Below are 121,896 nucleotides of genomic sequence, written 5' to 3' on the forward strand. Positions count from 1 at the left end.
CACAGCCAAAGGAACTACTTTTCCAAAACGTTACTGATATGTTTTACTTTTACAAATTTTCTATGCTTCAAAACTTTAATTTGCGGTCAAATTTCTAGAAAATCCTCTTACAGATTTTTTCAAATTTTCTGAAACTTGATGATGATGATGGTCAAAAGGCGTAGCGAGGACCTAGGAGCTGGCGGGGCACTGACCCCCCCCCCCCCCCCCCAAATTACTCTTCCCCCCATAAAACAAATAAACGAATAAACGCGCAAACAAAAAAGAAACAAATTCGTATTGGTATAAACTGATTTATACAGCGCACTTTCCTAGGTTGCAATAATCTATTTTCCTCTTTCGTTTTGGTTTAATATGTTTTGTTTTTGTTTTTTTGTTTTTTTTGAAAAAGTTGTTTAAAAATTTGGGGGGGCACGTGCCCCCCGGGCCCCCCCCCCCCTCGCTACGCTACTGATGATGATTAAGGTGATGATGGTGATGATGATGATTGAAATGACAAACGGAAATGATAAAACTGTGCCATTCTTCTTTTGATGTTGTCCAAGGCAAACCCCAAGAAACCGGAAATACGTCACCCAAAATCACAAACCGGAAATACGTCACACTACGTCCGTACCTGACAGCATCACACAGTCAGCACCATCCAGAATTGCATTAGCTACATCAGACGCTTCTGCACGTGTTGGTCGTGGATTTACGACCATACTCTCCAACATCTAGTCGAAACAGAAAACTGGGATTTAGATATATATTTATGGGCTTCCTGCTTAATAAATGTTGGCTATACAGTTGCGGAAGTTGAGATTAATCAGCAAGTAAATGAGTAATCGCTCGCTTGCTGTCACATATTTTGTGTGATGAGTGGAGAATAGACCTCCTCCACTGACGTGCTCAGGCCTAATGTTTTCCCATTTCAGGCCATGTGTCATTCCCTAGAGTATTATTTCTCTGTTTAATGTTTGCCCATGAGAAGACACATGAATATGGATACAATTCAAACAAATAATCTTATTCTCAAGGGAATGACACATGGTCTGAAATGAGAACACATTGTACCATAGCTGAGAAGCATTCCTAGTAAAGAAAGAAATAATACTCAAGGGAATGACACATGGTCTGAAATGGGAAAACATTGCACCATAGCTGAGAAGCATTCCTAGTAAAGAAAGAAATAATACTCAAGGGAATGACACATGGTCTGAAATGGGAAAACATTGCACCATAGCTGAAAAGCATTCCTAGTAAAGAAAGAAATAATACTCAAGGGAATGACACATGGTCTGAAATGGGAAAACATTAAGCCAGACTGAAAGGAGGTCTACAGCCTTTGTCTCACCTGTGTGGCACAGATAACAGGTTTTCCCACTCTATTACAGCGACTGATCATCATTTTCTGAGCCAAGAAGACTTTCTCTGCAGGAATCTCAATGCCAAGGTCACCACGGGCAACCATGATGCCATCTGCAACATTGACAATGTCATCGAATCGCCTGACACCTTCATGGTTCTCAATCTTAGCGACTATCTTGATGATATTTGCTTTGTCTCCAAGAAGTTTGCGGATTTCTTCAATGTCACTTGGTTTGCGGATGAATGATGCAAAGATCATATCCAGCTATAATTATAAAAATAATAATCATCATCATCATCGCTGCTCACCATCATGATCATCACCATCATTTTTACCATCCACACTATCATTGTCATCAAGACCAACACCACCATCATTATCAATGCTATGGTCTTCATCATTAACATCATCATCATCACTTTCACTATTTAACAATTACACACCAAAGGCGAAGTGATTATCAGGGAATATTTACCGAGACATAAATATTCCCCAATAATCACTGAGCCTGAGGCAAATAATTGTTTTAGTACAAATACACAGGTGATTCTTTCAAAAGAAGAAAAAAAAGAAGATAAAAGGCATTTTCCCGGTAACAGCAACAAAGCGGCTGGCCACCATTTTGGATTTTCGCTCGAGGTGATTATCGTGTGATGGTGTGAGTTTCTTGACCAATCAGCGCGTGAGATTTTCTATAATCACCTGCGTATTTTTACTAAAATGATGATAATAACTTTATTCTTATATAGAGCCATTTCCATTTTACAAGATATTAAAATATAGACTATCAACACCATCACCATCATCATTAATGATTATTATTATCATTATCTGTCATCAGTCATTTTGAAATAAGATTGAAAAGGTGAATAAATGGCTATTATTTTAATGTTGGAAGCCAGCATTTTTTACTATTAGTGGTCTATCTATAATAGAATCAGCCAATCAGAATGCAGAATTTGCGATAGACCATTGGTAGATTTGGACTAATTGCTTTAATTTTTATACAGGAATGAATTTGATATCCGAGTATGTCAATGGAAATTTATTGGAAAAACTCAACAATAATGTTGGTACTTACGTCTTCTTCCAGGGCAAAGGCAATATCCTTCTTATCCTGTTCGGAAACGGCAGGTAAATCAACCTCACAGTTGGGAAGATTGACACCTTTCTTACTACCAAGACTGCTATCATTCTGGACCTCAGTCATCAGAAAGTCTGCTTCCTTGCCAGTCACCTGTATAACAAGATCAGTTAGTAAGCAAATTAATTAATTAATTAATTAATTAATTAATAGAGCATTTTCACAGGACATCACAGCGTCCATTATGGGGTATCAAAACAATACATTTTCTATCCTCTGGGATTTGAACTCCATTTTTATGCAAATACTCTGCAGAAAGTTTTTATTGTTTATGGCTGCCTTCTCACGTGAGTGAAAACGCTCTATTCTACAATTGGATGTTACATCATCGCTGTCTCTCAGGGGAGTGTTGGTGCCATTTAACAAAAGATTTGTCATTGGCATTCATTGCTAACAGTACCACAATGGCCGCCATGTTTTTGCCTTTTGACTCTCTTGGGAATGCTTGCAATCCATCAATAGACCCCTTGAATCACTTTGGAATGCAGCTCAATCTTGGGGACAAAACTATAGGTTCCAATTCTCATAAGATTGAAATTCTTTTGTTTTGTCTCCCTGATTGAGCTGCTTTGACGTCACATGCAAGGGGTCTATAGGTCTATTTATGTAGTGTTAAATTCAAGTGAGTAGGAATGTTTTATCATGTATATTTATTGTTATACCTAATTGAACGGCTTAAAGCACTCAGGAATAGAGGTTTTGTGTCAACAGGTGCTGGTACCATAATCCAGCTTGGACTGCCTGTGGTTAGATGGCAGAACAATAAAATCCCTTCGATTTTTGAAATTGAATTTTTTCTTATGTAAAACGATTGTATTGTTCCTGCAATCTAGCATGGCTGACGTCACGCGACGGTGCAAAGCCTCTATAATTCACAAACCTTTGGTCGAATTAGAGCAACCATATACATCACTTACATGAATCTTTATCGATCAATAGAGGTTTGTACATCACTATCATGCTGTCATAGCCTTACTGTACCTTAAGTGAAATCAGCCCATCATCAATAAACACAATCCCTCCAACCGGCACAACCTTGGTTATATTTGGGTAGTCCACAAAGATAGTCTCACTGTCTCCCTTGTCAAACATATCCTTGTTGGTTGATAACTTCAGCTTCTGACCCTTTTTCAGAGAAACCTCAGCAGATCCACCCTGAAGGAGCAATAACCAAAATAAGCTCTGGGTCGCAATGAGTACTTGGTACAATGGGTACTTTAGAAGGCCCCTTCCATCGATATATATAGACACTCCTCAGGCCCTCCCCACCCCTTGGAAATTCCAATCCCCCTCCATGGGGGAGGTATGGATATATTAAGAACCTAGACGATATACCCTCCTCAGACCCTCCCCACCCCTTGGAAATTCCAGTCCCCCTCCATGGTGGAGGTATGAATATATTAAGAACCTAGACGATATACCCTCCTCAGACCCTCCCCACCCCTTGGAAATTCCAATCCCTCTCCATGGGGGAGGTATGGATATTTTCTGGTACTGCACAATATACCCTTCTAAGGCCCTCTCCACCCCTTGGAAATTCCAATCCCCCTCCATGGGGGAGGTATGTATATTTTCTGGTACTGCACAATATACCCTCCTCAGACCCTCCCCACCCCTTGAAAATTCCAATCCCCCTCCATGGTGTAGGTATGAATATTTTAAGAAACTAAATGATATCCTCCCCATCTGCCTAGGACACTTCAATCCCCATCTACCTTTAGGAGGTAGGTACCACACAAAACCTACCCCTTTTAGAAGTCCAGTCCTAATTTCTGGTCCCTTGGTGTCCAGAGCAATGCCAACAGCATGAGGCCATTCAATGAGAGCTGCTCGGCGAACATTTGCTATGGTTTCCTTATGGTACTACAAACACAACAGAAAATTACACAATTTCCATTGCTTCAAGCTTATTGAAACCTGTCTCAATCAGAAAATAAAAAGGAATAAAATGAATAAAACTCAAAAAGCATCTTACTCTAGATGTACATAAATAATGTACAGGGTTTGAGCCAAGGTAACCACGAAATAGATGAATATTTAAATTGGGACCAGCACATAGACAATGTTGCTGTTAAAGTAAGCTGTGGAATAGGGGCCATGAAAAGAATTCGGGACTATGTTGATCAGGATACTTTAGTTTCTATTTATAATTCAATAGTTTATCCCCACTTTAATTACTGTAGCGAAGTGTGGGATACCCTCGGCCAAGGGAATTCAAAAAGACTCCAAAAGCTCCAGAATAGAGCAGCAAGGGTAATTACGAGAACATCAAATGACACCCCCGCCACTGAAGCTTTACATGCTTTAGGCTGGGTCTCTTTAGAGTCCCAGAGGGGAAAAAACAAAGCTAAGCAAATGTTTAAAGTGTTAAATAATATGGCCCCAAGCTGCCTTTCTGAACTTTTCGTCAAAAAAGAAACAATCACAAATTATAACCTTAGAGGGTCCTCCACTTCGCTACAGTTACCATTCCCTAAAACGGAATACATGAAAAAAAGCTTTAGTTATGATGGGGCTAAGCTTTGGAATTCACTAACTGAGGACTGTAGAAATCAGAAAAATACTAAATCGTTTTCCCAAAAAATGGACTCGAGCTCCCACCCATAACAAATACATGACCTCTTTATTTCTTTATCAAATACATGAAATCTCTTTATACATATAATTATTACAATTGAAATAATAAGATTTTAAGCATATTATAGATAGTTAGATAAATAGCTTATTATGCTGTATATATATATATATATTTTTTTTTTGATGTAATTCTATTTTTAGTCCACACGCCCCTTGTGGAAATCAGCTAAAAGTTGTCGGGGCAAGCGTGTGTTTTTCTTAAAAATAAAGTTGACCTACCACTTAAAATTCAAGGACTATTCAAGGAGTATACAAGGACCCAAAAATGAGTTTTCAAGGAGTTTCGCTAAAATCATAAAATTCAAGAGCTTTACAAGTGCCCTTGAAAACATGAATTAAATTCAAGGAGTTTTCAAGGAGTTTAAGGAGTAGCACGAACCCTGAATGTACTACTTCAACCATGTGACCATCTTGAATCACAAGCCATTATGGGTTATCCAGGGGGCAGAGACCCCTTGCAGTATGTCAGAATGCAGTTCAATAGGCCTCTTCAGCTCTGATGTAATGTTTTCCCATTTCAGACCACGTGTCATTCCCTAGAGTATCATTTCTTTGTTTAAGGATTGTGCTCGGTTGCACATGAGAAGGCACATGAATATGGATACAGCTCAAACAAAGAATCTTATTCTCAAGTGAATGACAAATGGTCTGAAATGGGAAAAAATTACCCCAAGACAAAGAGGTCTATTTGGAGGGCAAAACAATAGGTTTCCAATTCTCAGGAGATTGAAATTTTTTTTGTCACTCCAAATTCATCTCCTTTGACTTCACGTGCAAGGGGTCTATAAACAAAATTTTGTTACAATAATGATGTAGATTGACATTCACAGTTCATAACAAAACAATTTGACAGAGATGAATTTAAAAAAATGGACAGTTCCACAAATGAGGAAATTTCTCAAATATCGTGGGGATCATCATTTCAGCATCTTTGTTTTGTCCCCCAGGATGCCCCATAATGCCTTGCAATTCAAGATGGCCGCCACTTTATTGAAGTAGTTCATTGGTCTGAAAGTATTTTTCTCGCATACTGTACCTCGTGAGTTCCATGGGAGAAGTTCAATCTTGCAACATTCATTCCACTCTCAATCAGCTGTACAATTGTATCCACTGATCTTGAAGCAGGTCCTAAAACACGGTACACACAAGGCATATAAGATAATTTACAAGAATTTAGAAAACCAGAGTACACACAAGGTTTTTTTTGCGTACATAGGTGGGTAGCATGGTGGCAGTTTCCTCCCCGTTTTCTCCCTCCATAAAAATCAAAATCTGAGTTAAGGTATTAGGATACGAAAAATGACGAATTGCTCGGAAAAAAAAATTTTTTTTAATTTCGTAATTTCAAACTTTTATCTTTCATATGTTTGTGAAACTTCTTGCAATTTTTGATTGGAAAAGCCAAAATTTTGAGAAAAATCGAAATCGTGACTTTATCAAGACTGGAAATGTACCGTCGCTTAATATATGCACATCTGTCATGCTCCTTTGTCATTGTAAAAAGATCCTACATTGCGATCGTCCAGAACACCAGATAATTTGACAAGTGATGACAAAATGGAAGCTCAAGGTGTTTTGGCCAACACCATCGTGGCTCCCTGCAGCTTCCGGCTCCAAACAAAGAAATGTGTTTTTCTCGAATATTTTTTGCCGCTAAAACCTCAACTTCAAAAAGCTAAAAGTCCCTTGGATTTCATTCGATTTTTTTTAAATTTGGAGAGTTTAAAAATTAACTCATGATCCAAAAAAGCGTGTCTCCGAATTTTGAAATTTAATTTCTTTCCAAAGTTATGACACTTTTTACTCTAAACAACACTCCAAAAGCGATCGCTGAACTTTGATCAAAAATAGCGAGAGATAGAAAACAGAGATCAAAAATCTGGGACACCCTTTTTGAGCTTATTATCTCCTGAGTATGTTAAGCCATTTTCGCAAACATAGCTTAAAATGTACGTGTCCGTTAACGTTTTCACTGAGGCATGGTCAAATTTCGCTTCGAGGGCGATGTGAACAACAATAAAAAAAATCGTATTTTGAAAATTTCTTCATAAACTATATTTACTCAGCTTTCAGAAAATGTATACTTTGTTTGTGTTATACTATAAAGCCAGCGCGTTATTTAAGTTTGCGCGCATAGTGGTTGTAAACGTATCCTAATACCTTAAGCGTTGTGTGCAAAGAACATTGAATGTAGTGACAGTAAAAATGTCCCCAATTTGTATTTATTCATTAGAAGGACTAGTGTGTGTAGACTGTGTTGGCGTGTTGAACACAACAAGTGAATAAGAAGAAAACTTATGCACCATGTTACAAGATGTTTGTAACTGTACTAACGTAAGGACTCACCAATAGTGCAAATCAAGCCAGAGTTCCGAATAGTAACAGGTTGCTTATCGATGTCTAACTCACAAAGATACTCCAGATATGAAGAAGCACGGGAACCCATCCAATGCTTATGACGTTCCTCAACATAATGAACATACTCATCTCTAGCTCCCTTGGCCGACATCTTTTATCTATGAAAATAATCATAACATTAATGATGATGATGATGATGATGACAATAATGATGACAATAATGACGACAATTATGATGACGATGATGATGACAATGATGATGACCATGATGATGGCAATGATGATGACAATGACGATGATGATGACGATGATGAAAATGATGGCAATGATGATGACAATGACGATGATGACGATGATGAAAATGATGATGACAATGATGATGGCAATGATGATGACAATGACGATGATGGTGACGATGATGAAAATGATGATGACAATGATGATGACAATGATGATGGTGGTAGTAGTGATTATGGTAAGATATTCATATAATAATGATGATGATAAATTACTTCTAAGTAAAACATTAATAATGATCATGATGACAATGATGATGATAAATGATGATGATGGTGATGAAAACAATTGCCTTGACAATAGGCTGTTTGCACGATGGTTAGTTATTTGATTACCACAAAATGCTTTGGAAATTTTCTTTCTTATTCAAATAAGTATTTCCTAATTTTCTTTCTTATTCAAATAAGTATTTCCTCATCGAAATATTAATAGACAATTTTTGCAACAGATTGTAACCTGATCCTACCACCCCCCCCAAAAAAAAGAATTTGTGTGCAAGATTCTGGTAGTCATAGTTAATGATGCCATAATGCAAATGTCCTATACCATATCATATAATGAACCCTATCGAATGACATATTCAAGGTACATGTCAATATGCCAAGTAAACTGTCTAAAGAAAATACGTCCAGATATCTTTCTGTTTACAAACTGTCTAGACTCTTTGTTGGTTGGTCTGTATAAGAAAACCTGTCCCCTCAATCTTGAAAACAGACCGCCCTAACGGCCTCAGCCTGTATATTCAAGACCTCTATCACAGTTTTTCCCTATTCGAACCTCCTCACCATTAAATAGCATATATATATATATATATAGCTAGTGATACTGAGTCACAAAATGTGTATGTAGTGTTCAAAGCATTAGCACATTGCTATGCTTTGCCTTTCTTGAAGCTTACAAAAAATTTTTTAAGGCCTTCAGCAATTCCACAGCACAAAGTGCATACTACATTACTGCAGCAAGCATTAAAAAAAGCAGTTTTTTATGTCTGAAATACTTGATACGGCAACATTTTTTTAAATAATCTTTATTCAAGTTTTACATTGAAGACTAAAAACAGTTAAGAAAAGCTTTTCTAAATTACATTACAAACAAGAAACCTGTTAGAAGTAAAAAATCATAGCATTAAGTAATACAAAATCTTTTGTTTTCTATTATTTAAACCATTTGGCACAAAGACGTTAGTAATCTTCATGGGTTAATATTATGCGTCCACCCTATAAAATATACAAATTAATTCTCTACAATGAATAAGAAATAATAGTGTACTCAATACGAAATAGGAGATCTATGACTTGTCTTTTAAACAAGAAATTAAATATACATTAAGGCGAGGCAATATATTTTTTCTGCAATCGTTGTGCAAAAAATATTTTTAGAAACACATGTACAATAAGCTTTGTACGAAAGTACAATCACGTTTCGTATTTCTTCACAATATTTCAAATAAACTACATTTATTTAAAGATGTTATTATATTTATATACAAAATTACGATTTATATTAGTTCATAAGAGGTTCTTGAGGATTTAAACGCTATAAAAACAAGCGAATTTTTTTCCCTCGCCCATTTTATTTACCTCAATAATTGTCAACACCTTCCCAGATCAGGTCTAAAAGCAAGCGTGAAAAGTCGTGCTGGGAACCCAAAATACAGCTTTCTTTGCTATATTTCCACGATAAATAGCAGTAGCAGTTAGCAATGCTTACCTCTGAGTCGTAGTTTCGTTGATAGGTTATTTCTGAAGGGATTTTTTTGAGGACAGAAGATGAACTTCTCTGCACAAACGTGGAACCGGTACCAAAAGTAAATCTTCCTTCTCCTTGAAAACTCCTCGAAGACTGGGATCGGGATGGATTACCCAGAATACATCACGTAAACCACAGGGTGACCATCATTTTGGGTCTTTTTGAGCGTTGTAGGGGAAGGGGGAGGGTGCAGTGTCCCATATAAGATACAAATTAAAACGTCCTTTGGAATCGCTTGCCATTTCTTAAGGCCGATTTAGACGGTACGATTTTCGCCTACAACTATCGTATACAACACGCTGGCGCCTGTCGTAGGCGAGTTGTAGGCTTGATGTACACGCTACGACTCGAGTTGTAGGATGGCGCGAGCGTGTTGTATACGATAGTTGTAGGCGAAAATCGTACCGTCTAAACCGGCCTTTAATCGTGTTATTGCATGGATAGGGCCGGTTTAAAAAAAATATGTATACACTTATTTCAATAAAGTTAGTCACCAGAAAAGCTAAGACCGACAAGGATTATAGGTAGATATATTTTACATGTTTCAATCGCTTGATAGCTGTTGATGGACTTGAGATCTTCTACCAGTTACAAGTTAACCTCCTCTGAGCATCCTCAACTACTGAAGTTTGTGTCAAAAGCTTTACTTGTTGGATATAAAACATTTCCCCATGATTCTCAGCGATCATCTTCCTAGGTTTTTGGTGACTAACTTTATTGAAATAAGTGTATAATTATCGGCCATTGACACCGGCTGCCGGTCATTTAGACACGCCTTGAAAACACCTTAAAATGGCCGGCAGTTCTATTTATTTTCGAAAATCTATGCGGATTTTCATTTTATATTGAATGTTGAACGTTACGAAAAAAATTAAACTTGCGCATCTTTTTTTTAGTTTGGGGATCCCGTTTTAGGTCACCCATCCAAGTCCTAACTTCGCTCAACGGACTTGACTCAGTGTCATGATATAAAAGACCAAGTTTTTTCCACTGGACCACGGTTACAGGTGAATCAGCATAACAATAGCCATGAAAACAATGCACCGAATAGACTAGACTTTTTAACATCAAACTTTCAACCGATTCAGTGCGTGGCAGAGATGCAAGGGATTAGCCGATATGGTCTGGTCGGCCGGCTGGTCTCTCCCCTGATGCTTCGGCTAGAACATTTTCTTGCGTAATTCGTACACCCAAGGGCAGAAGGATTTAATCGCCGTCAGGTCCGAAGTCCATACGACGCCCCAGCTCTGCGGATGTCTCGGGGGTATGGCAAAGTGGAGTCGATTTTTTTTCTTTTTTTTTTTTCTTTTTTCATTATTCATGTCGTTGGGTTCGAAAGTTCGGTTTTTAAATAATGAATGGTTGAAGAAGAAAAAAAATTCAATGATACGAAATGATTATTATATATGTTATGCTATTCTGTGAACAAAGATTTGTGTAATTATAGGGCAATTTGTGTTTTACGAAAAAGAATTAAAAGAAATACGGGTGTGGCCCGAAGGAGGATCCACTAGTATCCCAAGTGCCCGAGCACGCTTATTATTGTTTTCTTTGCCTTTAACCGGTGGTTTATTTGTGTGTGTTTTTTTTTCTTTTTTTTTTAATAAAGATAGCTAGTTGTAGGATCTGTACTGAACCTGAAATTACTCAAAAAGCATTCCAGTATTTTGTCGAGTATCTTTAAATCTCTTGAAGAATTTATAAATAGACATCATTAAAAGGTATGAAATACACTCTACTAAGTATAACTGATTATTCAGTTTCGAAAAAAATTTTTTTATAGCTGTTTAAATAGAAAAACGTTACGTCTCACTCGCAATGCATTGTGGGATACTAATGGCTAATCCTCTGCGGGTGGCCAGTAGAAATCTTCTCGCCCGCCCTGAGACTTCGCGGTCAAGATGAAGCGTGAGGTCATGAGAACGAGCCTAGCGCACAAATTGAATTGTAAACAAACGCCTCACTAATGGCCTTAAAAATGAAATAATTATTATAATCATTATCACGATATCAGCTGTCATTCTCTTGTGAAAAAAATGATCGTAAGAGCTGAATTATTTATCGTTCTCTACCACATTCTATAGGTCTTATTAGAAACATGAAACCATGAATAATTTTTAGCTACGAAATATCCTTCAATTCTCCTCTGTTCTTCGTATTTTTGAGTCTATTTTGTAAAGGTATTATGGACTAAAATATTATAGGAAAACTGGGGTAAAATAATTCTCGAGGGAAGAGATTTCTGCGTAGATTACTTGAGATAAAGCATATATTTTTCGCCATGAACTGGAGAAATTTAACCGCTACGATTGCCGTGTGTGTGGTAGTACAACTCATTCAAGTTGCCAAATGTGAAAAAGGTAAGACATTCAGTTTTTCGCCGAGGTACTTTTATTTTGTCTTAACCAAATTATCCTTGGAAACTAGTACAAATGTTTCAATGACATGTGAAAAAGTGCAAATATGAAAGACCATTTCTTAATTCCGTATGATTTACACTACTCCTACTTCAAAAATTTACTCATCTACCGTTTATAACAGTAACAGAACGAAAATTTCCAAAAATGTTTTTTTTAGTTTACATTTTTATTGTAAGATTGTATTCAATACGTAAGTAAATTTAGATGTTCGAAGCCGTGAAACGCGGTTTTCGTCTCCAGATCAAAATAACTTTCTTTTACCAAATTAACTATTAAGTATTTTTGTGTCTTGAAAAATAGTTCACAATGATTGGGAGACAATACGGAAGAGCAAAGTTAAAATATTTATTTATTTAGCGCCAATTTTGTAATTTATTCGATTCCCTATACAATGCTTTTAGGGGTTTTTTTTATTATTAGCTGCTTCAAATTTTTACTAAATAAATATACGGATACTTCCGCATATAGAATATAGTGCTACGCTAGCTTAGGCTAGTTTACAACTCAGTAGTCAACTTTTTATGCAGTTTTTTCAGGAATGTTGTCGCCTAGTAAGTTAAATACAAAGTTGAACACTTTATTCAAGACATATGTTGATGGCTTGATTTCCAAAAATATATACAAATCATAATGTATCGAAATCCCTTGAGGCAATTTTCATATCAAAATATATTCTATCATTCCTATAATTTTCAAGGATTTTTTCTCCTGGTTCTCCGGTTCGCGATCGTCCCTCGCTCCGCAAAAATACACGCTAAATTTCGCCAATTCAATATGTAAGCTAAGATCTACTTTGAAATTTATGTTGTTTGATGCTCGTTATTCAGTAAATAAAGGCTCTCAACTTATTCGATTTTTACTTTATAAAATACCAAGTTATTTTTCGTTCAGCCTGAAAGTAGTCAGTTCGGCACGATCCAACATCAAAAAGCTTTTAAGCTTTTTATCATTAGAAGTTCTAATGACTTGGTTATCAGGCTTATCAAAGTACACTCTTTAAAAAAATAAGCCCGGGCAGTGAAATATTCTAAGAGCTGTAAGTTACATTTGCTTGCAGCAAAGTTTTATTGAAGCAATTTTTTACAGCAGTCGCTAGAATTTGATATCCATTGAATGAACACAATTCCATTTTGATGAAGTTTAGGTCTTCCTACATATCTTTATCAGCAGGAAAAAGAAAACGAATAAATCAAGCAAATAGCCTTTTTTTTTCCGGCGGAATTTAATTTTTTTTTTTTTTTAGAAATTTTGCGCAAGGCGCCATTTTACGATTATTTACAGACACGATCATAGCAAAAATAAATTTGAATCTGAATTAATTTTTTCCTTTATTGATATTTTGATGTTAAGGTTTTCCTAACCCTTTTTTATAGCAAAAACGAAACTAATTTTTAAAACTAAAGTCCTTTGTTTTTTGTTTCGAAATTTGTATCCAAGATGGCGGCCATTTTGGGATTGTTTACAGACGCTCTCGTTAATGGTATCCACCAGCAATACCTCAGTGTGAGCTCAACTGGTATATAATTTAAAAAACAATTACAGACTAATTGTGGCTAGATAAATAATGTGGTTTCTTACCCAATTAATTTATTTTTAAAATGACGCTGTCTTAATGAGAGCGCTACTCGTAAACAGTCCATAATTTGTACAAATATATTGACAGAGTTCTTACAGACAATCTTTAGACTACGATTGCGGATTTTAGGTTTCCACTCAAGCTTATCATATTCTTCCTATGCAAGTGCGCCTACCCTAGAACCAATTGCAAGGCCATGCAAACATCCCCCCCCTCCCCCCCCCCCCACAAATTATCCAGTCACATTCAATTATCTCAATTATCTCAACAATAAAATTTTATTTAGTAAAATTTTTATTGGGTTGCAAAACCTGTTAGGCATTAAACCGTACACCAAGGTATGTGAAACGCAATAGCCTAAAATTATTTACTTGAGCTAGCTGTATCCATATTCATGTGCCTTCTCATGGGCAACCGTTAAACAAAGAAATGATACTCTAGGGAATGACATGTGGTCTGAAATGAGAAAACATTGCACCATAGCTGAAAAGCATTCCTAGTAAAGAAAGAAATAATACTCAAGGGAATGACACATGGTCTGAAATGGGAAAACATTGCACCATTGCTGAAAAGCATTCCTAGTAAAGAAAGAAATAATACTCGAGGGAGTGACACATGGTCTGAAATGAGAAAACATTGTACCATGGCTGAAAACATTCCTAGTAAAGAAAGAAATAATACTCAAGGGAATGACACATGGTGTGAAATGAGAAAACATTGCACTATAGCTGAAAACATTCCTAAGGTGAAGAGGTCTATTCCCAAAGGAAATTCATAATTCTAACCTACTGGGTTTTTTCACTTTTCAGTTTTCAAGAAGCCTCCTCTTCAATGCTACATGTGTAACAACGATTTATCATTTGAAGACTGTACCTACTACCAATCCAACGGCACATGCTCAGATCATGAAGACCGCTGTATCAAAGCTATGTGGGACCTCGCTACCGTGGGCTCAATAACGACTGGATACATCAAAGGCTGCACAACCAAGGACAAGTGCTCGATTACTGCTTTCGACATCTGTAAAGATGATGATGGTTATGTCAATTGCGAAGTCATGTGCTGTGAGGGAAACTTGTGTAACGGAAGTGGAAAAGTCACTTCCGGTATAATGACGTCAGTGATGATGCTTATAACTTTGAGTCCTTATATGGAATATCTATGAACCAATCAAATGCTAGATTGTGCACAAAAACGCATGCCACGATTATCAATTACTTCATCATTGCATCATCAATGACGTACGTCATGATCACTGATTAGCTGGAATCAACATGAGTGTAAATTAATCAAAACATAAGAAAATTTGACTTTCAGACATGCCTAAGTAATTGGACTTCACAAAATGCAAAAACTTAGTGTCCATGCTTGAAACTTAAGACTAATTCTTTCATACTGTGTTTGTTAATACAGTATCTTGGTCTGACAAAAGTATACTCGCGAACTTTTTTGTATACTCGGAGAAAACAAACATTTATTTTCTCACTCAAACTCTTAAAAATTCTTAGAAAACGTGCTGAAGTGCACGCATGCGCAAACGTTTTTCTCTAGTGTCGCTGGAATCTACAATGTAACCTTTATTTCTTTATATGAAATGCAGGGTAGATTTCTCAATACACCAGACTCATTTGCACAGGTTGAGCCTCGTCAAGTCATCTATTTTAAATTACTAAAGGACTCGGGCTAAATCGGCAGTGCAGTGAATTAAAGCTGGCAAGGGACTTTAAGAGTAATTTCCATTTCAAACCTATTAGAAATACTCAAGGGAATGGCACATGGTCTGAAATGGAGCATTCCTAGTAAAGAAAGAAACTGGATACTCAAGGGAATGACACGTGGTCTGAAATGGGAAAACATTGCTCCATAGCTGAAAAGCATTCCTAGTAAAGAAAGAAATAATACTCAAGGGAATGACACATGGTCTGAAATGGGAAAACATTGCTCCATAGCTGAAAAGCATTCCTAGTAAAGAAAGAAATAATACTCAAGGGAACAACACTTGGTTTGAAATGGAAAAACATCGCACTATCGATGAAGAGCTACCATTCATGGTAAAGAAAGAAATAATGCTCAAGGGAATGACACATGGTCTAAAATGGGAAAACATTGCACGATAAGTGAAAAGCATTCCTAGTAAAGAAAGAAATAATACTCAAGGGAATGGCACATGGTCTGAAATGCCAAAACATTGCATTTAAAAGTATTCTTAGTAAAGGAAGGAATAATACTCAAGGGAATAACTTGGTTTTGAAAATAAAATACAAAAGTAAGAAGCTTGGTTCGCATGATTATTTGATTTTTTTCTTTTTTTTTCCCCTACACTGTAATTGTTATATTTATGTTTCCTTCGAGCGGTTAGTCTCCTACGCAGACGCTATTAGTGTCGTCACGCAACGCTCACTCCTCCCCTAGCGGTGAAACTGTATTCTGCTAGAGAATATAATTCCAATATCAGATAATGATCTGTAGGCGTATCTTCTGGATATAAAATGTACTATGAGTCTTTCACTAGCTAACGGCAAAAATCGTTGCTTATCAAGACAAACTTGTTTTGACATCTAGTAATTACAAAAAGCCTGGAGATAAAATATATCCTAAGTTTTCAGTTTTTATTTTACGGTTTTCTTTGTCATAAAAAATAGACACAAAGATCGACTTGTAAAAAAAAAATCTAAAAATTTTCATATTTCAAGAACATGTTATTCGCAAATGACAAGGGGGAGGACGGATGATAAAAAATTGAAAGGTAAAGAATGTGATTGGTGGTGCTATAAAAGTTTTTTCTGACAGCCAAATATTGAAGAACGTCTTTAATTATTTACATGCGTCTTCTTTTACGTCCTAAATTTTGTCAGAGTTCAATAATATATGCAAAATGAACCCTTGTAAAAGTTTAAAAATTCAGCAGATCATTAATTCTTGTCTCTTGGCCAAAACAAATCGCTGGTCATTGAATTCACTCCTTCAAATACCCATTTTAGAATATCTGGATATCCTTAATTGCTAAGAGTTTGAGAAAAAGAGAAAAAATACTTCATAAATTTATCCATAATTTAAGAAAAAAAATTTAGGATGAAAATTGTGCTGGGGTGAAACTGAGACATGGAACTTCATTTTAAAACGAAAGGGATTTTCCTCATAACATTTTTTATCATTGCTGTCTTCGTTCTTAAAGGTAAGAAAATATAGAAAATATAAAATTCCGAATCTTTAAATGCCTTCATTCTTGAGTTCTCTATAAATATAGATTGAGTTTATTATGTTAAACCTTTTACCCATTTTCTAGAATGCTTTTATTCGTACTAAAAGCCTTCAAAATAATCGAATATAATGGAGAAAGAAAGAGTAAAAAACATAACAGAGATTGAAGCATAATTTACTATGAATGCAAATATCCGAGTTAAACTTGACATACTTATAAGATATAGCTTGTTTCAGAGACATTTTTACGCATGTAGAAACGAAATCCACTTATTTGAAAATGAAGTTTACAACTGAAAGGATATAAGACGAGTATTTTGTTGTTTAAAAATGAGTTAAAAGGTTTCCTAAAGTTAATAACTAAAGCACATGAAACATCCTTTACAACTAAAAGCATAAATCGTGATGTTTACAAGCTAAGAGTTTCGCCAGAGCAGGTGAAAATAAATAAAACTGATCTACGAGCTAATATAATATCTTATTTATAAATGGATTCTTTTCGTTACCAAACATCAGGCGAAACGTATAGAAATCTCGTATTTCTACACGACTTTATGACTAACTCAAGGTACCAATTTCAAGAAATGTTTGAGAATTTTATTCTTTAAAAAATGTTTTTCTCCGCTACTTATTTTCTTCCAAAAACTGTGAGTCAATCGTTGACAACGGCACACGTAGTGGTCGTATATAGCTATGGTGTCCTAGAATTTTCTTACGGCTTACATACTATTTGGACGACATTGCAGGCATTAACAGATTAACTTGAATTAGCAAAGTAAAAATAAGACCAAGGTAGGTTATTGGAGTTAATTCCACGCTATACTCCCAATAGTAGATCAAAAACGAAGGCAGAATGCAAAGAATTCAAAATTATAGTTTTTCTTTGCGACGAGAGATTTGATTTCCCAAATGAGAAAAAAATATCAAGCGTCGAGAAGCTTCTGTTAATTTTGTTCTTAATTTATTTCACTTAGTGGGTTTATTTATTTTTACATACACGGCTTATTATATGTACAAAGTACATCTCTGCTCGAAAGACTCAAGCTGAACTATCAAAACCGCAGGATGCGTGGTGAACCACGCTTATTGTTTCGATAAATATATCATTTCTCGAAAACCCACACAACCACAAAATATGACCCGTAATATTCTTTTTCAATTTTTTTAAAATTGAAAATTTGAAAAATGAATTATAAATTTTTCTTGACCAATGAAAATTGAAATAAATAAATATTTATCTTTGTACAGATAGGAGCATGCGCAGTCGTTAGTTTTCAATAAAATATAAAACATCCGTCTACCCTGCTTGGCAGAGATTTTCTCTCTTTTCTCCCAATTCAAAGCAAGGTAATAAATACCACCCGTAATATTGAACCCTAAAATGTCTAATGCTATGAAAACAGTAGACCGTCTTTTGTTCCAGTAGGACACTTCAATTACATTAAGGCGTCATTTATACCACCACAAGAAAAATAGTGGTAGCAAAATGACGCCACCATGTAAACGGTCTATCGAGCGCGCCGCTCAGTCGTTGAATTTTACTGGGACGAAAAACGTCAATCGCTTCTCAACCTATTGAAATTCTTCTAAGCAGTCTACTGATTTCCAAAGTATTAAAGATATATTTATTGTCTCACTAAAACGTTTATGAATTCTTGGAAAACGTTCACATGTGGAAATGTCTTTCGGCTAGTATCCAATCCCATGTAATGTCGTTCCTAGTTCCTTTATTTCGTACTGAACATGCGTAGTTTTTGCGCATGCGCATAAATTGGTCCGCCTCCAGCCACACATTCTCTGTCATCCGTTTAACCATAAAAATATGTTTTTAGGATATGCCGTGGAATGCTTTGCTTGTGGAAGTGACAACTCGCTAGACGAATGCCATGGGCGAATAAAAAAGATCACATGCCCAAATGGGTTTGACCGCTGCCTCAAAGCAAACTGGACCGCGGCCTTATTTGGAGACATAAGTGAAGGTTTTCTCCTAGGCTGTGCACGTTCTACGATGTGTAAATGGCAAAACTATACATACTGTACACAGACTTCCGGTAAAATTTCTTGTGGGATACACTGCTGTGAGAATAACTTCTGTAACGCGGGCTCAATTCCTGGCTTGAGTTTAACGTTTACTATCTTCGTTGTTATTTTGAGTATATTTTTATCGGTTCGATAATTTTAGATTAGTAATGTCGGCTTTTATCCTAGTTTTGATTATTCTGAATCTTCAGTCTTTAAAATTTGAAAAACATATATTATTTTTCGCATACATGTATATTTCAATTCAGTTCATTCACTGAAAAGCGAAAAGCGCTGACCAGCGTAATAAAAGGGGATGGCGTCCATTTTTAAACTATGTTCGTGAAACTTGAAGCCATGTACGGGAACAGCCACGGAGAGCTTAATGCGGCTTTTCATACCGGCATGTGTTGAAGATTACCACAGGAACCCCAATAAAGTAGAACAACCCAGAACCATTGTTGTATGAACATTTAATCAAATTAAAAGCTTTTAAAGCTAGCAATCACTCTTAAACTTCTTTAAACTTTAAATAAAAAACAGTTGACATAAATATTTCATTGAAAACATTGGGTTACCTGTGTTAAAGATTACCACAGGAACCCCAATAAAGTATAACACTACAAAACCATTGTATAAACTGTAAAAGCTTGTGAAGCTAGCAATCACTTCTAAAATACTTCTTTAAACTTGAATTATTTAAAAACATTGTATCTATTTATATTCATTTATTCGAAAGCTAATTAGAATTTCATGGTAATTGGTGAGAATCACCGATGCATTAGGCGGAACTACTCGTCACGATATAAGATGGCGCCGTTCACAAGAAGTTTTGGTCGGATAAGATTACGTAAAAAGGCTGTATTTGGATGTTTAGGAACTATTTTCTCTATATGGATCGTTTATTTGGTTCTACAAAAGTTTTGGGAACTAAAGCTGGGGATGGAAGACTCTTATCAAGCCCGCCAAGCTGCACTAAACAACAGACGAATGAATCAATCATACCTGTCGATAAAAGATCCTATGATTACTCCAAACGGCTTTAATAATTCTCAATTCTTGCTAATAATTCTGGTATCCAGCTCACCGAGTAACCTACACAGGAGAACTGCCATTAGAAAGACTTGGGGTAGAGCAGAAAACTGGAATTTCTTTGGTACGATGCCACTGGTGTTGAGAAAATTGTCGTACAGAACAGCCTTCGTTATTGGAACTTCATCATCTCTTTCTCTAGAAATACGAGAAGAGATAGCTAAAAACCATGATATATTAATTGGAAACTTCACGGACTCGTACAAGTCGTTAAACATCAAAGTATTTATGGCTTTTAAGTGGTCTTTGTCGATAGACTGTAAATTTATCTTGAAAGCAGATGATGATGTCTATGTAAATGTACCACTTTTATCTACGTGGTTGAATAACAAAAATTCAAAAATTCCAAAAGACCTTTACTCTGGTTTTGTGCACTGGAGTATTGGTCCATTTAGAAAGAACAACTCCAAACATTTTTTAAACAATATTTTATACTCAAGCAAAGTATTCCCTCCATATTGTGCCGGATTTTCTTACATTTTGTCGCGTTACTTAGTGTCACGCATTCTTGACGCAAGTCGCGTGATCCTGCCATTGTGGATTGACGATGTTTATATCGGAATGCTCGTTTATTACCTCGGGGTTCGTCCGTTAAATCATGATGGATTTCATCTTCGTTTGAACGCTGTAAGCTCTACAGAACTACATGGCTTTAATGAATGCAGTTTCTTAAATACGTTTACATACGGGCATCAAATGGGACCTAAAGAGCTGATTCATGTCCATGAAATATTCCGTAGAATGAATTCAAGAAGCAATGGCTACTTGGTTTTTCAGTGTATGTCAAAGGATTTAGCATTCACGATGAGTGTGGTGGTTCCTAGTCTATTGCTTTCTATCACTGCGATTGCTATTTGTGTAGGAGTTTTAAGATGGATTATGCTAAAGAGAACAACGATTGGTCAATGAACATGATGGGGAGGGGGGGGGGGTTAGATAGATGGATGGATAAGTGAATGGATGAATAAATGAATGGATGGATGGGATAATAATAACTTTTTTAACCATAGTTACTCTATCAACAATTAGTTTAAATGTATATCTCGTCGCGCTATTCGACACTTATAACAAAAAAAAATCTAATTACTAATATTTTAAAATATATGATTATTAAAAGTGTAAGAAAAAGCAAAGCTATCATTAACCCTTTCGAGGTTGAACGGAAACATGGCACATTGCACTGTGGGACTGTTTTAGGGGATGAAAATTTGTGACCTGTCCAATGCACTTTTTTGGCTGCAAAAACGTAGGAGGATTGGGTAGAAGGGAAGTGATAAAGTCAAAAATTCGTGAGTGATGAGTCTCCATTTTCTCAAATTCGATCGGGTTTCGATTTTTGATACGCGACTTTGCTGAGCGCTTTCCGTCCACGGCTAATGTCAGTGACGTGTGCGTGTAGAGTAAACACTATTTGTTAAAATGAAAGCTGATATGTCGTGTCAAGATAATGTTACTAGTCAGCTCCAAGGATGACTTTATAGGTAGAAAACAAGACGTCTGGCTTTCAAGAGATGGCGAACAAAACATACATGCTCAACAAAAATACGAATTTATGAATGTCAGATTGTAAATATGAGGGCTTTTAAACTGTTAACGGTCGTATTTGGGTCGTTGTTACTGCTCTTTGAAGGTAAGATCTTGAACCTATTTTGAATTTATAGGTTTGAAATAATAGAAGATCTGTTGAGACGTCTTCTCGGGGAATTTATGGCTATTTTCAAACGATTCAGAGGCAGGAAAAGCATGGTTCTCGTTTGAACTTCTGTTTTTAAAACCAACAAGCATTTTGAGGGAACCATTTCGGTGATGAGGGTCAGATAAATGCTTGGACTTCAAAGCTTAGCCTCCAAAACCTTCAATACCCTGAAACAACTTCTGGGCTGATCAAGTCAGAGCCAGTACGGCTAACTCACAGATTGAATCGAAATTTAGTGTGTTTGGTTTAGAAGATCGGAGAATCTAGAGAAAAAACCCCTTCTACACCCTAAAGGCTTCTTGTTTTTGTTTTGTCACGCAAACTGAGAGAAAAGACACAAGAAAACGAAAAATAATCTTCTAAATTCATAACAACGAAAGAGTAGTTGTAAAATGCATAAACTTAAGTATGGCGGTTTTTAATTAAAGATAATTAAGTTAAAACATAATTAGCAATGTGTCAGGACAAAGAATCCAGTTTATAGCTCAAACAACTTTCGTTTCTGCATACTGTATTCACATTAAAGCTTCAATCCATCAATCTTTTTTTTTTCAAGTTTTCTCCTTATCAAAATTGTTATTCCTTAACAATTGTTTTCTAAAGCTATTTTTTATCGTGAAAACTAGACGCCCTGAAGGCGTATACTCGGGCTACCTGTGTATAATAGAATGTAGAACTTTAAAGGGAAAACAGAGAGCACTAGTTAATGGAAATGGTACTGGAATTGAGAATTATATTGCATTTCTGATAATCGGTTTTGTTTTTCTGTAGTACCCATGGAATTGTACCATGTCTGGCTGTTAGTGCGCATGTCTGATAATCGGTTTTGTTTTTCTGTAGTGTCCATGGAATTGTACCATGTTTGACTGTTAATGCACATGTCTGATAAACGGTTTTGTTTTTCTGTAGTACTCATGGAATTGTACCATGTCTGACTGTTAGTGCACATGTCTGATAAACGGTTTTGTTTTTTATTAGTGTCCATGGAGTTGTACCATGCTCGACTGTTAGATCGCAAACGTGAAAGGTTATTTTCTCTTTTTCCAGAATTCATAGACCTATACTGTTCTGCTTTTTGAGACAAATGTTGTTTTTAAGAGCAGGTTCCATGTTTGCATAGCTTAGCTTGCATTTCTCAGCAGTCTTGTTTTTTTGTGCATTTGATTTGTGTTTCCTTAGAATACTTTGTCTTGTAGTGTTTGACAACTGACTTGAGCATGATAGAAATAAAATAGAGAAATCTTGCTCATCGGATTGAACTGTTTTTGTTGTAATGTCCATCATTTTCTGTACTAAGGTGGATACATTTTTCACTTTTTCGAATACATTGAAGTCTCCATTATCATTTAACATCATGAGATTGAAGTCAGTGGTCCTGGATTTATGTTGAAAGATGCAACAAACACAAGAAGTCGACAGCCATGCTAAAAATCCTGTATTACAATGTATATTATTTATTATTATTTTCTGGAGTTCTAATTTACTTGTCTCATGTGTGTAGTTCAATTTGATTTGTTTTTGTAAATTATAAGTCACCCTGATATCTACATCATATATCTGGAGGCTTGCTGGTAAATCATTGATTGTAAGGTACTGTTTGTTCAAGCTTTGATTATAAAACATGTTGCCATGATCAGAAATGGAGTCCAGGGTGTCTGAATTCCAATAGCTACAGGCTTTAATGACAGAAAAACAAATACAATAAAATGATAGACCACAGCAATGCCTCAAAAGAATACTACTGGTATTATTGGTATTTAAATTTGTTTTTCCACTCTTGTTGCTTTGCCGATCATTACCTGTAGCTTTGCAAATCACTTCACTCAGCTGTTCAGCTGTGTGGATTTCTGGATTTTTATATGAATTTTCAGTAGCATTGCTTTGTATACACATTTCTGTGATATGGACTCCTCTGAGTTCAAATAAACCTGTTGAATTATCATACAAACTTTGAAAGTAATTTATTAAAGCATTCAAGTCATCAACATCTAGGAGTACACAAGTACCTTGAGGATGGGGGAGGGCATATGAATTACGAGCATGAGAGTCAAATATCTTAAATCTGCCATCATCATGACAATAAATAGCTACTGTACTACATTGAATAGTTAAAAGAAATGACTGATAATTTTCTCTAACTAAAATTTGCAAAGCATTGCCCAAGGGCATACAATAAATGTAATCAACAGTAGATGACACATCATGTACATTACCAGTATAGCTTGGACTGTATTCTAGCTGGTAATTAGTTTCTAATACTGTTACCATACAAGGTAATTCTGTCAAAAGTAAAAAGTCTTGGTTGTACAACCTTGATAAAAGACAATATAACTCATTCCCAATATTCATAATGTTTACTAGGTCTCCTGAAGAGCTTAATGAACTCCTACGTTTATATATCAATGCACACAATGACATCGCTACACATTGACGACCAGCATTTGACCCAAATAATGCAATGTTACCTTGAGAATATGGAGCAGAAACTGTTTTGTTGGGATCAGTTACTGTGTATGGGCCAGGATTTTTTTCTACGTCTCTGCTCAGGGTAAACTTACTGTGATTGATTCTGTGATTGACACTTTTGTAAACATGGGATAAACCAGCATATTTTTGTGAACCTGGATTTGTCAAGAGTGGCAAGTAATAAATAAGCTTATAACTTGCATTTATTGCTCTTTTGTGTAAGTAAAAAAGTGATTTTCTAGAACATAATTTCCTCCGTCTGGGTAAAGCACTACCATCAGGCCAGTGTTTTTCTTAAACTTTCGATGACAACTTTTGACATATGATTTTACTTCTTCGGGATTGAAATTACATTTATTAAGAAAACAATGAATTCTAGATGACATGGGTACATTATTGACCACATACTTACGAACCTTTTTCCGTATTTTTCTGCTTTTGTGCAAAAGTTGGGTGAGTCGTTTAACTGGGACTCTACTTGGTTCTCGATCACGCGAAATACGAGGCTTGTGCTCAACATACTGATGAATATGAAATTTAGCATAACGAGACCTGCATTCCTCTAATAAATGTGACTCTTTATTGGGATAAACAAATACAGATAATTGTACAGCAGTCATTTTGTAAAGAATCTACGAAAGTCTTGGTCGAGGTATTTATGAAATGTACAACAAGAACCATGCACAGGGCAGCGATCAACACGCTCGCTACTGATAGTTCAAAGAACGATAGAGTATTGAAAAATATATTCAAAATCGTAAACGAAAACAATACAATAAATAAAAGACTTATCCTCACTGTCAATGATATATGTCCAAGGCTTCTTGATTCTGGAAACGCATTAAATGTTATCTTGGAAGATTTCAATATGTCGTCCATGTTGTTTGGGATATTCAGTTTCCTGTCTTTCTCATCTTCTTTGTCAATGAAGTTCCTGCTTACTAAAGAGTTAGTATTTGTTCTTTCGTTCGAGTGTCTTTGAGTAACTTTGAGTACATTTGACTTTGTATTCGTTTGAGTTTCTTTGGTATTGCTTTGAGTATATTTGGCATTGCTTTGAGTATTATTCTTTCTGGTATTCTTTTGGGTTTCGAGTTCGCGGAACGACCCGTTTCGAAACTGACGCTCGACATCTTTTAGAGTGGGTCTACCGCGAACGGCGTGTGCTTTTGTATGTATTTTGAGCGCCTCAGCAGAACAGCAAGTCGCCATTACTTTCCAATAAGTTTTCAAGAGAAAGCACGAGAAGCAGCTAGCAAGATAAGCAAAAGGAAAAAGACCTACAGAACCTTCGAAAAAATGACTTGTGGTAACCCGCCTCGTTTTCATACTTGCAGGGGAACACCGCAGACCGCCGAGCATCGCAGGCTTACACACTTTCGACAACGTCGATAGATAGATAGATAGATAGAAAACCGAAACCTAGACTCGGTCTACCTTGCAGGTAGCCCGAGTAATAAGGTCATGCAAATGTCGATCTAAACTGAATGTCGCGGAAAAGGAATCTTATGTTTTTATATAAAATGGCAAGCGCTTGATGCAAGTGACATATTGACAATATTAAACCAACAGAAGTGAATATTTTGACGTCTTTCTTTGTTAGCTGAAGATATTTGTCTGCATTCTACAGATTCAGTACCTTAGGGGGGTGGGGTTAGGGTAAGGAATTATTTAAATTGTTCAGCTTATCAGTTTGATCTGTGAGTAAGCCATGTCCTGACTTAGAACAGCCCAGAGGTTGTTTCAAGGTTCCATCTGTGAGTTAGCCAGCTTTAAAGAGGTGGGGGGATCGTGCATGAGGAAAGTGCCACCAAAAAAATCCAAATTATGTTCAAAAAAATTCCTGCACAGCCATGAAGCATAAAAATAAAACAATTCCTGCATGAAATAAATTGCCCAACTCCCTCCCCCCCTCCCCCCTCCAAATCTAATGGTCCGTCCCTTATCTTGTCTTATTGAAGTTCCTAATTCATTCGTTTCAGGTTATCCTACATTGGCGGTCAATAACTGTACCTGGGGGCAGTTTCAATGTGATAACCGAAGATGCATCAAGGTTACCTTCAGATGTGATAAGAATGATGACTGCGGTGATAATTCAGACGAGAAGGGATGTGGAGAAGGTAGGTTCAGATTTACCTCTATTACTGACGTTTTCATAAACATGCGAACTCTGTGTCTCCGAGTTGCACGCTGAAATTTGGTTTTTCGCTGCCGTCAGTCAAAGATATAAAAGGTACCGACTGATTAGGTTTGACTGACGGCAGTGAACTAAAACCAAATTTAAGCGTGCAGCTCGCAGACACAGAGCTCTCATGTTTATGAAAACGGTAGTAATCGGACAACTCCGGGACCTTACCTAGTCTCCTCGAGCTCCGCTGTCGTGTTTAGTGAGGATCTGGGACCGGAACTAATGACGCATGCGGGGGAGACTTGGCCTTTCCTAGTGTCCAAAAATACTACCGTCATCGTTGGAATGCGACCTGCGAAGTTTGCATGATGTCTCGTTCGCATACAAGCATTGACGACCGTCAATCAAAGAACTGCATTAAAAAATCTTTAGGGAGATTTTGGACTGAATTAAAGATTTAAGAGGATAATCCTCTATAAAAATCTCTAATCCTTTAAAATGTATAATTCAGTCCAAAATTGACGCTCGTTGAAACGCTTGCCGGCGAACAAGACATCACACTTCCCGGGTCGCACTTCAACGAAAATATTATTAACTAAGGGTGTCCGCTGAAGAGAGGTTGGTTTCAAGTAAATTTAATAAAGATATTTTTGGGCCTTAAAACTAGCTGTTCGTATATAATGAAGGCGTTATATCATCTGCCAAACAAATGAACCAATCAACTCTAGCGTTATATCATGAACCAATCAACACTCGTGTACGTAATAACTCGATTATTTAACAATTATTCGCCGAAGGCGAAGTGATTATCAGGGAATATTTACCGAGACGCGAGTCTTCGAGAGGCGAGTGGCGAGGTAAATATTCCCCAGTAATCACTGAGCCTGAGGCAAATAAATACACAGGTGATTCTTTCAAAAAAAAGAAAAATAAAAGAAGATAAAAGGCATTTTTCCGGTAACAGCAACGAAGCGGCTGGCGCCCATTTTGGATTTTCGCTCGAAGTGATTATCGTGTGATAGTGTGAGTTTCTTGACCAATCAGCGCGCGAGATTTTCTATAATCACCTGCGTATAACGTATTTTTACTAAATCTCTTTATTTTGTCAGTGTGCACAAACCGTTACTTCAGGTGTGGGAATCGCAAATGTATCTCACGTATGCATATGTGTGATGGAGACAATGACTGCGGCGATGGTTTTGATGAAACACAGCACCTTTGTGGATCAGGTATTAATATATGTTTAGTAAAGAAAGAAATGATACTCAAGGGAATGGCACATGGTCTATAATGGGAAAACATTGTACCATAGCTGAAAAGCATTCCTAATAAAGAAAGAAATAACTTTCTAGGGAATAACTCATGGTCTGAAATGGGAAAACATTGCACCATAGCTGAAAAGTATTCCTAGTAAAGAAAGAGATAATACTCAAGGGAATGACACATGGTCTGAAATGGGAAACATTGCACCATAACTGAAAAGTATTCCTAGTAAAGAAAGAGATAATACTCAAGGGAATGACACATGGTCTGAAATGGGAAACATTGCACCATAGCTGAAAGGTTTATTCTATTACTCTTACCTTTAAGGGTCTGCACCGCTGACATGTATACACTGTAATGCCGCGGGCTCAGCACACTGTTCACATGAAGTACAGTGTTCTCGTAGATACACTAGATGTGTTCGCTTTGCTTATGTGAGCAACGGCACAAACATCATCGAGTCAACTTGCGCCACCAAGTCTGACTGTACTCCTGAAGGAATCAGAAAACAGTGTCTAAAAAGGGCGGTAAGTAAGCACACTTAGTAACAGCCCTGAAATGGCCTCTAGGCTGATCTAAGTCAGGGCACGGCTAACTCACAGATTGAACCCTGAAACAACCTCTGGGCTGATCAAAGTCAGGGCATAGCTAACTCACAGATTGAACCCTGAAACAACCTCTGCGCTGATCTAAGTCAGGGCATGGCTAACTCACAGATTGAACCCTGAAACAACCTCTGGGCTGATCTAAGTCAGGGCATGGCTAACTCACAGATTGAACCCTGAAAAAACCTCTGGGCTGATCTAACTCAGGGCATGGCTAACTTACAGATTGAACCCTGAAACAACCTCTGGGCTGATCTAAAAGCCAGGGCATGGCTAACTCACAGATTAAATTGCAATGGAATTTAGCGTGTTATACGTTTTTAGGAGGGAGGGATTCGAATTCATACGAAACAAGTTGTGCCCACATGTGTTTCTGAGTCCACGAATAGAAACCAGAGACCCCAGAGGTGAAAGGCGAGTGCAATACTGGCTTCGAATTCGGTATACTGGTCTGTTTGCTAATTTGTTTTTTTTTTTTAGGATGAGTGTAAAATGCAATGCTGTAAAAGAAACAGATGCAATAAAGCAGAATCGTTTGACAACAGTATTTGTAAGTCACTCCAGCCTATTATTTTACAGTTTCACACCATTAAAAATGCACCAATCCTTAATGCCTGATGGTAAGGGAAAATAGAATACACCTATTCCTCAATGCCTGGTGGAAATGGAAAATATAATACACCCAATCCTCAATGCCTGATGGGAAGGGAAAATAGAATACACCCAATCCTCAATGCCTGGTGGGAAGGAAAAATAGAATACGACCGAATATACGGCTTTTCTGCATTCTGATTGGCTGTAATTTCAATGGATTTAAAGCCACAATCGACTTTTAATGCGAATGAATCTAAGCACCAAACACAACGATAGCAACGATCAATAATTTCTACTGAGTATTATATTGTTTCCGCCACAGGGAGCCCACACTTAACTTGCTATCAATGCAATATCCATAACTGGCAAAGCTGCAATACTAAGGTCACGTGCCCAGGAAACGAAGGGTATGACAGATGTTTTCGGATGTCGTACACTCGTATCGAGTCTGGGAAAGAGTATCCTGTTATGAGGACAGGATGTGCGACTCAAAGTAACTGTACTGGAGCAAACAGCTTATGCTCAGGTCATGATGGGGTAAGATATAACATTAATGGTGATGATGGTGATTAATGATGATGATGTTGATGATAATATAGTGATGAGGATGGTTATGATGATGGTGATGATGATGGTGATGATAATATAGTGATGAGGATGGTTATGATGATGGTGATGATAATGGTGATGATAATATAGTGATGAGGATGGTTATGATGATGGTGATGATGATGGTGATGATAATATAGTGATGAGGATGGTTATGATGATGGTGATGGTAATGATGATGATGATGATGGTAATGATGATGGCGATGGTAATGATGATGGTGATGGTAATGATGATGGTGATGATGATGGTGATGATAATATAGTGATGAGGATGGTTATGATGATGGTGATGATGATGGTGATGATAATATAGTGATGAGGATGGTTATGATGATGGTGATTGTAATGATGATGATGATGATGGTAATGATGATGGCGATGGTAATGATGATGGTGATGGTAATGATGATGGTGATGATGATGGTGATGATAATAAAGTGATGAGGATGGTTATGATGATGATGATGATGGTCTGTAATAGGATAACGATGAAACATGATGATGATGGTGTTGATGGATGGCTGAAGCCCCCCCCCCCCCCCTTTCAGCAGAAAAAAACAAGCTTTTTTATATTGTTTTCCGTTGTGTTGACGGAAGAAACTCAATTAGCCCCCCCCCCCCCTAAAAGTTTGGCTGGATCCGCCCTTGGATAAAAGTGATAGATTTCATTTTCGCTTGAACGCTGTCAGCTCTAAAGTCCTAGATAGTTTTAGTGACTGTGGCTTCTTAAATACGTTTACATACGGGCATCTAATTGGACCTAAAGAGCTGATTCATGAAATATTCCGTATCATCATCCTGATGCATGATGATGATGGCGATACATGATGATGATGGCGATACATGATGATGATGGCGATACATGATGATGATGGCGATACATGATGATGATGATAGTAATCACGATGAAGATACTTGATATTGTTGATGGAGATGGTGATCGTAATAATGGTAATGATGGTGATGATGATAAATGAAAGTGTCTTAATTTATACCTTTTTTCTAACAGTCCAATTGCAAATTCGAATGTTGTCATAACTCGAGCTGCAACGTTCCGAAAATCGATGAAACATCATGTAAGTAAAAACTAAATGTTACTAAATGAATCATAAGCTGCTTATGTTGTTGATGACAGGAGCAATGATGATGGTGATGATGACGATGATTATAATGGTGATAAAGATCATCACACCCGCATGTTCTATAAGGGGTGTACGCCGGTCAATAAATGCAGGATGATGTTGGTGGTGATGATGATGACAATGATGACGATGATGATGATGACGACAATGATGACGACGACGATGATGATGATGATGGTGATGGCGACAATGATAACGACGATGATGATGCTGATGATAGTAACAATAATGACGACGATGATGATGATGGTGATGATGATGATGGTGATGATGGTGACAATGATGACGACGATGATGTTGGTGCAGGTGATTCATGATGGTAGTGATGGTAATGGAGATGATATATAATGGTGGTGAAGTAGATGATAATGATCAGATGGTAATGATGGTAGCGATGATAATGATGGTAGCGATGGTAATGATTATTGTTGATAGTGATGATTAATGATAACTACGCTGAAAATGATGGTGATGATAGCCTCACTCACTTTACATCGAGAGATAACACTCACCTCGTTTCCCTTTTCTATTTCTTCCTTCACCTCAATTTCTCTTTCAGCTAAGTCCAACATCAAGTGCTACAAATGCTCCTCTAAGAGATCTCTCCAAGACTGCAAAGACAGAAAAATTTTACAAACTTGCAGCGATAACGAAGATCGTTGCTATGATGCACAGGTTATCACAGACCACAAGAACGATGAAGGAGTTCCACGCATGTTCTATAAGGGGTGTACGCCGGTCAATAAATGCAATAGCACGACTCTTGATGTCTGTAAACGTCACATCAAGTCAACTAGTTGTACTGTTAAATGCTGCACTGGAGATGGATGTAATGCAGGCTCATCTCTTCTGGTCAGCAGATTTGCTTTCATGGCATGCGTGTCGATTTACGTATATTTATGTATTGGGCTATCTGTGTGAACAACCGAAGGATGATTTTTTCCCCTCTCTTTTACAATCAATTAATTTTAAAAAATATTATCAAAAAGAGGGAAAATAAGTGAGCTTTGGTTTAAAATATTTACATTTTTTCCCCCGAAGGCCAAATTTTTATTTTAGGGTGCTTTCCATTAAATCGAACCAATCGGTCCGAATGGCCGGTTCTCAAATGGTACGCCTCAGTTCTCAGAACTAGATCAACGCGGCCCGAACTAGTACTATTTGAGAACTCGACGCAATGGAACATATCAAACATTGAGTGTCGTATTTCCCTGTGTCTGTTGTCTGCGATGCAGATCCACGAGTTAGCATCGTCTCTTTATCCTTCCTCGATTTTCCAAAGTTTTTTCTTTTTTTACTTGTCTTTTTTTTTTCTTTTTCTTTTCTTCTTCAAAAATGTTCATGTCGAATTCGCTATAAAACGACGATCTTTTTGTTTGCCGCTTTTCCGCACAATCCAAATATGGAATTGATCATACCATATATGGATTGAGCTTTCTCTACTCCAACTTCGACACTATCTTATTAGAGTAAAGCTTGATATGTATTGAAGGCTTTGTTATACCTGCCCTTTGTGTTGGTTGATTTTGGACAAGAATTGTCCTGAAAAAATCTTTATTGTGTGTAACCAATGTTACAGAGTGATTTGCAGAAGGCTACATAGTGACCTTTGCTTCGATGAATATGGAGTCATTCACGGCCCCAAGTTCTAATGTTCTAGTTTATAACTTATTACTTTAAATTTTATCTCTGTGTGTATGAGCAGTATATATAGCACATTATATGCATGTATTTCATGGTATAACGTATGTGAAAAGTTAATTGAAATGCCTAAATATTAAGATAAAAAAGAACGAAGAATATTTTGATAAAATGATGAATAAATACAGAAAAAAAATTACTGAGCTTATGAATTTTTTATGAAAGAGGGAGGATTGTTTTGCTTACTCACCAGCGAACAACAGAGCTTTCGACATCCATCAAGGAGTCTTTGTCAATGCTGTGAGTTTTGGCGCGCACCCTCGTTCTCAGAACATATAGAGCACAATTTTCACCTTTCTGAAACACAGACAACTCCAAAGCACTACATAGTTGCTCGTATTTTGGCTTCCACCATACTTTTCACCATAGATTGGCGGAAGTAGATAGCCAAGGTCCTGGTTCATTTCCTGCTTCCTCCGAAGGCCCCCAACGAAAGGATAGTAGTCGTACCCTACGATAGTATAAATTAAGCTCTAATAAATATTTATGTTTAAATATGACTAACTTAATCACCTGGACTGCGAGTATCTTCTCTAGCCATCTCTGAACGTGCAGGCTAGATGGCATACTCGCAGGCCAGGTGATTTAGAGAGTATAGGGAGACTGACTACAACTAACCAGCAAACAGCCACTAAAGTACATCAATACAGTTATTGCAAATAGTTATTTCATGTATTACATAGAGGATATTACATGGGCACGCGGAGATACGAAATTTATCTTCGAGTGTTGAAAACATCTCTCACTAGTGAGCGCAGCTGTTTATTATATAATTATCCATAAAATCAGCTTAACAAGCTTCTTATTATCATTATTATTTATTAACGAATATATAGCTTAAATACACATGGTAACGATATTTTCACGTGTGAAAATAACATGTTATTTTAAGATGTGAAAATATCAGTTTTTCGAAAAGGAGAAATATAGGTATTTTATGGATAGTTATATGATAAAAATAGTTATTTCATGTATTTGGATTTTTAGTTTTGATCTGGTCTGCAGTCTGCGTTTGTCGCACACCGTCGTGCTACTCCTTAAACTCCTTGAAAACTCCTTGAATTTAATTCACGTTTTCAAGGGCACTTGAAAAGCCCTTGATTTTACCATTTTAGCGAAACTCCTTGAAAACTCCTTGAATTTTTGCTTTGATCATATCTTGCATGGTTCTGAAATAGATCTAGTCAGAAAGATCGGAAAATCTGAAAGTCGGCCATGTGCAACCACCGTGTAAAACCTTGACATAGTTAGGTGAATATATTCCTTGAAAATTCACTTTTGGGTCCTTGTATACTCCTTGAAAAGTCCTTGAATTTTAAGTGGTTACATAAGCACGAATCCTGCTTACAGTAAAAAACTTTATCACCAAAACCCAACATACAACTATGTCATACACCAAAGCAATGAAATAGAAACAGTAACCATCGCCACGCACTACAATTTCTTTTCGATTTAACATATTTTGCAAGTCTAATTTTGCAAGGTTATCGAAATAATGGGTATTTACTTAACGCTAGAGTGCTCACACTAAACCCGTGAAACAAATACTAATTTTTAGCACTAAATAGTGATAAATAAACAATAGAAAACAAATTAAGGATTCTGTATGAAATAGTACTAATTAGTATTATTATATAATTACCAATGAAATATCTATTTTTCTCTATTTCGAAAAATTGATATCTTCACACGTGAAAATAACATGTTATTTTCACGTGTGAAAATAACACCATTGCGATGGCTATTCAAAAATACACGAAAAGAATTGCCTGAAAAAGCCAAAACATACTTTCATTGATAATTATATAATAAACAGAATATTACATGGGCGCTTGGAGATACGAAATTTATCTTCTCGTGTTGAAAATCTCTCACTCGTTCGCTGCGCTCACTTGTGAGAGATCTTTTCAACACTCGAAGATAAATTTCGTATCTCCGCGCGCCCATGTAATATCCTCTATCTATTTAATGTTCACGGTTTTAGTGCATGCACTCTAGCTTTGCAAGAAAAACACGTCGATATTCGAATTAGATAGTTTTATTGAATAATTGTGCGATATTACGTTTTTATCTGCACGTAAATGTATCGTTTTAGACCTACTAATTCACACATTGGTATTTACATAGCGAGTTAGGTATTTCATCAAAGGTCGTCTGTTTTCTGAGTCCAGTCCGGTGAGTCAATAAGTCGCGAGTCGTGAGTCTGTGAGTCATGAGTCGAATAAAATAAATTCTAATATCTCTCGTGAAATTATCAAAAATGGTACGGGTATTGAAGTTATAGCGGCCATGGACTGCTTCTGTCCTTTCCAGTACTGATTTCATGTGTCTAGCTTTATTGTCTAGCCAACTGAACACTAACACAGTAAACCAAAAACATCAGGTGAATTGAACTTAATCCAGCGAAAAATTTTAATATTAGATTCTCTGCTGATTTGCTGCATGTATTTTTAAACTTACCCTAGAACTGAAATCCATTTCTTCCCATGGTAATTGTTTTAAAACACCAACTTAGACTTTTCGAACTTTCGAACCATTCACTTGACTTGTACTCCAACTCGACCCTAATGTTGTTCAAATTTGAACCGATAATCGATATTTTATGCACCGAAAATTGAACTACGGTATCTCTACTACTAACAGACTTACCAAACTCAATAGGTTTTGAGATAAGACCTGTTTTTATTAGAACATCTCACTGCAAAGCTGCACGAATACTTCAAGTGCCGATTTGTTTATTCGCTCCAGTCTATCCGCGCATTTTAGCACTGCTATAGATGGCCACTGAATCCATCTATAAAAAACGGTAGCAATATTCTATCCCAGGTCGTTTGGTGATATTCCAACAACTAGAATATAAAATATTATCAATTTTCCTATTTGACTCATTGACTCATGCGGCTCATTCGAATGTCTTTATCCTATGGCATCATACCCAAAATGCAAATAACGAAGGGGGCTGGGGACTGGCAACTTATCAATTCTCGGAAAAGCAACTTGAAGGCGTGTACCAAGAGGTAGAGGCTATTTCGCGAGACTCAAAACGACATCCCGAAAATGACGTCACCTTCGTGTTCCCGACGGAATGATTGTCTCGATAGTGAAGCTACCGGAAATCATGCCATGTTGAAGTCGTGTTGAAGCCGTTTGTTGAGTGTTTGAACGTGTAAATCGTGATTAATTTTAAAATAAAAATAAGAATCTCTCAATAATGTCGTACCTTCTGTTATTAAAATCGTTTTCTAGCCATTAATTGAAAGAAGAAACAATGTCAGCCTGATTCATGCGAAGTAATGTAAACAAAGTTATGAACACTATTTCGCGTGAAGGAAATTGACAACCGGAAGTAAATATGATGGATGGTCCTTTTGGTGGAAATTTCAGAAATTTGCCGGGAAATGTGGTAAAAATCTTGATGGAGATGGACTATATTTTGAATCATTTGAATAACTTCACATCTCTGGAGACAAATTTTCAGTGGCAAATCTAAGTGGGGGGGGGGGGGGGGGGGGGTTTGGGAGTTGCGACCACCCCTATGAGAGCCATCGTGATTTTTTATTATCATAATTTTTCATGACAACACCAACAGCATTGCGAGTTTTATTAAAACAGGGGTGCTGGGCACATTTTGCTCGCCTTTTTTTCTATACGCCGTGTGTGGGACCTGAAACAACCATGCTCGCCTGCAGCAAATAATTGTCTCCCTAACCCTTTGGTCTGCTATATCTCTTTACCACCTCAATCAATGCTACGACCCTCCCCCCCCCCCCCCCCCCCCCCCCAACCTTTGAAAAAATCCTGGATTCGCCCCTGATTTTGGTTATGTTTCGAATGAGCTTGAAGCCTTAGAGGTGTTTAGACAATTTGAAACTGCTACAACAAGTAAATTCTGTGTGTTTTACTGCAAGAATTTTGCAAGAAAAGGTATGTTGGCATTTTTAATAAAAAAATACTAAGCTCTCTCCATGATCATTTCTCCTTCCCTCTACCCTCCTCCTCCCAGAGTCCCCGGAAAAAATTCAAGAGAACAATTATTCTAATTTATAAGGTCACAACTATGACTACTGTAGTAATAAATAATTTTTATAGTATATATGTATTAACTTTTTTTCTTTATAAGATGTTATGACATTATATACACATGGCATGGATCACAGAGACATTCTGTAGTATTTGTTAATAGCATGTTGCTTAACCTGGAAAATGAAATGAAAAATTCTAAAAGAATTTGCATTACACCAAAAGTGAAAGAACAGAAAGAGAAAAATGAAAGAAATAAGTTGAATTTGGTGTGAAATGTGATTGTCCGGGTGAGTGTAGCCTTGAAAAAGACTGTAGTTGGTGGTGACTGACATTTCCACAACCTGAGTGTAAGTCATCTTCAGAGTCCAATGAGAAAATGAGACATAGTCGATAGGAATATTTATCTGTAACAAGTAATAAAACAAGTAATAAAAATAGAATTAATTGAATGATTTATCAATCTATCTACATGTGAAAGATATTTATTAAATCTTTTTTTTATAAAAATAAAACCAAAACAAATGTTCGGAAAAATCAACAATTTCTAGCAGAATAGAGTTTGATGGCACACCATCTGTGATAAATGGCATAAAAGGTCTATGATTGTCATCATGGTATTGACAGAAACAAGGCTGATAAAAGGCAATATCTTGAAAAGATGCAGGTACTTAAGTTATGAATAGAAACAAGTCAATGTCTCTCTTAACTATCTCTCTAAAGAAATCTATCCACACTTTTGCAGGACAATGGTGATCATTTTTCATTTAAAAAGCGAAGATTTCTGGTTCAAAATACTAAAAGGTTTGGCTGCCCTGCCCTACTTCAGACTATGAGGTAGTTTTGATACTAGTTATGATGAACAATTAACAAAATAACATTGTGTAGTACCAGAAACTATCCATGCCCCTCTCCTCACACACACACATAGGGATGTTGAATTTCTGAGGGGCGGGGCTGGATCAAAGAAGAAGCTCAAAAAACCATACCCTCTTCATCGCATCATCCCCGTATAGTCCATTTATAGGAGTACCCCCCCCCCCCCCCACCCTCCCACTCCAGGCATCCAAGAATAGGAGCCTGTAAGCGCCTACATGCCTACGAGCCTATGCGCCTACATTATTGCATCATCAACTTGAGTTACACACTGAAATTTGGGTTTTCGCTGCCGCAAATCAAAAATATGAAAGTTACCGACTGAGTAGGTTTGATTGACGACAGCGAAAAAAAACAAATTTCAGCGTGCAACCCGGAGCACCGAGGTCGCATGTTTATGAAAATAGATGTAAATCGATTAAAAAAACTGAAGTCTAAAAGGATATAGTTTCGACGTACAGTTGTGAATTTTAAGAGAAAATTTGAGCTTAAAAAAGCTTGTCATTTTGGAACTCGCGATGTAACGTCCAAAGTTTAAAACAACTACTTCGTGAGTCCCAAAATGACACAATAATTATGCGCTGTCATTTTGGAACTCGCGAAGTAACGTCCAAAGTTTAAAACAACTATTTCGTGAGTCCCAAAATGACACAATAATAAAACATTGTTACGATTTTGCAAACAATTGCTGTTAAAATACTTTGCCTAAAATTTCACCTTTATTTTTGTACGGAACTTGGAGGTAGTCCTCATGTAAGAAAAGAAAAGCTATAAGAAAAGCACAGAGAAAGGTAGTAGAAACGCATCGGCGTCATCTTGTTTGTTCTTGGTCACGTCACGAGTCGGTACGACGGAGCGAATCTGTCGGGAACACGAAGGTGACGTCATTTTCGGGATGTCGTTTTGAGTCTCGCGAAATAGCCTCTACCGTACTAAGATGGCTAAAACAGGGTTTATCTTTTTGCTTCTTCTTGTGGCTTCGTTCTTTGGTAAGTCCACGACTTCTCATAAGCAATTATTTCGGTTTTACTACGTTTTCGTTCATTTTTTGTGAGTGTTGAACCAGGAAGCTCTCGGATTACGTCGTCTAATGCTGTTTTCTTCCTGACAACAAGACATCACAAAATTCGGGGGAAAAGCAACACGCATAAACACTTCTGAAAAGCAAACACGTACAACAAGGAAAACGTTAGTAATGTACTCATAAGATAGCCAGCTTATTATAATTTTTACTAGTCATTTCAGATTGAAAATAAAGTGCTGCGGATTGATTTTAGTGGGGCGGAAATGTGCTAGGATTGTTCACTTTTGGTACCAAATTTTCAGGAAATATAGCATGCTAATCAATATGTGATATAGTGCCAAGCTGAAATATGGTGCTGAAGTAAGATATTGGGAATGTTGCAAAATGACGCCATCTTGAACCGGAAGTGAAATATCAAGACTCAAAAGTCATAAAATTCACACTCAAATTGATAAACACTCCAAGATAAACACTCCTTTTAAAAACAAGAATGAAAAACAAGTTTCATCATGAAATCAAACTTTGTGCAAACCGTTGGTATTCTAATAATAAGATAGTGAGCCTAGGCTAATCGCGCGTCTCAGTCACTTTGTACGGTCTGTCTTTCAAATCATAGATGGGTTTATCATTGACAACGTGCAGGTGCAAAATAAATAAAATAAAATAAAATAAAATAGCAAAGACGTTTTAAAAACTTATAAATGTTTCTTCATCATCGACCAAGATCTATCGTTAAACTTTTGAATTTCTTTATTTTTAAAAGAATCATGAAAAGTTCATGATACTCGAGGTCGTAGCAAACTAATTTTCTAGGGGACAATATGGAATTCCTTTTAAAAAATATGCGGACCCAGACTTGATGATATGCTCATGGTATTCAACAAAAGATTTCTCATTAGCATCCATTGTTAACAGCAACAATATGGCCACCATGTCTTTGTCAATTGACGCTCTTGTGAATGCTGCAGGTCATCAATTATACTTTGAGTGAGTTTCTTATTAGAATTCCGCATTGACGAACTATCGTCTTCTTAACCTGGAGCTTTGCCAAGGGTGCACAACTCTAGAGTGATTTTACTTTACCCAGGAAAGTATAGTCAACGTAATACGTAGTTGTAGACACTAATTCGGTTGTTTTCTTTCGTTATACTTTGACTGTACATGCTTATATTCACTAATTATACAACTTTGTTTCACGGGCAAAGTAAAACCAATCTATCATCTGTGCTTCAACAGCTCAACTTACTCTAATTCATTATCATAATGCTATATAGCCAAAACGTCAATTTATGTATTATATTACACTCGTGTTTTTCGACTTAAAAACTCATGATAATAATTAATATAAAATCGCCAACCCGAAAGCCTCTAAAGTATAATATTGATAGTGTAGTTTGAAAACAGTCAAGGAGTCAAGGATATTGACATCTAGACTAGTCTAATCCATCGGTTTTAACTTCCGCATTTTTCGAGTTGAGCATTGATTGATGGCGCTGACATATGAATATTAGTTTAATTTTGCAAAGCAAACAGCTTTTGTTCTTTATGTAAACAAATATCTATTTATTTACATAAAGAGAATTTGAAAATGAACAAATTGTGATGGAATCTTTTGTTAACGGCGGCGATGACTTGGAAACGAACTGAATGATTAAAAAATAACAAAGACATGGTGATGTAAGAATGATGATAACGATAATTAAAAAAAGAAGTTAAAATGAAAAAAATGAGGGTGATGATGATGATGATGATGATGATGATTGATTACGTTTATTACAGAGTTGGCAACAGCCACCAACACTTGTACTTGGGGATTCTATATGTGTGCTAGTAACTCCCAGTGCATATCAAGTAGAAACAGATGTAACGGTTATACCGAATGTTCTAATGGAGAAGATGAAAGAAACTGCCCGGCAAGTAAGTAATGAGATAATAAATAATACTAATCATATCATAGATTATTTTATAGTTAGGATAGTACGCGCGCGCTGTTTGGTCAAAAACTGTGCTTTATTAGTGAACGAAGCAAAGTGCTGACGCCATCCGCGCGCGCGAAGTGCTGTTAGATCCTGCGAGCTTCTTTCTTTTTGCGTAAATAAGGTCAATAACGAAAAATGAATTAGTAGTTACATAATAAAACGAATAAAACAGCTTTTTCCGTGCTCCGTTTAGTTATAAAGCACTTAGGAAGCTCGGTAAGCACTCAAAAAGTGTGAGAAGCACTCGCCTACGATTCGCGCTTCTCCTTACATTTCTTTCGTGCTTACGTCACTTTCTTCGTGCTTTATAACTGAACGGAGCACGGAAAAAGCTGTGTTATTTGTTAAGTATATAATAGACTTTTGTACGGTACATTCTATAGAGGTTTTGGATGGAAGCAACTTAACAATAATTAAATCATAAACGTACCATAAGTAATATATATCATTCATTGTTTCAACTACTCTTTTTAAGGTTGTTCAGGCTTTTATGGACACTTCAGGTGCAATAATAACAACTGCATATCTAGGAGTAACTTATGCGACGGTGTCAATAACTGCGGTGACGGGTCCGATGAATCCACCGCTCTTTGCGGCGGCGCAGGTAAATACTTTGTCATCATTTCAGACATAGAGGCTTTGCGCCATCACGTGATGTCAGCCATGACAGGAGGTAGGAACAATTGAATTTTGTCTTTTATGATTTAAAGGAGAAAGAATTCAGTTTCCAAGGGGAATGAGACTCTATAGTTGTGCCTCCTGTTATGGCTGCCATCATTTTATTTAATGTGAAATGTTATGGGGCCGCTATCTTGTGCATCTCCGTCACTTCGTTGTGCACCAAGATGGCGGCCAAATTACCGAGGATGGTAATCACTTTAAATATCGTGAATATTTTCTAAATAGAAATATCCATCAAATATATAGAGGATATTACATAGGCGCGCGGAGATACGAAATTTATCTTCGAGTGTTGAAAAGATCTCTCACAAGTGAGCGCAGCGAACGAGTGAGAGATTTTCAACACGAGAAGATAAATTTCGTATCTCCAAGCGCCCATGTAATATTCTGTTTATTATATAATTATCAATGGAGTATGTTTTGGCTTTTTCAGGCAATTATTTCCGTGAATTTTTGAATAGTCATCGCAATGGTGTTATCTTCACACGTGAAAATAACATGTTATTTTCACGTGTGAAGATATCAATTTTTCGAAATAGAGAAAAATAGATATTTCATTGGTAATTATATAATAAAAATCAATATTTAAGAAGTCCATAACGTACCTCTTGAAAGGTATTTGCCACATTGTCTGGCTTTAGAAAATGCGTGACACTGTTGTGTGACAAACTGACTCATGATTAATTAAAATCTAAAAGCAGATACACAAAATGTTTTGTGAAGACTTTTCCTAGTGATGAAATATAATATCCAACAGACGATTATGTGTGGTTAATATATAGTTTAGATTTTAGTTTTTTGATGACGTATTGTGAATACAAACTATATATCAAAGTTGCACTGAAACAGAATCATTTGCGTGGCCGTGTAATTATAACGATAATGATGATTATCAACACTTAATAGAAGGGTGAAGCATTTCAATATCTATGTATCTATGTATGTATGGTTTATAAGAAAAGAAAGTGCAAGCATTATGTAAATCTGTCGTACTGCCAGTGGTCAACTAGTGCATAAACCAATGTTCTTGAATCATGTTCAATAATGATGATGATGATGATAATGTTGATGATGATGATGGTGATGATGATGGCGATGATGATAATGGTAATGATAAGGATGATGATGAAGATGATGGTGATGATAAAGATGATGATAAATATGATGGTGATGATGATGGTGATGATGATGTTGATGATGATGTTGATGATGATGGCGATGATGATGGCGATGATGATAATGGCAATGATAAGGATGATGATGAAGATGATGGTGATGATAAAGATGATGATAAATATGATGATAAAGATGATGGTGATGATGATGGTGATGATGATGGCGATGATGATGGTGATGATGATAATGGCAATGATAAGGATGATGATGAAGATGATGGTGATGATAAAGATGATGATAAATATGATGGTGATGATGATGGTGATGATGATGTTGATGATGATGGCGATGATCATAATGGTAATGATAAGGATGATGATGAAGATGATGGTGATGATAAAGATGATGATAAATATGATGGTGATGATGATGGTGATGATGATGTTGATGATGATGGCGATGATCATAATGGTAATGATAAGGATGATGATGAAGATGATGGTGATGATAAAGATGATGATAAAGATGATGGTGATGATGATGATGATGGTGATGATGATGGCGATGATGATGGTGATGATAATGATGATGGTCATGCTGATGGTGATGATGATGATGATAATGATGATGATGATAATGGTGATGATGAGATGAAGATGATGGTGATGATGATAGTGGTGATGATGATAGTGGTGATGATGAAGATGATGGTGATGATGGTGATGATGTAGTGGTGATGATGACGATGATATGTTGTTTTGATGACAATCAATTGTTATTATTATTATGATTATTATTTTAATAATATACCACATTGTCTATAATGCACATTGTCTATCGTACTTACATACAGCATTCCACGTGAGGCTGGTGGGAGGAAGATCGTCAAACGAAGGACGCCTGGAAGTTTACTATCCCCCGACACGTACATGGGGTACAGTCTGTGATGACGATTGGGGTTTAAGCGATGCCATCGTCGTTTGTCGTCAACTTGGATTACCCCGCGCTACACAGGCTATATCTGGGGCAGAATTTGGTCAAGGAACAGGCCCTATTCTGCTCGACCATGTACATTGTACAGGCTCAGAGTTAACATTGTCAAGATGTTCATCTGGAGGGTGGAAAAACCATAATTGTGGTCATAGTGAAGATGCTGGTGTTGTGTGTGGCGCGGGTATGTACCTTCAAAAAAACTGAAAAATATCTCAATTTTTATTGATACCCTCTGAAACAACCTCTGGGCTGATCTAAGTCAGGGCATGGCTAACTCACAGATTCAACCCTGAAACAACCTCTGGGCTGATCTAAGTAAGGGCATAGCTAACTCACAGATCAAATCCTGAAACAACCTCTGGGCTGATCTAAGTAAGGGCATGGCTAACTCACAGATCAAATCCTGAAACAACCTCTGGGCTGATCTAAGTCAGGGCATGGCTAACTCACAGATCAAACCCTGAAACAACCTCTGGGCTGATCTAAGTAAGGGCATGGCTAACTCACAGATCAAATCCTGAAACAACCTCTGGGCTGATCTAAGTAAGGGCATGGCTAACTCACAGATCAAATCCTGAAACAACCTCTGGGCTGATCTAAGTCAGGGCATGGCTAACTGATAGATCAAACCCTGAAACAACCTCTGGGCTGATCTAAGTCAGGGCACGGCTAACCCACAGATAAAACCCTGAAACAACCTCTGGGGTGATCTAAGTCAGGGCATGGCTAACTCACAGATAGAACCCTGAAACAACCTCTGGGCTGATCTAAGTCAGGGCATGGCTAACTCACAGATCAAACCCTGAGACAACCTCTGGGCTGATCTAAGTCAGGGCATGGCTAACTCGCAGATCAAATCCTAAAACAACCTCTGGGCTGATCTAAGTCAGGGCACGGCTAACTCGCAGTTTAAACCCTAAAACAACCTCTTGCCTGATCAAAATCAGGGCATGGCTAACTCATAGATAGAAACCTGAAACAACCTCTAGGCTGATCTAAGTCAGGGCATGGCTAACTGATAGATCAAACCCTGAAACAACCTCTGGGCTGATCTAAGTCAGGGCATGGCTAACTCGCAGATCAAATCCTGAAACAACCTCTGGGCTGATCTAAGTCAGGGCACGGCTAACTCGCAGTTTAAACCCTAAAACAACCTCTGGGCTGATCTAAGTCAGGGCACGGCTAACTCGCAGTTTAAACCCTAAAACAACCTCTGGGCTGATCTAAGTCAGGGCATGGCTAAGTCACAGATAGAACCCTAAAACAACCTCTGGGCTGATCTAAGTCAGGGCATGGCTAACTCACAGATCAAACCCTGAAACAACCTCTGGGCTGATCTAAGTCAGGGCATGGCTAACTGATAGATCAAACCCTGAAACAACCTCTCGGCTTATCTAAGTCAGGGCATGGCTAACTCGCAGATCAAATCCTAAAACAACCTCTGGGCTGATCTAAGTCAGGGCACGGCTAACTCGCAGTTTAAACCCTAAAACAACCTCTGGGCTGATCTTAGTCAGGGCAAGGCTAACTCGCAGTTTAAACCCTAAAACAACCTCTGGGCTGATCTAAGTCAGGGCATGGCTAACTCACAAATTGATTTGGAATTGAGCGTGTCGAAATGTGACGCCAAATCTGGAAATCCTTACCCTGAGATTGCTCATCAAAATCAGATGAATTGTGGCAACGAGAAATAGACCTAGGCCTTCACATACTTGAGATATAGTATGGTGACAAATAAAACAGTTGAATTATCAGAAAAATCAAACTCATTTTTAATTTATTCCTCAGCCCAACCTCGTCTTACCTGCTTGCGATGCTAGGGTGTGTCCAGCTGCCAATACCCTTCAACAAGGCAGTGTTCTTCGGGTGTTAGGAACTGCATAAAAATGAAGGGTATCACAACCTTAGGGGGACAGGAAACAGAAGTTGAATCAGCAAGCTGTGATGATCGTAGATCATGTTCTAGATCTTTACAAGACATTTGTAGAGACGTGGTAAGATGAAGGATTTGTTGGTTGACCCAAAATATCACTCATGTCATGTAAGTAAGGTGATGTGGTGTCGTGACGTCATGACACTTCAAGTCATGTAGGGTAAGGTGGTCTTGAAGTCATCACCATGTTGTCAAGTAATGTGAAGATCGCATCATGCCAGTGTTAGGTTATGATTACGTCACGATCACGTCATGTCACGATGTCATGTGAGGTGATGATTACGTCATGACACGTCACATCATGAATGTAACGTGATGTGATCGTGATGTCATTTAGGATTAGGTGGTCGTGAAGTCATCATCTCGATGTCATTTAAGGTGATGATTATACGTCATAATCACCTTTATTAATTTATGATTATGCGGGTAAGGTTATGATAAAGTTATGATGACATCACGTCACTATCATGACATGTGAGGTTATAATTACGTCATGAACACGTCATGATCATGTCAAGTCACAACATGTTAGATAATGATTACGTCATGATCATGTCATATAAGGTGATGTGATGTGGACGTGACGTGGGGCGAGGGCTATCGATTAATCTAATACTTTAAATTAATTTGCTTACAGAAAAACTGCAAACGTCAATGCTGTTCAACAAGCAACTGCAACGACCCCAGGGATGGATATGAGAGTAAGTAAAAGGGAAGAGAAAAGGGCCGTGATGAATATCATGAATCATCAGATAATGATGCTGCATTTCTCTGCATCCCTCTCTGTGTATTTCCCGGCGATATTTTTACTAAATTAATACAATTTATCTTCAAACTATGCTCACCACACATTGATCAATTTCATAGCTCCTGGTTCCAAGAAAACGAAATGCTATACGTGCACATCCTCATCCTCATACAAGGATTGTGAAGACCGAAGCGTGTTACGTACCTGTCACAGTGAACAATCAACGTGCTACAAGGCAGACTACACTTCCCCGACCAACGGATCCTACGGTCAAACGTCCGGTGCCCGTACATATGGCAAAGGCTGCGTATCGAGTTCTCAGTGTACAAAAGAAAGGCTCTTCTTCTGCGAAAATTATGGAGGGCCAACCAATGATTGTAATGTTCATTGCTGTACTGGGGATGGGTGTAACGCAGGCTCGAGCTTTGGCATCAGCGGTGTTGTGCTGTCAGCATGCGCAGTCGTACTTGCTCTGTTGCTTTAATATCGTGCGAGCAGGTTTTTCGTTTCTTATTTAGCAGACCTAGGATTAGAAAATCAACTTTTTGATTTCTGCCTCATTTCAGGATATATAAATGTTTATTATTAGTTTGCTTGCCAAATATAGGAGATTATTATGATCTACGAAAACAACCTCACCTCTTACCCCCTCAGAGAAATAAAATGTCATGTCTTGACATTTGTCGTGTCTTACCTCAAGTTACGCGCCGTCGCTATAGCGACACAATGTTTACCTCAGTGTTATTGGATAACCTCGTCTTGGTATTTCCAGCCGAGGTCTTACTTTGGTGCTTCTGGACAAACAAACTGTTTTTGCATCACAATTCTTGGAAAAGAGTCTTAAAAAGGTTCTACTAAGATGGCTAAAACAGGGTTTATCTTTTTGCTTCTACTTGCGGCTTCGTCCTTTGGTAAGGCCACAACTTCTTTTAAGCAATTACTTTCGTCGTACGCGTTTTTGGTTCGTCTTGTGTGACAATGTTGAACCAGGAAGCTTTCGGAACTAGTATTTCCATTGCTGTTCTTCTTCCCGACGTATAGCTGCAAGATATAACAGAATAAAAAAAAAACGATAATAAACAATTAAAAACAATAAATTTCATCATGGTATCAAGCTTTGTGCAAAACGTTGTTGGTATTCTACTAACAAGATAGCGAGGTTATTATTAGTTGACACTGTCAATGCAATAGACAGTGCCTTATTGTAATAGCGCGACTTCTCTTTGTAAGTCTGTCTTTATTTGGGTTTATCATTGTGCAACAACAAAAAAAAGATGTTTTTAAATCATGTTTCTTCATCATTTACTAAGATCTACCGTTAAACTTTTGAATGTCGTTATTTTTAAAAGAATCATGATAAGTTCATGATGCTCGAGGTTGTAGCAAACTAATTTTCTAGGGGACAATAGAATACATTTTAAAAGATATGCGGACCCAGACTTGGTGATATGTTCATGGTATTCAGCAAAATATTTCTCATAAGCATCCACTGTTAAAAGCAACAGCCACGTCATGATACTCGAGGTTGCATAGCAAACTAATTTTCTAGGGGACAATAGAATACATTTTAAAAGATATGCGGACCCAGACTTGGTGATATGTTCATGGTATTCAACAAAAGATTTCTCATTAGTATATCTATTGTGATCAGCACCGACATGGCCGCCATGTCTTTGTCGATTGACGCTCTTGGGAATGCTGCAGGTCATCAATTATACTTTGAGCGAGTTTTTTTATTAGAATCTCGCATTGACGAACTATCGTCTTCTTAACCTGGAGCTTTGCCAGGGGTGCGTTAAACTATAGAGTGATGTTACTTAACCCGTGAAAGCATAGTCAACGTAAACAGCACAACACAAAATCGGTTGTTTTCTTTTCTTATACTTTGACTGTTTATATTCACTAATTATACAACATTGTTTCACGGGCAAAGTAAAATCAATCTATCATCTGTGCTTCTACAGTTCAACTTACTCTCATTCATTATCATAATGCTATATAGCCAAAACGTCAATTTATGTTTTATATCACGCTTGTGTTTTTAGACTAAAAAACTCATGATAACAATTAATATGAAATCGCCAACCCGAAAGCCTCAAAAGTATAATATTGACAGTGCAGTTTGAAAACAGTCAAGGAGTCAAGAAGTCAAGGATATTGACATCTAGACTGGTCTAATCCATCGGTATTAACTTCCGCATTTTATGAGTTGGGCATTGATTGACATATGAATATCAGCTCAGTTTTGCAAAGCAAACAATTTTTGTTCTTTATGCAAACAAATATATATTTGCTTATCTAAAGTAAATTTGAAAATGAACAAATTGTGTGATGGAATCTTTTGTTTAGGTACACCAACATGGCGGCGATGACGTGGAAACGAACTGAACCAAATTCAAATGACAAAGACATGGCGGCCATGTTGGTGTACATAACAAGAGAAGCTAACGAGAAATCTTCTGTTAACGTACACCAACATGGCGGTGATGACGTCATAACTGAATGATTCAAATGACAAAGACATGGTGGCCATGTCGGTGTACATAACAAGAGAAGCTAACGAGAAATCTTTTGTTAACGTAAACCAACATGGCGATGATGACGTCACATCGATGATGAGGGCCACAAGTTTATTAGTGTAGTACACTATTTAGTGCCACCCTCATTAAATAAAGTTGTTATTATTATTATTATTATTATGGATACGAACTGAATGATTCAAATGACAAAGAAATGCGATGTAAAAATAATGATGATGATGATGATGACAAAAAATAGTAATAATGATAATAATAGTAATATCCTAACATCATACTCATTAGCGTATTATAAGTACAGATCGATATATTTTTTCATGCATTGACCATGAGAGCTGTTTATTGGGGTCACGTGTCTATGCAATAAAAGTGGAGAGCAAAATCATGCACGTGGTCTGGACATTGAAGCATACGGAAATCGGTGGTGTTAAAGAAAGGCAGAATATCTAGAACTCATTTGCATATATATTGTACTTAGAAACAATCGTGCTTTTCCTGCGTTCGATAAACAGATTGTATTGTGGTCTAGATTAGGTATAAACGACACCATATAAGGCATGATTGAACAAAACATGTTTGTGTCAAACTGGAATCGAATTTGAGTTATTGGTAAGGGTCACTTAATTTCGAGTTAGCTTGCACCAGGCCATCATCATTAACATTTGGATAATATTAATTTATAGTGTCTACAGCAGCAAACTCCTGTTCCTGGGCAAACTTCTATTGCTCATACAGTTCTCAGTGCGTGTCAAGTCAATGGAGATGTGATGGTGACAACGACTGTCCCAACGGAGAAGACGAACGAGCCTGTCGAACAGGTATATAACCTTATCATCCTTTCTATTATCATCGCTTAGTTATTATACTCTTATCATCATCATCATCATCAACACCACCATCCTATCATCATCATCCTACTCTTATCATGCATTATCATCAACATCGTCATGATTGCCATAATCATAATCACTTATTATTATCATTATCACTGCTATCGCCGTCACTTCCACCTATCATCGAAACCTTAATATAACAACTGTTGCTTTATTTGAATTTTTCAGCATGTCCCGACCGCAGGAGTAGATTCAGGTGTAACAACTACAGGTGCATCGCAAGGACTTTTGTATGCGATGATGATAACGACTGTGGTGACAATACTGATGAAGTCGGCTCCCTATGCGGATCACGAAGTAGGTAGTGAAGTAATAAAAACGCGCGCGCGTGCTGTGTACAATTATAAATCGCGCGAGGATTGGCAGAACACGAGAAAAGTGTTAGGAGAAGCACGAAGCGTAGCGTAGCTTTCATAAAAACATGCATGCAATTTACGATAGGTAACATTTTTTATTGGGGGGGAGGGGGGGGGGTAGAGGCTGGGTCTTCAGGGGGGAGAGACATCAGTATTAATTTGAACTTTCGTGGAGGGTCAAACCTTTTTATTTTGACGAACACTAGTTCCTCGTTGACTTAATAGAAGGTTCATGAATTTCTTACTGAATGAAATGGGGAGGGCTAATATCAGTTTAAAAAAGGTTACTGCGAATCTCCCGGACCTCCCCCCTCCTCCCCCCCCCCCCCCCCACCCAATAAAAGACGTACCTTCCCTTAGGATATAGCTATTATCTTGGTAACGAATGATGTTACGAGAGTTATAACAGTTACTGAGTTGCGTGACCACATGCGTACATTATGGCTAGCATTTTACTCTATACAATCCTTGATGTCTAATGTTTCTATATATAGCAACTCCTGCTGCATTGCAATGTTACAGCTGCAGTTCGTCATCAAGTAGCTGCTCCGCTACTACGACCTGCTCATCTGGTCAAAGGTACTGCTATAGGAAAACCTATGACATAACTTTTGCGGGCTCAACAAGTCGCGTTACAAATGCTGGATGCCGATCAAGTTGTACTTCTTCTGATAGAACGAGTGCTTGTAGAAACAAAGTAAGTAAATGGCTAGGAGATAAGTTTTTGGAAGCATATAGAGCGGATGCAATAGACCAGTTTCGAATTCCAAATTACCGCTGTGTGCCTTGATTACAGACTCATTTGCACAGGGTTAGCCTCGTATCAATGTTTAAATATTTACAAATACCAACGGTAAAGTAAAGAATGCACAAGTTCAACAATACAAACACTTTGAAGCTTGACGGACCTTGACAGGAAAACGTGAATATTCTTCACAAAATCGAGGCTTAGCCTGAGTAAATGAGTCTGTAATCAAGAAACACAGCGGTAATTTGGAACTCGAAAAGGGTCTATTAAACCGTGAAATAAAAACAAACTAAATACTAACTAATAGTATCTATTTAGTGACTAATAGTTGCTATCACTCAACCAGAACATTCATCATACGAAGACAAACTTTTTATTTAATAAAGGTTCTGGTTGAGTAATAGTGACTATTAGGCCCCGTCCACACGTATCCGGAAATTTTTGTATCCGCAAATTATTTTTTGTGGATACGAAAATGTTTGCATCCACACGCAGCGTATTCTAATCGTTTTCACCGTCCACACGTATCCGTTTTCGTAAAATTTGCGGATATGGACACAAAAATTTGCGGACACGTGTGGACGGGGCCTTAGTCACTAAATAGAAACTATTAGTTAGTATTTAGTTTTATTTTATTTTATTCAAGTAACGAGACTGTTTTAACTTTTAGATCTACTTGTAGTTTCCTGTTCGGCAAACCACAGGCAGCCCAATCTCGATTTTTGTCAGTATGCATATTGCGAAAATTCGATATTTATAAATCATTCTTTATTTTTAATAAAATCGTTCAATAGACTTGTATGGAACTTCTGGTGTCTATTTTAGTTGTTATTTGTACGAAAAATAACCTCATTTTATGAGGTAAGAAAAACCTTGAAAGGATGATTCATAAATATCGAATTTTCGCAATACACTTATTTCAATTAAGTTAGTCAACAAAAACCTAGAATACTGTGATCGCTGAGAATCATGGGAAATATTTCATATTTAACCAGTGAAGGTTTCAACACAAACTGCAGCAGTTGAGGATGCTCAGAGGAGGTTAACTTGTAACTGGTAGAAGATCTCAAGTCCATCAACAGTTATCAAGCGGGTAAAACATGTAAAATGAATCTACCCATAATCCTTGTCGGTCTTAGCTTTGTAGCTTTTCAGGTGACTAACTTTATTGAAATAAGTGTATACATGCAGACAAAAACCGAGATTGGGCTGCCTGTGGACAAACCTCTTTAAAATTAACCTAAACATTCAAACCACCAAGGATAAACTTGTCTAGATACTTGATGTAAATATAATCTCAGTTAGATCACATGGTTATATAAGGACGAGCCATTAAGCTATTTCTAGGAATCAGAGTAAGGAATCCCAACTGACAGCCACACCGACTAAGGAAAGTCCTTCTGGTCAACCTAACTCTGCTCTAGTTTGTGTACAGTAGTTAGATCTGACACTTAACTTGTATAAACGTCTAAGACGAGGTTCAATAAAACGAGTGGCTCGACAGACCAGAGATCCCTTGCGTACCGCAATCTTACAGTTATTTACACACAAAGCTGTGACCGGAAAGGATTTGGGATAGATAGGTTTTGTTTATTTTAAGAGAGAATTATTTTCATATTCATGCAGTGAGCGCCAAAAACTATTTTCTTGAAGAAAGGCTGTTGTACAAGGCTAGAATCTTGTTATTCAGAAAGTTTGGAAGTGGAGATGACCGATGAAAGTAGAATTAAAGTGTCAACCCAAAGCAAAAATTTGAATCGAAAATGAGGTTTAGGCCTTCATTTGCTTATTTTCCATAGATTTTCTACAAAAAAGCCTGACAAAGCAACATTCTAACACAAATGCAACAAAACATCTTTGTACAATTGAAAACCGCTTCAAACAGGCATTTTATCATAGTACATCAGTTTCTAACTTCTTAAAAAAGGTTTTGAGTGTTAACCCAAAACGAAAATCTAGTTTTTGGCGATTTTTGCCATTATTGCTCATTATTGAAAAACATTTCCTCTTAATGTATACTTCGATATTATTACGCTTTATTTGACTTTGTTGTTGTTGTTTTAAAGAGAAACTGTCAGATGACATGCTGTAATACTTCCTCGTGCAACAGCGACTCAAGTGGTGGAAGCTCATGTAAGTTTTCAATTGTCAGTCAGTCAGTCAGTCAGTCAGTCAGTCAGTAGGTCAGTCAGTCTGTCAGTCAGTCGGTCAGTCAGTCAGTCAGTAGGTCAGTCGGTCAGTCAGTCAGTCAGTCTGTCAGTCAGTCTGTCAGTCAGTCGGTCAGTCAGTCAACCAGTTGGTCAGTCAGTCAGTCAGTCAGTCAGTCGGTTGGTCAGTCGGTTGGTCAGTCAGTCAGTCAGTCAGTCGGTTGGTCAGTCGGTTGGTCGGTCGGTCGGTCGGTCGGTCGGTCGGTCTGTTGTCTGTTGTCAGTCCAGTGTCCTTTGAAACAGGCACGGCTAGCGAGTTTATTACTCAACCAATGACAACACTCAAACACGGTAACGGCACAAAGGGCAAGTCAGTGTTTCTTTCATAGGTAGATAATAGCTCTAACCCTTGTGAACGTTTTATCCTAGCCAATCCCAGTTGCTACACTTGTGTGTCGACTTCATCGTACCAAGACTGCGAAAACAAAGCCATTTTAACTAGATGCAGTTCTACCACTTCCTATTGTTATAAAATGGACTACAAGTTGTCCTCGTCAAGTGACAGAGAAGGCAGTATTTACAAGAAAGGCTGCATAGCTGATGCAAGTTCCTGCAGCCAATTGCGATCCAACTACCTCAGCAGCATCTTGATAGATGAATGCAATGTATACTGCTGTACTGGTTCGGGCTGCAATGCAGGCTCAGTTCAACAGTTCAGCGTTGTGATACTTATGACATGCGCTGTTGTATTTTTCATTTCTCAAAATTTGTTTTTCTTGCCATTAGATACCCAGCTGTGAAGATCAGCTATTATTGAGTCTGAGTAATTAGATTGGAGTAAAGTAATAATAATAATAATAATAATAATAATAATAATAATAATAAAGAAAGAGAATAACATAAAGGAAAAGAAGGAAGAAACCATGGGCGAAGAGTAAAGTGCATCAGAGTAACTAGTAAGTTTTTAAAATTTGATCTATTATTAGTGTTCAGTAGAACTTGAACGTTTGGTTCTTTTTAATTCATCTTTGATCTTGTTCCAAGTAAAGGCACCGACGTAACGGATGTTAAATTTGCCATAATTATTTCTTATTTTGAAAACATAGAAAGAGTCTTTTGAAGCTAATCGTGAAAAACGATGGCAGAGTGTTTGAGTGAAAATCATACATAAATATACAATTATTCAAATTAATAATACAGCTTCTCATTAATCCCATATAGGTAACTGTCCAATTATTTTCTTAATTGGACCTGTAGGTCTTGTTGATATGGGATTAATTAGGCAGCTATATAATTAATAGGTAATGGGATTTCATGCTCCCCAATCAAGAAATAATTAGACTCGAAAAATTCCTCTGACTGCCAAATTGGACTCGGACTACGGCCTCATCCAATTTTGTCAGTCCTTGGAATTTTCCTCGTCTAATTGTTTCTTAATTGGACAGCATGGAGTCCTATTACATATACTAATTATATCATTGAGTTTTAGTATTCCCAGAGATAGATTCCCAGTAGTTTACATTATGGCCCTCCTACGATTAAATTAAAGTAGGAAACAAATTGTAAATTAAATTAAATTAGATTTAGATAAATGACTGGGGAAATGCTCAAATAAAAGTTATCGGGGAAACTAAGGCCCCGTCCACACTATGCCGGATAAATTTGAATCCGCAACTTTCACACCGAAACCGAAAAAAAAGGTTTTCCGTCCACACATGAAAACGGATAAAATGTTTCGCATCCACACTTGTCCGATCAGAGGCGGCAAAAACGCTTCATTGCACATCTGAGCACGTGCATCGAAGCTGAAATTGAGCCCGCGGCGAATTTTTAGCCTTCCCGCCATGTTCCCATGACAATCATGACGTCATCGTATTCGAAAAAATTCGGATACGAAATGTTCTCCGTCCACACTAATACGGCTAGCAGGCGTTTTCAAATTGTTCCACTCTGGAGACCGTATTCGAAAAAATTCGTTTTCGGTGAAGAATTGTTCCGGATTCGCCCGGACTAGTGTGGACGGTAGGCCTAACCGAATAAATAAAATTTCGGATTCAAATTTATCCGGCATAGTGTGGACGGGGCCGAAGTTATTACACTGGTATTAATTAAACATTGAAAAAAACATAACTAATTAATATGTTTGCTGAATAGTGAAATGTTCTAAAGTAGCATTACGTTTTAGGAATGTTTTCTGTAGTTTCTGAAGAAACATTTTGTGGGATACAATGCTTCTTATAGAAGCATCAGTATTGTTCCATAGGGGGATGGCACCACAGGTAGCCCAAGCTTGGTTTCTGTGGTGTCCTGTTATAAGGAAATGTAAGTTTATGCAAATGAGCACAGTTTTGTATCAGATTTACAACACTCTTCACGGTCGTGATTTCTGTTGTGTTTTCCTCATTATTAATGAGTTTGATAAGAAGTTTAAGGCATAAAAGAGCGAGATATCTATCTAAAGGCAGATTTGTCCTCAGTGTTGTGTGCAACATTAATCTATTATTAGTCTATTTAATCAGCCTCGCTGTATTACTACTAAGAAAGAAAAGTTTACACACACAACATGGACACAATGGCTGGGAAACCACTATAGCATATGTCAGTTACAGCAGTCTTCTCATATTTCATTTCCGAATGGTACTGTTTTGCTGCTGATTCTCAAACGAAAACCATACAGAATACTTACAAGATTGTTGGCAGATTTCAATGACTCAGGAAAAAATAATTATAAAACTTTCTTAGAAAGATAACATTAAGATATTACTAATAATTACATCCCTCCCCCCTTCCAAACTTTAGGGTTTTACCCTGTTGAAGTTCAAAACGTTTATGGTTACTCAATAGAATTTTGGTTATTCAGCGGTTTTGAGCAGTTGTTGTGCGCGCACACACTATGGGCTCAAATTATATTGAACGTTCAATGGATTCCATTAGGCAGTCACCTTAAATTACTAACTTAATTCATGCGCATTTAGCCGGGACTATAATTTACAAAAACAACCCCAACCCCTACCCCCTCAGAGAAATAAAATATCATTTCGTCTTGATAACTGTCATGTCTTACCTCAAGTTACGCGCCGTCGCTATAGCGACAGAAGGTTTGCCTCGGTGTTATTGGATAAACTCATCTTGAGTTTTTAGACGGGGTCCCTAATTGGGTGCTTCTGACAAATGCCTTCACACCACAATTCTTGGAAAAACACATCATATTTCTTGGAAAAGCAACTTGAAGGCGTCCTACTAAGATGGCTAAAACAGGGTTTATCTTTTTGCTTCTTCTTGTGGCTTCGTTCTTTGGTAAGTCCACGACTTTTCGTAAGCAATTAGTTTCTTTTTGCGCATTTTTCGTTTAGTGCTTCTGGGTAAACAAATGCCTTTATCACAATTCTTGAAAAAACACATCATATTTCTTGGAAAAGCAACTTGAAGGCGTCCTACTATGATGGCTAAAACAGGGTTTATCTTTTTGCTTCTTCTTGTGGCTTCGTTCTTTGGTAAGTCCAAAACTTCTTTCAAGGAATTAGTTTCTTTTTGCGCATTTTTCGTTCATTTTTTGTGAGTATTGCACCAGGAAGCTCTCGGATTACATCGTCTAATGCTGTTTTCTTCCTGACAACAAGACATCACAAAATTCGGGGAAAAAGTAACACGCAGAAACACTTCTGAAAAGCAAGCACGTACAAGAAGGAAAACGTTAGTAATGTACTCATAAGATAGCGAGCTTATTATAATTTTTACACAAACTTTTCTAGACATGTGCAAAGCTTTATTACGCTAAATTCCACTCTAATCTAGGAGTTAAACGTGCCCCAACTCGTTACGGAGTACTATACATTTGAGAGTTTGTTTGTGTCTTTCAGCACTACTACTGTCTTACTCAGTAGAGACCATTTGTTCCTCTTTCCTGGCTTTAGTTACAAGGATACATTTAGTTTAGCTTGGAGAATTATTAGGTTAAGTTCTAAGGACCGATTTAGGTCAGTTTAGTTTAAATCATTTATTCATGCCGTTTAGTTGATAGGATCTATTGTAATTGGGGAAAACCTGTAGTAGATTCCTAGTCTTTCTTATTTGATCTCTTATTATTCAGCGATACATTTTGTAGTCTCTTTTCTTTAACCCACTAGCTATTGATAACCTAAGAGTTGCTATAAGTAAAATAAAATAAAATAATTGCCCTATTTCACTATGACGTCACTGCTTGTTTATGTGGAGGATAGAATCGCCAAATCTAATAGAAAATTCAACAAAACTTGCTCCTAGCGAAACAGTTTAATCTAAAATGGCCTGGTTTTCAGATATAATATGTGTTAATATGTACTGAAAAATATTCTGAGATTTTGCTGGCTATTCTACTTCTCTTCGTGAATTGATACGGGTTTTAGAGCAATGTTCGGTGAACTTGTGTTGATTTGACCCCGTTCGACGACCATGATCCTTTGCGTTTAAACAATAGATTGTTTTGATGTGACGTCATAGTGAAATAGGGCAATTGCTTAAGCAATTGCATATTTATGACTTGAAAGAATATTCGTTTGAGCTCAAGGCTTATCATCAATGGAACTTGTTTCTTGTATATTACGGCAAAGATAGTGAGCCCTACCTAACGAAGCAAACAGTCTTCCATGCGAGGAAGAAAGATAAAACCATATACTCGGAAATGTTTTATTCCATTTTTTTGTTGTTGTTGTTTTTTGTTTTTGTTTTTGTTTTTGTTTTTTTTTTTTTTTTGCTTAGCTTCCGATTTTATTCATTCGTTTCAAAAAGACCAAAGGCTAAAGAGAGGTCTCTCTTTATCGCGAGGAAACTGATGCTGGAAACAGATATTGAGGAATTCTAAGTCGGCCACAAGTTTTGCGGAGGACTTTACGAACGGCCATCACAGCTCTCAAAAAGTTAAGGCCACCGATTTTTAAATCTTGAGTTATTTTAGCGAGTGCGTGTCATTAGTATTTTTGCTTTAAGCCAGACCAGAATGAACCGGAATAATGTGCGGAAATGAACATTAGTATAAATAGACAGAATGCAAAATTAGTTGAATTGTCTTATGAACTGGAACTCGGTTAGAGTCATATGCGAGTCCCTTATTGTGCAGGCACATTATAACCCAGGATCTCACGACATCGCGTGAAAACAAAGAAATCAAACTCAAGTCAAATTTGAACCAATCAGAAGCAAGCAACGAAGCCTCGATTTTTTAGAAAACCTTAGATGTTATCAACGTGACAACCGTGGGAATGAGTGACTGTGATTGGCTGAAGTCAATATGATACTGATTTTGCTTTCTCCTGATTGGCTAAGGTTTTTTTTATCTTGAATTTTGTTCAGTTGGTCCCTGTTAGTTTGTCCGCAAAGCAAAAGATCTCTAAATAACATCATCTCAACCTGGAGCTCATATTTTGAGCATATCAACTGTTTTTCTACCGTCGGCTACCTACTTATATTTATTATCATTATGAAGAAGTTTTTTTGTCGAATCATATTTTCTATTACGCGTGTTTTCAGACTAAAATAAATCATTCATTAATAATACATCGTCACGCGAAAGCCTCAAAAGTATCATATTGACAGTGTAGTTTGAAAACCGTCAAAGATATTGATATTTACACTCGGTACTCACCTTTCCGCTCCATTAACTATGCTTAAAGCTTAGGTCTTGGCATCCAAAAGTACATACTGCCATCATAATCATAATCATCATCATTACTATCATCATCATAATAAGAATAATTTATTAAAGGGGCACTTGGATGAAAATTGATAAACATTAATTGGAAATAACGTTAAATTTAGTTAGAAGTGTCTATACGGCCCCAGTAGTAGCCAAGCAACATATTTTCTTCACAGTAAAATGTGTCGGATAAAAATTATCAATTTTATTCAGCATATAAATTGTGAGTAAATAACGTAATTTACTCAACCCTATTGTTCATTTCTCTTTTAAAATTTTCACTAATCTGGTTTACATAATCATAGTTGAGTCAAATTATCCACAAATACTTCAATTATTCGGACTTTGAAAAATTGGGGCGTTTTCATCCAAGTGCCCCTTTAATTAATAATGCATCGTCACGCGAAAGCCTTAAAAGTATATTATTGACAGTGTAGCTTGAAAACCGTCAGAGATATTGACTATTTACACTCGGTATTCATTTCGGCATTTTTTGGAGTTGGGCATTGATTGATGGCACTGGCTTATAAATATTAGCTCAATATTGCAAGGTTAATTATTTTCTTTCTTTATGTGAATAGGTAGCTTTTAAGGTTTATATGATGTCTTTTGTTAACGTACACCAACATGGCGGTGATGACGTCACTTGGAAACAAACTGAATGATTTGAATAATAATAATAATAATAATAATAATGAAGATGATGATAATGATAATAATAATAATAATAATAATAATAATTGATTACATTTGTTACAGAGTTGGCAACAGCCACCAACACTTGTACTTGGGGATTCTATATGTGTGCTAGTAACTCCGTGTGCATATCAAGTAGAAACAGATGTGACGGTTATGCCCAGTGTACTAATGGAGAGGATGAAAGTAACTGCCCGACAAGTAAGTAATGAGATAATCAATGATAAATAATACTAATATCATATTTATCAATTAGAGCTGCAGACCTCTTGGAGTACGAGTCAATAGCCCATGAGTCCGAAAGCCCAATTAATGGGCAGCTATTGACTTGAAAACAAAGAGGGCCAGAGGTCTAATTGTTTTAATATATACCTATAATTTATTTTTCCTGTTGTTTTGGTTTTCAAAACTGACACTTTTTACTCAAGTGGTCTATCACTAATAGACCACTTGTAGTTCAACCAATCAGAGCTCCGGATTCGTAATAGACCATTAGTAATTACCGGTTCGTACTAAATTATATACGGACTTTTGTACGGTACATTTTATAGAGGTTTTGTATTGTAAAATGCGTTTGATGCTAAGGGATTGCAGATATAGATGACTCCAACTACAGGAACTCGCACAAACAAACCATTGAAAAAAAGTTTATCGCTAGTCATTATAAGACTCGGTTTCAGCCGTGAGGTTGTCGTTTGTGATACCAACCTTCCCCCAACTCAGTGGAAAGAAGATCACTGGCGAACCGAAACCACCACGGCTTGACATCAAGCATATAGAGCAGTTTTCGCACGACTGTGAAAAGCTCAGTGCCGTAAGCGTGACGTGCCGTGACCGTGATACTTTCTAGAATTCTAATTGGCTGATTTTTTTCACACGTAATATGATTGGTCTAAAAGTGCCGTGATCTTGGCGTGACCGTGTCCGCTCCGTGTTTATTCCCTGTTCCAGGTATTTGATTGGATGGAGAGTAAATTCTCGTGCAATGTGATTTGTCTGGCGTACCCCTTGCTGTGTCGCGACCGTGTTCGTGCCGTGAATTTTTCACAGTCATACGAAAACTGCACTAGTCAACACCGCAAGTACGGTGAGCATCAAGCTCATCGGGGTTGAACTGAAAGCAATGATCCAACTCAGCTGTTGTGGCCAGGTACTGGAACTATCGAACTTGGACCTCATAGGTAAAAGGAGGATTTTTTTAACACGCCATCCTCACTCATGTCAACAATGATGAAATCATAAACGTACCATAAGCAATATATTAATTATAAGCAATATATTAATAATAATTGTTTCAACTATTCTTTTTAAGGTTGTTCAGGCTATTATTCTGGATACTTCAGGTGCAGCAATAATGACTGCATATCTAGGAGTTCCTTATGCGACGGTAACAATAACTGCGCTGATGGGTCCGATGAATCCACCGCTCTTTGCGGCGGCACAGGTAAATGATATATTGTGACTACTAATTTAGTAGTATAGGGGATGGGGGTTCCAGCGCAACGACAACCGGAGGATTACCCGTCTAAAGTACCCCCCTCGATTCGTACCGCGATTACCCGCATCCCGTGTTTATGTAAAATATGTTAGTCTATATATGGAGTGCGAAGATTGTAAGAGAACTTTTAAGAAAGAAGTGGACTTGAAGAAGCATTTGAAGATGAAGACGAAATGTATGAGCAGCTATGATTGTGGATGTGGTAAGAAGTTTGAGACTAAGGTTAAATTGTTTTGGCATTGTCAGGATTGTGAGTATGACTACGACGATCTGAAAAGGGTCTGGAATTAGGTATAAGATATTTCCTATTATATAGATGGAATCCCAAAGCAATTTCGAAACGGTGTCAATATCCGGCAACGGTGAGATTGACGTTAGACAGTTTTGGCGTCAGTCAGAAAGGAAGGTTAAAAGGACTCTCCGAAAAGGTATAGAAGAATTAGGAGCCCTGAAAGCGAGCATAATGGTAGAAGTAAGTTTGTCAAAAGACGAGGTAATGACGACAGCAATGTTGCGATCGAAGTCGTTAGTGATATTAGAGTCCACGAATCTGGATAGGTCACTCAGCGAAGCCTTAGAAGCAATAATGGAGTCGCTGTCTAACTACACGAAAGAAGGATCGGGTTGGACAGTAGAGGAGGTTGAAGGAATAGAGATAAGTATGGCCAGGTACGTACCCATACGAGGGGGGAGTTACGTACCGCTACCAACGTGGGTAGAAAGGAAGAAGGCTATTGTAAACGTGAAGAATGAAGACAATCGATGCTTTATGTGGGCAATCAGGTCTGCACTGTATCCAGCAGAGAAGGATCCCTGTAGGACAAGTAAGTATCCCACAGATGATTTAGAGTGGGATGGTGTGGAATTTCCCATGCAGTTGATAGACATCCCCATATTTGAGGAAATAAACGATCTAGCAATTAACGTTTACGGAGTCAGAGAGCAGACGATAGTACCGTTAGTTCTGTCAAAAAGTAAAGGAGAGCGCGTACATTTATTCTACCACGGCGGACACTACTCATGGGTTAAACACATTAGCAGACTATTCTACAGACATACTAAGCACAAAGGTAAGAAATACTTCTGCGATTGCTGCTTATTATCCTTTACCAGCGTTAAAGCTCTAAAGGATCACAACGAAATATGTCGCGGAGTCGAAGAAGTGGCGCAACGGATCCAAATGCCCACCAACAAAGAGCTTTCATACGCAGACCATCAAAAGCAGATGCAAGTGCCTTACGTGATATATGCAGACTTCGAAGCGTTGATAACTAAGGAAGAGCAGAAACGTGGCGCCACGAATAAGGTAGGATTACACGAGATCTGCTCCTTTGGTTACATAGTAGTCAGATCAGACGGTAAAGCAAACCCTCCTGTGATTTACCGAGGTAAGAACGCAGCTAATGAGTTTCTAGAAGCATTGCGAGAAGAGGAGGGGGAGATTAGAGAACAATTAAGACGTCCAAAGAAGATGGAATTTACCAAAGAGAACCAGGAGGCTTTTAACAAGGCAAAAAAATGCCACATTTGCCAACATACGCTTCTTCAGTTTGGAAGACGAGCCAAGAAAGCGTGGGATGAAGATGGAAAGTATCTAGGAGAAGCTCATTTTAAATGCGGGAAGTATGCTAAGAAAGGTGAGAAGCCGGGAAAGCCCTCCACGCATTGCATTCACTGCCACAAAGCATTTGTTGAGGATTTCTATGTGGATAAGGTTAGAGATCACTGCCACATCACGGGTAAATACAGAGGAGCGGCTCATTGGAAATGCAATATAAACTTCAAAGTAGATCCAGAAATGGAAATACCCGTATTCTTTCACAATTTAAGGGGTTACGACAGTCACTTACTTTTACAAGGAACAGACGGCTCCGAAGTAAAGTGCATACCCAACAACAAAGAAAGGTACATGTCCGTAACTGTGGGCAAGCTGAAGTTCTTAGACTCGCAGCAGTTCATGGCGGACTCCTTAGCAAACTTGGTTAAATACAACACGGAGTTCCCCATTTCCAGTCAATACGGCGCGGAAAGGAAAGGAGTCTACCCATACGAATACATGGATTCCTGGGAGCGATTCGAAGAACCCCTACCACCCAAAGAGAGATTCTACAGCACCCTAAACGAGTCCGGTATAAAGGACGAGGAGTACCAGCATGCGTTAGATGTGTGGGAAAAGTACTCCTGTGAGAATATGGGAGAATACCACGACATCTACCTACGTTCAGACGTAGTGCTGCTCGCAGATGTTTTCCAAAGCTTTCGAAAGATGGCAATGGAATACTACGGGTTGGATCCAGCGAACTTCTACACGGCTCCTGGGCTCAGCTGGAGTGCTTTGTTAAAGAAGACAAACGCGCAACTGGATCTCCTAACGGAATACGACATGTACCGCTTTATGGAAGACGGTATCCGCGGCGGTGTTTGCGGACCCAGCAGACGATACGCAAAAGCGAACAATCCCACGGTGGAGTACGACCCGGAGAAGCCAACCACATACATCTTTTACTTAGACGCAAACAACCTCTACGGTTGGGCAATGTCGCAGTACTTACCTGTACGCGACTTCGAATGGGATAACATAAAGCCCATAGAGTTTTACCTAAACGTAGGTAAAGAAGACGACAAAGGTTACGTGCTGGAGGTGGACCTGGAGTACCCAGAGCACTTGCACGACGCGCATAATGAGTTCCCATTAGCACCAGAAGCAATAGAAATACCATTTAAGCAGCTGAGTCCGCTGCAGAGGGAAATGTGCCCTGGCTACAAGCCATACAGGAAGCTAACGATGAACCTGATGGACAAGCGAAAGTACGTGGTGCATTACCGCAACCTGCAGTTCTATGTGCGCCACGGCTTACGCGTGAAGAAGATCCACCGCGTTTTGAAGTTCACGCAGGAACCATGGATGCGCTCCTACATTGACTTTAACACACAAAAGCGTACGCAGGCAAAGAATGACTTCGAAAAGAACCTATTTAAACTAATGAACAATAGCGTATTTGGTAAGACAATGGAGAACATCCGCAAGCGCGTAAGCATAAAGATAGCCAGCACCAGAGAGGAAGCAGAAGCATACGTGTCACAGCCCGGGTTCGTTAGATACGTAGAAATGTTAAACTTCTACGTTATTCACATGAAGAAAGCGAATCTATTCCTGAATAAACCCGTATACACGGGGTTTACAGTGTTAGACCTATCAAAGCTGCTCATGTATGAGTTTTACTACGACAAGCTAAAACCGAAATACGGTGATAAGTGCCGCCTCTTATACACCGACACCGATTCCTTGATACTAGAGGTGCAGACGGAAGACATTTACGAAGACTGTGTTCCCGACATCGATGAATACGACACCAGCGATTACCCACGCGACCACTTCCTTTACTCCCCTAAAAACAAGAAAGTAATCGGGAAAATGAAGGACGAGATGAAAGGAAAACCCATCGTGGAATACGTGGGCCTGAAACCAAAGATGTACAGCGTGCTAAAGCTGGATGGTGTAGAAAAGAAAGCTAAAGGCGTAAAAAAATACGTGGTTAAGAAGGACATTACGCATGAGTCCTACCTCAACGTATTACGAACACGCAAGGAACAGCGGCATAAGATGAACAGCCTGCGCAGCTATGGTCATCAGATACATAACGTCACGCAGGAGAAGGTGTCACTGTCTGCATTTGACGGTAAGCGATGGATGTGTGATGACGGAGTGCATACGATAGCATTCGGACATCACACGATAAGCAGTTCTTCTTTGACGAACCCACGCGTGGGACCATCATGAAGATAATACAAGATGGGCTGGCCCTTCTTAGCTATCGCACTTCGGATCTGATAAGTTTCCAAAGACCAATTAGGATCCGTAGCTCTTTTGGATCCTCCTTCTAATTCACCCGACTCATAGAGATATCGAACCGTGACATCGCCTAATCTTTTTTCCTGGGGGAAGACCGCCCTCGAACTTCTGATGAAGGACTTGTGTTCCACGTGTTTCTTTTTTATGGCATCCTTGGGTTTTATCCCCGTAGCCCTGGCCGCCTCGTTGTTCAAAGCCGCGACGACCTGGGGGAGCCTCTGAGTCCATTCCCTGTTGCGTTTGGAGGGATCTTCCAGCTCTTTCCAATACTGGTATCCAAAGAGACGCTCGGCCAGGGTCTTATTGAATCTTTCGACGATGCTCTGACCCCTGTGGTACTCAGCTTCGGCTCTCCTAATTTTAGTGCTGTGGTCTTTCAGGGTCTTGGTAACCACGCCCATAAACTCCGTCCCCGCATCCACTTGCAGCAGCTTAGGCCATTTCAAAACGCGCTTATAAATCCTACCTAGGGCTTCTGCGACTTCCCCAGAATCCTTACTGGTTATGGGTTCGGCGTCCTTGTATCTGCTTGCGATATCAACTACGGTCAAAGCGTACCTATAGGTCTTTTTTCTCACCTTATCGTGCGGTAAGAAAAGCAAATCCGCCTGATGAACTTCATTGGGGGTATTTACGGTGAAGCTGGGCCTGGGAATGTACTTAGGCACGGGAAGATAAACCTGCCAGAGGGTTTGTTTTTTCAACCAGTTCTTAGCCGTTTCGTCTGATACCCTGGCCGCGGTCGCGAGTTTCTTGATAGCTGACGCTCCTTTCCAATAGCCTTCGGGTCCATAGTAAATCCTTTTGAGTTTGTCCTCTACGCGGTCCATTATATGAATTCCAAAACAAGATTGATCTTACGTCCGTTGAAATCCACCGTCTTTCCGTCCACTTTAATGGTGATGTTTATGCTTTCTACCAAATTGGATAAGTCATAGCTTAAAGAAATGGGGGTGTATTCTACCAGGTCAAATGGATTACCTTTGGGCAGAAACTTAGACATAAGAGAAGACTTTTCTCCATTGTTGTAACTATGGACCAAGTCGCAATAGACTTCGTAAGAGGATGCGACTTTCCATTTCACGGGTATGGCTGTGTCGGTAATTGTTTTGCCCGAGGCACATAATAAAGATCCCAATGAGTCAGACTTTCCAAAAGTTACTGAATAGTTTGGCATATTATGTTTGAGGGTCATTTCGTGCGGTAATCCCGTGGTGAGAGTATAACCGTGTTTTGCTAATTCCTTAGCAAGGGTGATTGGTGTGTAATGTCCATCGGGCAGCAATACGCCTTGATAATTGCCGCCGCCTTTATGCTCAGTGATCAAGGCATTGACTAAATTATACCAAGAATTGTACAAAGAGCAACTAACCAGCCGAACCTTATGGGCTTTGATGGGGGGATTCAGATAAGTGGTAAAGTTATTCTTGTCGCTTTCCAAAAAGACGATCATATATTTCAGGAAACACAGTTTCCTTCGTTAGAGCAGATACGCCAAAGCTACGCCTCCGGCCAGCCCTGCGACTCCTACGAAGACCAACTCATTGTCTTTTTGTTTCTTAGAAGGCTGGTAGTAATTCTTGAACTGAGGCTTTCTTAACCCCGTTAATGCCGCGGGGTGTGCTTGCGCATAAAGTTTGAAGGCGTAGTCTGTGTTTTCGAAGTTCTTATCCGCCTGCATCTTGTCTTGGTAGTTCTTGTCCAACCAATCCCTGTAAGCTTGTCTTTTTTCATTCCAAGTTGCCACGTCCCGCTGATATTTCTCCAGCGCTAAGTCGTGTCTCTTCCTTTCGGCGGCACCGCTTTTGTCGCCTCTGACTAATCTATCCAAATACTGACCACCATAATTAGCTCCAGTGAATGCTAAAGCTGCAATAACTCCACCTACGACCACGCTAGCCATATATATTACACCGTAGGGAGGTACTTTTCCTTCCGTAGGTAATCCTTTACCATGATAGCCCCACCTACGGCAGCGGTCATCTTAGCAAAATTAGCGAAGCTCTTGCTTGGGTTTTCAGTAAAGTCTTCTTTGAGCACTTTCTTACCTACCCAACCAATACCCGCAACGATGGAAGTAATAATAGCTGCTTCTTCAACAGTTTTCAACAACGCGGTCGACATTATATTACAAAGCGAGAAGGAAATCTGGGTCGCCGCGGCACGTGGCGACAAATTTACTCCATTTCAGGGATCTTACTTTTTCTAACAGCTGGTTCCACAGGTGCGTGATATGTTGGTGGTTCTACCTTTTTCGTAGCCCGCCATTGTAAGTAGAGGCTGCCTGCTGCTATAGCAACTCCTAACGCGCCAATGACGTACCCAGGATTAATAAAGGATTCCTCTTCCTCCACCTTTTCTTCTTTCTTTGCTTTGTTCTTTTTATTTATATCTGCGAGCTTCTTTCCCGCGGCAACTCTCCCTGGAGATTTAGCCTTGGTGATTCGTCGCTCCTCTACTTGAGGGGTTTCCTCCGCCTTCGATTCTGCTTCACTCATTTATATCTAAGGACTTGAAGGACTTGATAAGTAACTTAAGACGACTTGACTAAGTACTTAAGGATGACTTAACTAGGTACTTGAGGTGACCTGGGTAATTCCCGCGAATGACTTGACTAAGTACTTGATAAGTCACTTGCAGGTACTTGACTAGGTACCTCAGCAAGTGCTGCCTGAAAGACCTTTTCAACTTCTCTGTCCTTTTTGAAGTCCTTCCAAGACACCAGTACCTCCTTCAAGTCGACATGCTGAGCTACGTGAAGTGCCGCAGAGGCGACTGCCATTAACTTACCACACTTCAAAGACAACCACCCGCAGGTTATCTTAAGTTCTTGGGCGATGACATAGTCCTCGCTTATGTCCTTTCGCAGTTGCTCCACGTCGTCTATGGGCAGCGCAAGTCCAAGCAATTTAGTTGCAAGTCGGATAGCGGAGTCTGCTACGGCGTCCGTGGTCTTACTTGCGAGGGCAGCCTCGTACCTCTTATGGAACTTCTTAACCTCCTCTTCTGACAGCTTATTAACTTGCTCATGGGTAAGTTCCTTACCTATCATTTCTTTACACTTCCCCGAAGACACAAGGATGTTGAGTTGTTCCTTAAGGTTACTTTCATCTAGCTGTGTGGGGACTTCATCTATGAGCTGCTCAATCTCCATATACATTAGCGTCATAAGGAAACCTCAAAGAGAAGATCATTTTGGAATGTTGGTGCGTTTTTAAATGCCGCATGTATTCGTGCAGCTGTTCCTTGCTTATCTCACCGCCGTAGTCCCTTAAAATGGTTTCCAGGTCAGACTTGCTCGGAGTATAAAATACTACGAGAGAGCCTATGTTTTCCCTAAAGGGCTTAGAGACGCTGGTAAGCTGCTGGGAAAGCAACCAAACGCTAATGTTGTCATGTCTGCCGCTAAAGGCGAGCTTCACTAATTCGGAGGTGCGCCTTTTTACGTCGTCCCCACAGGCAATGTCATCCAATATGAGGAGCGTCTGTGTATCTTTAGGGAATTGCTTGTGCCAGAACTTCAAATGACCGGATAACTCATTAGGGTCTAAGATGTCCACAAAGAAGTCGTCATCGTTCGCGCCTATACCAGTCCAGGTGCGGTTGTTCACGTAGGTGGGGCATAATAGCACGATGTAGTCGAAGCGGTATCTAAAGGGTCCTAATAGCTGCTCCACGACGAACTGGGTCTTTCCGCAGCCGGTGGGTCCTACTATCAGAGCATTGCAAGGTATGTGATCTGGGTTCATATATAGATGGAACCAGTGGAAGCAATGCAAAGAATCATAGCCGACGCAAAAGATAAAAAAGACACCATAGATCTGCAAAGAGAGGAAATAAATCGGTTAAAAGAGCGCGTGCAGGAATTGTACGACGAAATGTGTAGTCTGAAGCGCACAGAAAGGCTTGCTGCACTCTGGACGATGATAGGCTGGACTAGGGATTCCCTTAAGGATTTCATGCGATACCCTCTGTGATTATATATATGGACTGCATTACATCTGAATTAGCCGCTGACTGCATTACGCCTAAAGTACCTACTGAACCATCCGATGACTGCATAGTCGCTACCCCTCCAACGCCAAAGCCTCGTAAGAAACACAGCTGCCGTCACTGTAATAAGGTATTCTCTGAAGGAGATTTCGTTGGACATTGGTGTCCTGCGGATACTAAAGCACAAAGGACTTTAGAAGATGCTCGATGAAAAGGTCGTAAAGAAGGTCTTACTGATTTCCACCAAAGGAATTAGCATAGACCTCATTTTTTATTGTTATTTTGTTAAATGCTGCAAAGATGACATTGAAGGATAGTCTATTTTTTATTGTTATTTTGTTAAATGCTGCAAAGATGATGTCAAAGAATGGTTTATGTCTTTCATCGTTAAGTTCCTACGAAGAATAAAACCTACATTCGTCTCTTACCGTATTTTAACAATTTAACAATAAAAAAATAAGATCTACGTAATTGTCTCTTGCTGACATTTAACAATTTAACAATAAAAAATGAGGTATATATAATGAAGTGCGTGCAATGTGATAGAGCTTTTAGTAGCAAGCAGCGACTGCAATACCATCTTTCCAAGAAAGTCTGTCAAAAGACCATCAGCACTGTTTGTGGCGACTGCGGTAAGGAATTGTCCACCGTACAGGCCCTACGATATCACCGCGAGCATAGAGTCTGCCTTAAAGGCCATTGCCACCGATGCGATGAACCCCTCTTTGAAGAGAACTGGCATAAATACCGCTGCCGACGTTACCACCTCGAAGAAGTCGTCTGTGAAACCCACGGCGATTTAGCAGAGCGATGTTGCCCCCTTGAAACCAGCCGGGCTTTAGTGCTGCGTAAAAAAGAAATAGACCAAGATTTCGTATGCTTTGACGACTACGAAGGAGTAAGATGGGAGAACCGAGAACACTGGGACGGCATCTGCGACAAATGTGGTTGTCAACGCAGCGGTCAACATATTTGGTGTTGCCTGTACGAAGGTCCCAAGCCTTTAGACCATTACCTTGCAATACGAAAAGAATGGTCTAATATATGATGTTACCTTACGTCGCAGCGTTCGCAGGAGGAGCCTTGATTACGATATCGATCGATTTCATGTCGGAAAAAATGAGGTCCGACGTAGCAGACCAATACCTAGAAGCCCATGAGGACGACTAATCACACAATGGATTAGCCTCCGCCTTTCTTTCAACGTCGAACTTCCATCGACCGTTGACTTTACCATAGCTACGTATGTGAGTGTACTCTTCGCCTTGCAGTACGTACCGTACGCAGTCAGGAGCCCATAAACTGTACTCTTGGCTGCCGTCTAAGAGGACCAACCTTAAACGGTTAATGTCCTCGAAGACGACGTAATTTTTTATTTTGTATGAAATGCCTTGTATTAATTCGCGCCAGTGAGTTTGTTCAACTATCATTATATTTATGAAATATCTTTCGGTGCGTTTGTAGCGTCTCCTGTGACTTGAAAGCCTTAACACAGCCAGGACAAGGTATGCGAATGCCGTCGACGTAACGGTCGATTTCCCTGCAGATCAGATCGTAATCGTTGCAAACCATCGCAAGATAACCATTCATTTCATATTGCGTCAATACCGCTTTTTGTTTGTCGGACAATACGCCGTTACCCTTTGGCGTCTTCAGTTCCAGACATAACCCATTGTATTTTTTATGTGCATTAAGAACTAAGATGTCGGGTTGACCTGCCTGGTAGCCCTTTTGCCAGCACGTTATCCTTTTACTGGTGGTATCTTGCAATTCCCCGAGTCCAGGTGCTAATAACAGCGTAGGGTGAAACCGACGCATGTAATCTACGACTTTCTTGTGCAGGTCGAACTCGTTCTCGATCTTGAAGACTAACTTGTTTGGACCATCCAGAGAGTACTTTCCTGTCTTCCTTAACGTTGGTAGGACATCCTCGAAGACCCAATCTTGAAATGCCTCTGCTGTCGGTAGCTTGGAGCTAAATATTAACTGATACAAACCAGATTCCGTCACGTACAGGGATTGTGGGTGTGAACCAGAAGGGAGGCGATTCACCTCTATTCTAAATTCACTAAGCCTCTTCTTATGCTTATCCCGCACGTGGACTTTAATAGCATCTTTGGTGTCTGCGTAACCTAATGCCTTTGCTACCTCTTTCGCCTTAAAGTACAGCTTGTCGCTTTGCACTAGGCATTGCAGTTTAGTTTCGTTGTTTTCGAATACGCGGAGCATATTATACGTAAGGGATATTTTTATCCTCAGTCATCCTAGTACGCAACGCTCTTTAGCTGATTCATTTCCACGCTTAGCTGCGCGTCTGAGACTACGAAAATGTATGCATTTATCTTAGTAGTGTCGCTGGCGTCTTTGGTGCGCTTGATCTCCAACGTAATGCCGTCCTGGGTATTTACCAGGCGTAAACCCTGTCCATGTAGGTCTTCGTCGTTCGTCGTGCGCATGTCGATCCACAGCGCATACTTATCCTTAAAGAAGTCCTTTGGGTCAATTTGGTCGCCAAACTTACGCGCGACTTCCCGGTACATGTCCTCGGGCTTTATCTCTTGTGAGTAAACCTTATTAGGCACTCCGTTAATGCTAACGCCTACGTTAGTGATGTTAGGATTAAAGAACGCCTCAGAGTCACGCAATCCTGCCGTGTATGTCTTTGCAAACAGCAACATTATCCCTGTGAGGCTGCGCCTGGGAAGGTTAATGCTTTGGTTGATGACCTCTTCGACGTTGTTCGTGAAGCTGAACGTCTTGTACATCACGACGTGATCGTAAAGGAAAGCCTTCCCGGCGCTGTATTCCATGCCAGCGCTACGAGCCAGCTCTTCGCTGTATACCGTTTCGTACTGCAGCTCCAAGTTCTTGATGAAATAAGGATCCACGGCTGATGAACTTACATCTTTTCCTTGCAGGATGTTCGTAGTGTCTGCTAGGGTCACTTCGAACTGCAGTTCGCTTAGCTGCCTTGGGTAGTATGCACCGTGGTTCGTGATAACTTCGAAATCTAATGGAATAACATATTTAGTACCATAAGCCGTCTTTATTTCGTCTTCTCCTGAGGCGCCAGAGGTTGCGCTTCTTACCTTGCGTATGGCATCACTGGCGATTCCCTGCTCTATCCTTTGCGCGCGGTCAAATGCAGTCAACCATAAGTCTTTGTACGTGGTATACAAATCATACCTGTTTAAATCCAGCAAGGATTCCCCGGCGAACTTTACGCGTATTTTGGAAACAAGGTTTCTACCCACGTTATTGACGACGTAACGCACGTCTGCGGTATCTGGCTGTATTGCTAGGTCAAACCTTAGCGCTAGGGTGCCAGGAACCAACACTAGGTTATCCGTTAGGCGGGGCACGCCTACGTACAGCGTTTCCCCTGGCTTTGCGCTAGAAGGCGTAAAGGTGACCCGGTGAAAGGTGCGTTCTGCCTTTAGTCCACCAACCTGCTTAGGTAATACGTTGGGGTTTAACTTTGAGCTTATCATATATAATGGAAGTAGAAGGAACGGATTTCGATCCCACCACTGAAGAAGGTCAAGTCGACATTAACGACGAAGAATACGACGCATGGACTAAAGGCGCGGAAACCGACCCCCTAATCTACGACATGGCTCTAGAAAACACGTACGGTAGTAGGTGGAAAAGCTTCAAGACCTCCTTGAATCGCATGTGGCACGAAAAGAACCCGGGTAAGTCCGCCCCCGAGTACATAGAACTTCGAAACATGGGTGAGCAGGGAGCAACCGCGCGGGAAACCGTAGAGTGGGCAACGCAAGAGCTAACGCAGCGCTATTCCCACTTCGAGGCCGACGACGTAAGGCTCACAGAACGCGGAAACAAAGTCCTCATAAGCGTCAGAGACATGAGATATCCCGACAAAAACCGTTGGACCAAACCACAAGTCCTCTTTGACGAAAATGGCTCGGTCAAGGTTAACGTGGCAAGATTAAGAGGCTTTCAACTAGCTACCAGAAGTGCGTTAGAAAGGTTGGGAGCCCTGAATGAAAGGGTCGCACTAGAAAAACACGCCGAGGAACTACAAAAAACGTTGAAGGAAAAGGAAGCAAATTACGAAAAACAAATACGGCAGCTAACCGATGCTCAAAAGAAAGAAATCAAGGGCAAGAACGAAGTCATACTGCAATTCAGGCGAGAAGCTGAAACGGCTTTAGACGAAAGAGACCAAGTCCGACACGCCTTCGATCTTGCTCTAAAAGACCTGGATATGAGCAAGGAAGAAGCTAAAAACTTGCATATCACCATAACCGGCTCTTTAGAGGAACGGCGGCAGTTGGTTGCCGAAATCGACACTAAGGAAGAACAAATCCGGCAAAGAGATCAGGCCATCGAAGACCTGGAGGGGCAAATAGAGCGGCAGCAGGAAATAATCAACGACCAGACTCATCCCGAAGAGGAAAGGGAGGCAGCTCAAAGGGAATCAGAAACCCTTCAGGTACACCTTGCGGAATTACAGGCGCAAAAGGAAAACCTGGAAAAGGAGCTGGGGCTTACCACCAAGGAAAAAATAAAAAGAGCTCTGGTGAAGTATGGTATTCCGCTGGCATTTGCGGTTGCTATTTCGAGCGTAGTAGGAGTCATCCTATCCACGCTTAAGGCTACAGGCGCGGGCGTAAAGAAATTAGGCAATGGGCTGACGGACTTGGGAAAAAAGATGGCAGCCGGTCTTCCTGGGCTGCTGGGTTCGGTTGTTTCCTTGGCACTTAGGGCCGGCGGAGAACTGTTGAAGTTCGTGGGGAATAACGTTTGGATCTTGGTTGTCGCTATTGGGGTGGTCCTCTTGAAGAAGATGAAGGGTTGATCTTATCCTTGTATGTTATGTCGGGCTTATCGTCGTCGGGTGTCCGAGGCGCCCTCGACTGGGGATAAGTAAAGATAGTATTCGCACCGCCTTGGTAATGCGGAACTAGTGGTATGGCTGTTATAGTAGAAATGGTTTTATGATTCCAAGTTTCATTGGGGTTGTTAGGTAACTTATTTATGAAAACCGTGCGGGCGCTAAGCTTACTATCTGGGAAAAGTTGTAGCTTAGCGTACTCACAATTAACCACCATTTGAAACGTCAACACGTAAAACGCCTCGGAATGATATCGATATGGTTGCGCCGAGAAATGAGAAGGCTCTCGATTATTAGCCGATATCCTAAAGGGCGCCAAAGGCTCATTATTCTCATCTATTAATCTAAGCCCTATAATAGATTGATACGCTGGGGAAAAGTTAATACTACAAATGATCAGTGCAAGACCTCCAACTTCAACCCACATTCCAATATCACGCCAGCCGCGACGCTCAAGAGTCTTATCTGTTAAGTAATAAACATGGTGGGTTTCCCTCTGATGTGGATTCATATATTTAAAGGCTAAGCACTGTCAAAGTGCTAATGGTTAAATGGTTATAAGCCGTATCTCTTTGATTTTCTATGCTATTCACGCAAACGCTCCCTGAGTCGTCTACTCTTATTTGTAGCTTTACCTTTCCGTGACAGTTAGTGACCATATGAAAAGTCCAAGCTGTAAGATTCTCAGGGCTATTCGTTGGCGGCTCTGTGGAAAAATGCACAGGCTCCCTGTTGTTTGTCTTCGCGCGCATAGGCTGCAGTACACCATTCTCATCCAGGAACCTGAAGCCCACGTTGGCATGGCCGCTCGTGCCAATGCAAATACTACAAAGGATCAATTTCTTTCCTGAGTAGTTCAGGTCTACAGACATTCCGGTAACATCAACCCAAGATGCCTGGGTGTATTTTTTCTCGCCTGTGTAAGTCGTATAAACGCAATCTACTCCAGTTACGTAGGGGTTGTTTATCGCCATATATAATAACTCAGACCAATGCTTGCAGCTGCTAGGCCGGCTTTTAATAAGTCATGGTCATATTCCTCAGGTATCGCAGGTAGGACCTTCTTTGATGGTTTCTTAACTGTGGGTAGCTTCGTTTCGTGTGACTTTTTTGGCTTCTCTACGAAGTGAGGAATGTTCCTAAGAGTGTCAGAGTTCACGTCGTTCGCCCCAAACTTCATATCCTTAGTAGCTCGCTGCAGTTTGTTGTTGTATCCTACTACAGAGCCAGTATTTATAGATAAATTATTAGGCATTAACCAACAACCCGGGGCTACTGCATAGTCCAGTCGGACCTTAGAGTTTTGTATGGCTAGTTGGTAACGCTGTACGCCCTTGCTAATGTCACCCTCCAAGATTGAACTTTCAAATAAGATCAAGGCTTCGGCTCGCGTTTCTTCTGCGGCACCCGTATTTCCAATTATACTTGATCGGGTGTTTACCTGAGCCCCAAGGATAGAATACACGTAAGCTTCTATGCTGCGATTCAAACGGGCAAGGCCGGCTTTGGTTAGTCCTTTACCTTCTGGGGGTATGAAATTAAGATATTGTTTTGTTTGCTCGTCGTTGGTAATTTTGATAATCAGTGGATTGGCCCCTGCATACTTACCGCCCTCGTCTTTGAACAAAGGTCCGTCTTTAACTTCCTTAGTGGTCTTAGCATTTGGTTCAAAAAAGGTGCTACTGTCGTGAGTTTCTTTGTGATACCCAGTGTTCCATCGTAGATTCAACGCATGAACTTCTTTATCGCTTAGCACATGTCCACCAATCCCCCAATAAGCCCAAATATGCCCCAGACCATTGTTAGCGCCGGCAGTGCATCGGAAATCCTTCCCTACAACGTCAAACTCCTTACAAAGTCTGTCATAAGCCGGCACGCTGTATTTATTATCTCTTGGATAAAACGTGGCATCTCCCGGCAGCGCAATAACACCCATTTCATGCAGTATTCTTCTAACCGTGAAGTGAAAATGAAACATAAACATTGAATTCTTCATCAAGCTTGCGCTTACACCACAGCCGCTAGTGGCACACCAAACTGCAAAGTTTAGTTGCTGCGGCCAATAACGCATGTTAGGACCACTTAACCATTCATGAGATTCCTTAGCGGTGGTATGAATAATGGGTACGTCTTTGAAGATATCCCGCACCTTTAGCAGAAAGGCATGCTTGTTAAAAATCCGCATGTTCAGCGTTAGGTCCAAGCTTGGGTGTTTATCAAATGAAACTGCGGGTATCGGATAAGTACTGGTACCAAGCAATAATTCCTTTGACCAACTGGGTTCAACATGCGTTGGCTTATGCATTGGCGAATGCTTCAGTTGATCGTCTATTTGATTAACCAGCGTAGGCTTCAAATCCTCGTTGCTGTACATCCTAGAGCCGTTATAGTAAATACCATCGGGTCTTCTTTCGAACTTACTGGGGTCTGCATGTGGAAACATCTTCCTAAATGCTCTCCAATTCCAGTAATCCCGGTTGTCGTGATGTGGCTGCTCCTCAATATCATTCCCAAAAGCGTCGTACATTAGTATATATAATGGATGTTATACCATCAGCACCTAAGTTGTACCCAGATGTTCCCTATACTACACCTAACGAACTAAACGCCGAAAACTTTCGTCTGAATAAAGCGAACTTAATCCTGGCTTACTTGGAAGGGCAAACAAAACACTATGAAAAAGTTAGAAAAAAGTACGTTAGAGCCCGGAGTACGCTACATAAAATTGCGATAACTTCAGGATCCATATCTGTTGTGTTAACGGGCTCCGGCGTTGCTACTTCGCTTACTGGGCCGGGAATAATCGTTGGAGTTCCTTTGGCCGGCGTTGGGGCAGCCTGTGGTATTATCTCGGCTGTTGCTACGGGTATTATGAAACAGTTGTCAAGCAAAATATCCAAGCATGACACGACAATAGCTCTGTCAAGGGCTAAAGTAAATACAATTACCGACCTTGTCTCAAAGGCTCTGCGTGACAGAAAGATAGACAACGTAGAATTCTCGCTTATTCTGGCCGAAGAAGACAAATACGAGAAATTAAAGTCGGACATAAGGAATAAAAAAACAGTCGTAAAAGATCTTTCCGAGGAATCTCGCAAAAAGATCTACCAGGAGGCAAAAGAAGAGCTTCAAAGAAAGCTTGCTCAGTAAACATCTGCTTCGAAAAGAGCGTGACGGGATTCTATTTACATATCGAACGTCAGTCTAGAAAATATGCAGATTAGTTTCACAAATCTATTTCACAAATGTGAAACGTTTTCACAAATGTGAAGGAAAATTGTGAAGGTTTTGATTGGCTGAAAACATATGACGTAATCGTCCACTATCTTCTTGGAATCCATCCTAACAGGGGGTGGTTGGGGTCAATTTTGTAAAATATTTCGTAAATTACGTCAGGATAATAAGGAATATCCTTATCCAGCCGACAAAACATCCACTCGGCTCTGCTCATATCAGAAACCTCAGGAATAGACTTACCGGTAATTTCAGACAAAAGATAGGGAATAGCTTTGTAATATTTCCCTAGTTTTAATTTTTTCAATGTCTTCCGTAGACTTTGTGGGGTTGGCTCTTTTAAGTGGTCTGTGATTTCCTTCCTTACTTCGTTGTCTAAATATACCGGTCGATAACCTTGGATATGACTCATCCAGGTCCTAAAGTATTTTATTCTCTTGTATGGGGTCTTCTTACGACCTCCATTGGCGTAATATTGCTCTTTGGTAGCATTTGGTACGGCATTACGAATATTCTTACCACATTCGTAACACTGTGCTGACGTGTCGTCTTCTATTTGCATTTTCTTGTCACAACAAACATACTTATTTGGTGGTGGGGTAACAAACTTGGGTTTCAAGCACTTTACACAGAAATCATAAGCAAACTCTTTACATTCTTCACACTCCATATATAGACTAACATATTTTACATAAACACGGGATGCGGGTAATCGCGGTACGAATCGAGGGGGGTACTTTAGATGGGTAATCCTCCGGTGGTCGTTGCGCTGGAACCCCCATCCCCTATACTACTAATTTTATTGTTACACTTTGCATCCGGATCAAGTCCGACAAGTGTAAAATTGTGAGAGGATAATCGGAGATGCATATGAAAACTGTGGGACCTCAGTAATTAAAATTACCCTGATATATACTCATTTGGCAAGACGGGATGATGATGATGATGATAAATTTAATCATAATATAAAAATTTATGTCATAAATCCCTCTTCAAAACAACGACAATAATAATAATAATAATAATAAAAATAATAGTTAATGATAATAGATAAAATAAAGATAATGATAATCGCATTATATTACATTCCATTACATGGTGGTGATCGATAACAATGATAATAATTATTATTATAATGATAGCATATCGTTTATCGTACTTACATACAGCATTCCACGTGAGGCTGGTGGGAGGAAGATCGTCAAACGAAGGACGAGTGGAGGTTTACCATCCCCCAACACGTACATGGGGTACAGTCTGTGATGACGGTTGGGATACAAACGATGCCACGGTCGTTTGTCGTCAACTTGGTTTGCCCCGCGCTACCCAGGCTGTATCTGGGGCAAGGTTTGGTCAAGGAACAGGCCCTATTCTGCTCGATCATGTACAATGTAGAGGCTCAGAGTTAACATTGTCAAGATGTTCATCTGGAGGATGGAAAAACCATAATTGTGGTCATAATGAAGATGCTGGTGTTGTGTGTGGCGGTATGTACTGTGCTTATTTAAAAGTAAAAAATATATGTTCCCTTACCAGTGTCGTTGAGAGCATCAGAGTTGGAAGGGCGAGCACAAGCGTTTTGGCGCGAAAATCCTTGCGAAATCCACAGGTAGTCCAATACAAAATAGAAACAAGTTTTGACACGGGAAAACGTGTCAACTGTGCGCGCTGGGCACATTTAGTCATTGTAAGACAGAAAAAAGTCCGTGGATTCGGTTTGACTAAAATAGAATATTTTGTAATGCTGATAGAGGCAAGATTGTTTTACGGTCAAATTGAACCAGCATAAACGAGTCTTGGTCGCAAACCCCAAAGCAAGCCTCCGTCTCTCTGAGAACCAGTGTTATGGTGGCTCCATTGGCTCAAAAACACCACACAAAACATTGAACAGAGGATTCTCCATCTACAGGATAAGTTCGGTCTCGAAAGTTTACCTTCCCCCGAGTGAGAGAAAGGAAAGAAAACTCTAAGGTAAAGGAGACTCTGCTCGCAGGGTAACCTCAGAATGGAAATATTGCGAAAAACGTATCTCTTTCCCTACGCTTCTTAGTAAATTTGCCCCCCAAACAATATGACGTCGGAAACCGTGAAAGGATCTATAAATAAACTAATATAAAACTCGTGTGAGTACTCTTTTATGTAAATTATGACGCAGTACATTCCTCGTCCACCCACTCATTGAAGGTTTCGGCATGAAAACCCCTTTTTTCATCAAAATATTCGACTAGGAATAGATGCGTTTAGCTAACCAAAACAAAAATCATTACTTTAGTTAACACAATAGCATATAACTCGTGCGAGTACTATTTTAGATCAATGACGCAGTAGAAATTTCTGGCCCGCCGCCATTCAAGCTTTCGGCATGAAATATGTTTTTTTCATAAAAATATTCGACTAAAAATAAATATGTTTTGTTAATCAAACCAAATACCATTTTTCCAGCTAATAAAATAATATAAAACTCGTGCGAGTACTATTTTACATCAATGACGCAGTAGAAATTCCTGGCCATTTACAATCTTTTGTTTAAGTAACTAATTCGAGTTGTATCAAAAAAACAAAAATCGTTTAAGTTTCTAATTTAGCTCCAGTTTCTAATTATCTGCTTAGAATACTACCAAATTAAGTTTAAAGTAAGTTGGATAAAGGAGGCTCGAAACAGTATTTCTGAGCGCGCGCGCTCTATAAATTTTTAATATTCAAACTGGAAAAAAATCAAAAACTGAACGGTGATATTTCTTCAAATTTTGCATATGGCTTTAGTTTATGTTTTCGAAAACTTAAGGAAAAATTTTTTAAAATCTATGAGGGAACTATTCCAAACAAATTTTATTGATTTTTACGAAATTCCTATCACAGATTTTTTCTTTTTTTGCCAAAAAGAAGATTACGATACAAACTTTAAATATTCCGCTTTTTAAGAAAATTCACCATTTGGTTCCTGAGTTATGATTTTTTAAATGAACATTTTTGATGTCATTCCAAGTGTTCTCATGTTGTCATAGCAACGTCTGGCGTCATTTTTTCATGTTCATTGTGATCATTGGTTTATAGTCTTTTGCATTCCGGGTTTACTTGCAGGCATATTATAGCCATATTAATTTTTTAGTTCATGATTGTAAGTGTATTTGAAGGCACAAAACACTTTCCAACCTCCTTAAGGCACTCTTACCACGAAAACCACATATGTTCAACCTCTTTCATCTCCTCCGTGTCCCGATCTGACAGATCTCGACGGGCATGCATTTTCACCTCGTGTTTCACCAATGTCAATCATGACGAGGTCCACCAATGGCATCTTCGATATAGGTCTCATGTTCGTAACACTAAATTCCGATCATACCTAACTCACCAAAAACCAATTGTCCTGTGCCCATAGGCCCAGCACAAAAAATACGATTTTAGTCAAATGTTTGGGGCGGGATGGGCTCGCTACGCCCCTCCCCTCCCCTTATGTTAGTTTCACAATTCATACGAATGATAATAATGCACGTTATGTTTTCCCCTTTTATTACGCCTACCAACGGGTAAGTAATAGATTAATTAAAACAGAACATTATGCTGACAGCATAATGACATTTATGTCGAAACATTATACTGTTGTAAGATCCGGTAATCCAACTAGATGAATCCGCATATCTCAAGTCGACCAATAGGATATGATTACTGTTATTACGTAGCAGTACTTAAGGCGCGCCTTACTACCACGAGGCCTCTTCCCTATTATTCTCGCAGTCGAGCAAGTTCACTGTAAAATTATCAGGCAAGTTATTTTACTTTTACACCCTAACTGTATTATGGCTGACAAGCGCATTCTTATTCTGGGACATTCCTTTATTCGTCGTCTCCACGACTTCATCGAACGTAATTCCGATCTTACCCCTTATTTTCACTGCGAGAATAATGTAATTGTAAGGTGGCACGGTGTTGGGGGCAGAACTGTCAAAAAACTTGTCCATTATGACCTACATGTTGTAAAGTCTTTTCGACCCCACATTGTTATCTTACAAATTGGAACAAACGACCTAACCCGTGCCAATCTTACCCCTGTTCTAGTGGGTTCTAGTATTGAGGATCTAGTTCGTTTGTTAAATGACCAATATGGGGTTGAGCGCGTTTGTGTTTGCCAAACACTCTATAGGGAGGCGTCAGCAGCTTTTAACCAAAATGTCGATATCTTAACCCGCTATCTACGCGTAGTTTTGGAGCCAATTCCTTATGCAATTTATTGGGGTCATAGAGGTTTCTGGCATACAAAGGCTAATTTCTACGCATACGATGGTGTTCATCTAAATAGCTGCGGACAGCGCAAATTTTATCGCAGTTTGAGAGGGGCAATTCTTAAAAGCTTTCGTTCGTTCCATGCTTGTAATTGAGTGATCTCTTGTCATTATTTTTATTTTATCTGTTACGCTTTGAGTGCAGTCTTGTTGGCTAGCTAAAAATGTTAGACCGGGACCACACCCCTCCTTATCTTGACAGCGGTGTGGCATGTCAAGATTAGAATTACATGCGGTGTGGCATGTGGGGTTTTTAGTTTCTCGGTCTACAAGTTGCACAATACGTGCTTTGTTGTTTATGCTTAGCCTAACTGTGGGTGTTCAGAAACCATTTTGAGTGTACAATCCCTTGATCGCCGTCTTACGGTGTGTCCATTGCACTCGGTTTTCTATTCTGCCCTTTTTCTAATTTATACTGTCACTCGGCGTACAGATGCTTTTAATATCGTATTACATACATTACGGCTTTGTCGGGTTTTTTAGATAATGCTGGACGGCGTTTGGCTCGCTTTCTGTATTCGCTTTTACGCGTTGCCCTTCTCTTTTGTATGTTTTACTTTTCGCAAAAGCACAAGCGCTTAATTTATCTAGTTCGTGTTTTTGCGAGATAGTTTATGTATTTACACTTTTATCGTGCACTTTGTTAAGTTATGCCTCCCACCAAGCGAGCGACTCGACGCAGGAGGCCATCGAGAGCTGATGCAATAGAAGTGCCAGCGCGTGATGTTCCTAGTAATCGGCCTGCAGGGCCCCTCACCTTGGACCTGACTGCCCTGACTGCCTCTTTATCGACAGCGGTCACCAATGCTGTTCAGGCAGCCATGTCGCAACCACGAGTTGGACAGGAACAGGGTCTCGTCCCCCCAATTGTAGAGGACGAGGTTGCTGATATTCGCACGAATAATGAGACACCAGGTATATCAACGAGGTCTGATCCGCGGCCATCCCAAGTCTTTACTAGTGCTGCAGTGACTCTGGGCTCGCGCGTAACTTCTAAGATTAAATCCAAAATTTGGGCTAACGAGTATGTCGATTTTGGCGCCCTTCTTAATAACTCCCCTACACCCGAAAAATATTCGCTTTCAGTAGGGAAACCCTCCGAAAATTCACGCGATCCACAAATTACGCTGGAGCCCAGTCACCAGCCCAAGAAAGTTACTAGTATTGACTTATGGCTGACGGCTTTCCACACTTTTGTAGCCATTTTCTGTGAAAAATTTTCGGACCAAACCGCGCCATTAATGAAATACTGTGAGACTATTAGGGATATAGCTCACAAGTCGGGTGATTGGTCGTTTTACGACGAGCAGTTTCGCTATCTCCGACAGTCTGCCCCCGACTCCTTTCCTTGGGACCAAATCCATTGGGAGCTATGGCTTGGGGCGGTCACAAATTTTCGGAAACCCCAACAAGGCGCCGAGAAAGGGCCGGCTCAGCGAAATCGTTTTCGCAATACCAACCCCCCTTTCCCCAAGGGAACGTGTTGGGCATTTCAGAGCGGAAAATTTTGTAAAGGGTGTCAGTATGAGCACGTTTGTTGCAGATGCGGTGGAAAACACTCCGCCAGCAATTGTACCAACGACAAACGTTCTCCTTCACACCCAGCCAGTAACACCAATAAAGGTGGCAAGGCTTGAAAATCTCTTGGACGGATATCCACGACCTTTAAAGTTTTACTTGTGCAACGGTTTTCGTATTAATTTTCTGGGTAAACGCTTATCTTTCATCTCACCGAATCTCAAGAGCGCTCTTGAGCAACCGGAAGTCCCCTTATCTAAGTTGCGTAAGGAATGCGAAGCCGGCAGAATTGTTGGGCCTTTTTCGGTGCCCCCATTCTCTAATTTTTGGACTTCGCCCCTTGGTATAGTTCCCAAGAAAGTTCCTGGGGAATTTCGTTTAATACACCATTTATCATATCCTAAAGGCTCTTCAGTTAATGATTTTATTCCCGAATTTTATTCCTCGGTACAATATGCTTCAATCGGTCAGGCAATTTCTGCCATTAAACGTGTGGGGGCAGGCTGTTTTATGGCGAAAACTGACATTAAGTCAGCTTTTCGGATTATTCCAATTCATCCTACTGACTATCCTTTGCTGGGGCTCAAGTGGGATGGCATGTATTATTTTGACAAATGTCTACCTATGGGCTGCTCTTCTTCATGTGCCATTTTTGAAACTTTCAGTACATCTCTAGAATGGCTCTCGTTGACACGTCTCGGTGCGTCGGCTGTGTTACATGTTTTAGACGATTTCTTATTCATTGCACCTACCGAGGATAAGTGTCGTACAGATCTCAATAATTTCATGGGCATGTGCGATTACCTTGGAGTCCCATTAGCTCCAGAGAAAACGGTGGGCCCTGAGACAGCTCTACAATTCACGGGTATTACTTTAGATTCTGTCAAAGGCGAGACCCGATTACCTGATGATAAGCTTCAAAAATGTCACACTCTTCTTCGTTCGTTTTATAAAAAGCGGTCAGTCACGCTAAGGGAATTACAATCCTTACCAGGCCTTTTAAATTTTACTTGCTCTGTGATCGTTCCAGGTCGCGCTTTCCTGCGCCGCATGATTGATCTTACCAAGGGTCGCCTTAATCCCTATCATCATATTCGTTTAACTCAGGAAGTCAAAAAAGATATTATAACGTGGTGTCAATTTCTAGACGCCTACAACGGCAAATCGTTTTTTCTGGGGGAAAAATGGGAGACGTCTTCTACCCTCGAACTATACACAGATGCCGCGGCATCACTTGGTTACGGGGCTATCTTTGGTAAGCATTGGTTTTGCGGCGCTTGGCCGGCTTCTTGGAAATCCTTTAACATCGCATTTCTATAATTTTTTCCTATTGTTATTGCCATACATATCTGGGGGTCAAATATGGCTAATAAGTGTGTTACGTTTTTCACTGACAACGCAGCGGTGGTTGAAATCATTAATCGACAGACCTCAAAAGATAAGATAATTATGATGTTGACACGTGACTTCGTATTAAGTTGTTTACGCCATAATATCGTATTTCGAGCACAACATGTGCCAGGTTTAAGTAATAGTCGTGCCGATTTAATTTCCCGCTTACAGGTAGACAAATTCAAACAGCTCATGCCCGACGCGGACGAGTGCGCTACGGCGATACCCGCGAACCTTCTGCCGGAGAGTTGGTCTCTAACTTAGGTGTTCTCTTACGCTCGGCTTTGTCTGAGGGCTCTCGTGCTTCTTATCGGCGAGCTTGGTCGGTTTTTAGTACTTTTCACCAGAGATTCTACGGATCTCCTCAACCAAATTTACCTCTAAAGCCCGATGTAATAGCTTTGTTTATTTCATACCTTTCGGCTAAGAAATTGGCTTGTTCCACTATTTCATCATATTTATCCGCGATCGGATATTTACACAAGCTGCAAGGGCTTCAAGATCCGACAAGAGCATTTTTAATTCAAAAGCTCGTGACAGCTTTAAATCGTCGGCGTCCGTTTGATGTACGGTTGCCAATCACTCGCCCACTGCTCCACGACTTAGTACAGGCCCTCAGACATACCAACTCTTCTGCATTTCAAAGAGTCCTCTATTCTGCTATGTTTTTGCTAGCCTTTTACGGGTTTTTCCGTGTAGGAGAGTTAGCTGCCAAGAGTGCACAGTCTAGAGACACGGTTGTTCAATTTAATGCTTTATCTTTCCTGATGACTCAAGGTAACCTCCACTCAGCTAAGATTACCATCATTGATTACAAACATAACACGAGGCGCCGGCCTTTTGACGTGTTAATCGATCGTGAAGATTCCCAGCCATTCTGTCCCGTCAAATCTCTCTCACAATATTGTCATCTTAGAGGAGGGCTGGCGGGGCCACTTTTTTGCCATCAAGATGGAAGTCCAGTTACGGTGTCACAGTTTAACACCGATCTTAAAAGGTGTTTGATATTCTGTGGCCTCGACCCAGAGCGGTACAAGAGCCACAGCTTTCGCATCGGCGCCGCCTGCCACGCTGCTGACAATGGCTTCTTTGATGCCCAAATACGTACTCTGGGCCGTTGGAAATCCGACGCTTTTAAAATTTATCTTAGGTCACCTACTGCTCAGGCCAATTGAATTTCAAACATGTTCACGCGTCCGCTTGATGACACAGGTAGGGTCAGTCAGGGGCTGCTTATCTGTGTTATCGCCAACGGATATATCGTGTTACATATGTTATACTTAAGTAGAGTATTTGGCACGCAATTAACGCACACGATAAATCTCCGGCTCTTGAAGTTGGTTAGACATGGGCTACTTCTTCAAGGGTCAATCTCTTGTATAACTTAATGGGTCAGTCAAGGGCTGTTTATCTCTTTTTTTTATCTGAATCGGATATTTCGTGTTATATATACTATATCATATTTAGGTAGATTGCTTTAGCAGGCAAGGAACGCATGCGCTAAATCTCTGGCTCGTGAAGTTGGTTAGACAGGGGCTACTTCTTCACAGGTCAATCTCTGGTCCAGTTATGTGGTTTAATTTTAACTCTCTCTTTCCTTGTCCGCACCTTGCATCGCGCCTTGGTGGGGCCGCCACAGTATGTGGCTTGTGGCGTGTTTATTCTCGCCCCACCTTTGCCGAAGACATAGCTTCTTTGGGTTTTGGTATTTTGTACGATTATAGAGGTTTATTGATTATTAAACTTGCCACTAGCGTGGCCAAAATTATTCCAAAACCAATGTCTCCTGTCTTCTCTTTCGCAAACTAGTGCGTCGCGATGCAAGGCTTGGACGGTAGTTAACTTTAGTCTAAATAAATTTACAGAATGTTTCGACATAAATGTACGTATGTTACCTCACTGAACCAAATGTGTCCGTACGTGTCCATTTATTCTTATTCTTAGCTTTCAAGTGACGTCATGAAAAAACTAAAATCCAAAGTATTCAATGCACGAAACTGTTTGTCGAATATTTTGTTTACACCGTTAAAAAGGTACCCTGGGGAGCTTTAGCAAAATAATTTTGTATTTCAATGTTTGGTTTTCGATTTATTACGAGTCAAATTCTGTAACGCAATCATTACGTAAGCATAAGAAATAGGGAAATTCGATGGAAATAATACGTTTTTATTTTAGTAGATGATTGTTAACTTTATAACGATGATGACTTTTATAATTAAAATATTGAAGTGGGTGCAATATAAACATGATTTTCAACTTTCGTTATTTGGCCGCCATTTTTTTGTCCCTCAGTAGGACACAAAGATGGCTGACCCATACATTTCGACTAAATTATAAATATAATCAATCGCTCGTATCTAAGACTTCTTTTAGCTAGAATTTTGGCAGAGATATTCAGTTTTAGTTGCTCTTTCGGTCTGTGGAGGTTTCGTTGTATACAAGTCTTTGGAAATTTTTTGATGACGTAGTTGAAAGCCAAGAATAGCCCTTTTGCAAATTCGCTTGAGAGACTCAAATAATGTATCCCCTCCCTCAAACAAAGAAATAATACTCAAGAGAATGACACATGGTCTGAAATGGGAAAACATTGCACCATAGCTGAAAAGCATTCCTAGTAAAGAAAGAAATAATACTCAAGGGAATGACACATGTTCTGAAATGGGAAAACATTACGCCCGAGCCAAGGACATGAAAGGAGGTCTATCATTGGGCAAAAACGACGAGGGAAAATGTACAAATGAGAGGGTGTAAATGGGGAGGTATAGGTCTGACGTTTGACCAATTGATAACTAATAATTGATGATTAATAATTGATTAACGTCAAATTATTTGACGTTTGACCGTTAACCCTTTAGAAGCTGTTATGACAAACCAGTTTTGATTTTCAGGAGAAAACGTACTGTTTTGTTTTAAAATTCCTCAGCTCAATCTCGTCTTACCTGCTACCTGTGTCACAGTTCTACATCCACAAGCTGTCAAAATCCCATAACACGTCAGTGCGATTCGAATGTTAGGAACTGCATAAAATACAAGGCTACCATAAACTATGGTGGACAGAAAACAGGAGTTGAGGTAGCTGCTTGCGATGTGTATGGATCGCTTTGTTCAAGCTCAATACAACAATATTGTAGCAGCGCCATGGTAAGCTTAGAGATTAGTATTTCGCCCGACATTTCATTTCACGTCACGCGCCATGTGATCATGTAAGATGACGATTACGACATGATCAAGCAAGTCAAGATAAAGCATGTCGTGAATACGTCATGATGATGTCACGTCAAGATCATGTGATCATGTAAGGTGATGTGACCGTCACGTCACATGGCCTTATCTTATGTAAACCGATGTCGTGCCTTCATTATTACGTCATGTCACGATCACCTTATCTTATGTAAGATAAAGTGCTCGTGATGTGATGTTCACGTTATGGTAATTATGTAAAGTGATATCATTGTGGTTGTGACGTGGTGTGATGAAAGGAGTTCTATTGATTAATCTAATGTCTTAATTCAAATTGTTGACAGAAAAACTGCAAAATAAAATGCTGTTCAACAAACCTCTGCAACGACCCCAGGGATGGATATGAAAGTACCGAAAGTAAGTGAAAGAAGATGAATAATTTTAAAAGAAAGGAGAGTCAAACGAGTATCATTGACAGGTTTGAGGGTGCTGTGCCCCTTCGCTTACAGGCACCCTCAAACCTGTCAATGACACTCGTTTGACTCTCCTTTCTTTTATAATTATTCATCTCCTTCCACTTTTAGGAATAGTATTCCTAAAAGTGGAAGGAGATGAATAATTATAAAAGAAAGGAGAGTCAAACGAGTGTCATTGACAGGTTTGAGGGTGCCTGTGCGCCCCTTCGCTTATTCCTAAAAGTGGAAGGAGATGGATAATTAAGAAAGAAAGGAGAGTCAAACGAGTGTCATTGACAGGTTTGAGGGTGCCTGTGCGCCCCTTCGCTTATTCCTAAAAGTGGAAGGAGATGGATAATTAAAAAAGAGGGAGAGTCAAACGAGTGTCATTGACAGGTTTGAGGGTGCCTGTGCGCCCCTTCGCTTATTCCTAAAAGTGGAAGGAGATGGATAATTAAGAAAGGAAGGAGGGTCAAACGAGTATCATTGACAGGTTTGAGGGTGCCTGTGCGCCCCTTCGCTTATTCCTAAAAGTGAAAGAAGATGTAGATGATGGCTAGTAAACACTAGCGTGGACTGCGTCGGTCTTTCTAATAAAACAGTTATCGTAGAATGATAAGTTATACACCGTAGTGAAAATAGTAACTATTTTCACTACGGTGTATAACTTATCATTCTACGATAACTGTGAAAGAAGATGGATAATTAAGAAACGAAGGAGAGTCAAACGAGTGTCATTGACAGGTTTGAGGGTGCTGTGCCCCTTCGCTTATTCCTAAAAGTGGAAAGGAGATGGATAATTAAGAAAGGAAGGAGAGTCAAACGAGTGCTATTGACAGGTTTGAGGGTGCTGTGTCCCCCTTCGCTTATTCCTGACCATGAATGCTTTGAAAATGCACCGGAAAAAACGCAGCATTGACTTCATGCAAATTGAGTTCCCCGCGGATGAAAACACTCTTTGGTAACTCTAACAGAATGGCCTGATCGATTGGTTAAGGGGGAAAGAAGGCAGTGGTGGTATAAAAGGCACAACTTTTTACCGGACAAATAGTTTTAGTGTTTTCGCATGTGTATTTCAGTATTTTTAGAGGTTTTAATTTTTTCACCTAAGTTTGAAACTGTTTCATTGAATCAGAAATACGAAAAAAAAAAAAAAAAAAAAAAAAAAGGGGGGGGGGGGAATATTTAAAAGATAAACTTCATATCTTCAAGCCAACGTGTAATTTTAAATAAATAAATTTAAATATAGACACATTCACATATAAAAACTTGTTGAAAACTTGGAAAAGACGTCATTGATATCTTCACTAGTGGGGATATGGAAAATATGTAACTGAGGTCACGGATGATCGTAAAACACCACTGTCTATTTAATAAATAGAGGATATTACATGGGCGCGCGGAGATACTAAACTTATCTTCGGGTGTTGAAAAGAGATTTTCAACACAAGAAGATAAATTTCGTCTCTCCAAGCGCCCATGTAATATTCAGTAATATTCAATTTTCGAAAAGGAGAAATATAGGTATTTTATGAATAATTATATGATGAATATCAATATCATGTACGATGCTCACACGTTGATTAATACCATTAGGTCCCAAGGCAACGAAATGCTATACCTGCGAATCTTCTACCTCATACAAGGATTGTGAAGACAAAAGCGTGTTAAGTACCTGTAACAGCGCCCAATCCACGTGCTACAAGGCAGACTACGGGACAGACTCCCCGACCACCGGACCCTACGGCCAAACATCCGGTACTCGTAAATACGGCAAAGGCTGTGTGTCGAGTTCTCAGTGTACAAAAGAGAGGCTGACCTTCTGCCAAGGTTATGGAGGGCCAACCAATGATTGTAATGTTCATTGCTGTACTGGGGATAGGTGTAACGCAGGCTCGAGCTTTGGCATCAGCGGTGTTGCGCTGTCAGCATGCGCAGTCGTACTGGCTCTGTTACTTTAATATCGTGCGCGACACGAGTGAAAAACGTCTGCGCATGCTCTGAATCCATATGCAAATTACTCAAGACATAAGTAAATTTGACTTTTAAACATGCCCGATAAATTGGATTTCACAAAATGCCAAAACTTAGTGTCCATGCTTGAAACTTAAGACTAATTCTTTCATATTGTGTTTGTTAATACAGTATCTTGGTCTAACAAAAGTATGAACTTTTTTGTATACTCGGAGAAAAAAAACACTTTCTTAATCAAACTCTTTAAAATTCTTAGAAAACGTGCTGAAATGTACGCATACGCAAACGTTTTTCTCTAGTGTCATCGTACGCGCAAGTTCTTCGTTTTTCAGATTTGTATAGCTGAATCAGAAAATGTAATAGAATTAGTCAAAAACCGCTTTGTTCGGGCTTGATTACTCATTTACTCATCAATATTTTCTTTAGGATTTTTATAACGAGTGTGAAAAAATGTACTGTGACATTTTTGAGAGAAAGAGCAAGTTTTTAACATTGTCCGAAGATTGCACATCAGTTTGTATGGCAAACACTTTGGGTATACGTATTTGTGTAAGTGTTGAACAGGTTATTGCTAGCTAAGAGGCGTTTCGCGGTTGTGGAAAACATTGGGTCAATAATGCATTGCGTTTTAGGTCGGTTTTGGGAGACGAAATACCCACCATTTTGAAAATGTCCCCTCAAGCAGGCCCACAATGCAATGCAATGCCAAATTGACCCAGTTTTTATCAACGTCATAATGTCTAATAGATTGATGTACTCTCGTACTGATAAACTAATTTTGGTTATTAACAATAAAGTAGAGCCTATATAATACGGAAGTGGTCCTAATATAAACTGGAAGTTCTTGGCACCATTATACACCACTCAGAGAAAAACATTCATCTTGAGTCTTAATGGTCTTACCCTAATCTATGCACGCCGATCTTCTATGGCTGCTAAATATAGAGGATTGTGATTTACAAAAACAACCCCAACCCCTAACCCCTCAGAGAAATAAAATGTCATGTCATCTTGTCATCTGTCATGTCTTACCTCAAGTACGCGCCGTCGACATCGACAGGTTTGCCTCGGTGTTATTTGATAACCTCGTCTTGAGTTTCTAGACGGGGTCCCTAATTTAGTGCTTCTGGGTAAACAAATGCCTTCACATCACGATTCTCAGAAAAACACATCACATTTCTCGGAAAAGCAACTTGAAGACGTCCTACTAAGATGGCTAAATCAGGGTTTATCTTTTTGCTTCTTCTTGTGGCTTCGTTCTTTGGTAAGTCCAAAACTTCCTTCAAGGAATTAGCTTCATTTTTTTGTGAGTGTTGACGACTTCTCTTAAGCAATTAGTTTCTTTTCGCGCATTTTTCGTTCATTTTTGTGAGTATTGCGCCAGGAAGCTCTCGGATTACATCGTCTAATGCTATTTTCTTCCCGACAACAAGACAAAACAAAATTCGGGGAAAAAGCAACACGCAGAAACACTTCTGAAAAGCAAACACGTACAACAAGGAAAACGTTAGTAATGTACTCATAAGATAGCGAGCTTAATATGATTTTTACAAGAACTTTTCTAGACATGTGCAAAAAAACAATTACTTTAAATCTCCATTCTAACCTAGGAGTTAGACGTGTTCTTTAAAAATGAGGGTTTCTTTGATGTTGGTTCTCAGCGCCTTCCAGGAATTGCTTGAAACCAAGGATTTAAATTAACTTCTACCGAAGTCTAGAAAGAAAATAATCATAAGAACCAGTTTCACACAAACTTTTCTAGACATGTGCTAATAAAACAATTACGCTAAATTCCTCTCTAATCTAGGAGTTAGACGTTTATGTTTATACGTATTATGTATACATTTTCAAAGATCACCGCAAAAATCCTCAAACCTGAACTTGTTGCAAAAATCGCCCTTTTACAGCGATAAAACACTTTTTCAAAATGCATACCGTAAACTGATCATCTCTTGAGCCAAACTAATAGAAATAATGATTTATTTTGATCACTTGGTGTATTTGAACTCACTGCTTCATTTTAGAGGGTTTGAAAGAGTAGAAAGTTCAGAACTAATAACCTGAAATAAACTCCATAGACTGTTTAATCGCTCGTGGTTTTATAAATAAAGACTATAGGATCTATCGTCCTTATAAATCTCCCAGCCCATCTGTATAGTGTTGTGAAAGGTTATGGGACAACCGATCCAACCTGACTCACAGAGAGAGAAAATGTCTAAAAGTCTTAACTTAATTTATACACTGTTGCCGAGTTTGCATGGCTGCCAAAAGGGGATTGTGATTTAAGATAAACTGATCTCACCCCTTCTCCCCTCAGAGAAATAAAATGGCAGCCAAATATGGGCGATTATGATTTACAATGACCTCACCCCATACCCCCTAAGAGAAATGAAATGTCCCGTCATATTGATATCTGCCATGACAATCTTACATCAATTTACGCGCAGTCGCTGTCTTACCACGTTGTTATTGGATAACCTCGTCTTGAGTTTGTAGACGGGGTCCCTAATTTAGTGCTTCTGGGTAAACAAATGCATTTACATCACAATTCTTGGAAAACACATAACATTTCTCGGAAAAGCAACTTGAAGGCGTCCTACTAAGATGGCTAAATCAGTGTTTATCTTTTTGCTTCTTCTTGTGGCTTCGTTCTTTGGTAAGTCCACGACTTTTCTTAAGCAATTAGTTTCTTTTTGCGCATTTTTCGTCCATTTTTTGTGAGTGTTGCACCAGAAAGCTCTCGGATTACGCCAAATGCTATTTTCTTCCCGACAACAAGATATCACAGAATTCGGGGAAAAAGCAACACGCATAAACACTTCTGAAAAGCAAACACGTACAACAAGGAAAACGTTAGTAATGTACTCATAAGATAACGAGCTTATTATAATTTTTACAAGAACTTTTCAAGACATGTGCAAACTTTATTACGCTAAATTCCACTTTAATCTAGGAGTTAGACGTGCCCAAGCTTTAGAGCCTTTATCTGTAAAAGTTGAGGGCTTCTCCGAGTTTTAGTGTCTTAAGAATATTAAACATCAATTTACGCGCGGTCGCTGTCTTACCACGGTGTTATTCTTCGTCTTGGATTTCCAGCCGAGGTCCCTTATTTGGGGCTTTTGGACAAACAAATGCCTTCACCTCACAATTCTCGGAAAAACACATCACATTTCTCGGAAAAGCAACTTGAAGGCGTCCTACTAAGATGGCTAAAACAGGGTTTATCTTTTTGCTTCTTCTTGTGGCTTCGTTCTTTGGTAAGTCCACGACTTTTCTTAAGCAATTAGTTTCTTTTTGCGCATTTTTCGTTCATTTTTTGTGAGTATTGCACCAGGAAGCTCTCGGATTACGTCTAATGCTGTTTCCTTTCCGACAACAAGACATCACAAAATTCGGGGAAAAAGCAAAACGCATAAACACTTCTGAAAAGCAAACACGTACAAGAAGGAAAACGTTAGTAATGTACTCATAAGATAGCCAGCTTACTATAATTTTTACACAAACTTTTCTAGACATGTGCAAAGCTTTATTACGCTAAATTCCACTTAAATCTAGGAGTTAGACGTGCCCCAACTCGTTACGGAGTACTATACATTTGAGAGTTTGTTTGTGTCTTTCAGCACTACTACTGTCTTACTCAGTAGAGACCATTTGTTCCTCTTTCCTGGCTTTAGTTACAAGGATACATTTAGTTTAGCTTGGAGAATTATTAGGTTAAGTTCTAAGGACCGATTTAGGTCAGTTTAGTTTAAATCATTTATTCATGCCGTTTAGTTGATAGGATCTATTGTAATTGGGGAAAACCTGTAGTAGATTCCTAGTCTTTCTTATTTGATCTCTTATTATTCAGCGATACATTTTGTAGTCTCTTTTCTTTAACCCACTAGCTATTGATAACCTAAGAGTTGAGTAAAATAAAATAAAATGAAATGAAATGAAATGAAGTGAAGTGAAGTGAAGTGAAATGAAATGAAATGAAATGAAGTGAAGTGAAGTGAAGTGAAATGAAATGAAATGGAATGAAATGAAATGAAATGAAATGAAATAATTGCCCTATTTCACTATGACGTCATTGCTTGTTTATGTGGGGGATAGAATCACCAAATCCAATAGAAAATTCAACGAAACTTGCTCCTTGCGAAACAGTTTAATCTAAAATGGCCCGGTTTTCAGATATAATATGTGTTAATATGTACTGAAAAAATATTCTGAGAGTTTGCTGGCTATTCTACTTCTCTTCGTGGATTGATACGGGTTTTAGAACAATGTTCGGTGAACTTGTGTTGATTTGACCCCCTCCGATGACCATGATCCTTTGCGTTTAAACAATAGATTGTTTTGATGTGACGTCATAGTGAAATAGGGCAATTGTTTGGCTACTTTTGAACGTTCGATTTGAGCCCACGATGTGCGCGCGCTCAAAAACCGCTGAAAAATCAACTGCTTCAACAGGGCAAAACCCTTAAATTTTGCACGGGAATCTGTATTTTTTGATAGCTCATTCGAAAAAACTCATAAAAATCTAGGTTATATCAACATTTTAGGAAAAGTTTAAATCAGGAACACGTGAAAAATTGGTTTTTGTAGGGATTTTTGTTCGACTTCATGAGATTTTGAGACTTCATGGGGCACCGAAACTACAAAATATGACAAATCAATGTATCTCTTTGTCTTTTTGTCGAAAACATCCATGTATTATTGTAGAAGGATTGACTAGCCTTCGTTCGTGCAATCATATAGTCTGCAAATAACTATTATCTTATGAATCTTATTATTTTTCTAATCACTTCCGGTGGCGCAATTTTTACTCGAAAAGCTCGCGCGTAGACTTCCATTAAATGCTGATTATCTCGAAAACGAGCTCGGGACACCCTATTTCTACCTATTTCCAGATTTGGAATCAGCATTAAATTTCAATTCGGAAAATCGAAGTTTTAAAAAAAGTTTAAATCAATTTCCAAAAGTAGGCAGTCACCTTAAATTAATTTCTATCGATATTTATGACTTGAAAGAATATTCGTTTGAGCTCAAGGCTTATCATCTATGGAACTCGTTTCTTGTGCATTACGGCAAAGATATTGAGCCCTACCTAACGAATGTAAACAGTCTTCCATGCGAGGAAGAAAGAAAAGGATTTATAAAAAAGATGAATTTTATAACCATGTAATCGGAAATCTTTTATACTAGTTTTTCAGGTGTTTTTTTTTTTTTTTTTTTTTTACGGCAAAGATATTGAGCCCTACCTAACGAAGCAAACAGTCTTCCATGCGAGGAAGAAAGATAAAACCATATACTCGGAAATGTTTTATTCCAGATATCAAGGTTACTTTGACGAATGTGTCTTTAAAGACATAATGCAAAATGAATTATACATGTATTTTCAAAAAAAATAATTTCAAAAAGCGCACCTCAAATTGTTGCAAAAAGCGCCCGTGAACTTGCCAGATTTTTACTAGAATTAGAAAAATTATATATAGTTACTTATGATTGTGAGATGACTTAAGAAATATCTCTTATGCATTACTACTCTTAAAACACTCCTTCTGGTGAGATGACTTATCAAACGAGTTTACAGGCTCGTGTCGACTTTTAAAACTCGCTACACCTCTCTTTTTACATCTGTAAACTGCCATATGATCTCATGACGCACTGTTATTCGAACTTGAAACCCTACTTCCGCGTCTCGAAGATATATTGAACCACTTCCGCTTTCGACTTGCGAACACTCGATCACTTGCGAACACTCAAAAGTCAAATGATATAAGTTACACAAATTTAGTTTTGACCCCCAAAACGCGCCATACCAATAAAACCACGCATTTTACAATCTTGAGTTCTTAAAGCTTTTTCTTTATGTTCCAATGAGAAGTATTGTATTTTCACGAATTTCTATAGGTGTCTGTGATGTCATAGACTCAACACTAAACATCGCTTCATACATTTCTTTGTAAATAACTTCATGTTTTACTTTAATTTTATTAAGTCCAAAGGTCCGTTTAGGGACTTTAAAAACTTTAACCAGTGATTATTAGACTTTGACAGGGTTATTCCGGTCAATGAGTTTCAGCTTAATTAAAATTCGGACGATTTTCGTGCTAGTTCCCCTTTAAGGAGTTAGCCTCACCAATATATATTAGCATTATTGCCTTGCAGACTAGACCGCGGCTGTTGTGCGTACAAAAACATTAGCATAAACAGACAGAATGCAAAATTATTTGTTTTTATAAACTGGAGCTTTGGAAGAGGTCTGCTTCGATGACTCAAACTTAAGTCAAACTTCAACCAATCAGAAGCAAGCAACGAAGCCTCGATTTCTTAGAAAAACTTAGATGTTATCAACATGACAACCGTGGGAATGAGTGACTGTGTTTGGCTGAGGTCAATATGATACCGATTTTGCTCTCTCCTGACTGGCTAAGGTCTTTTTTTATCTTGCGGTTAGTGTGTCCGCAAAGCAAAAGACCTCTAAATAACGTTATCTCAACCTGGAGCTTTGCCAGCTGGGGTCAGAAACTATTACCTTCAGCTACCTACTTAAATTCACTATCATTATGAAGAAGGTTTGTTTGTCGAGTCATATTTTCTGTTACGCGAGTTTCCAGACTAAAATGAATTATTTATTAATACATCGTCACGCGAAAGCCTCAAAAGTATATTATTGACAGTGTAGTTTGAAAACCGTCAGAGATATTGACTATTTACACTCGGTATTCATTTCGGCCTTTTTTGGAGCTGGACATTGATTGATGGCATTGGCTTATAAATATTAGCTCAATTTTGCAAGGTTAATTATTTTCCTTCTTTATAAGAATAGGTAATAATAATAATAATAATAATAATGGAAACCTTGTTTCATTTTTATATCTTTAACATTAAGAATTGTAAACCTCACTATCATTAGGTAATTTACAATTGACTACTTGGACACCTACATACACATATACATACTTCGGAACGAGAAAGCTGAGAATATATATATATGTATATATACACACATATATATATATAATATTTATAAAGATTTTTAAAAATGTGATAAGAATAAAATACGAGAAAGAAAAAGAAAAAGAAAAAAATAACCAATTCAAAGAGGGGGGTCTAATACTTTAAGAGTTCTGGATCGAGCCATTCCTTATCTCTGCTGCAAAAATATATATAAATGCATATATATATATATATGCACTAATAATAATAATAATGGTAATAATAACTTAGCCTAGGTTATCACGAAAAGTTGTTAAGTGTGACTTATCTCATAGATCATAATATTGATAATAATAATAATAATAATATTTTTCCTGGAGTATGGAAACAAAAACCATACCTTTTGTCATTGGGGCACTGGGGTTAATTCACAAAGGACTAGAACAATATGTCAACCATTTAAAAGGGGACATGTCTATCACAGAAGTACAGAAGATTGCTCTTCTTGGAACTACACACATCATTAGAAAAACTCTCATGATTACTATTTTAATTACACCTCGTATTGTAAATATATTCTTGTTTTCCCAAGACCCATGGATTGGACTCGGCAAACTAAGGATTTTGTAAGCAAAATTGAAGCAACTTGTAAATAAAGATAATAATAATAATAATAATAATATCTGATTACGCTTGTTATAGAATGGGCAATAGCCACCAATACTTGTACTTGGGGATTCTATATGTGTGCTAGTAACTCCCAGTGCATACAAAGTAGACGCAAATGTGACGGTACAACCCAGTGTACTTATGGAGAAGATGAAAGTAACTGCCCGACAAGTAAGTAATGAGATAATCAATGATAAATAATACTAAAAATATCATATTTATCAATTAGAGCTGCAGACCTCTTGGTGTACGAGTCAATAGCCCATGAGTCCGAAAGCCCAATTGATGGGCAGCTATTGACTTGAAGACAAAGAGGGCCAGAGGTCTAATTGTTTTAGTATATACCTATCAATTGGTTCAAAAATGGATACAAACAATTTTGAAAGTAGGTCGAAATAATTTATTTTTCCTGTTGTTTTGGTTTTCAAAACTGACACTTTTTACTCAAGTGGTCTATCACTAATAGACCACTTGTAGTTCAACCAATCAGAGTTCCGGATTCGTAATAGACCATTAGTAATTACCGGTTCGTACTAAATTATATAAGACTTTCGTACGGTACATTTTAAAGAGGTTTTGTATTGTAAAATGCATTTGATGCCAAGAGAATGCAGATATAGATGACTCAAACTACAGGAACTTGCACAAACAAATCATTGAAAAAAAGTTTATCGCTAGTAATTTCAGCCGTCAGGTTGTCGTTTGTGATACCAAGCTTCCCCCAACTCAGTGGAAAGAGGATCATTGGCGCACCGAAACCACCACGGCTTGACATCGAGCATATAGAGCAGTTTTCGCATGACTGCGAAAAGCTCAGTGCCGTAAGCGTGACGTGCCGTGACCGTGATACTTTCTAGAATTCTAATTGGCTGATTTTTTTCTTGCGCAATATGATTGGTCTAAAAGTGCCGTGATCTTGGCGTGACCGTGTCCGCTCCGTGTTTATTCCCTGTTCCGGGTATTTGATTGGATGGAGAGTAAATTCTCGTGCAATGTGATTTGTCTGGCGTACCCCTTGCTGTGTCGCGACCGTGTCCGTGCCGTGAATTTTTCACAGTCATACGAAAACTGCACTAGTCAACACCGCAAGTAAGGTGAGCACCAAGCTCATCGGGGTTGAACTGAAAGCAATGATCCAACTCAGCTGTTGTGGCCAGGTACTGGAACTATCGAACTTGGACCTTATAGGTAAAAGGAGGATTTTTTAAACACGCCATCCTCACTCATGTCAACAATGATGAAATCATTAACGTACCATAAGCAATAGATTATTAATTGTTTCAACTACTCTTTTTAAGGTTGTTCAGGCTATTATTCTGGATACTTCAGGTGTAGCAATAATAACTGTATATCAAGGAGTTCCTTATGCGACGGTTACAATAACTGCCGTGACGGGTCCGATGAATCCACCACTCTTTGCGGCGGCACAGGTAAATGATATGTCGTGACTACTAATTTTATTGTTACACTTTGCATCCGGATCAAGTCCGACAAGTGTAAAATTGTGAGAGGATAATCGGAGATGCATATGAAAACTGTGGGACCTCAGTAATTAAAATTACCCTGATATATACTCATTTGGCAAGACGGGATGATGATGATGATGATAAATTTAATCATAATATAAAAATTTGTCGTAAACCCCTCTGCAAAACAACGACAATAATAATAATAATAATAATAATAATAATAGTTATATGATAATAGATAAAATAAAGATAATGATAATCGCATTATATTACATTCCATTACATGGCGGTGATCGATAACAATGATGATAATTATTATTATAATGATAGCATATTGTCTATCGTACTTACATACAGCATTCCACGTGAGGCTGGTGGGAGGAAGATCGTCAAACGAAGGACGCGTGGAAGTTTACTATCCCCCAACACGTACATGGGGTACAGTCTGTGATGACGATTGGGGTTTAAGCGATGCCATCGTCGTTTGTCGTCAACTTGGTTTACCCCGCGCTACCCAGGCTGTATCTGGGGCAAGGTTTGGTCAAGGAACAGGCCCTATTCTGCTCGACGATGTACAATGTACAGGCTCAGAGTTAACATTGTCAAGATGTTCATCTGGAGGATGGAAAAACCATAATTGTGATCATAATGAAGATGCTGGTGTTGTGTGTGGCGGTATGTACTGTGCTTATTTAAAAGTAAAAAATATATATCCCCTTACCAGTACCGTTGCGAGAGTACCAGAGCTGGAAGGGCGAGCACACGCGTTTTGGCGCGAAAATTCTTGCAAAATCCACAGGTAGTCCAATACAAAATAGAAAAAAATACGATTTTAGTCAAACTTTTGGGGCAGGATGGGCGTGCTACGCCCCTCCCCTCCCCTTATGTTAGTTTCACAATTCATACGAATAATAATAATGCACGTTATGTTTTCCCCTTTCATTGCAGGAAGCCTACCAACAGGTAAGTAATAGATTAATTAAATGTACGTATAATGCCTTGCTGAACCAAATGTGTCCCTCCGTGTCCATTTATTCTTATTCTTAGCTTTCAAGTGACGTCATGAAAGAACTAAAATCCAAAGTATTCAATGCACGAAACTGTTTATCGAATATTTTGTTTACACCGTTAAAAAGGAGCTTTATCAAAATAATTTTGTATTTCAATGTTTGGTTTTCGATTTATTACGAGTCAAATTCTGTAACGCAATCATTACGTAAGCATAAGAAATAGGGAAATTCGATGGAAATAATACGTTTTTCATGTATTAATTTTATTAGATGATTGTTAACTTTATTAGGATTATTATTATCCTTGAAATATTGAATTGGGTGCAATATAACGTAGTTGAAAGCCAAGAATAGCCCTTTTGCAAACTCGCTTGAGTGACTCAAATAATGTCTCCCCTCCCTCAAACAAAGAATCTTATTCTCAAGGGAATGACACATGTTCTGAAATGGGAAAACATTACGCCCGAGCCAAGGACATGAAAGGAGGTCTATCACTGGGCAAAAACGACGAGTGAAAATGTACTAATGAGAGGGTGTAAATGGGATGGTGTAGGTCTGACGTTTGACCAATTGTAAATAATTGATAATAAATAATTCATAATAAATAATTGATAATAAATATTTGATAATTAATAATTAATAATTGATAATTAATTATTGATAATTGATGATTAATAATTGATAATTGATGATTGATAATTAATAATTGATAATTGATAATTAATAATTGATAATTAATAATTGATAATTAATAATTGATAATTAATTATTGATAATTGATGATTAATAATTGATAATTCATAAATGATAATTGATGATTAATAATTAATGATTAATAATGGATAATTAATAATGGATAATTAATGATTGATAATTAATAATTGGTAATTAAATAAAATAACTTGTGATTAACAATTAATATTTATATTCAATAATAACTATACTTACTAGTAATACTACGAGTTATTTGGCCTTTTATTCGTTAGCAATAAATATTGTTTCAACCCTAGCAGGATAAAAAAACTAATGAAAAGATAAAATAAGCATTTTTTTCATTAAGTTTGCATGAAATTTTCACTGATATTGTCAAATTATTTGATGTTTGACCGTTAACCCTATAGAAGCTGTTATGCCGGACAAACCGGTTTTAATTTTCAGGAGAAAACTGTTTTGTTTTAAAATTCCTCAGCTCAATCTCGTCTTACCTGCTACGTGTGTCACAGTTCTACATCCACAAGCTGTCAAAATCCCATAACACATCAGTGCGATTCGAATGTTAGGAACTGCATAAAATACAAGGCTACCATAAACTATGGTGGACAAACAAAAGTTGAGGTAGCTGCTTGCGATTCGTTTGGATCACTTTGTTCAAGCTCAATACAACAATATTGTAGCAGCGCCATGGTAAGCTTAGAGATTAGTATTTCGCCCGACATTTCATTTCACGTCACGCGCCATGTGATCATGTAAGATGACGATTACGACATGATCAAGCAAGTCAAGATAAAGCATGTCGTGAATACGTCATGATGATGTCACGTCAAGATCATGTGATTATGTAAGGTGATGTGACCGTCACGTCACATGGCCTTATCTTATGTAAACCGATGTCGTGCCTTCATTATTACGTCATGTCACGATCACCTTATCTTATGTAAGATAAAGTGCTCGTGATGTGATGTTCACGTTATGGTAATTATGTAAAGTGATATCATTGTGGTTGTGACGTGGTGTGATGAAAGGAGTTCTATTGATTAATCTAATGTCTTAATTCAAATTGTTGACAGAAAAACTGCAAAATAAAATGCTGTTCAACTAACCTCTGCAACGACCCCAGGGATGGATATGAAAGTACCGAAAGTAAGTGAAAGAAGATGAATAATTTTAAAAGAAAGGAGAGTCAAACGAGTGTCATTGACAGGTTTGAGGGTGCTGTGCGCCCCTTCGCTTATTCCTAAAAGTGGAAGGAGATGGATAATTAAAAAAGAGGGAGAGTCAAACGAGTGTCATTGACAAGTTTGAGGGTGCCTGTGCGCCCCTTCGCTTATTCCTAAAAGTGGAAGGAGATGGATAATTAAAAAAGAGGGAGAGTCAAACGAGTGTCATTGACAGGTTTGAGGGTGCCTGTGCGCCCCTTCGCTTATTCCTAAAAGTGGAAGGAGATGGATAATTAAGAAAGAAAGGAGAGTCAAACGAGTATCATTGACAGGTTTGAGGGTGCCTGTGCGCCCCTTTGCTTATTCCTAAAAGTGGAAGGAGATGGATAATTAAGAAAGAAAGGAGAGTCAAACGGGTGTCATTGACAGGTTTGAGGGTGCCTGTGTGCCCCTTCGCTTATTCCTAAAAGTGGAAGGAGATGGATAATTATAAAAGGAAGGAGAGTCAAACGAGTGCTATTGACAGGTTTGAGGGTGCTGTGTCCCCCTTCGCTTATTCCTAAAAGTGAAAGAAGATGTAGATGATGGCTAGTAAACACTAGCGTGGACTGCGTCGGTCTTTCTAATAAAACAGTTATCGTAGAATGATAAGTTATACACCGTAGTGAAAATAGTAACTATTTTCACTACGGTGTATAACTTATCATTCTACGATAACTGTGAAAGAAGATGGATAATTAAGAAACGAAGGAGAGTCAAACGAGTGTCATTGACAGGTTTGAGGGTGCTGTGCCCCTTCGCTTATTCCTAAAAGTGGAAGGAGATGAATAATTATAAAAGAAAGGAGAGTCAAACGAGTATCATTGACAGGCTTGAGGGTGCCTGTGCGCCCCTTCGCTTATTCCTAAAAGTGGAAGGAGATGAATAATTATAAAAGAAAGGAGAGTCAAACGGGTGTCATTGACAGGTTTGAGGGTGCCTGTGCGCCCCTTCGCTTATTCCTAAAAGTGGAAGGAGATGGATAATTAAAAAAGAGGGAGAGTCAAACGAGTGTCATTGACAGGTTTGAGGGTGCCTGTGCGCCCCTTCGCTTATTCCTAAAAGTGGAAGGAGATGGATAATTAAAAAAGAGGGAGAGTCAAACGAGTGTCATTGACAGGTTTGAGGGTGCCTGTGCGCCCCTTCGCTTATTCCTAAAAGTGGAAGGAGATGGATAATTAAGAAAGGAAGGAGGGTCAAACGAGTATCATTGACAGGTTTGAGGGTGCCTGTGCGCCCCTTCGCTTATTCCTAAAAGTGAAAGAAGATGTAGATGATGGCTAGTAAACACTAGCGTGGACTGCGTCGGTCTTTCTAATAAAACAGTTATCGTAGAATGATAAGTTATACACCGTAGTGAAAATAGTAACTATTTTCACTACGGTGTATAACTTATCATTCTACGATAACTGTGAAAGAAGATGGATAATTAAGAAACGAAGGAGAGTCAAACGAGTGTCATTGACAGGTTTGAGGGTGCTGTGCCCCTTCGCTTATTCCTAAAAGTGGAAGGAGATGAATAATTATAAAAGAAAGGAGAGTCAAACGAGTATCATTGACAGGTTTGAGGGTGCCTGTGCGCCCCTTCGCTTATTCCTAAAAGTGGAAGGAGATGAATAATTATAAAAGAGGGAGAGTCAAACGGGTGTCATTGACAGGTTTGAGGGTGCTTTGCTCCTTCGCTTATTCCTAAAAGTGGAAGGAGATGAATAATTATAAAAGAAAGGAGAGTCAAACGAGTATCATTGACAGGTTTGAGGGTGCCTGCGTGCCCCTTCGCTTATTCCTAAAAGTGGAAGGAGATGAATAATTATAAAAGAAAGGAGAGTCAAACGAGTAACATTGACAGGTTTGAGGGTGCTTTGCCCCTTCGCTTATACCTAAAAGTGGAAGGAGATGGATAATTAAGAAAGAAAGGAGAGTCAAACGAGTATCATTGACAGGTTTGAGGGTGCCTGTGCGCCCCTTCGCTTATTCCTAAAAGTGGAAGGAGATGCATAATTAAGAAAGGAAGGAGAGTCAAACGAGTATCATTGACAGGTTTGAGGGTGCTGCGTGCCCCTTCGCTTATTCCTAAAAGTGGAAAGGAGATGGATAATTAAGAAAGGAAGGAGAGTCAAACGAGTGCTATTGACAGGTTTGAGGGTGCTGTGTCCCCCTTCGCTTATTCCTGACCATGAATGCTTTGAAAATGCACCGGAAAAAACGCAGCATTGACTTCATGCAAATTGAGTTCCCCGCGGATGAAAACACTCTTTGGTAACTCTAACAGAATGGCCTGATCGATTGGTTAAGGGGGAAAGAAGGCAGTGGTGGTATAAAAGGCACACCTTTTTGCCGGACAAATAATTTTAGTGTTTTCTCATGTGTATTTCAGTATTTTTAGAGGTTTTAATTTTTTCACCTAAGTTTGAAACTGTTTCATTGAATCAGAAATACGAAAAAAAAAAAAAAAAAAGGGGGAAAATATTTAAAAGATAAACTTCATATCTTCAAGCCAACGTGTAATTTTAAATAAATAAATTTAAATATAGACACATTCACATATAAAAACTTGTTGAAAACTTGGAAAAGACGTCATTGATATCTTCACTAGTGGGGATATGGAAAATATGTAACTGAGGTCACGGATGATCGTAAAACACCACTGTCTATTTAATAAATAGAGGATATTACATGGGCGCGCGGAGATACTAAACTTATCTTCGGGTGTTGAAAAGAGATTTTCAACACAAGAAGATAAATTTCGTCTCTCCAAGCGCCCATGTAATATTCAGTAATATTCAATTTTCGAAAAGGAGAAATATAGGTATTTTATGAATAATTATATGATGAATATCAATATCATGTACGATGCTCACACGTTGATTAATACCATTAGGTCCCAAGGCAACGAAATGCTATACCTGCGAATCTTCTACCTCATACAAGGATTGTGAAGACAAAAGCGTGTTAAGTACCTGTAACAGCGCCCAATCCACGTGCTACAAGGCAGACTACGGGACAGACTCCCCGAACTCCCCGACCACCGGACCCTACGGCCAAACATCTGGTACTCGTAAATACGGCAAAGGCTGTGTGTCGAGTTCTCAGTGTACAAAAGAGAGGCTGTCCTTCTGCAGACGTTATGGAGTATCAATGAGCAATGATTGTAATGTTTATTGCTGTACTGGGGATAAGTGTAATACAGCTTTGAGCTTAGGAGTCAGCAGTGTATTGCTCTCAGCATGCGCAGTCGTACTGGCTCTGTTACTTTAATATCGTACGCGACACGAGTGAAAAACGTCTGCGCATGCATTGAATCCGTATGCAAATTACTCAAAACAGTAAATTTAACTTTCAAACATACCTGATAAATTGGACTTCACAAAATGCCAAAACTTAGTGTCCATGTTTGAAACTTAAGACTAATTCTTTCATATTGTGTTTGTTAATACAGTATCTTGGTCTGACAAAAGTATGACCCTCGAACTTTTTTGTATACTCGGAGAAAACAAACATTTATTTTCTCACTCAAACTCTTCAAAATTCTGCTGAAATGCACGCATGCGCAAACGTTTTTCTCTAGTGTCATCGTAGTGTCATCAAGTTCTTCGTTTTCAGATTTGTATAGCTGAATCAGAAAATGTAATAGAATTAGTCAAATACCGCTTTGTTCGGGCTTGATTACTCATTTACTCATTAATATTTTCTTTAGGATTTTTATAGCGAGTGTGAAAAAATGTACTGTGACATTTTTGAGAGAAAGAGCAAGTTTTTAACATTGTTCGAAGATTGCACATCAGTTTGTATCGCAAACACTTTGGGCATACGTATTTGTGTAAGTGTTGAACAGGTTATTGCTAGCTAAGAGGCGTTCCGCGGTTGTGGAAAACATTGGGTCAATAATGCATTGCGTTTTAGGGCGGTTTTGCCCACCATCTTGAAAATGTCCCCTCAAGCAGGCCCACAATGCAATGCAATGCCAAATTGACCCAGTTTTTATCAACCTCATAATGTCTAATAGATTGATGTACGGTCGTACTGATAAACTAATTTTGGTTATTAACAATAAAGTAGAAATTATATGAATATGGAAGTGGTCCTAATATAAACTGGAAGTTCTTGGCACCATTATAACACTCAGAGAAAAACATTCATCTTGAGTCTTAATGGTCTTACCCTAATCTATACACGCCGATCTTCCATGGCTTCTAAATAAATATAGAGGATTGTGATTTACAAAAACAACCCCAACCCCTAACCCCTCAGAGAAATAAAATGTCATGTCACCTTGTCATCTGTCATCTCTTACCTCAAGTTACGCTCCGTCGACAGCGACAGGTTTGCCTCGGTGTTATTTGATAACCTCGTCTTGAGTTTCTAGACGGGGTCCATAATTGGGTGCTTTTGGACAAACAAATGCCTTCACATCACAATTCTTGGAAAAACACATCACATTTCTCGGAAAAGCAACTTGAAGGCTTCCTACTAAGATGGCTAAAACGGGGTTTATCTTTTTGCTTCTTCTTGTGGCTTCGTTCTTTGGTAAGTCCAAAACTTCTTTCAAGGAATTAGCTTCATTTTTTGTGAGTGTTGATGACTTCTCTTAAGCAATTAGTTCGGTTTTACGTATGTTTTCGTTAATTTTTTGTGAGTGTTGAACCAGGAAGCTCTCGGATCACGTCTAATGCTGTTTTCTTCCCGACAACAAGACATCACAAAATTCGGGGGAAAAGCAACACGCATAAACACTTCTGAAAAGCAAACACGTACAACAAGGAAAACGTTAGTAATGTACTCATAAGATAGCGAGCTTAATATGATTTTTACAAGAACTTTTCTAGACATGTGCAAAAAACAATTACTTTAAATCTCCATTCTAACCTAGCAGTTAGACGTGTCAGGACGTGTTCTTTAAAAATGAGGGTTTCTTTGATGTTGGTTCTCAGCGCCTTCCAGGAATTGCTTGAAACCAAGGATTTAAATTAATTTCTACCGAAGTCTAGAAAGAAAAAAATCATAAGAACCAGTTTCACACAAACTTTTCTAGACATGTGCTAATAAAACAATTACGCTAAATTCCTCTCTAATCTAGGAGTTAGGCGTGTATGTTTATACGTATTATGTATATATTTTCAAAAATCACCGCAAAAATCCTCAAACCTGAACTTGTTGCAAAAATCGCCCTTTTACAGCGATAAAACACTTTTTCAAAATGCATACCGTTAACTGATCATCTCTTGAGCCAAACTAATAGAAATATGATTTATTTTGATCACTTGGTGTATTTGAACTCACTGCTTCATTTTAGAGGGTTTGAAAGAGTAGAAAGTTCAGAACTAATAACCTGAAATAAACTCCATAGATTGTTTAATCGCTCGTGGTTTTATAAATAAAGACTATAGGATCTATCGTCCTTATAAATCTCCCAGCCCATCTGTATAGTGTTGTGAAAGGTTATGGGACCACCGATCCAACCTGACTCACAGAGAGAGAAAATGTCTAAAAGTCTTAACTTAATTTATACACTGTTGCCGAGTTTGCATGGCTGCCAAAAGGGGATTATGATTTAAGATACACTGATCTCACCTCTTCTCCCCTCGGAGAAATAAAATGGCAGCCAAATATGGGCGATTATGATTTACAATGACCTCACCCCATACCCCCTAAGAGAAATGAAATGTCCCGTCATATTGATATCTGCCATGACGATCTTCCATCAATTTACGCGCAGTCACTGTCTTACCACGTTGTCATTGGATAACCTCGTCTTGAGTTTGTAGACGGGGTCCCTAATTTAGTGCTTCTGGGTAAACAAATGCATTTACATCACAATTCTTGGAAAACACATAACATTTCTCGGAAAAGCAACTTGAAGGCGTCCTACTATGATGGCTAAAACAGGGTTTATCTTTTTGCTTCTTCTTGTGGCTTCGTTCTTTGGTAAGTCCACGACTTTTCTTAAGCAATTAGTTTCTTTTTGCGCATTTTTCGTCCATTTTTTGTGAGTGTTGCACCAGAAAGCTCTCGGATTACGCCAAATGCTATTTTCTTCCCGACAACAAGATATCACAGAATTCGGGGAAAAAGCAACACGCATAAACACTTCTGAAAAGCAAACACGTACAACAAGGAAAACGTTAGTAATGTACTCATAAGATAACGAGCTTATTATAATTTTTACAAGAACTTTTCAAGACATGTGCAAACTTTATTACGCTAAATTCCACTTTAATCTAGGAGTTAGACGTGCCCCAGCTTTAGAGCCTTTATCTGTAAAAGTTGAGGGCTTCTCCGAGTTTTAGTGTCTTAAGAATATTAAACATCAATTTACGCGCGGTCGCTGTCTTACCACGGTGTTATTCTTCGTCTTGGATTTCCAGCCGAGGTCCCTTATTTGGGGCTTTTGGACAAACAAATGCCTTCACCTCACAATTCTCGGAAAAACACATCACATTTCTCGGAAAAGCAACTTGAAGGCGTCCTACTAAGATGGCTAAAACAGGGTTTATCTTTTTGCTTCTTCTTGTGGCTTCGTTCTTTGGTAAGTCCAAAACTTCTTTCAAGGAATTAGTTTTTTTTTGCGCATTTTTCGTTCATTTTTTGTGAGTATTGCACCAGGAAGCTCTCGGATTACATCGTCTAATGCTGTTTTCTTCCTGACAACAAGACATCACAAAATTCGGGGGAAAAGTAACACGCAGAAACACTTCTGAAAAGCAAACACGTACAACAAGGAAAACGTTAGTAATGTACTCATAAGATAGCGAGCTTATTATAATTTTTACACAAACTTTTCTAGACATGTGCAAAGCTTTATTACGCTAAATTCCACTCTAATCTAGGAGTTAAACGTGCCCCAACTCGTTACGGAGTACTATACATTTGAGAGTTTGTTTGTGTCTTTCAGCACTACTACTGTCTTACTCAGTAGAAACCATTTGTTCCTCTTTCCTGGCTTTAGTTACAAGGATACATTTAGTTTAGCTTGGAGAATTATTAGGTTAAGTTCTAAGGACCGATTTAGGTCAGTTTAGTTTAAATCATTTATTCATGCCGTTTAGTTGATAGGATCTATTGTAATTGGGGAAAACCTGTAGTAGATTCCTAGTCTTTCTTATTTGATCTCTTATTATTCAGCGATACATTTTGTAGTCTCTTTTCTTTAACCCACTAGCTATTGATAACCTAAGAGTTGCTATAAGTAAAATAAAATAAAATAATTGCCCTATTTCACTATGACGTCACTGCTTGTTTATGTGGAGGATAGAATCGCCAAATCTAATAGAAAATTCAACAAAACTTGCTCCTAGCGAAACAGTTTAATCTAAAATGGCCTGGTTTTCAGATATAATATGTGTTAATATGTACTGAAAAATATTCTGAGATTTATCAAACGAGTTTACAGGCTCGTGTCGACTTTTAAAACTCGCTACACCTCTCTTTTTACATCTGTAAACTGCCATATGATCTCATGACGCACTGTTATTCGAACTTGAAACCCTACTTCCGCGTCTCGAAGATATATTGAACCACTTCCGCTTTCGACTTGCGAACACTCGATGACTTGCGAACACTCAAAAGTCAAATGATATAAGTTACACATATTTAGTTTTGACCCCCAAAACGCGCCATACCAATAAAACCACGCATTTTACAATCTTGAGTTGTTAAAGCTTTTTCTTTATATTCCAGTATTATATTTTTACGAATTTCTATAGGTATCTGTGATGTCATAGACTCAACACTAAACATCGCTTCATACATTTCTTTGTAAATAACTTCATGTTTTACTCTTTTTCTATTGAACACAAAGGTCCGTTTAGGGACTTTAAAAACTTTAGCCAGTGATTATTAGACTTTGACAGGGTTATTCCTGTCAATGAGTTTCAGCTTAATTAAAATTCGGACGATTTTCGTGCTAGTTCCCCTTTAAGGAGTTAGCCTCATCAATATATATTAGCATTATTGCCTTGCAGACTAGACCGCGGCTGTTGTGCGTACAAAAACATTAGCATAAACAGACAGAATGCAAAATTATTTGTTTTTATAAACTGGAGCTTTGGAAGAGGTCTGCTTCGATGACTCAAACTTAAGTCAAACTTCAACCAATCAGAAGCAAGCAACGGAGCCTCGATTTCTTAGAAAAACTTAGATGCTATCAACATGACAACCGTGGGAATGAGTGACTGTGTTTGGCTGAGGTCAATATGATATTGATTTTGCTCTCTCCTGATTAGCTAAGGTCTTTTTTATCTTGCGGTTAGTGTGTCCGCAAAGCAAAAGACCTCTAAATAACGTTATCTCAACCTGGAGCTTTGCCAGCTGGGGTCAGAAACTATTACCTTCAGCTACCTACTTAAATTCATTATCATTATGAAGAAGGTTTGTTTGTCGAGTCATATTTTCTGTTACGCGTGTTTCCAGACTAAAATACAGTATTCATTAATACATCGTCACGCGAAAGCCTCAAAAGTATAATATTGACAGTGTAGTTTGAAAACCGTCAAAGATATTGATATTTACACTCGGTACTCACCTTTGCGCTCCATTAACTATGCTTAAAGCTTAGGTCTTGGCATCCAAAAGTACATACTGCCATCATAATCATAATCATCATCATTACTATCATCATCATAATAAGAATAATTTATTAAAGGGGCACTTAGATAAAAAATTGATAAAAAATAATTGGAAATTACGTTAAATTTAGTTAGAAGTGTCTATACGGCCCCAATAGTAGCCAAGCAACATATTTTCTTCACGGTAAAATGTGCCGGATAAAAATCATCAATTTCATTTAGCATATAAATTGAGTAAATGACGTCATTTACTCAACCCTATTGTTCATTTCTCTTTTAAAATTTTCACTAATCTGGTTTACATAATCATAGTTGAGTCAAATTATCCACAAATACTTTAATTATTCGGACTTTGAAAAATTGGGGCGTTTTCATCCAAGTGCCCCTTTAATTAATAATACATCGTCACGCGAAAGCCTCAAAAGTATATTATTGACAGTGTAGCTTGAAAACCGTCAGAGATATTGACTATTTACAATCGGTATTCATTTCGGCATTTTTTGGAGTTGGGCATTGATCGATGGCACTGGCTTATAAATATTAGCTCAATATTGCAAGGTTAATTATTTTCCTTCTTTATGTGAATTAGGAAGCTCATGGCGGTGATGACGTCACTTGGAAACAAACTGAATGATTTGAATAATAATAATAATAATAATAATGAAGACGATGATAATGATAATAATAATAATAATAATAATAATAATAATTGATTACATTTGTTACAGAGTTGGCAACAGCCACCAATACTTGTACTTGGGGATTCTATATGTGTGCTAGTAATTCCCAGTGCATATCAAGTAGATACAGATGTAACGGTACACCCCAGTGTACTAATCAAGAAGATGAAAGTAACTGCCCGACAAGTAAGTAATGAGATAAATAAATAACACTAATTATATTATAGATTATTTTATAGTTAGGAAAGTACGCGCTGTTTGGTAAAAAACTGTGCTTTATTAGTGAACGAATATTGGTTCGTACTAAATTATATAAGACTTTTGTACGGTACATTTTAAAGAGGTTTTGTATTGTAAAATGCGTTTGATGCTAAGGGATTGCAGATATAGATGACTCCAACTACAGGAACTTGCACAAACAAATCATTGAAAAAAAAAGTTTATCGCTAGTCATCATAAGACTCGGTTTTAGCCGTGAGGTTGTCGTTGTGATACCAAGCTTCCCCCAACTCAGTGGAAAGAGGAGCACTGGCGAACCGAAACCACCACGGCTCGACATCGAGCATATATTATTCTGGATACTTCAGGTGCAGCAATAACTTTTCCAATATTGCATGCATCCTCACTTTTCTAAATAATTATAAGTATTAGGTTATTATTAATAGTTTACTCTTTTTAAGGGTGTTATGGAAGTGACTTCAGGTGCAGCAATAATAACTGCGTACCCAGGAGTTACCTATGCAATGGTTACAATAACTGCGGTGACGGGTCCGATGAATCCACCGCTCTTTGCGGCGGCACAGGTAAATGATATGTTATAACTACTAATTTTATTGTTACACTTTGCATCCGGATCAAGTCCTGCAAGTGTAATGTGACAGGTTACTTTGATTTCCACGGTTTTATTAACGAAAACAGCAATAATGGCCTAGAATTATACAAAATTCTAATGAGCTGGAGCTTGTACTAATGACCGATTGCAAATAAACTTACCCTGTGGTAGTTAAGTCTTGTTATTGTATTACAAATATGCTACTCTTGAAATCGAAAGCGAACGAACAAACATGGCGGCTCCTTGTCACACGTGGCCTGACTAGTGCCAGGGAACACGAGTAGGGCGGCACAGGGATCCCGAAGTTACACTTCTCACAGTAAAATTGTGAGAGGATAATCGGAGTTCCATATGAAAAGTGTGAGATTTCGGTAATCAAAATTACCCTGAAAAATACTCATTTGTCATGACGGGATGATGATAAAGATCTAAAATCTACCAAAGCTTTCGCTGATTTATCACAGCGTGGGACAATCACAACAGAGCTAGGCTTCAAACTAGGTGAAAGCCCAGAGGTCGAATTCGAATTTAGAAATTGATTTTTGAGGAGGGAGGAAAACCGGAGAACCTGGAGAAAAACCCACGAAGCACAGGAGAGAACCAACAAACAACTCTACTCACATACGACATCGAGACTCGAACTCGGGCTGCTTTGGTGAGAGGCGGCGCATTAGCAGCGCACGCCACCGTTCTTTCCCATATAACTTTAATCATAATATAAAAATATCTCTCATAAATCCCTCTTCAAAACAACGACAATAATAATAATAATAATAATAATAATAACGACAATAATAATAATAATAATAATAATAATAATAATAGTTCTTGATAATAGATAAAATAAAGATAATGATAATCGCATTATATTACATTCCATTACATGGTGGTGATCGATAACAATGATGATAATTATTATTATAATGATAGCATATTGTCTATCGTACTTACATACAGCATTCCACGTGAGGCTGGTGGGAGGAAGATCGTCAAACGAAGGACGTGTGGAGGTTTACCATCCCCCAACACGTACATGGGGTACAGTCTGTGATGACGGTTGGGATACAAACGATGCCACGGTCGTTTGTCGTCAACTTGGTTTGCCCCGCGCTACCCAGGCTGTATCTGGGGCAAGGTTTGGTCAAGGAACAGGCCCAATTCTGCTCTCCAATGTACAATGTAGAGGCTCAGAGTTAACATTGTCAAGATGTTCATCTGGAGGGTGGAAAAATCATAATTGTGATCATAGTGAAGATGCTGGTGTAGTGTGTGGCGGTATGTACTGTGCTCATTTAAAAGTAAAAAATATATATTCCCTTCCAGTGTCGTTGACAGCACCAGAGTTGGAAGGGCGAGCACAAGCGTTTTGGCGCGAAAATCCTTGCGAAATCCACAGGTAGTCCAATACAAAATAGAAACAAGTTTTGACACGCGAAAACGTGTCAAATGTGCTGGGCACATTGGATACTTTGAATAGAGTAGAAGACTATTTGGGTTATTGACCAATTGTAAATAATTGATAATAAATAATTGATAATAAATAATTGATAATAAATAATTGATAATAAATAATTGATAATAAATAATTGATAATAAATAATTGATAATAAATAATTGATAATAAATAATTGATAATAAATAATTGATAATAAATAATTGATAATAAATAATTGATAATAAATAATTGATAATAAATAATTGATAATAAATAATTGATAATAAATAATTGATAATAAATAATTGATAATAAATAATTGATAATAAATAATTGATAATAAATAATTGATAATAAATAATTGATAATAAATAATTGATAATAAATAATTGATAATAAATAATTGATGATGAGTAATTGATAATAAATAATTGATAATAAATAATTGATAATAAATAATTGATAATAAATAATTGATAATAAATAATTGATAATAAATAATTGATAATAAATAATTGATAATAAATAATTGATAATAAATAATTGATAATAAATAATTGATAATAAATAATTGATAATAAATAATTGATAATAAATAATTGATAATAAATAATTGATAATAAATAATTGATACTAAATAATTGATACTAAATAATTGATACTAAATAATTGATACTAAATAATTGATACTAAATAATTGATACTAAATAATTGATACTAAATAATTGATAATAAATAATTGATAATAAATAATTGATAATAAATAATTGATAATAAATAATTGATAATAAATAATTGATAATAAATAATTGATAATTAATAATTGATAATTAATAATTGATAATTAATAATTGATAATTAATAATTGATAATAAATAATTGATAATAAATAATTGATAATAAATAATTGATAATTAATAATTGATAATTAATAATTGATAATTAATAATTGATAATTAATAATTGATAATTAATAATTGATAATTATAATTGGTAATTAAATAAAATAACTTGCGATTAATTAACAATTAATATTTATATTCAATAAACCTATACTTACTAGTAATACTACGAGTTATTATTTGGCCTTTTATTCGTTAGCAATAAATATTGTTTCAACCCTAGCAGGATAAAAAAAACTAATGAAAAGATAAAATTAGCATTTTTTTCATTAAGTTTGGATGAAATTTTCACTGATATTCTCAAATTATTTGATGTTTGACCGTTAACCCTATAGAAGCTGTTATGCCGGACAAACCGGTTTTAATTTTCAGGAGAAAACTGTTTTGTTTTAAAATTCCTCAGCTCAATCTCGTCTTACCTGCTACGTGTGTCACAGTTCTACATCCACAAGCTGTCAAAATCCCATAACACATCAGTGCGATTCGAATGTTAGGAACTGCATAAAATACAAGGCTACCATAAACTATGGTGGACAAACAAAAGTTGAGGTAGCTGCTTGCGATTCGTTTGGATCACTTTGTTCAAGCTCAATACAACAATATTGTAGCAGCGCCATGGTAAGCTTAGAGATTAGTATTTCGCCCGACATTTCATTTCACGTCACGCGCCATGTGATCATGTAAGATGACGATTACGACATGATCAAGCAAGTCAAGATAAAGCATGTCGTGAATACGTCATGATGATGTCACGTCAAGATCATGTGATCATGTAAGGTGATGTGACCGTCACGTCACATGGCCTTATCTTATGTAAACCGATGTCGTGCCTTCATTATTACGTCATGTCACGATCACCTTATCTTATGTAAGATAAAGTGCTCGTGATGTGATGTTCACGTTATGGTAATTATGTAAAGTGATATCATTGTGGTTGTGACGTGGTGTGATGAAAGGAGTTCTATTGATTAATCTAATGTCTTAATTCAAATTGTTGACAGAAAAACTGCAAAATAAAATGCTGTTCAACAAACCTCTGCAACGACCCCAGGGATGGATATGAAAGTACCGAAAGTAAGTGAAAGAAGATGAATAATTTTAAAAGAAAGGAGAGTCAAACGAGTATCATTGACAGGTTTGAGGGTGCTGTGCCCCTTCGCTTACAGGCACCCTCAAACCTGTCAATGACACTCGTTTGACTCTCCTTTCTTTTATAATTATTCATCTCCTTCCACTTTTAGGAATAGTATTCCTAAAAGTGGAAGGAGATGAATAATTATAAAAGAAAGGAGAGTCAAACGAGTGTCATTGACAGGTTTGAGGGTGCCTGTGCGCCCCTTCGCTTATTCCTAAAAGTGGAAGGAGATGGATAATTAAGAAAGAAAGGAGAGTCAAACGAGTGTCATTGACAGGTTTGAGGGTGCCTGTGCGCCCCTTCGCTTATTCCTAAAAGTGGAAGGAGATGGATAATTAAAAAAGAGGGAGAGTCAAACGAGTGTCATTGACAGGTTTGAGGGTGCCTGTGCGCCCCTTCGCTTATTCCTAAAAGTGGAAGGAGATGGATAATTAAGAAAGGAAGGAGGGTCAAACGAGTATCATTGACAGGTTTGAGGGTGCCTGTGCGGCCCTTCGCTTATTCCTAAAAGTGAAAGAAGATGTAGATGATGGCTAGTAAACACTAGCGTGGACTGCGTCGGTCTTTCTAATAAAACAGTTATCGTAGAATGATAAGTTATACACCGTAGTGAAAATAGTAACTATTTTCACTACGGTGTATAACTTATCATTCTACGATAACTGTGAAAGAAGATGGATAATTAAGAAACGAAGGAGAGTCAAACGAGTGTCATTGACAGGTTTGAGGGTGCTGTGCCCCTTCGCTTATTCCTAAAAGTGGAAGGAGATGAATAATTATAAAAGAAAGGAGAGTCAAACGAGTATCATTGACAGGTTTGAGGGTGCCTGTGCGCCCCTTCGCTTATTCCTAAAAGTGGAAGGAGATGAATAATTATAAAAGAAAGGAGAGTCAAACGGGTGTCATTGACAGTTTTGAGGGTGCTTTGCCCCTTCGCTTATTCCTAAAAGTGGAAGGAGATGAATAATTATAAAAGAAAGGAGAGTCAAACGAGTAACATTGACAGGTTTGAGGGTGCCTGTGCGCCCCTTCGCTTATTCCTAAAAGTGGAAGGAGATGCATAATTTAGAAAGGAAGGAGAGTCAAACGAGTATCATTGACAGGTTTGAGGGTGCTGCGTGCCCCTTCGCTTATTCCTAAAAGTGGAAAGGAGATGGATAATTAAGAAAGGAAGGAGAGTCAAACGAGTGCTATTGACAGGTTTGAGGGTGCTGTGTCCCCCTTCGCTTATTCCTGACCATGAATGCTTTGAAAATGCACCGGAAAAAACGCAGCATTGACTTCATGCAAATTGAGTTCCCCGCGGATGAAAACACTCTTTGGTAACTCTAACAGAATGGCCTGATCGATTGGTTAAGGGGGAAAGAAGGCAGTGGTGGTATAAAAGGCACAACTTTTTACCGGACAAATAGTTTTAGTGTTTTCTCATGTGTATTTCAGTATTTTTAGAGGTTTTAATTTTTTCACCTAAGTTTGAAACTGTTTCATTGAATCAGAAATACGAAAAAAAAAAAAAGAAAAGAAAAAAGGGGGGGGGGGGGGGGGGGGGAATATTTAAAAGATAAACTTCATATCTTCAAGCCAACGTGTAATTTTAAATAAATAAATTTAAATATAGACACATTCACATATAAAAACTTGTTGAAAACTTGGAAAAGACGTCATTGATATCTTCACTAGTGGGGATATGGAAAATATGTAACTGAGGTCACGGATGATCGTAAAACACCACTGTCTATTTAATAAATAGAGGATATTACATGGGCGCGCGGAGATACTAAACTTATCTTCGGGTGTTGAAAAGAGATTTTCAACACAAGAAGATAAATTTCGTCTCTCCAAGCGCCCATGTAATATTCAGTAATATTCAATTTTCGAAAAGGAGAAATATAGGTATTTTATGAATAATTATATGATGAATATCAATATCATGTACGATGCTCACACGTTGATTAATACCATTAGGTCCCAAGGCAACGAAATGCTATACCTGCGAATCTTCTACCTCATACAAGGATTGTGAAGACAAAAGCGTGTTAAGTACCTGTAACAGCGCCCAATCCACGTGCTACAAGGCAGACTACGGGACTGACTCCCCGACCACCGGACCCTACGGCCAAACATCCGGTACTCGTAAATACGGCAAAGGCTGTGTGTCGAGTTCTCAGTGTACAAAAGAGAGGCTGACCTTCTGCCAAGGTTATGGAGGGCCAACCAATGATTGTAATGTTCATTGCTGTACTGGGGATAGGTGTAACGCAGGCTCGAGCTTTGGCATCAGCGGTGTTGCGCTGTCAGCATGCGCAGTCGTACTGGCTCTGTTACTTTAATATCGTACGCGACACGAGTGAAAAACGTCTGCGCATGTTCTGAATCCATATGCAAATTACTCAAGACATAAGTAAATTTGACTTTTAAACATGCCCGATAAATTGGATTTCACAAAATGCCAAAACTTATTGTCCATGCTTGAAACTTAAGACTAATTCTTTCATATTGTGTTTGTTAATACAGTATCTTGGTCTAACAAAAGTATGAACTTTTTTGTATACTCGGAGAAAAAAAACACTTTCTTAATCAAACTCTTTAAAATTCTTAGAAAACGTGCTGAAATGTACGCATACGCAAACGTTTTTCTCTAGTGTCATCGTACGCGCAAGTTCTTCGTTTTTCAGATTTGTATAGCTGAATCAGAAAATGTAATAGAATTAGTCAAAAACCGCTTTGTTCGGGCTTGATTACTCATTTACTCATCAATATTTTCTTTAGGATTTTTATAACGAGTGTGAAAAAATGTACTGTGACATCTTTGAGAGAAAGTTTTTAACATTGTCCGAAGATTGCACATCAGTTTGTATGGCAAACACTTTGGGTATACGTATTTGTGTAAGTGTTGAACAGGTTATTGCTAGCTAAGAGGCGTTCCGCGGTTGTGGAAAACATTGGGTCAATAATGCATTGCATTTTAGGGCTATTTTAGGAGACGAAATACTCACCATTTTGAAAATGTCCCCTCAAGCAGCCCCACAATGCAATACAATGCCAAATTGACCCAGTTTTTATCAACGTCATAATGTCTAATAGATTGATGTACTGTCGTAATGATAAACTAATTTTGGTTATTAACAATAAAGTAGAGCCTATATAATACGGAAGTGGCCCTAACATAAACTGGAAGTTCTTGGCACCATTATACACCACTCAGAGAAAAACATTCATCTTGAGTCTTAATGGTCTTACCCTAATCTATACACGCCGATCTTCCATGGCTGCTAAATATAGAGGATTGTGATTTACAAAAACAACCCCAACCCCTAACCCCTCAGAGAAATAAAATGTCATGTCACCTTGTCATCTGTCATGTCTTACCTCAAGTTACGCGCCGTCGACATCGACAGGTTTGCCTCGGTGTTATTTGATAACCTCGTCTTGAGTTTCTAGACGAGGTCCCTAATTTAGTGCTTCTGGGTAAACAAATGCCTTCACATCACGATTCTCAGAAAAACACATCACATTTCTCGGAAAAGCAACTTGAAGACGTCCTACTAAGATGGCTAAATCAGGGTTTATCTTTTTGCTTCTTCTTGTGGCTTCGTTCTTTGGTAAGTCCGAAACTTCCTTCAAGGAATTAGCTTCATTTTTTGTGAGTGTTGACGACTTCTCTTAAGCAATTGGTTTCTTTTTGCGCATTTTTCGTTCATTTTTTGTGAGTATTGCGCCAGGAAGCTCTCGGATTACGTCTAATGCTATTTTCTTCCCGACAACAAGATATCACAAAATTCGGGGAAAAAGCAACACGCATAAACACTTCTGAAAAGCAAACACGTACAACAAGGAAAACGTTAGTAATGTACTCATAAGATAGCGAGCTTAATATGATTTTTACAAGAACTTTTCTAGACATGTGCAAAAAAACAATTACTTTAAATCTCCATTCTAACCTAGGTGTTAGATGTGTCAGGACGTGTTCTTTAAAAATGAGGGTTTCTTTGATGTTGGTTCTCAGCGCCTTCCAGGAATTGCTTGAAACCAAGGATTTAAATTAACTTCTACCGAAGTCTAGAAAGAAAATAATCATAAGAACCAGTTTCACACAAACTTTTCTAGACATGCGCTAATAAAACAATTACGCTAAATTCCTCTCTAATCTAGGAGTTAGGCGTGTATGTTTATACGTATTATATATACATTTTCAAAGATCACCGCAAAAATCCTCAAACCTGAACTTGTTGCAAAAATCGCCCTTTTACAGCGATAAAACACTTTTTCAAAATGCATACCGTTAACTGATCATCTCTTGAGCCAAACTAATAGAAATATGATTTATTTTGATCACTTGGTGTATTTGAACTCACTGCTTCATTTTAGAGGGTTTGAAAGAGTAGAAAGTTCAGAACTAATAACCTGAAATAAACTCCATAGATTGTTTAATCGCTCGTGGTGTTATAAATAAAGACTATAGGATCTATCGTCCTTATAAATCTCCCAGCCCATCTGTATAGTGTTGTGAAAGGTTATGGGACCACCGATCCAACCTGACTCACAGAGAGAGAAAATGTCTAAAAGTCTTAACTTAATTTATACACTGTTGCCGAGTTTGCATGGCTGCCAAAAGGGGATTATGATTTAAGATACACTGATCTCACCTCTTCTCCCCTCGGAGAAATAAAATGGCAGCCAAATATGGGCGATTATGATTTACAATGACCTCACCCCATACCCCCTAAGAGAAATGAAATGTCCCGTCATATTGATATCTGCCATGACAATCTTACATCAATTTACGCGCAGTCGCTGTCTTACCACGTTGGTATTGGATAACCTCGTCTTGAGTTTGTAGACGGGGTCCCTAATTTAGTGCTTCTGGGTAAACAAATGCATTTACATCACAATTCTTGGAAAACACATAACATTTCTCGGAAAAGCAACTTGAAGGCGTCCTACTATGATGGCTAAAACAGGGTTTATCTTTTTGCTTCTTCTTGTGGCTTCGTTCCTTGGTAAGTCCAAAACTCCCTTCAAGGAATAGTTTCCTTTTGCGCATTTTTCGTTCATTTTTTGCGAGTATCGCACCAGGAAGCTCTCGGATTACGTCTAATGCTGTTTTCTTCATGACAACAAGACATCACAAAATTCGGGGAAAAAGCAACACGCAGAAACACTTCTGAAAAGCAAACACGTACAACAAGGAAAACGTTAGTAATGTACTCATAAAATAACGAGCTTATTATAATTTTTACAAGAACTTTTCAAGACATGTGCAAACTTTATTACGCTAAATTCCACTTTAATCTAGGAGTTAGACGTGCCCAAGCTTTAGAGCCTTTATCTGTAAAAGTTGAGGGCTTCTCTGAGTTTTAGTGTCTTAAGAATATTAAACATCAATTTACGCGCGGTCGCTGTCTTACCACGGTGTTATTCTTCGTCTTGGATGTCCAGCCGAGGTCCCTTATTTGGGGCTTTTGGACAAACAAATGCCTTCACCTCACAATTCTCGGAAAGACACATCACATTTCTCGGAAAAGCAACTTGAAGGCGTCCTACTAAGATGGCTAAAACAGGGTTTATCTTTTTGCTTCTTCTTGTGGCTTCGTTCTTTGGTAAGTCCACGACTTTTCTTAAGCAATTAGTTTCTTTTTGCGCATTTTTCGTTCATTTTTTGTGAGTATTGCACCAGGAAGCTCTCGGATTACATCGTCTAATGCTACTTTCTTCCCGACAACAAGACATCACAAAATTCAGGGAAAAAGCAACACGCATAAACACTTCTGAAAAGCAAACACGTACAAGAAGGAAAACGTTAGTAATGTACTCATAAGATAGCGAGCTTATTATAATTTTTACACAAACTTTTCTAGACATGTGAAAAGCTTTATTACGTACGCTAAATTCCACTTAAATCTAGGAGTTAGACGTGCCCCAACTCGTTACGGAGTACTGTACATTTGAGAGTTTGTTTGTGTCTTTCAGCACTACTACTGTCTTACTCAGTAGAGACCATTTGTTCCTCTTTCCTGGCTTTAGTTACAAGGATACATTTAGTTTAGCTTGGAGAATTATTAGGTTAAGTTCTAAGGACCGATTTAGGTCAGTTTAGTTTAAATCATTTATTCATGCCGTTTAGTTGATAGGATCTATTGTAATTGGGGAAAACCTGTAGTAGATTCCTAGTCTTTCTTATTTGATCTCTTATTATTCAGCGATACATTTTGTAGTCTCTTTTCTTTAACCCGCTAGCTATTGATAACCTAAGAGTTGCTATAAGTAAAATAAAATAAAATAAAATAAAATAAAATAAAATAAAATAAAATAAAATAAAATAAAATAAAATAAAATAAAATAAAATAAAATAAAATAAAATAAAATAAAATAAAATAAAATAAAATAAAATGAAATGAAATGAAATGAAATGAAATAATTGCCCTATTTCACTATGACGTCACTGCTTGTTTATGTGGGGAATAGAATCGCCAAATCTAATAGAAAATTCAACAAAACTTGCTCCTAGCGAAACAGTTTAATCTAAAATGGCCTGGTTTTCAGATATAATATGTGTTAATATGTACTGAAAAATATTCTGAGAGTTTGCTGGCTATTCTACTTCTCTTCGTGGATTGATACGGATTTTAGAACAATGTTCGGTGAACTTGTGTTGATTTGACCCCGTTCGACGACCATGATCCTTTGCGTTTAAACAATAGATTGTTTTGATGTGACGTCATAGTGAAATAGGGCAATTGCTTGCCTACTTTTGAACGTTCGATTTGAGCCCACGATGTGCGCGCTCAAACCGCTGAAAAATCTACAAGATTTTATTGAAGAACCATACGTGTTTTGAGCTTCAACAGGGCAAAACCCTCAAATTTTGCACGGGACTCTGTATTTTTTGATAGCTCATAGCTCAAATCTAGGTTATATCAACATTTTAGGAAAAGTTTAAATCAGGAACACGTGAAAAATTGGTTTTTGTAGGGATTTTTGTTCGACTTCATGAGATTTTGAGACTTCATGGGGCACCGAAACTACAAAATATGACAAATCAATGTATCTCTTTGTCTTTTTGTCGAAAATATCCATGTATTATTGTAGAAGGATTGACTAGCCTTCGTTCGTGCAATCATATAGACTGCAAATAACTATTATCTTATGAATCTTATTATTTTTCTAATCACTTCCGGTGGCGCAATTTTTACTCGAAAAGCTCGCGCGTAGACTTCCATTAAATGCTGATTATCTCGAAAACGAGCTCGGGACACCCTATTTCTACCTATTTCCAGATTTGGAATCAGCATTAAATTTCAATTCGGAAAATCGAAGTTTTAAAAAAAGTTTAAATCAATTTCCAAAAGTAGGCAGTCACCTTAAATTAATTTCTATCGATATTTATGACTTGATAGATTATTCGTTTGAGCTCAAGGCTTATCATCTATGGAACTCGTTTCTTGTGCATTACGGCAAAGATATTGAGCCCTACCTAACGAATGTAAACAGTCTTCCATGTGAGGAAGAAAGAAAAGGATTTATAAAAAAGATGAATTAAAACCATATAATCGGAAATCTTTTATACTAGTTTTTCAGGTTTTTTTTTTTTTTCTTTTTTTTTTTTGAGCTCAAGGCTTATCATCTATGAAACTCGTTTCTTGTGCATTACGGA

General features: G+C 38.4%; 8 protein-coding genes, 3 long non-coding RNA genes and 1 pseudogene across 18 annotated transcripts in view; 8 read left to right on the plus strand and 4 right to left on the minus strand.

Annotated features, from left to right (window-relative positions):
• Window positions 1–9,624, minus strand: part of LOC116300021 (pyruvate kinase PKM) — a 13,231-nt gene extending 3,607 nt beyond the window's left edge. Inside the window, exons 1-8 of the mRNA XM_031708778.2 lie at window positions 9,498–9,624; window positions 7,479–7,648; window positions 6,169–6,260; window positions 4,242–4,358; window positions 3,477–3,650; window positions 2,433–2,588; window positions 1,337–1,615; window positions 617–716 (exon numbers count right to left, since the gene is read on the minus strand). Coding sequence (XP_031564638.2) covers window positions 617–716; window positions 1,337–1,615; window positions 2,433–2,588; window positions 3,477–3,650; window positions 4,242–4,358; window positions 6,169–6,260; window positions 7,479–7,641 — 1,081 coding nt within the window. The 5' untranslated portion in view covers window positions 7,642–7,648; window positions 9,498–9,624. The remainder of the gene's footprint in view (window positions 1–616; window positions 717–1,336; window positions 1,616–2,432; window positions 2,589–3,476; window positions 3,651–4,241; window positions 4,359–6,168; window positions 6,261–7,478; window positions 7,649–9,497) is intronic.
• A 1,965-nt stretch (window positions 9,625–11,589) lies between these two features.
• On the plus strand, window positions 11,590–15,813 carry LOC148913341 (uncharacterized). Its single transcript, XM_089027549.1, has 2 exons — window positions 11,590–11,896; window positions 14,342–15,813. The coding sequence occupies exons 1-2, from the start codon at window positions 11,818–11,820 to the stop codon at window positions 14,695–14,697; spliced, it is 435 nt and encodes a 144-aa protein (XP_088883675.1). The 5' UTR covers window positions 11,590–11,817; the 3' UTR covers window positions 14,698–15,813.
• On the minus strand, window positions 14,422–20,297 carry LOC148913342 (uncharacterized). Its single transcript, XR_016119300.1, has 3 exons — window positions 20,199–20,297; window positions 19,758–19,982; window positions 14,422–14,552 (listed from the first exon to the last, which is right to left on the minus strand). It is a non-coding gene; the product is annotated as an uncharacterized LOC148913342 (long non-coding RNA).
• Window positions 16,408–20,755, plus strand: LOC116300009 (beta-1,3-galactosyltransferase 1-like). 3 transcript variants are annotated; one of them, XM_089027537.1, is made up of 2 exons: window positions 16,408–16,707; window positions 18,566–20,755. In XM_089027537.1, the coding sequence occupies exon 2, from the start codon at window positions 19,506–19,508 to the stop codon at window positions 20,751–20,753; it is 1,248 nt and encodes a 415-aa protein (XP_088883663.1). In that variant the 5' UTR covers window positions 16,408–16,707; window positions 18,566–19,505; the 3' UTR covers window positions 20,754–20,755. The 3 variants fall into 3 exon arrangements, with proteins under 3 accessions (XP_088883663.1, XP_031564629.2, XP_088883665.1); XM_031708769.2 differs by having other exon boundaries at window positions 16,415–16,707; window positions 18,566–19,380; XM_089027539.1 differs by lacking the exon at window positions 16,408–16,707 and adding an exon at window positions 17,986–18,080.
• Window positions 20,756–21,005: 250 nt separating this feature from the next.
• LOC116300022 (uncharacterized) lies at window positions 21,006–32,189 on the plus strand. The gene is made up of 8 exons (XM_089027556.1): window positions 21,006–21,474; window positions 25,989–26,126; window positions 27,244–27,363; window positions 27,725–27,924; window positions 28,483–28,552; window positions 28,919–29,133; window positions 30,217–30,283; window positions 30,909–32,189. The coding sequence occupies exons 1-8, from the start codon at window positions 21,417–21,419 to the stop codon at window positions 31,268–31,270; spliced, it is 1,230 nt and encodes a 409-aa protein (XP_088883682.1). The 5' UTR covers window positions 21,006–21,416; the 3' UTR covers window positions 31,271–32,189.
• A 3,744-nt stretch (window positions 32,190–35,933) lies between these two features.
• On the minus strand, window positions 35,934–37,883 carry LOC148913343 (uncharacterized). Its single transcript, XR_016119308.1, has 2 exons — window positions 37,664–37,883; window positions 35,934–36,477 (listed from the first exon to the last, which is right to left on the minus strand). It is a non-coding gene; the product is annotated as an uncharacterized LOC148913343 (long non-coding RNA).
• On the plus strand, window positions 37,847–44,733 carry LOC116300023 (scavenger receptor cysteine-rich domain-containing protein DMBT1-like). Its single transcript, XM_031708781.2, has 5 exons — window positions 37,847–37,935; window positions 39,750–39,887; window positions 40,425–40,553; window positions 42,600–42,920; window positions 44,528–44,733. The coding sequence occupies exons 1-5, from the start codon at window positions 37,884–37,886 to the stop codon at window positions 44,557–44,559; spliced, it is 672 nt and encodes a 223-aa protein (XP_031564641.1). The 5' UTR covers window positions 37,847–37,883; the 3' UTR covers window positions 44,560–44,733.
• A 10,760-nt stretch (window positions 44,734–55,493) lies between these two features.
• LOC148913344 (uncharacterized) lies at window positions 55,494–89,519 on the plus strand. The gene is made up of 7 exons (XM_089027579.1): window positions 55,494–55,595; window positions 58,532–58,669; window positions 59,781–59,912; window positions 77,077–77,394; window positions 86,021–86,238; window positions 86,622–86,694; window positions 88,329–89,519. The coding sequence occupies exons 1-7, from the start codon at window positions 55,541–55,543 to the stop codon at window positions 88,691–88,693; spliced, it is 1,299 nt and encodes a 432-aa protein (XP_088883705.1). The 5' UTR covers window positions 55,494–55,540; the 3' UTR covers window positions 88,694–89,519.
• LOC148913345 (uncharacterized) lies at window positions 81,111–83,488 on the plus strand (annotated as a pseudogene).
• A 353-nt stretch (window positions 89,520–89,872) lies between the features above and the next one.
• Window positions 89,873–104,765, plus strand: LOC116291736 (uncharacterized). Of its 4 annotated transcripts, none has more exons than XM_089027568.1 (8): window positions 89,873–89,970; window positions 96,333–96,470; window positions 97,598–97,729; window positions 98,126–98,443; window positions 98,717–98,731; window positions 99,968–100,182; window positions 100,566–100,638; window positions 103,576–104,765. In XM_089027568.1, the coding sequence occupies exons 1-8, from the start codon at window positions 89,919–89,921 to the stop codon at window positions 103,950–103,952; spliced, it is 1,320 nt and encodes a 439-aa protein (XP_088883694.1). In that variant the 5' UTR covers window positions 89,873–89,918; the 3' UTR covers window positions 103,953–104,765. The 4 variants fall into 4 exon arrangements, with proteins under 4 accessions (XP_088883694.1, XP_088883695.1, XP_088883687.1 ...); XM_089027569.1 differs by lacking the exon at window positions 89,873–89,970 and adding an exon at window positions 91,237–91,362; XM_089027561.1 differs by lacking the exon at window positions 89,873–89,970 and adding an exon at window positions 91,810–91,963.
• On the minus strand, window positions 90,336–91,876 carry LOC148913346 (uncharacterized). Its single transcript, XR_016119309.1, has 3 exons — window positions 91,772–91,876; window positions 91,166–91,527; window positions 90,336–90,420 (listed from the first exon to the last, which is right to left on the minus strand). It is a non-coding gene; the product is annotated as an uncharacterized LOC148913346 (long non-coding RNA).
• A 327-nt stretch (window positions 104,766–105,092) lies between the features above and the next one.
• Window positions 105,093–117,593, plus strand: LOC116291737 (uncharacterized). 3 transcript variants are annotated; one of them, XM_089027593.1, is made up of 7 exons: window positions 105,093–105,221; window positions 109,987–110,124; window positions 110,619–110,741; window positions 111,728–112,045; window positions 113,511–113,725; window positions 114,109–114,181; window positions 116,208–117,593. In XM_089027593.1, the coding sequence occupies exons 1-7, from the start codon at window positions 105,170–105,172 to the stop codon at window positions 116,570–116,572; spliced, it is 1,284 nt and encodes a 427-aa protein (XP_088883719.1). In that variant the 5' UTR covers window positions 105,093–105,169; the 3' UTR covers window positions 116,573–117,593. The 3 variants fall into 3 exon arrangements, with proteins under 3 accessions (XP_088883719.1, XP_088883709.1, XP_088883714.1); XM_089027583.1 differs by lacking the exon at window positions 105,093–105,221 and adding an exon at window positions 106,496–106,619; XM_089027588.1 differs by lacking the exon at window positions 105,093–105,221 and adding an exon at window positions 107,065–107,220.
• Window positions 117,594–121,896: the final 4,303 nt, after the last annotated feature.

This window comes from Actinia tenebrosa, unplaced genomic scaffold (genome assembly GCF_029948245.1).
Source record: "Actinia tenebrosa isolate PJP-AT-01 unplaced genomic scaffold, QUT_ActTen_1.0 PGA_scaffold0__85_contigs__length_37466705, whole genome shotgun sequence".
In the NCBI taxonomy this organism is placed as follows: domain Eukaryota; kingdom Metazoa; phylum Cnidaria; class Anthozoa; order Actiniaria; family Actiniidae; genus Actinia; species Actinia tenebrosa.

What these genes read in the sequence shown, in the direction of transcription:
- LOC148913341 (XM_089027549.1), top strand. Translation starts at nt 11,818, where the DNA reads ATGAACTGGAGAAATTTAACCGCTACGATTGCCGTGTGTGTGGTAGTA. An exon ending in AGTTGCCAAATGTGAAAAAG is followed by an intron (nt 11,897 to 14,341) that starts GTAAGACATTCA and finishes TTCACTTTTCAG; the next exon opens with TTTTCAAGAAGCCTCCTCTT.
- LOC116300009 (XM_089027537.1), top strand. Translation starts at nt 19,506, where the DNA reads ATGGTAATTGGTGAGAATCACCGATGCATTAGGCGGAACTACTCGTCA.
- LOC116300022 (XM_089027556.1), top strand. Translation starts at nt 21,417, where the DNA reads ATGAGGGCTTTTAAACTGTTAACGGTCGTATTTGGGTCGTTGTTACTG. An exon ending in ACAGCACCTTTGTGGATCAG is followed by an intron (nt 27,364 to 27,724) that starts GTATTAATATAT and finishes CTTACCTTTAAG; the next exon opens with GGTCTGCACCGCTGACATGT. An exon ending in GAAAATCGATGAAACATCAT is followed by an intron (nt 30,284 to 30,908) that starts GTAAGTAAAAAC and finishes TTTCTCTTTCAG; the next exon opens with CTAAGTCCAACATCAAGTGC.
- LOC116300023 (XM_031708781.2), top strand. Translation starts at nt 37,884, where the DNA reads ATGGCTAAAACAGGGTTTATCTTTTTGCTTCTTCTTGTGGCTTCGTTC. An exon ending in CGCTCTTTGCGGCGGCGCAG is followed by an intron (nt 40,554 to 42,599) that starts GTAAATACTTTG and finishes ACTTACATACAG; the next exon opens with CATTCCACGTGAGGCTGGTG. An exon ending in TGGTGTTGTGTGTGGCGCGG is followed by an intron (nt 42,921 to 44,527) that starts GTATGTACCTTC and finishes TTTATTCCTCAG; the next exon opens with CCCAACCTCGTCTTACCTGC.
- LOC148913344 (XM_089027579.1), top strand. Translation starts at nt 55,541, where the DNA reads ATGATGGCTAAAACAGGGTTTATCTTTTTGCTTCTTCTTGTGGCTTCG. An exon ending in TGCTGGTGTTGTGTGTGGCG is followed by an intron (nt 77,395 to 86,020) that starts GTATGTACTGTG and finishes AAAATTCCTCAG; the next exon opens with CTCAATCTCGTCTTACCTGC. An exon ending in AATATTGTAGCAGCGCCATG is followed by an intron (nt 86,239 to 86,621) that starts GTAAGCTTAGAG and finishes AATTGTTGACAG; the next exon opens with AAAAACTGCAAAATAAAATG.
- LOC116291736 (XM_089027568.1), top strand. Translation starts at nt 89,919, where the DNA reads ATGGCTAAATCAGGGTTTATCTTTTTGCTTCTTCTTGTGGCTTCGTTC. An exon ending in TCTTGTGGCTTCGTTCTTTG is followed by an intron (nt 89,971 to 96,332) that starts GTAAGTCCAAAA and finishes CGCTTGTTATAG; the next exon opens with AATGGGCAATAGCCACCAAT. An exon ending in TGAAAGTAACTGCCCGACAA is followed by an intron (nt 96,471 to 97,597) that starts GTAAGTAATGAG and finishes ACTCTTTTTAAG; the next exon opens with GTTGTTCAGGCTATTATTCT.
- LOC116291737 (XM_089027583.1), top strand. Translation starts at nt 106,565, where the DNA reads ATGATGGCTAAAACAGGGTTTATCTTTTTGCTTCTTCTTGTGGCTTCG. An exon ending in TCTTGTGGCTTCGTTCTTTG is followed by an intron (nt 106,620 to 109,986) that starts GTAAGTCCACGA and finishes CATTTGTTACAG; the next exon opens with AGTTGGCAACAGCCACCAAT. An exon ending in TGGATATGAAAGTACCGAAA is followed by an intron (nt 114,182 to 116,207) that starts GTAAGTGAAAGA and finishes TAATACCATTAG; the next exon opens with GTCCCAAGGCAACGAAATGC.